The sequence below is a fragment of the Pinus tabuliformis genome, chromosome 7, assembly GCF_031772625.1.
Source record: "Pinus tabuliformis cultivar Carrire ecotype Pingquan chromosome 7, CPIR1, whole genome shotgun sequence".
Classification (NCBI taxonomy): domain Eukaryota; kingdom Viridiplantae; phylum Streptophyta; class Pinopsida; order Pinales; family Pinaceae; genus Pinus; species Pinus tabuliformis.
Genome location: NC_142293.1, coordinates 2,056,191,352 through 2,056,335,530, shown reverse-complemented (window position 1 = coordinate 2,056,335,530; position 144,179 = coordinate 2,056,191,352). Strand labels below are relative to the sequence as shown.

General features: G+C 38.6%; 1 pseudogene; it reads left to right on the top strand.

Moving 5' to 3' along the window:
- Window positions 1-49,210: 49,210 nt before the first annotated feature.
- LOC149256762 (F-box protein At1g67340 pseudogene) lies at window positions 49,211-134,429 on the top strand (annotated as a pseudogene).
- Window positions 134,430-144,179: the final 9,750 nt, after the last annotated feature.

The window sequence follows — 144,179 nt, the reverse complement described above, 5'->3', positions numbered from 1 at the left end:
GATTGAGAAAACAAAGGCTATTAATCTTAAGTTTGTCAAAGGATCTGAAACTCTGGATGAGATCATCAATGTACAACGTTCTCCACTAAACAAGACAGGTCTGGGGTATAATGGAGAAACTTCTCAAACATCCACCTCAAAGAGTTATCTTGATGCAGCAAGAAGGAATGAGCAAAATCACAATGGAGATCACCAGGAAAAGCACGGACGAATTACATCAAGAACAAACAAAGACTATCAGGTAAACTAGGGGCAATCCTTCTTAAGGATGAACAAAAGCTACAACCAGCCACAGGTAAAATCCTCTCAATTTGCTTCAAGAATGGATGACAATAGAAATTACAATCACTTGGCCGGTAGATTTGATAACCGCAGAATTTTCTTCAATGGACAATGCTTCTCTTGCCATAAATTTGGTCGCAAAGCAGCTCAATGTCTTGCATATAAAACAATCATGACTAGAGAAGCTCAAAAACAAAGAAGTATGACTGGGATTACAAAAAGGACCTATAACAACTTTTCGACTCTTGAAAATGAAGTTGAATGTTCTATTTGCAATAACTTTGGTCATGAAGATTCTGAATGCAGGAGCAGGTTTCAGCAGACAAAGGAACAAGCCTCAAGCACCAGAACATGGAGAATAAAGGAACCACAAACAAAAATATGTGGGATAGCCTTTTATGCAAAGGGACAAGAAAATCTATGGTACATCGACCGTGGATGCTCGAAGCATATGACAGGTGATAAAGAAAAACTTGAATCATATTCTGCTTTAGAAAAGGGAAAGAAAGTTTCTTTTGGCAATGATACTCATGCAGCTATAAAAGGAAAAGGCACTGCTCAGTTAAAAGAAAAGGTCAAAGCTAGAAATATTTTGTATGTTGATGGATTGAAGCATAATCTTCTGAGTGTCATCCAGATGTGTGATCAAGGAACCGAGGTAATATTTAGATCAAATGGATGTCGTGTTCGTGATCTTAATACAGGTGAAACAGTGATCAAAGGTAGAAGAACTCCAAATAATCTATACATATTTGAAGAAGGACAACAGCAATGCTATTTGAGCAAGGATGATGAACACTGGTTATGGCACTGGAGGTTGGGGCATCTAAGCTTTTCACAAATAAGGAAATCATGAAAATATCAGACAGTTCGTGGTCTTCCAGATATCAAAATTCCAGACAACACCATATGCAAATCATGTCAGTTTGGAAAGCAAACCAGAACTAACTTCCCAGAGAAGGAAGGATCAGCTAGCATGCCTCTTGAACTAGTCCATACAGATGTATGTGGTCCATTTAGGAAAAGGACACCTCGAGCAGAAGAATACTTGATATTATTCATTGACGATTTCTCTAGGTTTGTTTGGTTAGGACTTATGAAGCACAAAGACGAAGCATTCGAAAAATTAAAATCCTTCAAAGCCTTGGTTGAAAATGAATGAGGTTACAAAATTAAGTGCCTTAGGTCGGACAAAGGTGGGGAGTTTACCTCAAATGAATTTTTCGATTTCTGTGAAGAACATGGGATAAGAAGAGAATTCTCTACAGCTAGAACTCCTCAGCAAAATGGAGTGGTGGAAAGGATGAACAGAACAGTCCAACAAATGGCTCGTGCTATGTTAGATGAGTCTGGAACTCCCGCAACTTTCTGGGGTGAAGCTGCATATGCTGCGGTTGTTATTCTCAAAAAAACAAATGTCCGAGTGAAAAACACTCAAACTCCTCATGAGCACTGGTATGGTGAGACTCCTTCGGTAAAGCACTTCAAAATCTTTGGGAGCAAATGCTATATTAAGAATATTGATGAGCAACTTGGCAAACTTGAACCTAGAGGAGATGAAGGCATTCTTCTTGGTTATTCTCCACACAACAAAGCATATAAGTGCTACAATAAAAGACTTGGAAGAATTTTTGACAACATTGATGTAGTGGTTGATGAAAAGGGATACATTCCTAGGCAAGTAAATCATGAAAATATCAAAGAAGATGAAGACTACCCTCAAAGACAGAATGATGAGGAAGAAGAACCTCAAGAAGCACCAGAAGAACAGATAAGGATAGAAGAGAAGACTCCATCCCGGTACGTTCAGAAGAATCATCCAGAATCTCAGATTTTTGGGCAGAAAGAAGCAGGTGTAAAAACAAGAAGAACAATTGCAGAAGCTTCAAGCTATTTTGCATTACTCTCCTCCACTGGACCACAAAATGTAAAAGAGGCATGCAAAGATGAATGTGGGGTCAAAGCAATGGATGAAGAACTTGAGCAGATCGAAAAGAACAACACTTGGGAGTTGGTTCCTAGGCCAAAGGATAAGAATGTTATAGGGACAAAATGGGTCTTCAAAAATAAGTTGAATGAAAATGGGGAAGTAATTAGAAACAAGGGCAGACTTGTTTGTAAAGGGTATGCGCAGCAAGAAGGAATAGATTTTGAAGAAACTTTTGCTCCTGTTGCAAGACTTGAGGCCATCCGAATGTTCCTTGCTCTCTCAAGCTTTCAAAAGTTCAAAGTATTTCAAATGGACATGAAATCAGCCTTTCTAAATGGAGACTTAGAAGAAGAAGTATATATTGAGCAGCCAGATGGTTTCATTCTTGGAAATGATCCAAATCTTGTATGCAGACTGAAAAAGGCTCTCTATGGTCTTAAACAAGCTCCAACGGCTTGGTACTATCATTTGGAAAAATATCTTCATCAACAAGGTTTTTCAAAAGGGTGAGCAGATAGCAATCTTTATATAAAAAATTGATAATGACAAATTGCTAATACTTTTTGTGTATGTAGATGACATTATCTTAGGCAGCAATGAAGAATCTATGAGTCAAAGCTTTGCTTTGGTGATGCAGAAAGAATTCGAAATGTCTTTGCTTGGAGAACTGACATATTTTCTTGGTTTACAAATCCAACAAAAAGAACGAGGGATCTTCTTGTCTCAAACCAAGTATCTCAAGCAGATTTTGAAGAAATATGGCATGGAAGATGCAAAACCAATATGTACACCCATGGTCACACGATGTAGCCTCAGTGCAAATGATGAATCAGCAGCAGTGCATCAACCAACCTACAGATCTATGATTGGAAGTCTACTTTATTTGACAGGTACCCGACCGGACATCATGCATGCAGTGGGAATAGTTGGAAGATTTCAGCCAAATCCAAACGAGACTCATCTTCAGGCAGTGAAGAGAATTTTCAAATATCTTCAAGGGACTCAAAATTATGGCTTATGGTATCCTAGAGATACAGATATCACACTTCATGCTTATACAGATGCAGATTGGGCCGGAAGCGTGGATGACAGGAAGAGCACAAGTGGTGGTGCGTTCTTTATGGGTTCCAGATTAGTATCTTGGTTCAGCAAGAAACAGAGTTTGATTGCCTTGTATACAGCTGAAGCAGAATATGTTGCTGCTGCATCTTGCTGCACTAAACTCCTTTGGATGATGCAGACCTTGCAGGATTTTCAAATCACTTGTACACCACCTATCTCCATCTTATGTGATAAAACAAGTGTAATCAGCATCTCAAAGAACCCAGTCATGCATTCAAAAACCAAGCACATACCGATCAAGTATCATTTTCTCCGGGAACAAGTGCTTGAACAAAAGGTCAAGTTGGAGTATGTTCCTTCTAAGGAACAAGTTACTGATATACTCACCAAACCATTGCCCAGGGAGACTTTTGAATACCTCAGGCAAAAGCTAGGGGTTGTTGATGCATCATCTTGTTGGTGAATCTCTTCTGATTGATGGTTGTACGCAAGGTTCATCTGGGGTATATGCGTACATTTCTTGGGTTGCGGATTGGTCAAAGATCGAATGGCATAGGTTCAGGGGGAGCATATAATGCATTGTTGGCATTATGGAGGAAGTACAGGAGGAGATCATGGATGTTGGTCTGAATATTGCTGCAATATATCTCTATCTCTTTCATGGTCATTTATGGTGTTTGGTGGATTATGGTTCTTCTTTGCATATCTGGTTTATAGTTAAGGGGAGCATGTTCTTAGGGGGAGCATAACCCTTTGCCCTTGATGTCAAAGGGGGAGAATGACGTTGAGGATCTTGAGGTCGCCATCAAGTCCAAAGGGGGAGATTGTTGGCATTATGATTCTGGTATGGCTCTACGTTACAGGTGTTGTACCTGGTGGCAACTCACACAAGTGGCAATGCTCTGTTGAGGCTCTCAAAATGTTGGAAATTAAGAGGTTCGCAGGTGAATGGTACAAAAGGTGCGGACCCGCAGGCACGCCGTGCAGGAAATGCGGTCATACCCGCAGGTTACCCGTTCAGAAGGTACGGTCCCCCAGTTCACTCACTTCAAGGCAGAGAAGCGCGCTCAAGTGGGGTTTCTTATGTTTGGCCTGTGGTATTTAGCCCGCCGTTCTTGATCCTATGGTTTTGGCACATGGTATAGGATCTAATTTAGCCCTGGTTTGGATCCCTTGTATTGGTTATTGATGGTTTTGTCCCATGGTGTGGATAAGGGCTTGACTATAAATAGGGAAGGAGATCACTTGGCCAAGGTATATTTTGAAAATTGAATATCTTAAGATCTGAAATATTGGGTTATCGGTTTAAAAGCTTGATCTATATAAAAGTGAAGTTGAAAGTGAATCTATTAAGTTGTGATCTCTCGGGCGCATGATCAGATATGTGTATCTGACTGTCAGAGACACTTTTGTGGATCATTTAATTGCGTTCTAATCAGATGTACGTAGACGATTCACTGTGAAAGTGCGGGCGCACGCAGCAGAGCTAAAGTCCCGGTGCAGAGGAACGCAGGTGATACACAGTGAAAGTGCGAGGGTATGCAGCGAAGGCAAAGTCCCAGTGCGGAGGTACGCAGCGTGATAGAGGTTCAGGTGCGGAAGAACAGTAAAGGTACGTGGCATGGCAGAGGTTTAGGTGCAGAGGCACAGTGAAAGTACGCGGTGATACAGAAGCCGCATGTGCGTAGATACGTGGCGCGATAGAAGCCGAGGGTGCGTGGCCACAGTAGTAGTACGCGGTGTGATTGAAGGAACAGTGCGTGGGTACGCGGTGCAGCGGAAGGCTCTTTGCAGGGATACGCAGAGACGCAGAAGGTGAAGTGCGAAGCCAAGCAGCCCAGAGAAAGAAAAATTGTGGATCTGTCTTAAAACATTTGTTGGTCATCTTTTATTTATTGTTGCAGAGTTCTGGGTTTATATTTCTGGTACTATCTTTCTGTTTACAGCATTTTGAGAAGTTGGGTGATTCTTGGTTGATTGTATAAGGAGTTTGGGCAATTTTCATATACTTGATGATTATTTGATATTCTTGGATCCAGTTTGAAAATTTATGAAAAGTGGTCCTTGAAGGAAAAGAAGTAGGGGGTTGTAGCTGCCTTCCAGGAGAGAGTGGAAAGCGAGAGAGAGTTGTAGCTCTCTCTAGTACAAAATCATTGTAAAAGGAGTTTCTAATTGAAAGAAGATAGAGACATATTGCAGCAGGTGGTTTTCACCCACATTGGGTTTCCACCTTATATCTGGTGTTCTTTGGTGTGACTATCTGTTTTTCTTGTTCATGCTCATTATTTTATGATACTGACATACAAGAATAATTCGAAGTATAAATAAGGAAGATTTATTAAAAGAACTTGATAATACTTATTCACCCCCCCTCTCAGTGTTATTTCCAACACTGAGGAAGTTGGTATTTTTGCAGATTCCTGAATTACATTCAATATAGGTGACCTGGGGAAAATCGTCATAACTTGCTCTCTGGGGATTGGATTGAAATTTCGTAAGAAGATATAGAAAGAGGACGGACTGTAGTTTCTTGTATGCATTTTTCATATCCAAAGGTTGAAACAGTGACTTGTGGGATGTCGTACAAGTTCGCTCTACTGAACTAGTCTATAATCAGGTCATCTTGGGCAATCCAATTTGGATCAAACTAGTGGCATTGGAAAGAGGACACAGAGGGCTAATACAGGTCATAATTTTAGGACTTAAAAATCTGAAAGTACAGAGTTACGGTCCTTTCAAGGTCGAGCTCCTAAAATCAAGAAAAAGCAAGATGAGGAAGTTTGATGGCAAGGATCCGGTAAATTGGATACTTCAGATGGAGCAATATTTTGATCTACATGGTGTAAAACTGCTACAAAAGGTATGTATTGCATCTTGGCAAGGATCCGGTAAATTGGATACTTCAGATGGAGCAATATTTTGATCTACATGGTGTAAAACTGCTACAAAAGGTATGTATTGCATCTTCATTTTTAGAACCAGATCAATTTTTATGGTATGAAGGACTTTGTTCTCATAAACAACTTGTTACGTGGTCAATTTTCACGGAGGAAATGATAGCACATTATGAGGATACAAAGAGAAACACTACAACAATTGGAAAGAGTAAAAGGGCTTTGTGACATAGTGGAAAGCAAAATTATGGAAACCAGGAAGCGTACCCCTCATAACTATAAAGATGGAAGTGTTGTTTCTCCTAGCCTTCCACAACCTACAAGGGTTACACCACAACAATTGGAAGAAAAAAGAGAAAAAGGGCTTTGTTACAATTTTGATAGCAAATGCACTAAAGGTCATAAGTGTGCTGAGAAGAAATTATTTTACATATAATATGAATAGGGGGAAGAAAAGGATCAAGAAACATCAAAATAAGAAGATATACGCCACGACCTCACCCCAGAGAAAGAAGAAATGAATCAAACCATGTCTTGTAAATCATTGGCAAGAATTACCACTCCTCAAACTCTCAAGATAGAAGGACATATCAAGAAGAAAAAGGTGCAAGAAGTGAAAGATCACATCGAGAAAGAAGAAATGAATCCAACCATATCTTGTAATTCATTGTTCGAAATTACCACTCCTCAAACTATCAAGATAGAAGGACATATAAAGAAGAAAAATGTTCAAGAAGTGAAAGATCACATCGAGCATCAAAAAATGAATCAGACCATATCTTGTAAAGGATTGGAAGAAATTACCACTCCTCAAACTCTAGAGATAGAAGGACATATCAAGAAGAAAAAGGTTCAAGCAGTGAAATATCACATCGAGCATCAACAACAAGTTCTCCAACTTTTAAAGGATAACCCCACTTCGGTGCAAAATCAAATGAAACAACAGGTAGATCAACATCGTAGTGAAAAAATTTTTGATGTAGGTGATTGGGTATTTTTACTGCTACATCTCAAGCAAGCTATTTATGATAAGGAAATGTTGGCAATACTACATGCACTTAAAAAATGGCGACCTTACAGAATGGGAAGATTCTTCAAGGATGAGGATGTGGAAGCATTGTTTTGTGCTATTTATATTATCCAACCAGATTGGATAAACGAAGCATGGGATGAATGGAAGAAGGACGAAGAAGTATGGCCACTTATTCAAAAGTTGCAAAAGATCCCAATTCAAACAATATTGCCAGAAATTAAAGAGGAAGGAAAAATCATATTGGAACCTAGAGCAGTCACAGAAACAATAACCCGGCAGCTACGAAATCGATCAATTTCAGAGTATCTCATCAAGTGGAAGAACTTACCTGCTGAATATTCTACATGGGAAGACAAGAATTTTATATAGAAGCATCAAGAACTACTCAAGCGTTGAGGACAATGCTTTTTGAAGGAGAGGGGCATGTTAGGCCCCTATACTACTAGTGTAACCCCTTATTTTTATTAGTATAACCCACTTATTATATTGATGTACCCATGTAGTGCCCATATTGTTACTATTGTGCCCCATAGAAGCCCACTATTGTTATTATTGTGCCCTTACATTATTATTGTTATGTCGGCTCTGATTATGTTATGACCCCTTAGACTCCTATATATAGAAAGGAGGTCTTTTCATTTGTATCATCCAAGAATTGTTCATTTATGTAATATAAAGGAGGTTGCCCCCTCGAAGAGGCTGAATTCTAAGGTGTTGATCTATCTTTTCTATCTTTTCTTGAGCTGGTTTCATAACAATCACGATCGTAGAGGTAATTTTATATGTCATGTTGAATAGAGCTATTGGGAGAAAACCTTTTGTATCCTTAGACTAATTTTATTTGGGTATCAAGGAAATAAACATGGCATTCAATCCTCTCCATATTTTCTATGATTGCTTGGAGTCTTCCACAATTTCATATATCTCCTCTCTTAGGAATGACCAAAATGATTGATAAAAGTTAGCCATGAAACCATCAAGTCCAGGTACTTTAGTTTTAGGCATGACCATGACCACCAATTCCACCTCTTGTAACGAAATAAGTCACATTAAATCTATGTTTTCATCCATTGTAATTAGATGAGGAATTCCCTCAAAATGCAATTGATATGATCCCAACGATTATGTTAAAATAGCTAGAACTAACTCCCGCATGGAAATTTATCTAAAATTAGAGAGTCAGTTAACTAAGCATTGAGTCAAGTCAAGTTAAGTCATAGTTGAATTTAGTGTGTGGTTTAATATCAAGTTATTTTAGGTGACTCGCTAGTTCGAAAAGGTTAAATACCCTTCATCGGGTTCATTGTAATCGTCAAGTTTTGTGTGATCAATAGAAGAGCGGAAACTAGTGTGTTATGTGTGTGAAATTTTTGTTTTGGCTCCTTTTTCTTTCCAACAAATCGGTATTAGAGCTGAGGAAGGATCACAATATTTGTGGAGCTCGCAAAGTGAGTCAAGAGGAGAGGAAAGTGAACAATATTTGTGGAGCCCACAAAGCGAGTCAAGAAGAGGGGAAAGTTAAAATGATCGGTGATTTTTTCAGTTTGCAAAATTGTCAAATAATTAGTGTGAAGCAAAATCATGGAATAATTAAAGTATTTTTGGATCAACGCTCCTCCCCTTTTGTCATAACTTGCAGGAAACTTAGTGAGTTGGATTGCCTTGATGATATTATGAAATTGTTCTTGAGTGGAGGAGGTCTAGTCTTGTCTTGCTCATCTTGGAAGGTGTCTTTTTAAGAATATTAGCATAACTTCTTGGACTAGCAACTTCACACTTCTTCTAGTTTTCACTTTGCCTTTTGAGGACAAAGATTCCTCTTTCAAGTTTTTCTTCAAATTTCTCCTTTGTGGACTTGGTGCTTGCATCATTTTTGCATGAAGGTTCACCTAGACTTGATTTGTTGTAGCTCACAATTTTATCTATCTCTTGCAATATTTTTAAATTTTTATTGATCTTGTTGACTTCAACCCTTAATGATACGACTTCTTATTCATTCTTCTCACAGTCTTCTTCCTTCCTTTTTAGCTGGAATTTGGTCACTTCTTCAATTCTTATTTCTTCTTCAAGTTGGGTCTTCAAGGAGATAATTTCTTCTTTAAACCTTTTTTCCTTTTGATGAAATTTAGTTTGGAGCTTGATCAAGTCCTCAAATTTTTATTTAAGATGACTTGTCATTATTTTGTCTCTCATTTTTTCCTCTTTTACCTCAGTCTTTAAGCTAGGATCTTCCTTTTTAGCTTATTTTGAATAAAGATCTTCTATCCCTTCCTACATATATTTAGCGGAGGATCAATGTCCTACCTTCTCTTTTATAGGATATGATAAGCTTCTTAGTATGGTATCCATTGATCTTGTATCATCTTCTTTTGAGTCCTTTGTGGTTTTATCTCCAATAAAAACTACAAACCATATACAATCTAGGGCTTTCAAATAGGTCTTCATAGACATGCTCCATAATTCATAGTCTATTCCATCAAATATGGGAGGTAGTGGAAACATGACAACTAGGTCAACTTGATCTCCATCATAGTCTAATACGCATTGTTTCCAACAACAACTTTAGACTTCAATTAATTACAACATGGAGGTACACATTCAAGTTCTAAAGCACACTGATTTTCTACTATGGGCTTGAACCATCACAATTTTGTGATTATACCATTGTGGCATCAAATCAAAACATAGATTATGAAACAGTCTCAGTCATTGTTGATCGGTCCCAACGCTGCATCTCAATGACACGATGACCCCTATACTAGAACACAAAAATACCTACATATTATTTGCTCAATTAAATTCCATGTGCATGAATATTCAACAAACCAACTTGATACATGCTCATACTATATTTGACCATAAATTCATGATTAATACTTCTTACGAATCAAACCACTTAAATGATTTCCTCCAGCAAAGTTACAATTTATCCATCTTCCCGAGCATTACTTAGGGTGATTAGTGTTGGTCCAAGGTTTTGGATTACACTTTGTTAATGTTGTAAAGACAAGAAAAATAATGCCTTCATTGCATCAAGGCATATCGCCTACTCCCTAATCCATAATCATATCAAATGGAGAGTCAACATAGCCATGCACCATGACATTGTGAATCCAAGTGTGGTTAGACGTAAGAAATTGTATTATTACAACTACGTCCACAAGTTACTCCTATTATCCATCAACATATAGATATTGACATCTATTTTGTGGACCAGAATTTTTTAGGCCGCCCATATATCATTGTTTATGATTTTACACTTCGTGGCTAACATGGATCACAAATATTTAACATTATTTTTATTTAAACAATATAATCATTGAAGATGAGGAATCCTAATTTCAAAACACACCCAAATAACTTAGAACCAAATAGAGAAAATACCTGGGTACCAAACTCCACAAACCAGAACTGGAAAGTTGAATTATATACCCATGGAATCGGTGCCTTGAAGCACTAAAGTAGAGAGTATAACGATGACTTCAAAGACTGGACGAAAAGTCGTATTATGTAGAAATAATATGGAAAGCATTGACCCTCTCTAAATGAGCTGGAAATAGAAGTGTGAGTGACCACAAAGCATAGTCTCTCAAACAAAGGATGGCCTAGAAAGCTTCTTGAGGTCACCACCAGACTACCCCAAACACAAGTGTATAAAATGACAAAGTAGGAGAAAGAGATGACTATAGTTTCCATTGCCCATCACCTTTAGAACCATCATGCTTCGACCATGTAGTTACCCATTTGTGGTATTTATAAACTACGTACTATGATGAATGTGGAAAGAAAGGAAAGTTGTTGCCATACAACTGCAAGCCCGTGGAATGAAAAGTAGTGTGTGTGACACCATTCTTAATGAAAACATTCCTCTCATAATCCCTCTCACCATTAATGCATGTCTCACGAGTTCTACTCCTGTATTCCATAACCTAACCTATGAAAGCTCCCACAAACTTATCCATTGCTACAATAAGGTAGAGTGCACATACAAAATATTGTTTGTGGATACTGAAAACATCAACCTTTCCACATTTAAAATGACAAGACCATAATTGGGTTGTTTGACCCTCATTACTATTTATTATGCCACCTTGCATGAAGAGAGCGATAGTTCGAAAATCTAGCTAATTTTTTCGAACTTTCATGAAACCCATGAGAGGATTAATCCCCCATTGCAACTTAATATACGGACAAAGCAAATCCCAATCATCACATGCCATGCATGTATCTAGGAAGCTCATCATTCTTGTGTCCTATATCCACCATGAATTTGTTAACCTAGAAATATTTGAACCATAAAAAAATTGAAACATATTTGGAGACTTAATAAGCAATTATACACTCTATATTGATGTATCCACATTGCGATGTCCATAATCTTTTGCAAATAATACAATTAATCTTTTTGTAACTTCCATTCTATCCTGTAGAGGCCAAGGTAGATCAATATGAGTCCTTGGACAAGAACGACCCATGTTTTTGGTCCGCAACTCCATTCCCGTCCCATTTAGTATGTAATCATAACCTCTCAAGAGATAAGAAATATTTGATGCGATTCCTTTTGGTCGCCATCTAGCACAACTTTAGAAATTGTATGTCCATTGATAATTATTTGTACACAATTAACCACCATTAAGGAATCTCCTATGATATGTAATAACTTGTATCCTTCTCTGAGAGAAATCTGAAGTTTTGTTTCAAGAGCCATGAACTCAGAATAATTGTTATTGTCGACCCTGCAATACTTAGCATACATTCTCAAGGGATTTAGTTTATCATGCTAGAAAATGCCTCCAAACCCTGCAATACTTGGATTTCCTTTAGAATCCACATCAAAGTTTAATTAAATAAAATGCATAGGAGGAAACATATGACTTGATATATCAACAACTTGTTTATTTAGGATCCTTGTAGGTTTTCTAATTACCATTATTTTATGTAGGCTTAGATTTCGAAGCATAGGAGCCTCCATGACTTCAAACTCCCAATATTTTGATGTCCACGGTATGATCAAGAGGTTTTCTCAAATGTTTGAGAAGATTTGATGCAATATTTATTGGATTTCTCTTCTTATCCCTAATGATTCAATGATTACACTCCTTCCACTCATTCCACAAGATAAATCCCAATGTAAAGTTCTTAGCTCTCTTAATAATTGGATTCTTGAAACGACATATGAACCTTTGAATCATTGTTTCCTCAGTGATCTCAGTAGGTTCCTAGAAGTTGATAAAAATTATAGGAAGGAGTTTCCAGACTTTTATTGCAAAAATGCATGAAATAAATAAATGATTAAATGATTCCTCTTATTTATCACATAGATAACAAATTGAAGGCCCTTCCACGACCTTCTATTGAATCCTTTCCCATGCCAAAAGATGGTTCCATGCAATTAACGATAAGAAGATAGACTTTTTTGCCTAGCCTACATCAATCTATATAGACTTCCACAACGACACCTTGTCCAATTTGTTGCGCACCACAACAATCAAGTAGGCCTCTTTAACTATGAAGGAGCCTATAGAAAGAGTTCCCCATCTCAATATTTTAGAATCATCTTAGGATCTGATCATCCTTTGTGACAAATCCTTATGCAATATTTTCCAAGGGAGATCTTTAGAAATTTGGCCCAAGCTTTCTTTTGTTTCCAAGGTCTCCAAGATTACTATCCCCATCTCCTTGCCAATACTCTATTCCTTTTGTAAAACCCATATGTTTCAAGAGTATTTTCATTTGTCTAAGAGTAAGATCATCCTTCAGCGTTGGCATTTGTTTCCATGCTTCATCCCAAAAATAACCAGCTCTCTTGACTTAATATCCCATAACACATTATTTTGTATCAATATCTCATTGATGTTCGCCCAAACCCATAAGCTGGAACCTGGAATATTTTTTATCATAATGAAGCATATCTTACTATGTATGTAACGTGACATATTTCCTTAACAAAATTTATATCAAAATTTGGTCCTCCTTGCGCCAAAAGTAGTATTCATGATTTGAATTTCAGGATCTTGTAAACTTAGGCCACCTGAATGTTTGGTTAAAATAAGCTTCTCCTAGCGATGTCATGACCATCGTCTAGCCTTTTTGGCTCCTTACCCTAAAGCATCAATCCATAAATATGAGAGTTTAGCTGCAATAGTTTTTGGAAGAGGCATAGCCACAATCTGATATACAGGAATGGCTTGTAAGACTACCGTAATGAGAACTAATATTCCTTCGAAATTAAGGGGTGTAAAGTTCCAATTTTGAATCATGTTTAACAAATTTACGATTAAATATTTCCACTAGGATCTCCTTTTAAGATATAAAACCAATGGGATCCCCATATATTTAACAGTAAATTTATCACGAGAAGGGAAAAAAAATAGTAAGATGAATTTGGAGAGAGTCTTTACAGTTAAAGAAAAATATACACGTCTTCTCCCTATTTATCACAGTCCTTGATAAACACGAGTCAGTTTTTAAACGCTCGAAAAAAGTCACGTGGGTTATCACAACCGGTTAAAACATTAAAGGTTTTGTGTGTCACGTGGGTGGTGACATTAAAAAGTTCAAACTTAAAGGTGTTAATGCATGTCACGTGGGTCGCTCAAGTTTGTAAAAGTGTTTTTTTTTAAGTTTTTTTAATAAAAAACAAATACTCGGGCTTATTAAAAAAGAGTTATAAAGTTGTTTTCTGAAAACTAAAGTATTGGAAAAGATTTTAATATAGTCTTTATTTAAAAGGTTTCTTAAAAAGGTATATTAAAGTTTTTTTTAAAGAGGAATTTATTGAAAAGGGCTTATAAATTTTTCGAGTAGATTTAGAGTTTTATAAGGGAATTTTTTGAAGAAAGATGGTTTTCTCAAATTTCCAGTTCCAGTCTCCACTGTTTACAAGGAAGGATTATGATGTGTGGGTTATTAATATGTTGACCATGTTGCAGGCTCATGATGTTTGGGATTATGTCTAGTTTGGGTTTTCAGAACCTAAAGGTGAAGTAGAAGAACGAGCTCTCAGTAATGCAAAGAGGGAGCTATGGAAGAAAGACAAAATGAAGAATGCACAAGCATTGTAGCTTATCCAACAAGGAGTGAACCGAGAAGTGTTCCATAAAAATTATGATCACGTATTCAACAAAGGAAGCATGGGAAACCTTGGCTACAAGCTATAAGGGTATGACCAAAGTCAATATTGTTAAGTTGCAGAATACTAGGAGAGATTTTGAAAATCCGCAGATGAAGGAGACAGAGGACATTGATTCTTTCATGAATTGAGTCATGACTATCGTAAATCAGTGAAAAATTTATGGCGAGGAAATTAAAGATCAAGCGGTGGTTGAGAAGGTCCTCAGATCTATTGACACCTAATCCTCTGAGATTGGGTGAATTTGGAATGTGAACAGTGATCAGAAGATGAACTGAGCAGTCACATTCTTTGTATATAACAACAGCTACCTAATGAAATAAATCGTATCAGTTTTCTGCCAAACTGGAGTTACTCCTGGCCTGACATGGTATCAGAGCCAGCTCCCTGTTTACCCTTTATGTCTTTGTAACTCCTGATCTTCTCCATCTGCCCTGACATATTCTATTTATGATTTTTTGCGCCCTGTTCATTTGAATGCGCTCAGAATCCAAAACCGTTCCATATTCCTGCGCCACTGGGCTCTGTCCATAATCAATGCATCTGTCATGGCCTGTCTTGTGTATCACTGACCGCTCCTCCTTGATTGCTTGGTTAACGCCTGAATGATATACGTTTTCTGCTATTGTGCATCCGTTTGTAACAGATTTGTTATGTCGTAGAGTCAGCAGGGTCATACCTTGTCCTCACTCAATAGCTGTGATCTCGTCTTACCCTCCATCTGTCTGATCCATGGTCCATGCTCTAATTCCTTTTGCATCAATTTCTAGAGGACTGAGTTATTGCTACTATATCCTCGATTGATGGTTGTTTGAATGAATGATTTAGTTTAGAACATTTCAGTTTCTTGCTGTTCCAATTAGATTCTTTTTCAAGCATTCATTTACTTTTGGGTTTTAAGCACTATACTGCAAAACATTACTCTTAAGTAAATAGCCGCCTCAGACAGAGTACACTCTTGAAATAAAAAGTCGTCCCTGGGTTGATAATTAATGTGAAGGTAATTAGGAGTTCACAAGACACCTTTTTATCGCTCCACACCAGCAAGGTCACTCCATTCATATGTTTTGATGGCAAGCTTGAGGTAAGAAAAGCTACTAACCACTCACTTGTCATGAGGGGAATAGAAGAAGAAAGACTTCTCAAACTGCAAGGAACCTTTGCTCATGCACAACATTTCTCATATATTTCTCATCATGAAGAAGGTACACTTCCATCAAGTTTATTATGGCATGCTAGATTTGGACATTTAAACTATGACAGTCTCCGCTTATTCAAGAAAAATGGTGTTGCTGGTTTGCCTACAGTTCCTAGGAAACATAAGCAATGTGATGCTTGCATTCTAGGAAAGCATAGCAAACAGTCTTTTCATGATTCACATTCAAGAGCACATAGGAAGCTTGAACTCATTCATTCAGATTTATGTGGTCCAATGCATGTTCCTTCTGCAAATGGAAATAAATATATCTGACATTTATTGATGATTACACCAGAATGTGTTGGGTTTATTTATTGAAGAACAAACCTGATGCTTTTCAAACATTCAAGAATTTTCATAAATGGATTGAAAATGATGCACAATCTCATATTGGGTCTATTCGCATTGATAATGGAAAGAATATACATCAAATGAATTTGAAAAATATCTTCGCCAACATGGGATCAAACATCAAACAATTGTGCCTTATAATCCCCGACAGAATGGTGTAGCTGAAAGAATGAATAGAACAATCTTGAATATGGTACGATCCATGCTTTTCTTCAAAAATGTAAAGATAATGTTTTGGGCTGATATGTTCTATGTGTTGCATATATAAAGAATAGATGTCCATCTAATGCTATAAGAAACAAGACTCCTTATGAATTTTGGTATGGACATGTTCCTTCGGTAAAACATCTCAGGATATATGGTTCCACCTATTATGCTTTGATACCAAAGGTACATAGAAACAAACTTGGTGCTAGAAGTTGTAAGTGTATCTTCCTGGGGTATTCAAACACCTCCAAAGCATACCACCTCTATGATGAAGCAAATAAAAAGTTTGTTGTATCTAGAGATGTAATTTTTCTTGAATCATCCAAATCTAACAATGTTGTTGAGCAGCAACTTGATCGCTTGAATAGATTCGCAAAAATGAAATCATTTCAAGAATTTGATAATCAGATTCCACATCTTGAAGGGGGGATTCCTATACTAGATCAACATGTGGAATCTTCTTCTGAAGAACACTCTCCCCCGAATGAAACTCCAACAACGGATGATGCTTTAAGTGATGCAATTGATAGAATTGGGAGACTCAATATTGATTCAGTCCCAACTCAATCAATAGAGCAGCCTGAACCATCTCAGAAAGGTCCCCCAAAGTGGCTGACAAAGACACTTGAAAGTGTTCATCCTAATGAAATTGGAAAAACAGGAACCAGAAATTCAAACCGACAAAATGGAGGTGATCTAGATGACTCTAATTCACTTGTTGATATGGATGTTACTTATGATTGTGAATTGAACTTGCCTACAGATTTTGAACCAACTTCCTTTAAAGAAGTTGCTTCTCATGATGAATGGAAAGAGGCGACGCAAAATGAGTATGATGCCCTCATAAAGAATGGCACTTGGAAGCTGGTTGATCCTCCATTTGGAACCAAACCAATTGGCTACAAGTGGGTCTACAAGAACAAGTACAAAGCTGATGGCTCACTTGACAAGCACAAAGATAGGCTTGTGGCAAAAGGTTTTGCACAGAAGGAAGGGGTCGATTATGAGGAAACTTTTTCCCCCACAGAAAAATGGGCCACCATCCGGACACTCTTTGCACTAGCAGCTCAGAACAGTTGGAAAGTCCATCAAATGGATGTAAAAACTGCCTTCTTGAATGGAGATCTAAAAGAAAATGTTTTTATGTCCCAGCCTGAAGGATTTGCTGTGAAAGGACATGAACAAAAAGTATGCAAACTTGTGAAGTCCTTGTATGGCCTCAAACAAGCACCGTGAGCCTGGTATGAAAAACTAACTGAGCATCTTCTGAAACTCAACTTCAATCATTTTGATCTTGATGATGCAACTTTATTTGTCAAGAAAGTTGGCAAAACAGTTGTATATCTTGTGGTATATGTAGATGATGTTTTAATGACAAGGAACAATGAAAGCTACATTGCATCCATAAAGAAGGAATTGGGGAAAAGTTTTGAAATGACTGATTTGGGCTATGTTCATTACTATCTTGGCATTGAAGTAACCCAACATCCAAAATCCATATTTCTTTCTCAAAAGAAATACATTGGAGATTTGTTAAACAGATTTGGCATGACAGAGTGCAATCCTCTATCTACTCCAATGGAACAAAACTTAAAGCTCACATCTATTGAAGGAAAGGAATTTGAGGATGCAACAAAGTATAGACAGCTTTAGGAAGTCTCATCTACCTCACTACTACCGGACCAGACATTTCATTTGTTGTTGGAATCCTCTCCAGGTTTATGCAAAAGCCTTGTGAAGGACATTGGTCTGCTTCAAAAAGCGTTCTAAGGTACTTGAAGGGAACTCAAGACCTTGGAATCATGTATACACAGGTGGACGACTTCAGCTTGATTGGATACTCTGATTCAGACTTCGATGGAGACAAAGAAACTGGGGTATCTACTTCAGGATATGCTATGAGTCTTCGAATCAGGAGCTGTCTCTTGGGGATCACGCAAACAATCAGTTCCAGAAGATTCCACAACAGAAGCAGAATGTGTGGCAGCAGCTGAAGCAACGAAAGAAATTGTGTGGCTCAGAAAAATTCTTGAAGATTTGCAGGTAAAACAAGTACAATCAACTCCAGTCATGATTGAAAACACCTCTGCAATAAAGTTGGCCAAGAACCCAAAGTTCCATGATCGTACAAATCACATCAATACTAAATATCATCTGATCCAACATCATGTTGAGGCCAAAACAATCCATCTCCGTCATTGTTCCACAAATGAGCAAATTGCAGACATCTTCACCAAAGCGCTTGGAAGAGAAAAGCTTGAAAGATTCAGAAAGATGCTTGGACTCACCAACATCCCTTCAGATTAAGGGGGGGGGGGGATGTTGACACCTAATCCTCTGAGATTGGGTGAATTGGGAATGTGAACAGTCATCAGAAGATGAACTGAGCAGTCACATTCTTTGTATATAACAATAGCTACCTAATGAAATAACTCGTATCAGTTTTCTGCCAAACTGGAGTTACTCCTGGCCTGACAAGATCTTTGTCTACCAAATTTAATGTTGTGGTAGAAACCATAGAAGAAGCTAAGGGTTTGAAATCATTGACATTTGATGAGATGATGGGATCACTTCTATCACATGAGGCAATGATAGATAGAAATCAGGATTCCACTTTAGAAGCCACTTTCATAAGTTAGGTTTCTATTTCAAGAGACAAAGGTCGAGGTAGAAGTAGACTGAGAGGCAGAGGACATCGCGGGAGCCATGGTGGTTAGAAAGATGGCCGAGAAGAGCATGAACGTGGACCCCCGTTGGGGTTTGAAACGTCGACAGACTGAACTGGAAACTGTGGATAATCCGGAACATGAATCTACAAAAAACTTCCACAGAGGCTTGAAAACCAAAATAACAAAATCTTCAACAATAATCAAAGAGTTAACAAATCAAAGTTGAGATGTTATTACTGTAATAAATTTGGTCACTATGCCAATGATTGTAGGAAGAGGATTGATCCAGGTGGATGTTGTTGGCCACCTGCCTATTCCACTGAGACCCCACCACTGTCTCTTTCAATTTTTTCTTTCCTTAATTGGAGCACAATCTACTATTTTTGGCAGTTTTTTCGGGTCATGATCTTCCAAAGGCATTTTGAGGCCCTAAACGATGTTTTTATGGAAAATGAGGGCCAACAAGTATATTAGACAAGTGTTGGCCTATTGGAAGTTGTATTCCTCGAATAGATATTTCTAACGAGGTATTGTGCAAATCAAACGGAGATCGTATGCCAAAGTTACGACCTGTGAAGTTGATGTACCAATTTACCTAAATAGGGCCTATATTTTTGGCACTTTATCTCCTAGGGTTAGGTTTTTCGATTTTTAGGGTTTTCCATTGTTTCTCAATAATAAATAGGCCTTCAAGCTTCATTGTAACACAGTTCAAAGGCATGTAACCACCACATCTCTTCTCAGAGATAAGCTACAATCATCCGAGGTAGTCTTATTTCCATTCTATTTGTAAGCATATTTCAATATTTGATATTAATGAAATGAAGTGTTATTTCTGCTGCATCTTTGTATTTATGGTTATATCATTAATATTTTGCATTCGTGTTTAAATTCGGATCAAGGATAGTTGATCAAGGAAACCATAGAACTAATGTCACTACAAAGAGTACTAAATCGATGTTCCTAGCTTTCCATATCATGCATGAACCTTCTAATAATGTGTGGCTATTAGATAGTGTTTGCAGTAATGTTTTGGAGAATTTAGTATCTACAGATAAATACTAATTCCCTAGATAAGTAGTTGTATCTAGAACAACAGTTTAAATTTTTTATACTTTTCCTATAAGCAATAGATAAGATGGGAAGATAGAAGGCTTACCTATAGTTCCACTTTCCTCTCGTCTCCCTTGTATCGATTCCGTCGCTCCTTCCCATACTTAATCGGCTTGAGAAGTACCTTGTAAACACAACAAAAGACAAAAACTGATCAAAGCATATGATCTATTGAATATAAGTGAAAGGAATCAGATACAATTCACACAAATAAGAATTATAAAACAATACAAACATATGGGAAAAAGGTTCAAACACTTTATTAGATAGAAGAAGGAATTACAACCATTGGTGTATGATTCAAAGCCATTCCTCCAACTTGGATCCCATCCACATCACATCAAAAGCATGACAAACTTGTAGCATCACAATACTTGCTTCAAAGCCAAATCTCATAGGAGCATTATCTCCTTACAATTCAACATAGTCCAGCCCCTGATCACTTAGATGAGTGGTCAATTTATAGGAAGATGAAGGAGGTTGTCATAAATGGTGGCATTGAATGGCCTTCCATACTTAGAATTAGTTCCATGGAGGAAGGGATGAGAGGATAGGATGCATCTTAACTCATTCCTCATCCATTTTCAAGCTCATAGGAGTTGATAAGTGAGGGAAACTTCTAGATGACTCCAAAAGATGAGAATATTCCCAAAACCCTATGTGAATTTCATTCATTCTCGCCTAGCGCAGGTGAAAGGAAGCCTAAGTGCTCTGCAGAGCACCCTGGCAGTGGACTTAACTTCTCTGCAGCTCACCTTCATAAGGGTTTACCTGTGATGGTCCCTTTAGAGGCTATTTTTGGATGTCTTCAAGTCATGAAACTGTCTGGGAAGGAGGCATTCACAGGGGTGACTTGTTTAGGGCATGAAGCAACTGAAATTAGGGTTTGATGAGCCCTAAAACATTGGTCTCAATGTTGGGATTTGATGTGCCCAAATGGATCTGTAACAGCTGCCCCCTAAAGAATGAAGTCGGAAAAATGCCAATGTCGAATGAAATGATTTACGATGTGATGAGGAGGTATAAAAGTGGAAGGTGACCTACATCAATTAGAATACATATATCATGATATTTGATTTTACATGAATTGCTGAGGGGAGGCACACCCATGCTCAGCTTATAAACTTTCATTACATGTACATAAACAATCGTCTAAGATATAGACCCATGATCGGAATGACCAATGACCATCAATGTAAATCCATTGTACATATGATTTAGTAATCCAGAAATCGCAGCTCGGATGGATGAAACTAGATATAGGGTCTTCAATCTAGTTCAACCGTTCGCTCAAGTACAAGTCTAACCATGTGAATATGTGATCTGAAGCGAACATGGGAAGACACCATCTGATTACTAGCCAATGATGTAAGATGTTAACAGATGCGAGAGAAATCAACAATAATGATAACGATCATCAAGGTACTATAGTACATTCTGCATGGTGTGAATAGATGATTTGATGTTGAACACCATACAAAGTCTTTTGGTCGATGGCCATTGATGTATGCCTATCGCCGAAAGCGAGAAACCTGTCGTTGATGCATGCAAGCTTCAAGGTACTGAATGGGTGTTTCTAAGTCAATGACACGAAACGAGTGTAGTGATTTTAGATATGGAATTTAACTGACAACACAAGGTTTAGGAATGGCAGTCATGAAATTGAAGGTTTATGGTATTGTAAAGGATGACTTCTCTTGAACATATCAACAAAACTGAATGAATTGGTAGCATTGACCCAAAACCAAAGTAATGGATGGTGTGATAGACCATAAGTATGATAACCATCAAGCAAATAACACAACCCACATAGTCTCAATGAATTGGCAGCATTGACCCAAAACCAAAAGTGATGGATCGTGTGATAGACCATAGGTATGATAACCATCAAGCAAATAACCCAACCCAAATAGTCACGGAGATGACGTGAAAGTGTCATGTTCAAGAGTGACTTGCTACCATAAAGTGGTTTTCCCCTTTTTCCCATTTTCCCTAGTCATTGTTGACCAATATCTCTTTATTTTTATCAATCTTGAGGAGGAGAAAATATGCTTGTTGTATAATTTCACCCTTCGAGCGAATCCATCACTATTTGATGTTTTAACGAGTCTAGTGAAGGTGAAACTCGGTCTTGTCTAGATGGACAAGTTTGTTGCTATTTTATGTTTTAACGAGTTTGAACCATCTGCCATTACAATAAGGATCTCGACTTATATATACACCTTACACACAGATTCCTAAACAAACATCTCAACATTGATTCCGCAAAAGAAACTTAAGAAGGTTTCACCAATGTCGCTCAACACAAAAAATCATATTATTTCTGCTGACTATGATTGACTCGGAAACAAATTGTGCACATAATCTATTCACCCTCAAGCACATTGTGTTTTTGTATTTTCATTAATATAACGGAATATAATTACATAGGCCAATGGCCATACTGGTAAGGTCCAATTTACAGCCTCGATCCAATCTCTCAAATGCTTCAAATGTTTAGAATATATACAAAGAGAAATCTGAACTAATTTCAATTTAGAGAAATGTGAACTAATTTTAGTTTAGAGAAATCTGAAGTGATTTCAATTTAGATCCAACAATCTCTCAATCTCTCCTAAAGCTTCTCCTAGTTCCATTCTTTACTCAACCAAAATCCTATATTAGACCTCTAGATCCCTAAAATTCTTATGTGTTCTAAATGTACAAAATTTGGAACCATGATTCTCCTGCATCATATATAATACCTATGATATTGGTATGTGAAGAATCTCTTTTATTTAATGTAAAATTTGTTAGTTTAAGCTTACTTAGGTTGGTATATGATACATATGATGTGACATTTTTTAATATATAAACAATCTCTCATATTTAATATTAAATTTGTTGGTTTCAGTTTACTTATATTGTTATGTGATATTTAATATTAAATTTGTTTGTTTGAGCTTATTTATGTTGTTATGTAATATATGTGATGTGAGATTTTGAATATGTAAACAATCTCTTATATTTAATATAGCCTTTATTGGTTTCAACTTACTTATTCAAGAGAGAGTGTAAATTTATGAGCGAGTTAAAATCTAAAAAAATATTAGCATAAATACTTTCATTAGTACAAAAATGAGATAAATATACAAATTAATATATATACATTTTTTTAAATAAATAAAAATATATATATAATTTAATTTTTTATTTATAAATAATTTTTTTTAATTAATATTAAATAATTATATATATAAATTTGTATTTACAAATAGCCTGGTTTTTTATGCATTGGATAGTTAAATTTGAGTAAATCTCATAAACAGAGTTAAATCTTTATAAATTAATAAATATAAATTAGTTTATTAATTTGTGTAACATTTGGTTCATCAAATTAACAAGTTATTACTTTAAGTTTTTAAAAACCTTGTGAAAAATTGAAAGTGGAGTTATGTTTAAATAAAAACAGTTTTGCACAACGTTATGAATATACAAATTTGTTATGAATATACAAATTAAAATATACAATTTAATTTTGTAAAACATTCAAGCCCCACACACAATTTGTTTGCAGTTTCGCTTTGAAGCAAATCTGCAAAAACGTTAATCTCTCTTTGTTTCAGTTTCCTACGACCGCTTTTCAGAAGTTCCGCTGTGATAATTAAACCAATCGAAGGTAAGATGTTTCGAATCTGACCCCTACCATAACAAGTTCCACCATTCCAACAATATCTTTGACTATGTTCAATTCTTCAAGCCTTTTCTTGTGGTTCACATATTTATAAACTTCAGAATCTTCAGCCTTAACTAATGCTTCAATTAATTCCAACGCTCGCTTAAGTGCTTTACGAATACATGAATGTGCCCCTCCCTGTGGGGAGGAAACTATATGTTGTTGATCATAACGGTAAATGCAGAGTATTACAAGTTTCACAAGAACGTCCACGTAATTGTCAAAAAGGAGCAAAGTGAACCTCCTCCACATCCACGCCGCTTTGAGGATCCCCTTCCCATTGTGGAGATCTTCATTTATGATTTTATCCCTCGAATTGTGGCGCCCTAACAATTTGAGAGTAATTTCGATGACACAACGAACTATGGTTGTTCGCTTGTTTAGAAGAGGATAATTGTTATTGTGATAAAACATCTGATAGTAAATTTTTAGGACTATGCTCTGGATTTTCAAATACCTGGATTTTCCAAGATGAGACATAATATGTACGAACGCCAATATTGATTTTTCAGGTATCGTCAGCAAATCCACGAGTCTGTGTTGGTGTACATGCACTTAGACTAGCTGTGTTGGTGTACATGCACCTAGATTAGCTCCAGTTGGTGTACATGCACTTAGACTAGCTGTGTTGGTGTACATGCACCTAGATTAGCTCCAATTAACTTATTGCTTGCACGTGGCACATGTACACATTAACATAAGATAAAGCACACTTAGCTTTAGTTAGCTTTAGTTATTGCATGTACAACTAAGCTTAACTTAGTTGTTTTTGTGTATTTATTTGATTTTGTGTATTTATTCTAAAACTAATATTGTAGAATCACTTTCATTCTTTTCTCAATTCTTGCTTGCTTCCTTCCTTCTCTTTCAAGCTTGTTATTGTTTTGCAGATCTAGATCTATCTGTGTATCTCAAAAATCTTACATGGTATCAAAGCCCAGGGATTTGTAATCAGTGCACAAGCAATTTTATTTGCAGGTTCAGAAGATTGAAGCAACAACAAAGAATGGAGTCTAAATTGGAGTTTCCACAATCGGCAATTCTCACTCCATATAATTATTTCGAATGGAAGCCAAAGATTCAACTTCATCTCAGAAGTAGAGGCTTATTTCGAATAACCATGGAAACAGAAGTTGAACCAACATCGACAATGGAGAAAACAAGATATTTCAATCGCATGGATGAGGCCTTCGGCATCCTATGTTTATCCATTTCTTCGGAACTGCTATTTCATGTTGAATCATGTTCAACTCCAAATGAAGTATGGAAAATTTTGGAAGAATTGTTTGGAAAACAGGATGAAATGCTTAGAATGATAGACGATTCGATCGCAACCTATAGAAATTGTCGTGAAAGCTTTAGCTTAGAACCGACCGTGTATGACGATGACGAACCTCTGGATTCGATTTCGAACTTGCGAGAGATTGAAAGGCAAACAAGCTTACAACCCGATGATGACCAAGAGTTCGAATTCAAGGGTTTCGTCGTCGATCCTGAAAGAACAAGCGATCGAGCTGCCGCAAATGTACGGAAATTGAGAATAGCATTGCATCCCGAGGTCGAAGCCGTTGCGGCCACTGAAGCTTCAGAGAATTTTACAGTGCTGGTGCATGTTAAGGCTCCACCGGCCAGCGAAGCTTCCAAGAAACAGAATTACGAAAACTGCGAGAGAAATACGGTTATAGATCCAGGTTGCCGTGCGCCGATAGATCTTGTTACGGTGCTCGATGTTAGCGGAAGCATGACGGGAATGAAGCTGTCGCTCTTGAAACGGGCCATGGCTTTTGTGATATCAAATCTCAGCCCAGCGGATCGGTTATCCATCGTCGTATTCTCTACGACGGCCAAGCGAGTTTTTCCCTTGAAGAGCATGGCTCTAGATGGCCAGCACGAAGCGAGACTCGTCGTCGATCAACTGGTCTGCGCGGGAAGCACGAATATCGCCGAGGGTTTGAGAATAGGCATGAAGGTGCTCGAAGATCGTCGCCAACGGAACCCCGTGGCGAGCATCATGCTGCTCTCGGATGGCCACGACACCTACAGCGTCAGTTCTCGCGGTTCGGTTTTGTTTCCCATCCATGAACAGAGGCAGAGCGCCAACGTTCAAGTCCCCGTCCATGCCTTTGGCTTCGGAGTTGAGCACGATGCAGCCACGATGCACAGTATTTCTGAAGAGACAGGGGGCACGTTTTCGTTCATTCAGACCGTAGGCCTTGTTCAAGACGCCTTCGCTCAGTGCATCGGCGGCCTGCTGAGTGTCGTTGTAAAGAACATGAAAGTTATAAGTGCTGGATCTCATTCCCTCAATCGCTTCGCCTGCCCCCGAGGAGATGGAGGGGTTGTTATCAGTACTCGAGATTACAATTCTCATATCATGGTGGACGAGAAATCTCTGACTATTACCGTTGATGCTGGGGTAGAGGTGAGGAAATTTCTTGATACGCTTGCGTCAAAGGGTCTTGTGTTGCCTCAAACAACCGACTGGGATTTTATTTCCATGGCCGACATCATCAGCACGGCAGCCCACGAGAGTGGACTGCGCGGTAAGGGCGGTGGAGTCCACCAGATTGCTGACATCTTCACCAAGACTTTCACTGAGCAGAAGTTTCGATTCCTGCAAGATCATCTCGGGGTGAAGGACACGGCTGCCTAGCAGTTGTCTTTTTTTTACTTTTGCATTATATTTTGAGGGGGGGTTTTCTTCCCACTGGGTTTTCCCTCTTTCCTCCTTTTTTATGCATTGTATATGGGTACCTAAAATGGCCGTGTTGCCGGGACTCATTCATTTTGCATTACACTCACCTAAGTTATGCTTAAGGGGGGGTTTTGGTGTACATGCACTTAGACTAGCTGTGTTGGTGTACATGCACCTAGCTTAGCTCTAGTTGGTGTACATGCACTTAGACTAGCTGTGTTGGTGTACATGCACCTAGATTAGCTCCAGTTAACTTATTGCTTGCATGTGGCACATGTACACATTAACATAAGATAAAGCACACTTAGCTTTAGTTAGCTTTAGTTATTGCATGTACAACTAAGCTTAACTTAGTTTCTTTTGTGTATTTATTCTAAAACTAATATTGTAGAATCACTTTCATTCTTTTCTCAATTTTTGCTCGCTTCCTTCCTTCTCTTGCAAGCTTGTTATTGTTTTGTAGATCTAGATCTATCTGTGTATCTCAAAAATCTTACAGTCTGAAGCCGACGATATCGACTATCCTGCCCACTTCTCTGCAAACTTCCTTTGTTTCTTCACTTAAAGAGTATGAACACTGTAGCTGTGTATCGACCACCATGAACAAGTAATGGTATCCCTGGATTAACGAAAACAGCTCCCTGTTCCATTCCCCGTACTCGCAATATAGACAGATCAGGTTGAGCTTCTGCCACACTGGATTCCAATCCGCTTCTTTCTTGTGTTCCTTCTTCTGAGAAATATAACAACAACGGTACACCAAATCGTTCAGCAGACTTGTCATTTCAGTGTGGTTTAAGAGCTTAGTATAATCCGGAATTACCTGAAGCTCTGGGATTCTGTTTCTGGTGATGTATCGTTTCATCTCTTGTCTCAGCTCAATCTTGGGGATGACATTGTTATTGTGGAAGGGGTGGCGGGTATATGGGTTGATGGCATCGTGTTTGGTCACCCAAATTGTCTCGAGTGTCCTGCGGTTGTATAGCAGCTGGGCAGGGTCTTCTGCAAGCGGGAGTCGAATGGGATCGTAGGCAAATTCTTGGAACACCACATCCAAATATTGTTCCGGAACACCGTCTGGAGCCATTTTGCAGTCGATTGGTGGATATGAAAATGATTGGAGGAGATGTAAATGATATGCAAATGATTAGATGATCATTGGTGGTTGGTCGTTTTGATCGACGGGTTCCTTAAATAAGCATATAGAGTATTAGCAGCATGTAAGTTCCACATAAATTAATTTTGTCGGCTTCATGTGTGATTTGCGTTAAACGCCTATGTGTGATTTGTGTTAAATGTTTTTACATGCGGGAGGGTATCGTTTTTTAACTGGTTGATATCTTCCCTAAGGATGAGATTTCATCCATGAAAATTATATGTGAGATTTTAATTTTGATATGACTGTATTTATTAAGGCAGAAGTGTTTCTACGAAAAATTTACATAATTTAGTTAATGAGAGAGTCTTATATTTGCATAATTTAGTTAGTTAGAGAGTGTTATATTTCATATTGAATGAGGTTTGAGATTTGTTTTTGGTATCTAAAAATATTGGAGGATTTTTTGGGATATATCTTCATGATCTTTTCCTTGATGGCATTGGATTGTTTGATGGAGGGTTTTGGTTGGGTGAACTTGGCTTTTCTTTGGATGGTTGTGCTTGCTGATTTAGTGTTCTTTTCAAATATGCTTGCCTAATTGATCATCCCTTGGTTGTATTTAGTTGGTTGGTAGGTGACGTGACTTAGTATTCTAATATTCATTGGCCATATCACCTTGGTGGAAATTTGTTTGATAATGTTAGGTTCAATGTGTATGCACTTTCTTCCAATATGAAGTTAGAGTGGAAGGATACTACAGACATATTTAGTGGAGAAATCCCCTCCTATGATTTGGTCAGTTTTACCATGTTATAGTTAGTTCTTGGTTTGTTGTAATTTTAAACCTAGGTGGAGCTTCTATCTTTTCATTATGTTCTTATCTTGATGGGTTTTGATAGGATATCTAGCTTATTTCCATTGTCCAACACTTAAGGAAGAGACCACCCACCTCCTTGTGCAACTCATTAGCACATGTGTTCATGTTGATTTAATTAGTTGGTGATAATTGGGAGGTTTGGTTATGGTTTTGCTGAGCATTAAACTTTGTGCTCACATGTTGAGGTTTATTTAACCATTCAATGGTTAAATTAATTCACTTTATTGCCTTGGAGGTTAATAGCTTGAACATCCTACCTCACTTGGCAGTTGTTCACACTTGAAGGGGTTATTTAGAGGTTATTTGAGTTTTTATTTGGAGTAATCCTCTCTTGGGAATAGTCTCCATGGATTACATGATTTTTTATTGTTGGAGAGGTTGGAAGAGGTTGTATCCCCAACACTTAACTCCCACTAGTTTTATAATTGCAATTAATTATATTATTGATCCTCCTAAGGGTGTGTAAATGTAAATGGGAAAAATACTTTCAATTATAATTATAATTGCAATCAATTATATTATTGATCCTCCTATGGGTGTGTAAATGTAAATGGGAAAAATAATTTCAATTATAATTATAATCTAATTATGGTTGGTGAAGAGGTGAAACCTTGATATGAACCATGAAAAGGCATGACGAGGAAGGGAAGCCGGAATGGGGGTATACTAAAATAATGAGAAATCAGGAAGGAACATTTAGACATCTATGACTCCCCTTTCATCATTGATGTTGACACCTATGACCCCCCTTTCATCATGCTTCATATTCTATCCTCTCTCTCCCCCACGAACATCAATGGAAATGGGTGTCTTTCTTTTGTGGGGATGCTCTCGTGATGATATTTTTTTCCTTCTCAACATGTTTTCTTCTCCAAACCCTAGTGGGTTTGATTTCTTGCCTAATCTACTTAGGATTCTACTTCATATCACAGTTACAATAACGTATAATATCTTCAAAGTTATGTTATTTAAAGCATCATTTGTTGTACTTGAATGCTGGAGGAAATTTCGTGTATGTTTTATTAGAGAATCCATTAGGGTTTCTGACTTGTCTGCATCTAAAAATGCTTCATGGATTTTGATGATATTTGTTGTAGTTAACCCTACTATAAGCTTTGCAATCTATAGCCTTATGCCCAAAATTTGAACCTGAATAACAATAACCAAGAATTATACTTGGGAACCTTAGTGAGTTGGATTGCCTTGATGATATTATGAAATTGTTCATACTTGGAGGAGGTCTAGTCTTCTCTTGCTCACCTTGGAAGGTATCTTTTTGAGAATATTAGCATAACTTATTGGACTAGCAACTTCACACTTCTTCTAGTTTTCACTTTGTCTTTTGAGGACAAATATTCCTCTTTCAATTTTTTCTTCAAAATTCTCCTTTGTGGACTTGGTGCTTGCATATTTTTTGCATGAAGGTACTTGATTTGCTGACAATGTTATCTATCTCTTGCAAGCTTTTTAACTTTTTATTGAGCTTGTTAACTTCAATCCTTAATGATACAACTTATTCTTCATGCTTATCACAATCTTCTTCCTTCCTTTTTAGTTGGTGTGGTCACTTCTTCAATTCTTCTTTCTTCTTCAAGTTGGGTCTTCAAGGAGATAATTTCTTCTTTAAGCCTTTTCTCTTTTTGATAAAATTTAGTTTCTAGCTTGATCAAGTCCTCAAATTTTTATTTAAGATGACTTTTTAGTATTTATTCTCTCATTGTTTCCTCTTTTACCTCAGTCGTTAAGCTAGAAGCTTCCTTTTTAGCTTATTTTGAATAAAGATCTTCTATCCCTTCCTACATATCTATAGTGAAGGAGCAATGCACTACCTTTTGTTTTATAGGATATGATAAGCTTCTTAGTATAATATCCATTGATCTTGTATGGTCTTCTTTTGAATCCTTTGTGGTTTTATCTCTAGTAACAATACCAACCATATACAATCTAGAAATCGGTCTCCATAAGCATCCTCCATAATTCATAGTCTATTACATCAAATACCAGAGGTAGTGGAAACATGACAACTAGGTCAACTTGATCTTCATTAATGACTTTAGTATGTTTTGGCATTATTGAAATAGATGAGACTTTATTTTCATTTTCCCTAGAGAATTTGGAGGCTAGCATTTCTTACTTTCCCATATTTGTTCCTAAGATCTACCTTCCATTTGTTGGACTATAATGAAACAACTTACTATGATAGCAGTAGTTGGAAATACTAGGGGGGGGGTTGTGGGGGGCATGAATCATTTTTTCACTTTTCTTACAATTTAGTGTCATTGAGCATTAACTAACCATATGACATCAAAGGAATACAATATTTATATTAACAATTTTATTTTTTTCTAAAGGAAGCTACAACTTCCTTGCCTAGCACCACCCTTCCACCCTTACAGTTTGAAGATAAGGATAAGAATTTTTGGGCTCCCATACCAGGGCTCCTCTTACTAAACCATTGCTTCCCATCAACTACTGTCTCACTGCATAATCATCAAACTTAGTCTAGAACTACCCAAAATCTTGCACATAACCTAGGTTGTCATTCACATTACTCTACACTTGCACACCAACTAGGTGACGACAACAATTGATTGATGCATCTCACTCAAACTTCAAAATATATAAATATATTTAGCGTGGACCCAAAACACACTATTACTAAAATTTAGAACAATCCCACCATTACCTTATAGCTTAGATCTCAACACACAACATAGTCACCATGCTGCACTCAAATCACACTCAAATAGTTTCATAATGCATTACATAGGAGGATTTTACACATAGGTGTATTCTCTACTTCTAATACACATTTTGTTCAATAAAAACTCAATCTTAGACTTCAATTAGCTCCAACATGGAGGTACACATTCAAGTTCTAAAGCACACTGTCTTTCTACTATGAGCTTGAACCATCACAATTTTGTGATTATACCATTGTGGCATCAAATCAAAACATAGATATAGACAAAATAAAATTTATAAAATTTGATTATGCAATTTTCTCAGTCATTGTTGATTGATCCCAATGCCACATCTCAATGAAATGATGACCCCTATACTAGAACAAAAAAATACATACATATTATTTTCTCAATTGGATTCCATGTTCATGAATATTCAACAAAACAACTTGATACATGATCACACTCTATTGACCATAAATTAATGATTAATACTTCTTACAAATCAAACCACTTGAATGATTTCCTTAGGAAAAGGTATAATTTAGCCATCTTCATGAGAATTACTTAGGGTGATCTGTGTTGGTCCAGGGTTTTGAATTACTCTTTGCTAATTTTCCCAAGACAAGAAAAAGAATTCCTTCATTGCATTAGCGCATATCACCTATGTCCTAATCCATAATCATATCAAATGGAGAGTCAACATAGCCATGAACTAGAACAATGTGAATCAAGGTGTGGATAGATATAAGAACTTGTATTATTACAACTTCTTCCGCAAGTTACTCCTATTATCCATCAAAGTATAAATATTAATATCTAAAGTATAAATATTAATATCTATATTGTGTACCAGAATTTTTGAGACCGACCATATATCATTGTTTATGATTTTATACCTCGTGGCTAACATGAATCACAAATATTTAACATTATTTTTATTTAAGCAATATAGCCATTTTAGATGAGGAACCCTAATTTCCAAACACACCCAAATAACTTAAAATGAGATAGAGAAACTACCTGGGTACAAAACTCCACATAGAAGAACTAGAAAGTTGAATGAGATACCTATGGAATTGGTCCCTTGAAGCTCTAAATTAAGGAGTACAACGACGAATTCAAAGACTGGACCAAAAGCAATATTATGTAGAAATAATATGAAAAACATTGACCCTCTCCAAATGAGTTGGAAATAGAAGTGTGGGTGACCACAAAGCATAGTTTCTCATCCAAAGGATACCCTAGAAATCTTCTTGAGGTCACCATGAGAATACCCCAAACACAAGTTTATAAAATGATAGAGTGGGAGTAAAAGGCGACCATATTTTCCATTGCCCCATCACCTTCAAAACCATCATACTTCGACCATGTCTTTAACCATCTGTGGTATTTATAAATGATGTACTGTGATGAATGAGGAAAGAAAGGAAAGTTGTTACCATACCATTGCAAGACCATGGAATGACAAGTAGTGTGTCTAACACACTTCTTAATGAAAACATTCATCTTGTAATCCCTCCCACCGTTAATGTGTGTCTCACCTAGTATATTCTTGTACTTCATAACCTAACCTCTCCAAGCTCCCACAATCTTTTCCATTGCTACAATAAGGTAAAGTGCATATACGAAATATTGTTTGTGGATACTGAAAACATCAACCTTCCCACATTTAAAATGACAAGACCATAATTGTGTTGTTCGGCCCTCATTACTATTTAACCTTGCATGAAGAGAGGGATAGTTAGAAAATCTGGCATGTTCTTCAAACCTATCTTATTTAATTTCATGTATTTACCCCCATAGGGGATCCAAAAATATTTTTTTGCATCTAATTTTTTCAAACTTGCATGAAACCCATGAGAGTATTAAGCCCCCATTGAAACACAATATAAGGACAAAGCACATCCCAATCATCACATACCATATGTGTATCTAGGAGGTTCGTTATTCATGTGACCTATATCCACCATGAATTTGTTAACCTAGAAATGCTTGAACCATAACAAAATTGAAACATATTGGGAGACTTAATAAAGAATTGTACACTCTATATCGATGTATCCACATTGTGATTTCCATAATATTTTGCAAGTAATACATCTAATCTTTGGGTAACTTCCATTCTATTCTGTAGAGGCCAATACAGATCAATATGAATATTTGGAGAAGAACAACCTATGCTTTCCAGATAGTCTGCAACTCCATTCTCATCCCATTTAGTATGTAATACTATAATGTAATCATAACCTCTCGAAAGATAGAAAATATTTGACACTAGTCCTTTTAGTCGCCATCTAGCACAACTTTAGAAATTGTATGTCTATTGATAATTCTTTGTAAACAATTAACCACCATTAAGGAAACCCTTACCATCTATAATAACTTTTATCCTTATTTGAGAGAAATCTGAAATCATGTTTCAAGGGCCATGAACTCCACATAATTTTTACCTTCTACCCCACAACAATTATCATATATTCTCAAGGGATTTAGTTTATCATCCTAGAAAATACCTCCAAACCCTGCAATACCTGGACTTCCTTTAGAATCCACATCACAGTTTAATTAAATAAAATGCATAGGAGGGGACCTAAGAATTGATGTATCAACAACTTGTTTAGTTAGGATCCCTGTGGGTTTTCTATTTACCATTATTTTATGTAGTCTTATAATTAGAAGCATATGAGCCTCCATGACTTCAAATTCCCGATGTTGTGATGTCCAAGGTATGATAAAGACGGTTTCTCAAATGTTTGACAAGATTTGATTGACCATTATTGGATTTCTCTTCTTATCCCTGAAGATTCAGTAGTTACACTCCTTCCATAGATTCCACAAGATAAATCTCAATTTAAATTTCCAAGCTCTCTTAATAATTGGATTCTTGAAATGAATTATGAACCATTGAATCATTGTTATCCAAGTGATCTCATCAGGTTCCTAGAAGTTGATAAAAATTATAGGAAGGAGTTTCTAGACTTTTATTGCATAAATGCATGAAATAAATAAATGATTCAATTATTCCTCTTCTTTAACAAAGAGATAAAAAATTGAAGGCCCTTCCACACCCTTCTTATGAATCCTTACCCATGCAATTAACCATAAGAAGATATAATTTTTTGGCCAGCCTACATCAATATTTATATACCTCCACAACCAAGCCTTCTCCAATCTATTATGCACCACAACAATTGAGTAGGCCTCTTTAAATGTGAAGGAGCTTGTAGAAAGAGTTCCCCATCTCAATATTTTAGAATCATATTAGGATCTGATCATCCTTTGTGACAACTCCTTATGCAATATTTCTCAAGGGAGACTCTGTAGAAATTTGGCCCAAACTTGATTTTATTTCCAAGATCTCCAAAGATTACTATCCCCATCTCCTTGCCAATAATTTGTTACTTTTGTAAAACCCATATGTTTCAAGAGTAGTTTCATTTGTCTAAGAGTAATATCTTCCTTCAACCTTGGCATCAGTTGCCATGATTCATCCCAAAAATATGCCTTCTCTCCTTACTTAATATTCCAGAACACATTCTTTTGTATCAATATCCCACTCATGTTCACCCAAACCCATAAGCTGGAACCTCGAATATTTTTATCATAACTAATCTTGTCTTACTATGTATGTAACATGACATATTTCCTTAATCAAATTTATATCAAAATTCGATCCCCTCCTTTTATCCATTGCCACCAAAACTTAGTGCCAAAAGTAGTACTATTTATTTCAGGATCTCGTAAGCCTAGGCCACTTGAATGTTTCATTAAACTAAGCTTCTCCCAGCCAAATAACGACCATTGCTTAGCCTTTTTGGCTCCTTACCACAAAACATAAGTCCATTAAGGTCAGAATTTAGTTGCAACAATTTTTGGAAGAGGCTTAGCCACAATCTCATATACAAGAATGGCTTGTAAGACCGCCTTAGTGAGAACTAATCTTCCTGCAAAATTAAGGTCTCTAAAGGTCCAATTTTGAATCTTGTTTGACAACTTTACGATTAAATCTTTCCACCACCATGTCCCTTTAGGATATAAAACCAATGTGATCCCCAAATATTTAACAAGAAATTTATCACAATGGAACGCAAAAAAAAATGTAATATGAATTTGGACAGAGTCTTTACAGTTAAACAAAAATATACGGGTCTTCTCCCTATTTATCACAGTGCCTGAAGCTTCAGGAAATGTCTTAAAAATATTTTGAATTACTTTAGCTTCGTGAAGAGTAGGTAGACAAAACCAACAAATATCATCTACAACCTATTGGTAAATGAGTTGGAGATCCTTACCAAACAATGAGAGACCTCTTAGCTAATCTTGTGAGTGGGATTTATTTAACATTATTCCAAATCCTTCCATCACTAATAGAAGGAGAAAAGGAGATAAAGGGTATCCCTATCTCAAATGTCGAGAGGAGTGAAAGGCCAATGATGGCAACTCATTAATTAAAATTGAAAGGAAAGGGGGGAGATTAGTGAATAAACCCATGTAATCCATTGGGAAGAGAACCCTGAAGCTTGTAACACCTGGATCTAACATAAACAATCATATTCTCTAGATAGAAACAATTTAACTAACATACCTTGATTTATTGTAGTATTGAGAGAATGAATAATCTCATGAGTTGTATAAATTCCATCCATAATTTTCCTTCCTTCTATAAAACCTATTTGTTCAGGCGCAATAAGCTAGGAGAGTAATGGCTTCAAATGTTTCATCACGATCGTAGAGGTAATTTTATATGTCATGTTGAATAGATCTATTGGGATAAAACCTTTTGTATCCTTAGAGAAATCTTATTTGGGTATCAGGGAAATAAACATGGCATTCAATCCTCTCCATATTGTCTATGATTGCTTGGAGTCTTCCACAATTTCATATATCTCCTCTCTTAGGAACAACCAAAATGATTGATAAAAGTTAGCCATGAAACCATCAAGTCCAGGTGCTTTAGTTTTAGGCATGCCCATGACCACCAATTCCACCTCTTGTAACGAAATAAGTCACATTAAATCTATGTTTTCATCCATTGTAATTAGATGAGGGATTCCCTCAAAATCCAATTGATATGATCCCAAAGATTATGTTAAAATAGCTAATTAACTCCTGCATGGAGATTTATCTAAAATTAGAGAGTCAATTAACTAAGCATTGAGTCAAGTCAAGTTAAGTCATAGTTGAATTTAGTGTGTGGTTGAATATCAAGTTATTTTAGGTGAGTCGCTAGTTCGAAAAGGTTAAATACCCTTCACCGGGTTCATTGTAATCATCAAGTTTTGTGTGATCAATAGAAGAGCCGCAACTAGTGTGTTTTGTGTGTGAAATTTTTGTTTTGGCTCCTTTGCCTTTCCAACAAATCGGTATTAGAGCTAAGGAAGGCACAATATTTGTGGAGCCCACAAAGCAAGTCAAGAAGAGGGGAAAGTGAAAATGATCGGTGATTTTTTCAGTTTGCAAAATTGTCGAATAATTAGTGTGAAGCAAAATCATGGAATAATTAAAGTAGTTTTCGATCAACGCTCCTCCCCTTTTGTCATAACTTGCAAGAAACTTAGTGGGTTGGATTGCCTTGATGATATTATGAAATTGTTCTTGAGTGGAGGAGGTCTAGTCTTCTCTTGCTCATCTTGGAAGGTGTCTTTTTAAGAATATTAGCATAACTTCTTGGACTAGCAACTTCACACTTCTTCTAGTTTTCACTTTGCCTTTTGAGGACAAAGATTCCTCTTTCAATTTTTTCTTCAAATTTCTCCTTTGTGGACTTGGTGCTTGCATCATTTTTGCATGAAGGTTCACGTGGACTTGATTTATTGTAGCTCACAATGTTATCTATCTCTTGCAAGATTTTTAACTTTTTATTGAGCTTGTTGACTTCAACCCTTAATGATACGACTTCTTCTTCATGCTTCTCACAATCTTCTTCCTTCCTTTTTAGCTGGAATTTGGTCACTTCTTCAATTCTTCTTTCTTCTTCAAGTTGGGTCTTCAAGGAGATAATTTCTTCTTTAAACCTTTTCTCCTTTTGATGAAATTTAGTTTGGAGCTTGATCAAGTCCTCAAATTTTTAGTTAAGATGACTTGTCATTATTTTGTCTCTCATTTTTTCCTCTTTTACCTCAGTCTTTAAGCTAGGATCTTCCTTTTTAGCCTATTTTGAATAAATATCTTCTATCCCTTACTACATATATTTAGCGGAGTATCAATGTCCTACCTTCTCTTTTATAGGATATGATAAGCTTCTTAGTATGGTATCCATTGATCTTGTATCTTCTTCTTTTGAATCCTTTGTGGTTTTATCTTCAGTAAAAACTACAAACCATATACAATCTAGGGCTTTCAAATAGGTCTTCGTAGACATGCTCCATAATTCATAGTCTATTCCATCAAATATGGGAGGTAGTGGAAACATGATAGCTAGGTCAAATTGATCTCCATCATAGTCTAATATGCATTGTTTCCAACAACAACTCATTCTTAGACTTCAATTAATTACAACATGGAGGTACACATTCAAGTTCTAAAGCACACTGATTTTCTACTATGGGCTTGAACCATCACAATTTTGTGATTATACCATTGTGGCATCAAATCAAAACATAGATTATGCAACTGTCTCAGTCATTGTTGATCGATCCCAACACTGCATCTTAATGACACGATGACCCCTATACTGGAACATAAAAATACCTACATATTATTTGCTGAATTAAATGCCATGTGCATGAATATTCAACAAACCAACTTGATACATGCTCATATTATATTTGACCATAAATTCATGATTAATACTTCTTACGAATCAAACCACTTGAATGATTTCCTCCAGTAAAGATACAATTTATCCATCTTCCTGAGCATTACTTAGGGTGATTAGCGTTGGTCTAGGGTTTTGGATTACACTTTGCTAATGTTGTAAAGACAAGAAAAATAATGCCTTCATTGCATCAGGGCATATCACCTGCTCCCTAATCCATATTCATATCAAATGGAGAGTCAACATGGCCATGCACCATAACAATGTGAATCCAAGTGTGGTTAGATGTAAGAACTTGTATTATTACAACTATGTCCACAAGTTACTCCTATTATCCATCAACATATAGATATTGATATCTATTTTGTGGACCAGAATTTTTTAGGCCGCCCATATATCATTGTTTATGATTTTACACCTCGTGGCTAACATGGATCACAAATATTTAACATTATTTTTATTTAAACAATATAATCATTGAAGATGAGGAATCCTAATTTCAAAACACACCCAAATAACTTAGAACCAAATAGAGAAAATACCTGGGTACTGTTAGAGTTAACACAACAGAAATTTAAAACAAATAAGACACACATCATTCAACCATAAAAAAAACACAGAGATTTTAACATGGTTCACCCAACCAATCTCGGCTACATCCACCAAATAAAGGCATCGACAATCTTATTACTCAACAGGAGATTACAACAACAGAATTCCTCACACCTTCTCATCACACATATCCTCTACAGGCTTACATTTTTATAGCTAGGAGTAGAAAACTGAATCATAAATTCTCTCACAACAAATATAGGATGCAATAACTCCTCCTCAGGAATAAATGGAGTTAATTTAGCAACAAATCCTATTGTTGTCACATTCATGAGATTTTTTCCAAATTTAATTAACAGAAAATCTCAACAATCTCCACCTTGACAACAATGAGCTTGATACCCTGTTCTATTATTATTATATCTTTTTTGCAAGCCAAGAGAAGCCAGACACCATCGTAGCTTCTCTAACAAAACTGGTTTCATGAACATGTCTGCACAATTTTTCTTTGTATGCACTTTTTCAAGAGAGACTCCCCTTTTAATGATAACCTGTCTTACAAAATGGTACTTGATAGGTATATGCTTTGATTTACTATGATAAGACAGATTCTTAGCCAAATGAATTGCACTTTGACTATCACAAAATAGCTTGATGTTGTCCTGTAACCTACCAAACTCACCAAACAAACCTTTCAACCAAATCGCTTCTTTGCAAGCATGTGAAGCAGCTATGTATTCTGCTTCAGTAGTGGATAAAGCAACAATGTTCTGTAGCTTTGACATCCAGCTAATAGCTCCACCTGCAAGAGTAAAGACATACCCTGATGTTGACCTTCTCTTATCCAAATCACCTGCAAAATCGGAATCAACATATCCGCAAACAAATTCACTACTCCTATTATAAGTGATACAGTAATCACTTGTGCCTCTCAGATACCGAAACACCCATTTCACTGCTGACCAGTGTTCTTTTCCTAGATTTTCCATATACCTGCTAACAACCCCAACTGCATGTGAAATATCTGGTCGAGTGCAAACCATCGCATACATCAAACAACCTACTACATTGGCATATGGAATTCGAGACATATATTCTTTTTCGTCATTTGTATTAGGACATAAACTTGAAGAAAGCTTAAAGTGGGAAGCTAAAGGGACTGAAACAGGCTTCACATTGTTCATACCAAACCTCAAGAGTATTTTCTCAATATACTTTTTTTGTGATAGCCACAGCTTACCATTGCTCCTGTCTCTGAAAATCTCCATGCCCAAAATTTGTCTTGCTGCTCCTAGATCTTTCATATGAAATGTCCTAGCCATCTGAGCCTTTAACCTATTGATCTCTGTTATGCTTTTGTTTGCTAAAAGCATATCGTCAACATACAACACTAAGATAACGAACATGCCATTACTTAATTTCTTAAAGTAAACACAATGATCATATTCACTTCTTATATAGTTTTGACTCATCATGAAAGAATCAAATTTCTTGTACCATTGTCGAGGCGACTGCTTCAGACCATACAATGATTTCTTGAGTTTGCAGACAAATTTCTTGTTGCGGTTTTGAACAAACCCTTCCGGTTGTTCCATGTAAATCTCCTCATCTAAATCTCCATGTAAAAATGTAGTTTTAACATCTAGTTGTTGTAATTCTAAATCAAGTAAAGCAACTAATGCTAATACAATTCGAATTGAAACAATTTTTACCACTGGTGAAAATATCTCATGAAAATCAATGCCTTCTTTCTGAGAAAAACCTTTTGCGACCAACCTTGCTTTGTACCTATCCTCTGTATCATCAACACCCTTTTTCAATATGTAAACCCATTTACATCCCACAGTTTTTCTGTCTTTAGGAAGTTCTACCAAATCCCATGTGGCATTCTTGACTAATGCCATCATCTCGTCCTTCATAGCTTCTTTCCACTTTTAGAACCTTCTAAAGCTTCCTGATAGCATAAAGGTTCATCATCATTAGCGGTTAAAGAAATTGAAGTAACATAATCATCATACCTTTTAGGAGGACGTTTGATTCTTGTGGACCTCCTTAAAGATGTTTCTGGTACTTCCACAATTTGCTGATTATTATCTGTAGGAACTTCTTCATGATCTGCATTTGAAACATGTTCATGATCTGCATCTGAAACTTGTTCATGATCTGCATCTGAAACTTGTTCATCTTGACTATCATCAGTATTTGAACTGGTTTCAAACTGAATGTGTTGAAGCTTAGATACATTATCCTGTTTCAATTTATCATCAACATCTGGATTTTCAAGTGAAGATTCATTAAATTTAACATCTCTGTTAATGATGATCTTGTGAGTAGTAGGATCCCACAATCTGTATCCCTTAGACCCATCACCATATCCAACAAAGATATATCTTTTTTATTTAGGATCTAATTTAGAACGCTGATGTTTCGGAACTAGAGCATATGCATCACAACCAAAAACTTTCAGTTTAGAATAATCACAAGGATGACCTTTCCATACCTCTTGAGGAATTTTGCATCCTATTGCAGTTGATGGTGATCGATTTATCAAATAACAAGCTGTAGAAACCGCTTTTGTCCACAATTCCTTTTGCAAATTGGCGTTACTAAGCATACTTCTTGCTCTCTCTAAAAGAGTCTTGTTCATGCGTTCAACAACTCCATTTTGCTGAGGAGTATATACAGTGGTTTTATGTCTTTCGATCCCAGCATCCTTGCAATAATTATCAAATTCCTTTGAAGTAAACTCACCACCATTGTCAGTTCTTAAACATTTAGTGGTTCTTCCAGTGATGTTTTCAACTAATGCTCTAAACTGTTTGAAAACTGTGAATACATCAGACTTATTCTTTAACATGTAGACCCACACTTTTCTAGAGAAATCATCAATAAAAGATACAAAATATGACGATCCTCCATATGAGGTTTTAGGAGATGGACCCCAAACATCAGAATGGATATAATCAAGGATTCCCTTACTAGTATGTTTTCCAGCTTTAAACTTATGCTTGCTTTGTTTCCCATATATACAATGTTTGCAGAAATCTAACTTAACAGACTTTAAACTAGGAAGTAACTTACGATCAGATAAAATCTTTAAACCTCTTTCGCTCATATGGCCCAACCTTTGATGCCATAAATGAATAGAATTACTGTTGTTTTCAGATACTGTAGAAGCATGATCTGACTCTGTTCTTCCTTCTAACTGAAAAAGATTTCCAACCTTCTTTTCTTTCATTACTAGTAAAATTCCTTTATAAACTTTCATTACTCCACCTTGAATAAAGGTTTTATATCCAATAGTGTCTAGTACTCCTAGTGAAATGAGGTTTTTTCTTAGTTCAGGTACATGTCTTACATCAGTTAGAATTTTATTTGTCCCATCAAACATTTTAATCTGGATACTACTAATTCCCACAATGTTACATGTGACATCATTTCCCATGTAAACTACTCCATCATTGATTGATTTATAAGTTTTAAACCATTCTCTATGAATGCACATGTGATTTGATGCACCAGAATCTAATAGCCAATGTTGATCATGATTAGACAAACTAACTGATAACACTTTATCACTCATACCTGAAATGGATGCCGAACCTGTATCTGTTGTGTTTGCTTCTTTATTCTCTGTCGAAGAGTCTTCTTTGGATGTTTGCTGTCTCTTCCAATAGTCCTTCTTCAAATGTCCCGATTTGCCACAAAAGCAGTACTTTACCTTACTCTTCTTCCCTTTCAATTTTGAACGCGAGTTTTTGTGCTTACTGAAGCGTCTTTCTTTAGAACGACCTCTGACCATCATTGCTTCTGATGTAGAGGTTTCTGAATTTGACCTCTTCCTTGTTTCTTCGAACAACAGAGCTCCAACAACATCATCAAATTCAAGGGTTTCTGATGAACTAAGACTTATAGAAGTAACAAAATGATCCCATGACTCGGGCAACGAGCATAATAAAGTTACAGCCTTATCTTCTGATTCAAATTTTACTTCTATACTTTCTAACTGCACCAGGAGAGTATTAAAGGTATTTAGATGATCAGTTATCGTCGTACCTTCCTTCATGCGCAAGCTATATAACTGTCGCTTCAAAAGAATCCTATTGGTTAAGGATTTTGTCATATACAGCTTTTCAAGCTTTGTCCACAAACCAGCAGCAGTTTTTTCTGACACGATGTTAAACAAAATATCATCCACCAAACACAGTCGAATGCCGCTCAGTGCTCTTTCATCCAAGTCACTCCATTCATCATCTGTCATGGTGTAAGGTTGTTTAGCCTTTCCCAACAGTGCCTTCGCCACGCCTTGTTGCACAAGTAGATCATACATCTTTACTTTCCAGATCTCGAAGTTGTTTTTTCCATTGAACTTCTCGATCTCAAATCGAGCACTTTGAGTTTTTGCCATGTTGTGTCACACAAAATCTCCAATTGCAACTTTTAATAAATGAAGTTTTTATTTAAAAAAAAAAAACCCTTCACCAATAAAATGCCTTTGCCTTATAATATCATGGCATATTACCATTTAAAAAATGAAATATGATATAAATATAATATCATATATAATACAAATCATACAAATCGTTTCTTTTGATTTGTAAAAAAGGAATTTCATAATAACTTTATAAAAACTTCAAATCGACCTTTTGATTTAATGTACAAAGGCGACCCATTTGAAATCGTTTTTGTTTTTTTTTAAAGACCAATTTCAAAAAAACGTTCCAAATCATTTCAACAGTTCAACGACAGTTTAATAAGCGATGTCAACAGTTCATGATTCAGTTCAACGACATTTCAACAGTTCAACAACATTTCAATAAGCGATGTCAACAGTTCATGATTTAGTTCAACGGCATTTCAACAGTTCAACGACATTTCAATAATTGATGTCAAAGGAAACAAAAAACTTGAAGACACCATGCCGGTACCTTTCACCGCTCCAAATTCACTGGTTAACAGCGCTTTGCATAGCTCTGGTCTTTGCAGAGATCTGCGTGGACAATCAACAACCACAGCCATGCAATTCCAACCTCCAGTAGTTGACGTGCTCTGCAAGTTAACCTGGCCATGCAGTTCAATTTCTAGCTCACATGTTATGCAGTTGGTACTTGCAGTGAATTATGCCCAGCAGATCACCACGATTTTCATAAGCCACCGAGCTGAGCCGACCGCTTTAGTTGAGCTGAGCGGAGTCCATTTTTCTCAACACAGTCGCAGGTCTAGCGATCTCAGTTCACAGTGCTCCTCTCCACACAACATATACTCAGCAAGCAAGCAGCGTACACAATGCTCTAATACCAAGTGTTAGGGTTAACACAACAGAAATTTAAAACAAATAAGACACACAACATTCAACCATAAAAAAAAACACAAATATTTTAACGTGGTTCACCCAACCAATCTGGGCTACATCCACCAAACAGAGGCATCGACAATCTTATTACTCAACAGGAGATTACAACAACAGAATTCCTCACACCTTCTCATCACAAATATCCTCTATGGGCTTACATTTTTATAGCTGGGAGTAGAAAACTGAATCATAAATTCTCTCACAACAAATATAGGATGCAATAACTCCTCCTCAGGAATAAATGGAATTAATTTAGCAACAAATCCTATTGTTGTCACATTCATGAAATTTTTTCCAAATTTAATTAACAGAAAATCTCAACAGGTACCAAACTCCACAAACTAGAACTAGAAAGTTGAATTATATACCTATGGAATCGATGCCTTGAAGCACCAAAGTAGAGAGTATAACGACGACTTCAAAGACTGGACCAAAAGTCGTATTATGTAGAAATAATATGGAAATCATTGACCCTCTCCAAATGAGCTGGAAATAGAAGTGTGAGTGACCACAAAGCATAGTCTCTCAAACAAAGGATGGCCTAGAAAGCTTCTCGAGGTCACCACCAGACTACCCCAAACACAAGTGTATAAAATGACAAAGTAGGAGAAAGAGATGACTATAGTTTCCATTGCGCCATCACCTTTAGAACCATCATGCTTCGACCATGCATTTACCCATTTGTGGTATTTATAAACGATGTACTATGATGAATGTGGAAAGAAAGGAAAGTTTTTACCATACAACTGCAAACCCATGGAATGAAAAGTAGTGTGTGTGACACCATTCTTAATGAAAACATTCCTCTCATAATCCCTCTCACCGTTAATGCATGTCTCACGAGGTCTACTCCTGTACTCCATAACCTAACCTCTGAAAGCTCCCACAAACTTATCCATTGCTACAATAAGGTAGAGTGCACATACAAAATATTGTTTGTGGATACTGGAAACATCAAACTTCCCACATTTAAAATGACAAGACCATAATTGGGTTGTTTGACCCTCATTACTATTCATTATGCCACCTTGCACGAAGAGAGGGATAGTTGGAAAATCTAGCTAATTTTTTCGAACTTTCATGAAACCCATGAGAGTATTAATCCCCCATTGCAATGTAATATACGGACAAAGCAAATCCCAATCATCACATGCCATGCATGTATCTAGGAAGCTCGTCATTCCTGTGTCCTATATCCACCATGAATTTGTTAACCTAGAAATACTTGAACCATAAAAAAATTGAAACATATTGGGAGACTTAATAAGAAATTATACACTCTATATAGATGTATCCACATTGCGATGTCCATAATCTTTTGCAAATAATACATTTAATCTTTTTGTAACTTCCATTCTATCCTGTAGAGGCCAAGGTAGATCAATATGAGTATTTGGAGAAGAATGACCCATGTTTTTGGTCCGCAACTCCATTCCCGTCCCATTTAGTATGTAATCATAACCTCTCAAGAGATAGGAAATATTTGATGCGATTCCTTTTGGTCGCCATCTAGCACAACTTTAGAAATTGTATGTCCATTGATAATTATTTCTACACAATTAACCACCATTAAGGAATCTCCTATGATCTATAATAACTTGTATCCTTCTCTGAGAGAAATCTGAAGTTTTTTTTCAAGATCCATGAACTCAGAATAATTGTTATTGTCCACCCTGCAATACTTAGCATAGATTCTCAAGGGATTTAGTTTATCATGCTAGAAAATGCCTCCAAACCCTGCAATACTTGGATTTCCTTTAGAATCCACATCAAAGTTTAATTAAGTAAAATGCATGGGAGGAAACCTATGACTTGATGTATCAACAACTTGTTTAGTCAGGATCCTTGTAGGTTTTCTGATTACCATTATTTTATGTGGGCTTAGATTTTGAAGCATAGAAGCCTCCATGACTTCAAACTCCCGATCTTTTGATGTCCAGGGTATGATCAAGAGGGTTTCTCAAATGTTTGAGAAGATTTGCTCCAATCTTTATTGGATTTCTCTTCTTATCCTTGATGATTCAGTGATTACACTCCTTCCACGGATTCCACAAGATTAATCCCAATGTAAAGTTCCTAGCTCTCTTAATAATTGGATTCTTGAAATGACTATGAACCTTTGAATCATTTTTTCCTGACTGATCTCAGTAGGTTCCTAGAAGTTGATAAAAATTATAGGAAGGAGTGTTCAGACTTTTATTGAATAAATGCATGAAATAAATAAATGATTAAATGATTCCTCTTATTTACCACATAGATAACAAATTGAAGGCCCTTCCATGACCTTCTTATGAATCCTTTCCCATGCCAAAAGATGGTTCCATGCAATTAACCATAAGAAGATAGATTTTTTTGGCCAACCTACATCAATCTATATAGACTTCCACAACGACGCCTTGTCCAATTTGTTATGCACCATAATAATCGAGTAACTGTGAAGGAGCCTATAGAAAGAGTTCCCCATCTCAATATTTTAGAATCATCTTAGGATCTGATCATCCTTTGTGACAAATCCTTATGCAATATTTCCCAAGGGAGACTCTTTAGAAATTTGGCCCAAGCTTTCTTTTGTTTCCAAGATCTCCAAGATTACTATCCCCATCTCCTTGCCAATACTCTATTCCTTTTGTAAAACCCATATGTTTCAAGAGTATTTTCATTTGTCTAAGAGTAGGATCATCCTTCAACCTTGGCATTTGTTTCCATGCTTCATCCCAAAAACATGCCAGCTCTCTTGACTTAATATCCCATAACACATTATTTTGTATCAATATCCCATTGATGTTCGCCCAAACCCATAAGCTGGAACCTGGAATATTTTTTATCCTAATGAAGCATATCTTACTATGTATGTAAAGTGACATATTTCCTTAACAAAATTTATATCAAAATTTGGTCCCCTCCTTTTATCCATTACCACCAAACCTTAGCACCAAAAGTAGTATTCATGATTTCAAGATCTTGTAAACTTAGGCCACCTGAATGTTGGGTTAAAATAAGCTTCTCCCAGCGATGTCATGACCATCCTAGCCTTTTTGGCTCCTTACCATAAAGCATCAGTCCATAAATATCAGAGTTTAGCTGCAACAGTTTTTGGAAAAGGCATAGCCACAATCTGATATACAAGAATGGCTTGTAAAACTGCCTTAATGAGAACTAATATTCCTTCGAAATTAAGGGTTGTAAAGGTCCAATTTTGAATCTTGTTTAACAAATTTACGATTAAATATTTCCACTAGGATCTCCTTTTAAGATATAAAACCAATGGGATCCCCAAATATTTAACAGGAAATTTATCACGATGGAACGGAAAAAAAATTGTAAGATGAATTTGGACAGAGTCTTTACAGTTAAAGAAAAATATACACGTCTTCTCCCTATTTATCACAGACACGAGTCAGTTTTTAAACGCTCGAAAAAAGTCATGTGGGTTATCACAACCGGTTAAAACATTAAAGGTTTTGTATGTCACGTGGGTGGTGACATTAAAAAGTTCAAACATTAAAGGTGTTAATGCATGTCACGTGGGTCGCTCAAGTTTGTAAAAGTGTTTTTTCTTTTAAGTTTTTTTTATAAAAAACAAATACTCGGGCTTATTAAAAAAGAGTTATAAAGTTGTTTTTTGAAAACTAAAGTATGGGAAAAGATTTTAATATAGTTTTTATTTAAAAGGTTTTTTAAAAAGGTATATTAAAGTTTTTTTAAGAGGAATTTATTGAAAAGGGCTTATAAATTTCTCTAGTAAATTTAGAGTTTTATAAGGGAATTTTTTGAAGAAAGATAGTTTTCTCAAATTTCAGTTTTCACCTTTTACAAGGAAGGATTATGATGTGTGGGTCATTAATATGGTGACCATGTTGCAGGCTCATGATGTTTGGGATTATGTCTAGTTTAGGTTTTCAGAACCTAAAGATGAAGTAGAAGAACAAGCTCTCACTAATGCAAAGAGGGAGCTATGGAAGAAATACAAAAAGAAGAATGCACAAGCATTGTAGCTTATCCAACAAGGAGTGAACCGAGAAGTGTTCCATAAAATTATGATCACGTATTCAACAAAGGAAGCATGGGAGACCTTGGCGACAAGCTATAAAGGTATGACCAAAGTCAATATTGTTAAGTTGCAGAATACTAGGAGAGATTTTGAAAATCCGCAGATGAAGGAGACAGAGAACATCGATTCTTTCATGAATTGAGTCATGACTATCGTAAATCAGTTAAAAATTTATGGCGAGGAAATTAAGGATCAAGCGGTGGTTGAGAAGGTCCTCAGATCTTTGTCTACCAAATTTGATGTTGTGGTAGAAACCATAGAAGAAGCTAAGGGTTTGAAATCATTGACAGTTGATGAGATGATGGGATCACTTCTATCACATGAGGCAAGGATAGATAGACATAAGGATTCCACTTTAGAAACCACTTTCATATGTAAGGTTTCTATTTCAAGAGACAAAGGTCGAGGGAGAAGTAGACCGAGAGGCATAGGACATGGCTGGAGACATGGTGGTTAGAGAGATGGCTGAGAAGAGCATGAACGTGAATGTGGAAGCAACAACAAAAGCTTCAACAATAATCAAAGAGTTGACAAATAAAAGGTGAGATGTTATTACTATAATAAATTTGGTCATCATTCCCGGATGCGGGTGGTTTTAATGCATAACAGGTCAGGGGCTCGTCATGAGGGCATGTGTCCGCCCGGACGAGCCACGTATACCAGGACGATTCACATATGGTCTAGCTGCATGATGAATTTAAGAACAGAGGCGATGTTTTATTGCAGCTGAGTCCTTTTGTCATTTACTGCCCTTCTTGGTAACTGGAAAATAGCGTTACAAAGCCATGGCATCTCTATCATTCTCCCACAGTTTGTGTTGGCTCACGCTCTGGTTCTGAGGGAGGTTGTGGTGGCTCACTCTCTGGTTCTGAGGGAGATTGCGAGGGGGTATTCCTACTATCTGAACAATTCAGGGATGTATGGCATCTCTGTCATTTTCCCGTAGTCTGGCATAAGGTTTGGGTGCTCGGAGGCTGTATTGGCTCATTCTCTGGTTCTGAGGGAGGTTGCGAGGGGGTATACCTGCTATTTGAACAATTCAGGGATGCAGCGTGAGCGCCAAAGGATGATAAGTAGGCGCGGGAGTTCCAGAGGTCGGGCTTCGTCTCAGAGGCAAGCCCCCTCCCCCTCCTCCTCAATCGAGGTTTCTTCTGACCGCAGACGCTCCAGGGGACGGGCAGTTGGCCGAGGTAGAGCAGCTGAACACCGAGAAATTATGGACTATGGGCACTCTGCGCATCCCATGGTGAGATATCGTATTCCATGTACTCTGTCAAATTCTACTTTCTTTGTTACGGTTTCGGTGGAGCATTGTAGAAGTCCTGGAGGTCAAGACGATGCTCTTCATGCTAGCCCTCCGTGGATTCCTGAGTCGGCTCCCACAATAGATATGCAAGTTCCCGCCATTGATATGCCGCGCCCAGTTTAAGACAGCTTCTCCCCAGATCCTGGGGCAGGCCCAAGTGAACCTGCGCAGCGAAACACTCTCACTGAACCGGACATCCACAAGCTTCCCAGATGCAAAATGGAGGAAGACCCGCACACCACTGATGATGACTAGTTCGCTCTGCAGTTCGCCTCAGGTCTCTGAGAAAGGAATTTTTTCACTGTCTGCTCTCACCGCTATCTTATATGTGTCAGGTCTTTGTCCTTATGTAATTCTGTCCTTATCTGTTACAGTGACGGATATCCATAGTTGTTCCAGTCTTTATGTGTTTCAGTTTCGGCTAATCATGTATGTTCAGTGTCGGTCTCATGACTGTCATTTTGGTTCAGTGTCGGTCCTATGTAATTTTGGAGATGATTATTCCTGAGCTTACTGTCAGTCCTTTGACAGGAATCACAGGGCTACGACTCTGTTGTAACATTGATGATGTAATTTTTTCCTTTTTTGTAATATAATAGCATAGTCTGATTCAGAAAAAAAATAAAATAAAATAAAAATAAATAAATAAATAAATAAAATAAAATAAAAATAAAAATAAAAATTGGTCATCATGCCAATGATTGTAGGAAGAGGATTGATCCAGGTGGATGTTGTTGGCCACCCACCTATTACACTGGTACCCCACCACTGTCTCTTTCAATTTTTCAGTTTCCTTAATTGTAGCACAATCTACTATTTTTGGCAGTTTTTCGGGTCATGAATTTCCAGAGGCATTTTGAGGCCCTAAACGATGTTTTTAGGGAAAATCAGGGCCAACAAGTACAATTGACAAGTGTTGGCCGATTGGAAGTTGTATTCCTCGGATAGATATTTCTAACGAGGTATTGTGCACATCAAACGGAGATTGTATGCCAAAGTTACGACCCCGTGAAGTTGATGTACCAATTTACCTAAACGGGGCCTATAATTTTGGTGCTTTATCTCCTAGGGTTAGGTTTTTGGATGTTTAGGGCTTTCCATTGTTTCTCAATAATAAATAGGCCTCCAAGCCTCATTGTCACATAGTTCAGAGGCATGTAATTGCCACATCGCTTCTTAGAGATAAGCTACAATCGTCCGAGGTAGTCTTATTTCCATTCTATTTGTAAGCATATTTCAATATTTGATATTAATTAAATGAAGTGTTATTTCTACTGCATCTTTGTATTTATGGTTATATCTTTAATTTTTTGCATTCCTGTTTAAATTCGGATCTAGGACAGCTGATCAAGGAAACTAGAGAACTAATGTCACTAGAAAGAGTACTAAATCGATGTTCCTAGCTTGCCATATCATGCATGAACTTTCTAATAATGTGCGGCTATTAGATAGCGGTTGCAATAATGTTTTGGAGAATTTAGTATCTACGAATAAATACTAATTCCCTAGATAAGTAGTTGTATCTAGAACAACCATTTAAAGTGTTTTAGACTTTTCCTATAAGCAATAGATAAGATGAGAAGATAGAAGGCCTACCTATAGTTCTGCTTTCCTCTCGTCTCCCTTATATCAATTTCGTCGTTGCTTCCCATACTTAATCCACTTGAGAGGTACCCTGTAAACACAATAGAAGACAAAAACCGATCAAAGAATACGATCTATTGAATATAAGTGAAAGGAATCAGATACAATTCACACACATAAGCATTATAAAACAATACAAACATATGGGAAAAAGGTTCAAACACTTTATTAGATAGAAGAAGGAATTACAACCATTGGTGTTTGATTCAAATCCATTCCTCCAGCTTGGATCCCATCCACATCACATCAAAATCATGACAAACTTGTAGCATCACAATGCTTCAAAGCCAAATCTCATAGGAGCATTATCTCCTTACAATTCAACATAGTCCAACCCCTGATCACTTAGATGAGTGGTCAATTTATAGGAATATGAAAGAGCTTGTCATAAATGGTGGCATTGAATGGCCTTCCGTACTTAGAATTAGTTCCATGGACAAATTTGACACAAGAAATAACCTCAGAAACGTTTTCTAGAGAAAACTGTTAGAAATATTGAGATGGGGGTGAAACAATTTTTCATTTTTTCTTACAATTTAGTATCATATATCATTATCCATTCATATCACATGAAAGGAATACAAAATTTATATTAAAATTTTGATTTTTATCTTGAAGGAAGCTACAACTTCTGGTTTTAATAGTCAATAATAAAAGGATCTACAACCCCTAGTGATGTACTAACTACTAGTGGAAGGAGGTGAAACCTCCTGAAGGAAGTTACAACTTCCTTGCCTATAAACCTTTACTACCCTTGAAATTTTAAGATAACGATAAGAATTTTTAGGCTCCCATACCAAGGATAATGACCCGACTACAACAACACTCAACATTCTCAACAATCATGCAATCTTCTAACCGCCCTCTTACATAACCACTGCTAATCATCAACTACTATCTCATTGCATCATCATCATCACTTAAATTTCACTCATGCAAATTCACGTCCTCAATTTCCTTTCTCAAACACAATTCAATGTGCCTTTGGTCTACCTTATGAACAACTTCTAATTTCATTAAGCTCAATCTAGAACTACACAAGATCTTGCAAATAACATAGGACGTCACTCGCACTCCACTACACTTATGCACCAACCATGTAAAACAAGCACTAATTGATGCATCTCACTCAAACTGCCAAATGCATAAATGTATTTAGTGTGAACCCAAAACACACAATGACTAAAATTTAGATCAATCTCACAATTACCTTATAGCTCAGATCTCAATACACAAGATAATCACCATACCACAATTAGATCACACACAAATATTTTCATAAAGAATTACAGAGGAGATTTTTATGTACAGGTGTATGCTCAACTTCTAATATGCACTTTTTTCCAACAACAAATTGATATTAGACTTCAATCAATTCCATCTTCAAGGTACACACTCAAGTTATAATGTGCATTATCATTCTACTATGCACTTGAACCATCATAATTTTTTTTACTATACTATTGTGGCATCAAATCAGAAAAAAGATCAAGATAAAGTAAAAGTTATAAAAATTGATTAGGAAATTTTCTCAATCACTATTGATCGATCCAAACGCTCCATCTAAATGTTGGGTCCCTATAATACTAGTGATTCCCCCATTACTATTGTAGTTGTATCCCTTATTAATATTGTTGTGCCCCTATTATCCCCATATTGTTGTTACTGTGCCCCATAAAATCCCTCTATTGTTATTTTTGTGCCTTTATATTATTATTGTTAGGTCGGCTTGGTTACATTGTGACCCCTTAGACTCCTATATATAGAAAGGAGGTTTTTTCATTTGAATCATCCAAGAATTGTTCATTTGTGTAATGTAAAGGGAGTTGCCCCCTAGAAGAGGCTGAATTCTAAGGCATTGATCTATCTTTTCTATCTTTTTGTGAGCTGGTTTCATAACATTTGGTATCAGAGCTTTGGATTCTAGGGTTTTTCTACTCCAAATAGGTCATCGTGGCATTTTCTCTATAACTTTTTTTCTGCAAAGTTTCAGAAGCAAAAAAAAAACCCATTTGAGACGAAATCATGCTGAACCTCGAGTCCGAATTTCAGAGCTTGTCACACAATATTTGTGGAGATATGATCCGAGGAAGTTGGTATTTTTGCTCCTGAATTACATTCCAAACAGGCAACCTTGGGAAAATTGTCATAACTTTGTTTTGAGCATCAGATTGCAATTTCGTAAGAAGTTACAGAAAGAGGACGAAATGTAGTTTCTTGTGTATATTTTTTAGACCCAAAGGTCAAAACAGTGACACATGGTACTTCATACAAGTTCGCTCTTCTGAAAAGGTATATAATCAGGTCATCTTGGAAGATTGTGCATAAATATTTCTTGGAGAATCTAAATTCGATCAGACTGGTGGCATTGGAAAGAGGACGCAGATGGTTACTGCAAGTCACAATTTTAGAACTGGATGATTCGAAATTACAAAGATACATGAGATTCAATATCTAGCTCCTATAAAGTAAAAAAAAAAAGTGGGTAATTTTTTTTAATTTTGCATAAGATTGGTTTGAAAAATTAGTTTGAAGGAATTCAAAGGGAATAGTGAAGAATTATTAGCATTAATTAATGCCCTAAAGAAAGAAAATGGAAACACCTAGTAAGCAACCTAAAAGCTCTAGCATGATTCGTGAAGAAGACGAAGAAATGCAACATGATATATCAAAATTACAAGACCAAGTACAAAAAATTTCACTCTCACTAAAGGTAAATGAAGCCAAGATGAATGATGTGGAAGCTAAGATGAATGGCATGGAAGCTAAGATGAATGGCATGGACGCTAAGATGGAAGCTAATATGAATGGCATGGACACTAAGATGGAAGCTAAGATGAATGGCATGGACGATAAGATGGAAGAATTGAAGATAAATTTGAATAAGTTGCTACAAGAAATGATCACTAATGATGAAAAGGTAGTAAAGGAAACTCATGATGAGAACAAAGGAAATGTTAATCATGATTTCATAGACTCTAATGTTGGATTGAAGAACCACCATATTCCAAAAATCGATATGAGGAAGTTTGATGGCAAGGATCCCACAACATGGATATTACAGATGGAGCAATTTTTCGATCTCAATAATGTGCAAAACACACAAAAGGCACATATTGAAACTTTATATTTGGAACCAAATCAGTTTGTATGGTATCGATGGCTTTGCTCTCGTAAACAAATTGTCACTTGGGAAATTTTTACAGAAGAATTGACAACACATTATGAGGATACAAAAAGCAACACCTTTTTTAGCCAATTGATAAGTCTCAAACAAAAAGGTTCAATGATGGAGCACATTGAGGACTTCCAAAAATTGAACATAAAGGTAAAAGATATTCCAGAGGAGCATAGGGTTGATATGTTCATAGGGACTTTAAAGGATAATATCCAACATGACGTTCACCTTTGGGAACCTGATTCATTGGAGAAGGCATTCAGGATAGCAAGAAAAATGGAAAGCAAAATTATGGCAACCAGGAAGCCTACCACTCAAAACTATAAAGATGGAAGTGTTGTTGCCCCTAGCCTTCCACAACCTATAAGATTGACACCACAAAAATTGGAAGAAAAAAGAGAAAAGGGGCTTTGTTACAGTTGTGATAGCAAATACATTAAAGGTCATAAGTGTTCCAAGAAGAAATTATTCTACATAGATTGTGAAGAGGAGGAAGAAAAGGAACAAGAAATGTCAAAAGAAGAGGATATACTCCAGAAACAAACCCTAGATAAAGAAGAAATGAATTCGACCATATCGTGTAATGCATTGGCTGGAATTACCACTCCTCAAACTATCAAGATAGAAGGACATATCAAGAAGAAAAAGGTAATAGTGTTGATTGATTCAGGAAGTACCCACAATTTTATTCATTGTAAGATAGCAAAAGAATTGAATTGCTTCCTATATCCAACAACAGAGTGTCAAGTAATGGTTGCAAGTGAAGGAACCATAAATTGCTCTGGAAAGTGCCATAATATCAAGCTATCGATGGGAGAATATGTATTGAATAGCCCAATGCTTTCCATTCCAATGGGAGGTGCTGATGCTGTACTAGGATTCCAATGGCTACAATCCTTGGGTACAATAGCTTTTAATTTTCAAGAACTTTTCATGAAATTTTCTGCGGATGGAAAGGAAGTTGAATTAAGGGGTATTGTAGCGAAACAGAGAAATATAATCAGCTCTAACAGTATGACAAAGCTTCTAAAAAAGGAACAACGAGGTGTAATTGCACAATTATGTTCACTAGATGTTTCCACATCGAAATCACCTAGTTCTCCAGATCTCCAAAAAGTCTTGGACAATCATTCCAAGGTATTTGAGACTTCCAAATGCTTCCCACCTATTCATGATCAAGATCATGCTATTCATTTGATTCCAGGAAGTGTTCTTCCAAACATCAAGCCATATAGATATCCTTATGCCCTAAAGAGTGAAATTGAACATATGGTTCCAGAAATGCTAGAGGCTGGTATAATTCAACCAAGTCAAAGTTCTTTCTCTGCTCCAGTAGTATTGGTGCATAAGAAGGATGGATCATGGTGGATGTGTCTGGATTATAGGGAGTTGAACAAGCTCACTATTAAAGATAAATTTCACATTCCTGTCATTGATGAATTATTGGATGAATTGCATGGATCAATTTACTTCACCAAGTTGGATCTTCGTTCAAGATATCATCAAATCAAAATGAAGATTGAAGACATTCCAAAAATGACATTTATAACTCACGAGGGTCATTATGAATTTTTGGTCATGCCTTTTGGCCTTACCAATGCACCTTCTACATTTCAAGGTTTGATGAATTCCATTTTCAAACCCTTCCTTAGAAAATTTGTGTTAGTATTTTTTGATGATATACTAATCTACAACAAGTCTTGGAAGCATCATGTTGAACATGTTGACAGGGTGCTACAACTATTGGAGGACAAACAATTATATGCAAAAAGCTCCAAATTTTTCTTTGGAGTACAAGAGGTGGAATATTTGGGTCATATTGTATCTCATGAAGGTGTTAAGGTAGACCCTAACAAAATTAAAGCCATTAAGGGATGGAAAATCCTCACATCCATAAAACATCTGCGAGGATTTCTTGGGTTGACAGGGAATTATCACAAGTTTGTTAATAATTATGGGAGAATAGCGGCACCTCTAACAACATTATTGAAGAAATATGCATTTTGATGGACTCCAGAAGCAACAAAGGCCTTCGAACATCTTAAAGAGGCAATGTGCCAAGCACCGGTCTTAGCTACACCAGACATCACAAAAACCTTTATTATGGAATGTGATGCTTCAAGAAATGGAATAGGTGTTGTTTTAATGCAAGATGAAAGGCCCATTGCTTTCGAAAGTTGTCCAATCAAGGGAAAGTATTTACACAAAGCTATCTATGAGAAGGAAATGTTGGAAATACTACATGCACTTAAGAAATGGCGACCCTACCTAATGGGAAGACACTTCAAGGTAAAAACGGATCATGATAGCCTTAAATATTTTTTAGAACAAAAATTATCCTCTTAAGAGCAACAAAAATGGGTCACAAAGATGTTGGGTTACGAATTTTAAATCATCTACAAAAAAGGGAAGCAAAATGTTGTCGCAAATGCACTCTCAAGAAAGGATGAGGATGCGGAAGCATTGTTGTGCGCCATTTCTATTATCCAACCAAATTGGATAAATGAAGCAAGGGAGGAATGGAAGAATGACGAAGAAGTGGGGGCACTTATTCGAAAGTTACAACAAGATTCCAGTACATCTGATACATTTAGCTGGAAAAATGATTTGTTATGGTAGAAAGATCGCATATATCTCTCTAAGAATTCCCAAATCAAACAAAAGATTCTTATGGAATTGCTCACTTCTCCCTTAGGAGGGCACTGAGGATTTCGAAAAACATACCACAGGGTTAAGAACGAGCTTTTTCAGTTGGCCTTAAATCGGATTTTCAAATGTTTTTTGTGGAATGTTTGGTTTCCCAACAAAATAAAGTTGAAACAATTAAGATCCCAGGTCTATTACAACCTTTATCCATTCCAAACCAACGTTGGGAGGAGGTTTCAATGGATTTTATCACAAGTTTACCCAATTCTGAAGGAAAGAGTGTCATCATGGTGGTAGTTGACAGACTTACCAAGTATGCACACTTTTGTGCATTATCACATCCATTTAAAGCCAGTACAGTTGCTACTGCATTTATGGAAACAATTCAAAAGCTACATGGAAACCCAAAGATTATTGTAAGTGACAGAGATCCCATTTTCACTGGAAAATTTTGGGCAAAATTATTTTCTTGCCTTAGTACTCAGTTAACTCATAACTCATCTTATCATCCTCAATCTGATGCAAAAACTGAGATAGTAAACAAATGTTTGGAAGGATATCTTCATTGCTTTGTATCTGATAAATAGACACAATGGGTCAAATGGTTGCCTCTGGCTGAATGGTGGTATAACACTTCCTTCCATACTGCAGCAAAAATGACCCCATTTATGGCACTTTATGGATATTAGCCACCATCCATCACATCATATTTAAGAGAAAATTATAAGGTTCAAGTAGTGGAACATCACATCGAGCATCAACATCAAGTTCTCCAACTCTTAAAGGATAACCTCGTGTTGGTGCAAAATAGAATGAAACAACAGGCAGATCAACATCGCAGCGAAAGAAGTTTTGATGTAGGTGACTGGGTATTCTTACGGCTACAACCATATAAACAAATGTCCCTCAAGCAAGCTAGGAAGGGTAATAAATTATCATCAAAGTATTATGGTTTGTACAAGGTGTTTCAAAATATTGGTACTATGGCATACAAATTGGATCTTCCTGGAGCTTCTTGAGTACACCCAGTTTTCCATGTTTCATGTTTAAAGAAGGTTATAGGTAACAATCTCCCAGTTCAAACAATATTACTAGAACTTGATGAGGAAGGAAAAATTATATTGGAACCAGAAGTAGTTATAGAAACAAGAACTCGACAGCTATGAAATTGATCAATTTTGGAGTATCTAATCAAGTGGAAGAACTTATCCATTGAAGATTCCACATGGGAGGATGAGAATTTTATACAGAAGCATTCAGAACTACTCAAGTGTTGAGGACAACACTTTTTTGAAGGAGAGGGGCATGTTGGGTCCCTATAATACTAGTGATTCCCCCATTACTATTGTAGTTGTATCCCTTATTAATATTTTTGTGCCCCTATTATCCCCATGTTGTTATTATTGTGACCTATAAAATCCCTCTATTGTTATTTTTGTGCCTTTATATTATTATTGTTAGGTCGGCTTGGTTATATTGTGACCCCTTAGACTCCTATATATAGAAATGAGTTTTTTTAATTTGAATCATCCAAGAATTGTTCATTTGTGTAATGTAAAGGAGGTTGCCCCCAAGAAGATGCTGAATTCTAAGGCGTTGATCTATCTTTTCTATCTTTTTGTGAGCTAGTTTCATAACACTAAACAACACAATGACCTTTCTACTTGAACAAAAAAAGACATATATCTTGTTTACTCAACTAGATTCCCTATGCACAAATACTTAATAGAACGACTTGATCCATGCTTGCACTATATTTGACCATATATTCATGATTAATACTTCTTATGAATCTTATTACTTGAATGATTTCCTCGAGAGAAGTTACAATTTATCCATTGTCGCAAGCATTACTCAAGGTGATTTGTATTGGTACAAGGTTGTGGATGACACTTTGTTAAAATTGCCAAGACAAGAAAAATAATGCCTTCACCGCATCAAGGAATATCACCTTCTCCCTAATCTATAAACATATGAAAGGGAGAGTCAACGTAACCATGCACTAGAAAAACACAAATCAAAATGTTGACAAATTTCAAAACTTGTATTATTGCAATTTCTTCCACAACTTCATCCTATTATCCATTAGGGTGTATAGATTTATATGTATTTTGTGGACCAATTTTTTTGAGGGTGACATAGATCCTTGATTTATGATTGCACACCTCATGGATAAGATGAATCACAAATATTTAATTGTTGGATAAGCAAGCACTGTACATTGCATCGGGTATAGTAGGGGGTTTGTAGGGGGAGATACCCCCCCTGTATGGGGTCCCGAGTAGTGCCCCGAGAATTTTTTTTATGCGGACCTAAGGATGGAGGGCAAACCAAAAGATGTTGGGTAGACCTACCCATGGTTCTGTGCATGGGTTTTGCACATGGTTTTAGGCATGATGGTTTTCTTCCCATGGTATTTTATAGATCTGGTCAAGGGAAAAATGGTTATGTTCTAATCGAGGGTTATGGATTGGGGTTTATGAATGCTTCAACATGTATATATATGTATTATAACATTGAAAGGATATAATGAAAAATCAATCTGGTAGTCCTGGTTTTGTGATCCAGGGGAAAATCTTTGTGTATATTTGTTTCTGTTCTCGCCATTGTTTATTTTTTTTGTTTGAAGAATTCATTTGCAGGTAATCTATGTACAAGGTTAAAAACTAAATTAACATTATTTTTATTTACACCACACAACCGCTCTATGTAATTAAAAATGCTTTAGTTGAAAGGGAGGGCTTCTTTGCAACAACCAGAACCCTTACAATATGTGATTACAATTTATGCCACATTTTGGAACCAACGTAGTGCTTCCTCTATGATTCACATGGAATGCCACCAACCGTTAGAATTAGCATGACGAAGTTATCCATCTAAACATGTATTTCCTTCAAAATATCAATTATTTGTGCCAATATCATCAATCTAGTGCTGGGGTGACTTAGGGTTTATTTTATTCACCCTTTGATGTCGTTGACAACCTCATTCAATAATATCCCACTTTTTCATTGATGTTGACACCTATGACCCCTCTTTCATCATGCTTCCTATTCCGTCCTCTCTCGCCCCCACCGAAATCAATGGAAATGGGTGTCTTTCTTTTGTGGGGATGCTCCACCTGATGATATTTTTATTCCTCCTCAACATGTTTTCTCCTCTAAACCCTAGTGGGTTTGATTTATTTCCTAATCTGCTTAGGATTATACTTCATATCATAGTTACAATCACATATAATATGTTCAAATTTATGTTATTTAAAGCATTATTTGTTGTACTTGAATGCTGGAGGAAATTTAGTGTATGTTTTGTTGGAGAATCCATTAGGGTTTTTGACTTGTCTCCATGGAAAAATGCTTCAGGTGTTTTGATGATATTTTTTGTAGTTAACCCTACTATAAGTTTTGCAATCTGTAGCCTTATGACCAACATTTGTACATTAATAAGAATAACCAAGAAATATACTTGGGAACCTTAGTGAGTTGGATTGCCTTGATGATATTATGAAATTGTTCATACTTGGAGGAGGTCTTTTCTTCTCTTGCTCATATTGGAAGGTGTCTTTTTGAGAATATTAGCATAACTTCTTGGACTAGAAAATTCACAATTCTTCTAGTTTTCACTTTGTCTTTTGAGAGCAAATATTCCTCTTTCAATTTTTTCTTCAAAATTCTCCTTTGTGGACTTGGTGCTTGCATAATTTTTGCATGAAGGTTCACGTGGACTTGATTTGTTGTAGCGTACAATGTTATCTATCTCTTGCAAGATTTTTAACTTTTTATTGAGCTTGTTAACTTCAACCCTTAATGATACAACTTATTCTTCATGCTTCTCACAATCTTCTTCCTTCCTTTTTAGCTGGTGTGGGCACTTCTTCAATTCTTCTTTAAGTTGGGTCTTCAAGGAGATAATTTATTCTTTAAACCTTTTCTCCTTTTGATAAAATTTAGTTTGTAGCTTGATCAAGTCCTCAAATTTTTATTTAAGAAGAGTTTTCAGTATTTATTCTCTCATTTTTTCCTCTTTTACCTTAGTCTTTAAGCTAGGATCTTCCTTTTTAGCTTATTTTGAATAAAGATCTTCTATCCCTTCCTACATATCTTTAGCCAAGGAGAAATGTCCTACCTTATTTTTTATAGGATATGATAAGCTTCTTAGTATGGTATCCATTGATATTGTATCGTATTCTTTTGAATCCTTTGTGGTTTCATGTCTAGTAAAAAATACCAACAATATATAATCTAGAAATCAATCTCCATAAACATGCTCCATAATTCATAGTCTATTACATCAAATATGAGAGGTATTGGAAACATGACAACTAGGTCAACTTGATCTTCATTAATGACTTTAGTATGTTTTGGCATCATTGAAATGGATGAGACTTTATTTTTGTTTTCCTTAGAGAATTTGGAGGCTAGCATTTCTGCCTTTCCCATCTTTGTTCCTAAGATCTACCTTCCAGTTGTTGGACTATAATGAAGGAACTTTCTATGATAGTAGTCGTTGGAAATACTCGGGGGTGGGGTGGGGTGTTGGGGGGTGAATAATTTTGTCACTTTTTCTTACAGTTTAATGTCACTGAGCATTAACTAACCATATGACATCAAAGGAATACAATATTTATATTAACAATTTTTTTTTTTTAAGGAAGCTACAACTTCCTTACCTAGCACCACCCTCCCACCCTTATAGTTTGAAGATAAGAATTAGAGTTTTTTGGCTCCCATACCATGGCTCCTCTTATTAAACCATTGCTTCCCATCAACTACTATCTCACTGCATCATCATTAGACATAGGCTAGAACTACGCAAGATATTTCACATAACCTAGGTTTTCGTTCACACTACTCTACACTTGCACACCAACCATGTGATGAAAAGCATTGATTGATGCATCTCACTCAAACTTAAAAATAAATAAATATATTTAGCATGGACCCAAAACATGCTACGACTAAAATTTAGATCAATCCGACCATTACCTTATAGCTTAGATCTCAATACACAACATACTCACCATACTGCACTCAAATCACACTCAAATAGTTTCATAAAGCATTACATAGGAGCATTTTACACATAGGTGTATGCTCTACTTATAATACGCATTGTTTTCAACAACACATCAATCTTAGACTTCAATTAACTCCAACATGGAGGTATACATTCAAGTTTTAAAGCACACTATATTTCTACTATGCACTTGAACCATCACAATTTTTTTATTATACCATTGTGGCATCAAATCAAAACATAGATATATACAAAATAAAATTTATAAAATTTGATTATGAAATTGTCTCAGTCATTGTTGATTGACCCCAACATCACATCTCAATTACACGATGACCCATATAATATAACAAAAAAATACATACATATTATTTGCTCAATTGGATGCCATGCTCATGAATATTCAACAAAACAACTTGATACATGATCAAATTCTATTTGACCATAAATTCATGATTAATACTTCTTACAAATCAAACCACTTGAATGATTTCCTTTAGAAAAGGTACAATTTCATCGTCTTCCTGAGCATTAATTAGGGTGATTTGTGTTGGTCCAGGGTTTTGGATTACACTTTGTTAATGTTGCCAAGACAAGAAAAAGAATGCCTTCATTGCATCAATGCATATCACCTCCTCCCTAATCCATAATCATATCAAATGGAGAGTCAACATAACCATGCACCAGAACAATGTGAATCAAAGTGTGGATAGATATAATAACTTGTATTATTACAACTTCTTCTACAAGCTACTCCTATTATCCATCAACATATAGATATTAATATCTATATTGTGTACCAGAATTTTTGAGACCGACCATATATCATTGTCTATGATTTTACACCTCGTGGCTAATACGAATCACAAATATTTAACATTATTTTTATTTAAACAATATAACCATTGAAGATGAGGAACCCTATTTTCCAAACACACCCAAATAACTTAGAACCAGATAGAGAAATTATCAAGGTACAAAACTCAACATAGAAGAACTACAAAGTTGAATGATATACCTATGGAATTGGTCCCTTGAAGCTCCAAAGTAGGGAATACAATGACGAGTTGAAAGACTAGACCAAAAGTAGTATTATGTAGAAATAATATGAAAAGCATTGACCCTCTCCAAATGAGCTGGAAATAGAAGTGTGGGTGACCACAAAGAATAGTTTCTCATCCAAAGGACGGCCTAGAAATATTCTCAAGGTCACCACGAGAATACACCAAATGCAAGTTTATAAAATGATAGAGTGGGAGCAAAAGACGACTATATTTTCCATTGCCCCATCACCTTCAGAACCATCATACTTCGACCATGTATTTACCCATCTATGGTATTTATAAATGACGTATTGTGATGAATGAGGAAAGAAAGGAAAGTTGTTACCATACCATTGCAATACCATGGAATGACAAGTAGTGTGTCTGACACACTTCTTAATGAAAACATTCATCTCATAATCCCACCCACCGTTAATGCATGTCTCACCTAGTATACTCTTGTACTCAATAACCTAACCTCTCAGAGCTCCCACAAACATTTCCATTGCTACAATAAGGTAGAGTGCACATACAAAATATTTTTTTCTGGATACTGAAAACATCAACCTTCCCACATTTAAAATGACAAGACCATAATTGTGTTGTTCGACCCTCATCACTATTTAACCATGCATGAAGAGAGGGATAGTTAGAAAATCCGGCATGCTCTTCAAACCTATCTTATTTAGTTTCATGTATTCACCCCCATCGGGGATCCAAAAATATTTGTTTTGCATCTAATTTTTTCGAACTTGCATGAAACCCATTAGAGTATTAAGTCCCGATTGAAACATAATATAAGGACAAAGCACATCCCAATCATCACATACCATATGTGTATCTAGGAAGTTCATTATTCCTGTGACCTATATCCACCATGAATTTGTTAACCTAGAAATGCTTGAAACATAACAAACTTGAAACATATTGGGAGACATAATAAAGAATTATACACTCTATATTGATGTATCCACATTATGATGTCCATAATATTTTTCAAGCAATACATCTAATCTTTGGGTAACTTCCATTCTATCCTATAGAGGCCAATGTAGATCAATATGAATATTTGGAGAAGAATAACCCATGTTTTCCAGATACTCGGTAACTCCATTCGTATCCCATTTAGTATGTAATACTATAATGTAATCATAACCTCTCAAAAGATAGGCAATATTTGACGTAAGTCCTTTTGGTCACAATCTAGCACAACTTTAGAAACCGTATGTCCATTGATAATTATTTGTACACAATTAACCACCATTAAGGAATCCCCTGCAATCTATAATAACTTGTATATTTCTCCAAGAGTAATCTGAAATATTTTCTCAAGGGCCATGAGCTCTGCATATTTTTTACCATCTACCCCACAACACTTAGCATATTTTCTCAATGGATTTAGTTTATCATCCTAGAAAATCCCTCCAAACCATGCAATACCTAGATTTCCTTTAGAATCCACATCAAAGTTTTATTAAATAAAATGAATAGGAGGAGGCCTATGACTTGATGTATCAACAACTTCTTTAGTCAGGATCCCTGTGGGTTTTATGATTACCATTATTTTAGGTAGCCTTATATTTCGAAGGATAGGAGCCTCCATGACTTCAAACTCCTGTTATTGTGATGTCCAAGGTATGGTCAAGAGGGTTTCCCAAATGTTTGACAAGATTTGATCTTGAACCATTATTGGATTTCTCTTCTTATCACGGATGATTCAGTAATTACACTCCTTACACAGATTCCACAAGATAAATCCCAATTTAAATTTCCAAGCTCTCTTAATAATTGGATTCTTGAAATGAATTATGAACCATTTAATCATTGTTATCGAAGTGATCTCAGCAGGTTTCCAGAAGTTGATAAAAATTATAGGAAGGAGTTTCCATACTTGTATTGCATAAATGCATGAAATAAATAAATGATTCAATTATTCCTCTTATTTAACAAATAGATAAAAAATTGAAGGCCCTTCCATGCCCTTCTTATGAATCCTTTCCTGTGCAATTAACCATAAGAAGATATAATTTTTTGGCCAACCCACATCAATATATATACCTCCACAACGACGCCTTCTCCACTTTGTTATTTACCACAACAATGGAGTAGGCCTCTTTAAATGTGAAGGATCTTGTAGAAAGAGTTCCCCATCTCAATATTTTAGAATCATATTATGATCTAATCATCCTTTGTGACAACTCCTTATGCAATATTTCCCAAGGGAGACTCTGTAGAAATTTGGCCCAAACTTGCTTTTATTTCCAAGATCTCCAAAGATTACTATCCCCATCTCCTTGCCAATAATCTGTTACTTTTGTAAAACACATATGTTTCAAGAGTAGTTTCATTTGTCTAAGAGTAGGATCTTCCTTCAACCTTGGCATTAGTTGCCATGATTCATCCCAAAAATATTCCTTCTCCCCTAACTTAATATCCCAAAACCCATTATTTTGTATCAATATCCCACTGACGTTCACCCAAACCCATAAGTTGGAACCTGGAATATTTTTATCATAACGAATCCTGTCTTGCTATGTATGTAACGTGACCTATTTCCTTAACCAAATTTATATCAAAATTCGGTCCCCTCCTTTTATCCATTTCCACCAAAACATAGTGCCAAAAGTGGTATTTATGATTTCAGGATCTCGTAAACCTAGGCCTCTTGAATGTTTTGTTAAACTAAGCTTCTCCTAGTCAAGTAATGACCACCGCCTAGAGTTTTTGGATCCTTACAACAAAACATCAGTGCATCGACACCAGAATTTAGTTGCAACAATTTTTGGAAGAGGCATAGCCAAAATATGATATACAAGAATGGCTTGTAAGACTGCCTTAGTGAGAACTAATGTTCCAACAAAATTAAGGGCTCTAAAGGTCCAATTTTGAATCTTGTTTGATAACTTTACGATTAAATCTTTCCACCATGATGTCCCTTTAGGATATAAAACCAATGTGATCCCCAAATATTTAACAAGAACTTTATCACGATGGACCGCAAAAAAAATTGTAATATGAATTTGGACAGAGTCTTTATAGTTAATGAAAAATATACTGGTATTCTCCCTATCTATCACAGTCCCTAAATCTTTAGGAAATGTCTTCAAAATATTCTGAATTACTTTAGTTTCGTGTAGAGTAGGCAAACAAAACCAACAAATATCATCTACAAACGGTTGGTAAATGAGTTGGAGGTCCTTACCAAACAATGAGAGACCTCTAAGTTGACCTTGTGAGTGGGATTTATTTAACATTATTCCAAATCCTTCCATCGAAGGAGAAAAGGAGATAAAGGGTATCCCTATCTCAAACCTTGAGAGGAGTGAAAGGCTGACGATCGCTACTCATTAATTAAAATTGAAAGGAAAGGGGGGAGATTAGTGAATAAACCCATGTAATCCATTGGGACGAGAACCATGAAGCTTGTAACACCTATATCAAATAGATCTAACATAAACGATCATATTCTCTAGATAGATACAATTTAATTAACATACCTTGCTTTTTTATAGTCTTGAGAGAATGAATAATCTCATGAGTTGTATAAATTCCATCCATGATTTTCCTTCCTTCTATAAAACCTATTTGTTCAAGTGCAATAAGTGAGGAGAGTAATGGCTTCAAATGTTTCATCATGATCATAGAGGTAATTTTATATGTCATGTTGAATAGAGCTATTGGGAGAAAACCTTTTGGGTCCAATCCTATTTGGGTATGAGGGAAATAAACATGGCATTCAATCCTCTCCATATTGTCTATGATTGCTTGGATTCTCCCATAATTTCACATATCTCCTGTCTTAGGAAAAAATAAAATGATTGATAAAAGTTAGCCATGAAACCATCAAGTCCAGGTGCTTTAGTTTTAGGCATGCCCATCACCACCAATTCCACCTCTTGTAATGAAATAAGTCACAATAAATCTATGATTTGATCCATTGTAATTAGATGAGGGATTCCCTGGAAAATCCGATTGATATGATCCCAATGATTATGTTAAAATAGCTAATTAAATCCCACATGAAGAAATATCTAAAATTAGAGAGTTAGTTAACTAGGAATTGAGTCAAGTCGAGTTAAGTCATATTCGAATTTAGTGTGTGGTTGAATTTGAAGTTATTTTAGGTGAGTCGCTAGTTTGAAAAGGTTAAATACCCTTCACAAATTGGTATTAGAGCTGGGGAAGGATCACAATATCTGTGGAGCCTATAGAGCCAGTCAAGAAGAGGGGAAAGTGAAAAATATCGATGATTTTTTCAGTTTGCAAAATTGTCGAATAATTAGTGTGAAGAAAAATCATGGAATAATTAAAGTATTTTTGGATCAATGCTCCTCCCCTTTTGTCATAACTTGCAAAAACCTTAGTGAGTTGGATTGCCTTGATGATATTATGAAATTGTTCTTACGTGCAGGAGCTCTAGTCTTCTCTTTCTCATCTTGGAAGGTGTCCTTTTAATAATATTAACATAAATTCTTGGACTAGCAACTTCACCCTTCTCCTAGTTTTCACTTTGCCTTTTGAGGACAAGGATTCCTCTTTCAATTTTTTCTTCAAATTTCTCTTTTGTGGACTTCGTTTTTGCATCATTTTTGCATGAAGGTTCATGTGGACTTGATTTGTTATAGCTCACAATGTTATGTTTTTGACTTCAACCCGTAATGATACAACTTCTTCTTCATGCTTCTCACAATCTTCTTCCTTCTTTTTAGTTGGAATTTGGTCAATTCTTCAATTCTTCTTATTCTTCAACTTGGGTCTTCAAGGATATAATTTCTTCTTTAAACCTTTTCTCTTTTTGATTAAATTTAGTTTGCAGCTTGATCAAGTCCTCAAATTTTTATTTAAGATGACTTGTCAATATTTTGTCTCTCATTTTCTTCTCTTTTACCTCAGTCTTTAAGCTAGGATGTTCCTTTTTAGCTTATTTTGAATAGATATCTTCTATCCCTTCCTACATGTATTTATCCGAGGATCAATGTCCTACCTTCTCTTTTATACGATATGATAAGCTTCTTAGTATGGTATCCATTTATCTTGTATTGTCTTCTTTTGAATCCTTTGTGGTTTTATCTCCTGTAAAAACTACAAACCATATACAATCTAGGGATTTCAAATAGGTCTCCATAGACATGATCCATAATTCATAGTCTATTCCATCAAATATGGGAGGTAGTGGAAACATGACAACTAGGTCAACTTGATCTCCATCAATGACTTTAGTATGTTTTGGCATCATTGAAATGGACAAGACTGTCTTTTCATTTTCCTTGGAGAATTTGGAGGCTAGAATCTATGCCTTTCCCATATTTGTTCCTAACATCTACCTTCCAATTGTTGGACTATAATGAAGGAAGAGGGGGTGGAATCAATATTTCAATTTTTCTTAAAATTTAGTGTCACCAAGCATTAACTAACTATATCACATCAAAGGAATACCATATTTATATTAACAATTTTATTTTATTTTTTGAAGGAAGCTACAACTTCCTTGCCTAGCACCACCCTTCCACCCTTCCACCCTTACAATTTAAAGATACAAATAATAATTTTTGGGCTCCTATTACTGAACCATTACTTCTCATCAACTACTATCCCACTACATCATCATCAAACTTAGTCTAGAACTACACAAGATCTTGCACATAACCTAGGCTGTCATTCACACTACACTACACTTGCACACCAACCATGTGACGACAAGCATTGATTGATGCATCTCACTCAAACTTCTAAATACACAAATATATTCAATGTGGACCCAAAACACACTACGACTAAAATTTAGATCAATCCCACCATTACCTTATAGCTTAGATCTCAATACACAACATACTCACCATACTACACTCAAATCACACACAAATAGTTTCATAAAGCATTGCATATGAGGATTGTATGCATAGTTTATGCTCTACTTGTTACACTAAAAAATGTCACCATGGCTATTTACAGTTGGTATGGCTCTATCAACAGTCATACTACCCTCTTAAGCAAGTCTTATGCCTCTACTATCCATGTCAAACTCCAAGAAAGAGAGAAAGTCTTTATAAATATGTTTATCTCTCGGTACGCAGGTTCTCTCAAACCTTGCCTGCGGGTACGCACCTAATGTTCACAAAAGATGCGTCCTTGGACGCTCTGTATGTAAAGGGGCAGGTGAGTCCCTCTGAAAACGTTAAAATGCGCAAGTTTTATCTTCAAAAACTTACTTGTGGTCATTTCTAGAGCATTCTAGAAGGTTGTTTGACGTGTATGAAGCGCCTCCAGATGGTTCATGCACCCCTAGCAAAGAGGAACTTATCCCATCAATAAGGGAGCTATCCCACCCAAAGAGGGGATTATCCCATTGATGTTGGACCTGAATAACTTCCTTTTGAGCACTATAAATACAGGCATTGGGACAGAAGGGAGGGAGGTTGAAAGCTATACATTTCTAAGGGTAAATGCTGCAGGAATTAGGTCTCCCATTTAGAAGCTTGTGAGGAGAGATTGTCATCTTTGCTTGTTCTATTGGGAGTGGGTGAGCTTTGTCAAAGTAGAGGAAGACTCTTGTGGACCCTGGAAGGAGCTTGCACAACACCAAGGCTCAGGTTGTAACAGTTCCTTTTGATTACCTTTAATGCAAATTAGTCCATTCTTCTCAATAACTTGTTGTTTATGAGTTATTTCATGTACTCCTTGGTCTAAATGTTGAATATGCTTTGTTTTATGATATAATCAGGTGCTATTTAATAGTTTGACTGTTGGTGATTGCAGGTTTTGGAGAAAAGGAGGAGCTCATCCAGATCAACAAAGCTTGGACTTCTACAACAACGTTTGGACAAAGGTAAGAACGAAACACTTGATTTCTCATATTATAATGCATGTTTAGTGAAGGATAGCTCTAGTTTGTTTTGTTTGTCATTAGAATGTCTTAGACTTCTAGGGAGGTCGGTTGTGTCCGCAATATTGACCGATTCCGTGTGACAAATTGGCGACTCCACTGGGATCCATTGTTGAGAAAAGCTTTTTCCTTTGTATGAACTTTGCTTTGAGAAAATTGATTTATTTTTCTGGTTTTGGCTCTGTGACTTTGTCTGTGGGTGGGTTAGCTTAGGATTAGATTCATTTTAGTTTTTCTTAAGTTTTTCCAAAGGACGCACCCTCTGAGTGCTGCACAGTGCGTCCCTGGATGCACTTTTGCTGTGTGCACAGAGCGGGCCCGCACCTGTGCTAACGGGTTGCCTGTGTCCCCTGCTAAAATTTGAGAAAATTCCATTTTTTGCATTTTTTGCTCTTAGATTTTGTTTTTTCTTAGTTTTTACTGCCCAGATTCATTAGTCCCTTGTCAAAAATCTTCACCTGAACTTGTTTCGATAGCATTGAGTGTTTTAGTGGATTTCATCGAAGTATAAGCCCTAGGGTTTGATTTTGAGTAGGTCTTGTAGTGACTTTGGCGGTAGAAGTTGTCAAGCCTTAGATATCTCTGGTTTTGTCGGCATTCTAAGAAGTCATACCTGTCATAAAGTCTACCTGTGAGAGCAACTTACCATTGAGTTGTCTTTTGGGCCAATTTCGAAGTGCTTGTTGATTAAGTCTTGAATTCCATTTTACAAAAGAACAAAAAGATTTGAGTTTTGTTTTGACTAGTCTTTTGATTCTGCATTGGCTGGTCCTTGATTTGATTTTGATCAAGTAAAACAACCTAGAATCATCTTTGTGAGCTTTTGCCTTGTTAGGTTTGCTTAGAGTAATTTCTCTTTGATTTGCTTATGAGTCAAGTTTTTATAGTTTTTGTAGCTTTTGAAATTGTTTTTTGTTAAGATAGGTTTATTTGCTTTATTAAAAAAGAAAATACAAAAACATCTCCTTTGAAGAGTTTTGTTTCAAGTAGCTTTGAAAAGTTTTGAAAGAAAAAGAGTTTTTTCGTGCACGTAAAGAGTGGTCATGTTTGTATGCTTGAAAAGAAAAGAGAATTGTTTCTTTGATTGTCTTTTCTAAGGAAGTTGTTTTCTCTAAAAGTTGCATTCTCTCAACTCTCTTAGTTAAGAATTTCATTGAAAAAGGAAAATAGCGTAAATCATCTTAGGTGCATCTTTGTAGTGGTTTGAAGTCGAGTCTACACACCATTGGTTTCACTTCCATTACCTTTTGTCTTTAAAGAAAAACCATAAAATTAACGCTTAAAGTAAAATCGACATAGTAACTTTTCTTTACTAGGGCTCTGAAACACCAATTTAGATCAGGCTAGTGTCTTGGAATAGGTGAGTAATTAACTCTCCAAGACAACAAAACCAAACAGGTAGCTTATCTTGTGATAGAATAAATCCAATTGTCTCACTTGTACTCTGGGAAAGCTCCTCTTAAAGGAGAAGCACGAGCTCGTGTCCGAACCAGTGAGGGGATCAATCCTCCCTCTTTGGGAATGACGCCAGACACGCACGTATTACAAACGGTAAACCTCGGATTAACCATTGTCAAGGAGCCAGGGGTCACTTGTCGGTAAACCTTGGATTGTTTCAAGGAACAGGCAAGGGGATTGAGCTTGATACTCTGCCCTTGCGTGCTGTCGGAGTTTAGACTGTTCCCCCAGGTGCATTTGTTACGGTTGGTAACCTTAGTGACCATTATCTTTAGGATTCTACCGAGGTGACGGTGGAGGGAAGATCCCACTGTACCTGGAGCAGACGTCGGCTAGACTCACTTGGATTTTCTGGGGGGTCCACTTCACTCGAGATGGTTAAAGTGGAGGAACTTGGTCCAGTCTATTCATTAAGCAGGTTGCCGGGGTAACTGTTCCACCCGCCACTTCTGTACTGAATCCGACGATGTTGGGTTTCATCACCAACTAGCGCTTTCGGTCTGGAAGGCTACTGTTTGTGCTTGGTTTGACACCCTAGATTCTTTGGGCTAGTGCTTCAAATTTGTTTGGTTCTTTAGAGACTTTAGGTGGTTTGATTTGAAATTTTATTTTGTTTTCGTGTGTAGTAGTTAAAAGTTTTAGCTGTGGCGGAATTACCGAGACAGTCCCATAGACAACGGGGCCAGTCTCCTGAAGTTGTTTCTGTGGCCGAATTGTTGAGAAGATCTCGTAGACTTAGGGGTGAACCTCCTCGAGACGAGTCCAGTCATCTAGAAGGTTTAAAGGTCCTTGTAACTCCTCCTAGTGGCAGTAGAGTAGGCTCACTTGAAGAAGGAGAATCTTCCTTGGTAGTCCATTCAGATTACCAAGGCTTAGAGACAGGTTATAATCCCGAAGCTGTTACAGTTTCTGAGCTTGAAGGTAGTTTTTCTTCTGTTAGTGATACAGGCGAAGAACCAGAAATATCTGAACCTGTTACTCCGACTTCTAGTGTTCCAGATTCACCGAGAATAGAAAGAATTATCACTGAAAATCTTCCTACTGGTTTGATTGCTATCGAAGAACTTGCTCCAGAGGAAGAAATAGGTGTCTTTAATCCTGAAGATCAAATTACCCTTGATCTAAGGGAGCGTGAATCTATCTTTTACAGCCCTCCTAGAAGTACTACTTGGTACCTTGCGCTAACGAACCATTTAGACAACTTTGGGCTAGGTTTTTCTACACCTCGTGCTCCTTTTCCACCCGGAGGTATTCACACTCCTGTAAATATGGCTGGTCCGTCGTCCGTGTTTTCTCAAAGTCCTGAATCTTTTATTCATGGCGGTCCTTCTGTTCCCCCTGGGTATCAATCACTTTCTGGTACCTTTGCGGGGGCATCTCCTCAACCTATTGATCATGGGTTATTAACTGGAAACAGTGGTAATGTACCATTGGGTGTAGGAGACATTTACATGATGTCAGGTTCAGTTCCCGCTTCCCAACCTCAAGGTGGTCAATTTCCGCCTGGGGGGCAGCCTCAATTAACACCTGGGGGGCAACCTCAAGGTACACAAACTGGGTCTGGGGGGCAACCTCAAGGTCAGTATACACCTATGGTGCAATACATGCCTCAAGGTCAACCCCAGCCTCAATATGTACCCCAAGGTCCACCTCAGTATCAATATCAACCTCAAGGATGGCAACCTCAAGGATGGAAACCCCAAGGGTATCAACCCCAAGGGTAACAATCTCAAGGGTACCAACCTCAAGGTCAAGGTCAACCCCAGTACCCGTATTTACCTCAAGGTTATCAACCTCAAGGTCAATACTCAGGTCAAGGTTATCAACCACCTCAAGGTCCATCATATGGTCAAGGTATGGGAACTGCACCTTACAGTTATCAATCCTATCCTCAATCTGGTTATGGGTCTCAGTATCCTCAACCTGTTACGGGTCAATACCTTGGAATGTTAGTGTGGGATCCATCACAGGGTCAACAGATGGTGCAGCCAAGTATACAGTTGGTACCTCAAGCCGGACAACCCGTAGTTTCTGGTCCACTCCAGCAACCGCAGCCTGTCCAGTCAAGTGTTCAAACTCCTGTAACTTCGGTAGTTACTCAGCTGCCAATTGCACCTAGTACTCCATCTCAAACGGCTGCTGCAACTTCCGCCCCATCTGTCCAGTCCACCGCACTTACTTCTGGAGTATCGACAGCTCCGGTTTCTACTGTCTCTGCAACCACCCCTCAGACATCTGTACCGTTGTCTGGATCCAAGGTTCAAACCACGGTCTAGATGCCTGTAGGGCAGCCTGGTTTAAGTACTGTTGTAACAGCTCAACCACAGTATACGTATCAAAAGAACCAGGGACAGTACCAATACGGGCTTGTTGTCCAACAACCAGTTTACCAGTATCAACCGTATCCTGGGTATACTTATCAACAACCTCAACAACCCCAGTACGGTCCGGTTAATCTTGGTTTTCCAGGAGGATATAATATCCCAAATGCGACTCCTGTTCCTAGTTATCCTGGATATCCTCCTCCTGGGGCCGGTATTGTGACCCAGAGTTTTAGAGATCCTAACCGGTAGTTACCGTTTATAGCAACTTTGGATTTACCAGACTTGACGCGCCTAACGAATGATCCAATTCAATATCTTCAGTTCTGGCCGCCAATGCCAAATAAGTTGCCCAGTGATATACCCAAGTTCGAAGGTAAGTCTGGAGAGGATCCGTCCAATCACATGATGACTTACCACCTCTGGTGTGCTTCAAATTCTATCGCAGATGATTCGATCCGTTTACGTCTTTTCCAGCGTACAATCATTGGTCTCGCGGCCAAGTGGTACATTGAGTTACCACGGGCCTCTTTTTACAATTTTAGCCAGTTAGCTACCTCGTTCCTAACTCACTTTTAGTTTCCGGTCAGATACAATAACGGCACGGAATTATTAACTTCACTAAAACAATCGACGTCCACGTATATTTCTGATCACATTCATGAGTGGAGACGTCGAAGAAGGTTGGTGAAAGTTTTTATCCCGGACCAAATCTTAGCTGAATGGTTTGTTAAATCATTATTACCGAAGATTACTGAAGATGTAGCTAAGGCCGGCGTAGTTACTGAGGAGCAAGTCATTGCTCAGGCGCAATACCTTGACTTGGTTTATACTCAGTCGGGTACGTTACACGAGAAGATCCCAGATCTTCCAAAATCGAATCAAATCGCTGCTGCTCCTTCGGGATCTCATGCTGCTGATGGTATGATTGGTACCGTGAATACAAAGAGTAAGAAGAAGTCTTCCAAGGTTTCAACTACTCCTATTATCACTTTGCCAGATTCCCCGACAGGAGAGTCTTCTCCTGAACTTACCGCCGATATTCACGCTGTAGAATCATCTACGGCCAAATCAAAGAACGGTGGAAAGAAGAAAGGTAAGAAGAAAGAGAAAGCAGATAAGGCTCCAAAGGAGAAAAAAGAGAAGTCGGAACCTAATGACGAGAAGCGCAAACCTAAATATCCTTGTTTAATTTGTGAAGAAGATCATTTCACAAGGGATTGCCCTCATCGGGCAGAGGTTGTGAAAATCGTTAAGGGTTCCCCAACTCCTGCTGTTTTGAAAGATCCATTTCCAAAGCAGGAGACTAAGATGATAGGCTCTTCCTCGGGTGCTAGTGAAGAACCCATATTAATGATGTCTCACGTACGGATTGCGACTCGGTCGCAAGATTATGGTAGTAAGAGTCCTGTTGATGGTAAAGAAGCAGAATCTTCCCATTCTAATCCATCAACCTCAGCTCCTGGTTCCGATCCACTACAGATCGAGAAACCTAACCCAGACTTGGTAATCAAACCGCCCGCCAAGGGTATACTTCGAAAATCTGCTTTCAATCCACATGCGAGAGCAGCTCAGAATTATAACATTGTTGAGGACTTAGCTGTTTCACCATCAGCAATGTCGGCCTTGGAAGTGCTGCAATCATGTCCAGCACAGCGCAAATTACTATTGTCGGCTATAGGAGCTGTTGATATTCAGGATCCGAACCTGATGATCTTCGATCTAGAAAATAGTACACCACGTCTTCCTCATCAAATGGCTTTCCAGATCCCAGTGATAGTAAAAAACAGACCCGTTCATAGGACTGTAATTGATGAAGGAGCTTCCACGTGTATTATGTCGATTCAATGTTGGAGATCGCTTGGTTCTCCTACGTTGAACCAGTCCCCGACCATTCTTAAGGCCTTCGATGGCCGTGGGTTCCATCCGTTTGGCATTCTTCAGGATTTGCCTATAGGGGTTGAAGGAAAAACTGTTAGTCTGGATGTGGAAGTGGTTGATGCCCCTCTAGACTACAACCTTCTTTTGGGTCGAAGTTGGTCTTACGCTATGACAGCGGTCGTGTCATCGGTCTTCAGAGTTATAAAATTTCCATACAATGGTAAGATCGTGACCATAGATCAGCTGGCTTATTTTTCATCTGACCCAGCCTCTTCTGAGAGTATTCAGCATGTTGGAAAAACGACAATCCCTTATAGAGACGTTGGCGTAGGTTTAGTTAAAGATTCCGGTTTACTGGGAACTTTTCCTTTCCCTCCAGTCAACGCAGATCCTTCATTTGCAACAATTCATATGATTACATCAGACAATATTATCTACGATGATCCTTCGATTGTCCCATCAGAATCTGAGATAGACTCATTCGGTCATGTTATGCCTTTGAGTCCATATGAAATTGCTTATGAAGCAGTTATGTCTTTTTCCGACACGATTTCAACCCAAATTGACCAAATGAATGTGGTCGGTGAAGAATCACTTTTTACATTAACCTCAGAACGGATAACGTTTCTTGAAGTTGTGTCATCTGACGAACAACTTCACGAAATCCTAAGTGTAGACGATCTACCATGGGAAGATCTCCATCATAGATCTTCGTTTTTACCTGAAGATGATGTTTTTGAAAAAGATTTTTCATCTATTTTTACCACTGAATATGTCAAGGACGCTCAGAATCCAATGAAACATCCTGATTCCGAGTTGAATTTAGCAAATATTTCTCATACTATTTCCATTGACATTTCAGTAAAAGCTGGAACTATTGAGAACATTCATATAGGTGCCTCATGTACAGATGATGAAATTCAAAATTACAAGGCCCTATTCCAAGAGTTCCGCGACGTGTTTGCCTGGTCTTACGAGGAGATGCCAGGAATTGATTCCTCCATTGTTGTTCATGAGATTAAGACTTACCCGGACGCTAAACCCGTTCGGCAACGTCTGCGTCAGATACACCCTAGGAAAGCGGCTGCAATAAAAGCAGAAGTTGAGAAGCTGTTGAAAGCAGGTTTCATTTATCCAATTCCGCTAACGGATTGGGTTTCGAATATTGTTCCGGTCAATAAGAAACAAGGGACAATAAGAATCTGTATCGATTATAGGGATATAAATCGTGCTTGTCCAAAAGACAACTATCCCACGCCCTATATCGATCAAATCATTGATGATTGTGCCGGCAGTGAAATATTTTCCTTTATGGACGGTTTTTCCGGATACAATCAAATCAATATTCTGCCTGCCGATCAACCAAAAACGGCTTTCATTTGCCCTTGGGGGACGTTTGCTTATTGCAAACTACCTTTTGGACTTAAGAATGTCGGCGCCACTTTCCAACGGGAAATGTCTTACGCGTTTCACGACATCAAACACATTGTGCAACCGTATCTCGATGATTTGCCTGCTCACTCATTACGTCAAGCTGATCACCCTGTTCACTTACGAGCTATTTTCATGAGGTGTCGGCATTATCGAATTTGTTTGAATCCACACAAATGTGTCTTCTGCATAGAAGTGGGACGATTGCTAGGTTTCATTGTTTCAAAAGCCGGTATTCGCGTCGATCCCTCGAAGGTAGAAGCTATTGTTAAATTGCCTCCTCCCTCGAGTTTACGCCAACTCCAAAGTTTGCAAGGGAAAGCAAACTTTTTACGTCGATTCATTCCTAACTACGCCGAGATTACAAAGGGTTTCACCCGGTTGTTGAAACAAAATGTTCAATTCTTTTGGGATGAGATAGCTCAGAAATCTTTTGATGCGCTCAAGCACGCATTGACCCATGCACCGTTGCTGCATCCTCCCAACTACAACCAGGATTACCTCTTGTATCTCGCCGCCTCCCACTCCACCATCGGAATGGTTTTAGTTCAGGAAGATGAACTCGGAACGGAACATGTGATATATTATCTTAGTCGGACCTTAAATCCCACCGAGTTAAAATACTCACATGTGGAAAAGTTGGCTCTGGCAGCCGTTCAAGCTGTTCAGCGTTTTCGTCATTACATTCTTCTCCGCAAAACTATTGTGATTTCGGATTGCAACCCTATGACCTATATTTTGACAAAACAATTGCTAGGGGGCAAGTACTCCAAATGGATCGTTATCCTGCAGGAGTTCGATTTGGAGTTCGAGAAGTCCAAGTCTAAGAAATCCTTGGTTTTCGCTGAGTTGATGTGTGATTTCCCGTATACTGATACAGAGACTGTGGCAGAGGAGCCCATTGCGGACGAATCTTTGTTTCTTATCAGTACTTTAGATCCGTGGTACGGGGATATAATCATCTATCTCCAGACCCAAACCTTTCAGCCTGAAGCTTCGAAGTCGGAACGTAGAAAAATTCGGTTTCAATCCCAGCAATAAAAGATTAATGGAGATACACTTTATCGCAAGGGGGCAGAATTGGTTTTTCGACGTTGTTTAACTCACGAAGAGGCTGAGAGGGCTTTGAATGACTATCACTCTGGAGCATGTGGTGGTCATATGTCTGGGTATGCCACAGCTCAGAAGGTGTTGCGCGCTGGCTATTTTTGGCCGTCTATGTTTAAAGATTGTACCATTGCAGTACGGAAATGCCACAACTGTTAAGTGTTTGATCACAAGATGCGCGCTCCACCTGCTCCTCTCCACCCTATAATTGCCATTGGTCCATTCGCCAAATGGGGTATCGATTTTATTACTTGTAACCCTCACTTGGCTGGGGGGCATGCGTATATCATCCTCGCGGTTGATTATTTTACTAAATGGGCCGAGGCGATGCCTACATTCGACGCAAGCGGCAAAACAGCTGCAGTTTTCGTATTCAATCATATTATAACTAGGTTTGGTGTCCCACAAGCAATCATTACTGACCATGGGAGTCATTTTCGAAACATTATGATGACTGAGCTTACAAGCCAGCTTGGTTTGCGCCACGACAGTTCTACTCCTTATTATCCGCAAGCCAACGGCTTGGTTGAGTCTATCAACAAGGTTCTAGTCATCATGATTCGACGGATCATTGGTATCCATCGATCGAACTGGCACAACATGTTGTTTTCAGCGCTATGGGCATACCGAACCTCAGTGAAAACTTCAACAGGGTTCACTCCTTTCCAGCTAGTTTATGGCTTGGAAGCTGTGTTACCCATTGAATGCGAAATCCCATCACTTCAAATGGCTGTCGAATTACTCCCAGCTACTTCTGAAGAGGAGAAACGTCTATTATACTTAGCTAAATTAGATGAGACTCGACGTGAAGCTACTTTAGCAATCGAGACTCATGCGAAACGAATGAAAGCCCAGTATGATAAGAATGTGACCCCTCGCAGTTTTTCGGAAGGAGACCTAGTGCTATTATATGATCAAGCTAACGATAAGCTAGGTGCTGGAAAATTCGTTCCTATGTGGCATGGGCCCTACATTGTAAAGCGAAAGCTAGCAAAAGGGGCCTATGAGTTGGTAGATTTTGATGGGGACTCTTTGGGCAAACCCAGAAATGGGCTATACCTGAAGAGGTATTATGCTTAAATGATGGGTGTGGAGAATTTTTTAGTTAGGTTAGATTTACTTTTCTAGCTAGTATGTTTGTTAGTTTAGTCAGTGTGCTTAGTTTAGAAGAGTGTGTTTTCGTCATTATTCTGGCTTATCTTGGTTTTGCTCTTGATATTGCAGATGTCGACGCCTCTCCAAACGTATATAGGATTTGCTGATGGTGCTTGTCGTAGTACACGGAATATCTCTTCCGCAGCTTGGGTTATCTATTCGCCCTCTGACGAGTTAGTTTCTCTGCATGGGGTAAGCCTCGGTCAAACAACAAACAACATTGCGGAATACAGTGCAGTGATTGAATTATTATCTGAGTCTATTTCATTTAGGATTCGGAGTTTGATAGTGAGGTTGGATTCTGAACTCGTTGTATTACAGCTTAATAGATTTTATGCCATTAGAAATCCTGTGTTGTTAAGATTATTTTTGAGGGTGCGTCTCTTGGACCGTGAATTTGATTACATTGAATATCAACATATTCCAAGGTATTTAAATACATTAGCAGACGCATTGGCGTCTCGAATGTTAAATAGACATCTGTAAACAATCAGAAATGCAAATTTATAAACATTTCATCATACATGTTAAACAAAGTAAGCCGGTAATAATGATATATATATAGATAGAAGTGTGTCAAAAATATACATCGTCTTCGATCATAGGTTGAAAAACACCTTATGATCGGCAAAATGATAAGTACAAAAAGTCAAAAATGTCACATGTGTCTACAAGTGACTAGCCAATCACTAGTGGTGCTCCCTATACGACACCACTGCACGGGCTACCTTGCGCAAAAATCTCCTGAATGGTCCAGGGACCGCGACTACATAGCGCTGAAGTCTGATAGGAATATCATCCATAGTAGTCTGAGGTAAATCCGCCGTGAGACGTTGTAGATCATGCTCCAACTCAGTCAGTACCTCTGCAGCCGCCGCGTCCTGTGGGGCCGGTACCGGTGCAACTGGATGTCTCCTCTCAAAAGGCCGGAGGTTGGCTGGACGCTGTGGACCAACATCTCCATTTTGAAAAGTTTACTGTCAGTTTTGGGACGATATATATAAAAAAACAAAAAATACATAATGAGAAAACTCGTGAAAAATAAAGTACCTCTGTCGTCCCATTGTTCTCCCTGTGGAAGAACCATGTCCGGATCACCTCGAAAATCTATTCCGGCATACGAAAAGTCCTGAATAGCAAACACCTGGTCCTCTAACCAGTGAAAATAACTGTCAGTGAATCGAACAACTGCCGCACCCTCGTCTGGATGTCGGGCCATCACCATGACCCATCGTATCAGCTTTGGCTCCTGAGGACCCAAAATATCAACAGTGAGATGCTGAGGGATCAGCATCGGGACTCTCTCCAAGGCAAAGCTCACGACTATAGGCCCATATCCAAAGGTCTTTAGTCTCCCGGTCTTTGCCTTGGTCAGTTGAGCTTTCAAGTTAGCCAACATCGCATCACACCAGTTGAAGATGGTGCCTTGGAGACAGTCAATTGCCATCCGCATTTGGGACCCAGTGGCAATATGTAAAGTGGCTGAGCCACAAATCCTGGTCACAGTGAAAGCTAAGACCATGAGTTCACGCCGAGAGATGTATTTGATCTCTATGCCTTTCGCATGGTGTCGATCAGGTAGGCACCAATCTGCTCGGAGACTATCAAGGGATTGGCCACCCGGCCTAGTCCCGGCTAGATTGAGTTGCTCGCCTCTGTTCGGCAAGCCAGTGAGAAAGTAGATGTCGGAGGGCTCTATCTCGAGCTGTTGCCCCCCGATATAAAAGCATTGGTCAACAACGTTCCATCTCTCGACCAGCCACTCCAAGAATCTTACCTGAGCCCTCATGCCAGGTATGGCCCAGTATTTGTATAACCCACATCCTCTTAGGGCATCGAGGGAAGGTTGATGATTGATTGTAGCTTCATCAACCTCCTCATGCTCTCTTTCTCTCCAATCCAACATGATAAGTGCCCTACACATGAATAAACAGGCATTAGAATAAATTTTGGGCAATTTAAATGGTTGATTTGGGAGCTTGGGGTTTCAAAATCCGCGTTCTGCGGAGGACGCACCCCATGTTTGGCACACAGTGCACCGGGACGCAGGTGGCCTGAAGGTAGCTTGCGTCCCCCAACCTTTTCCCTGTGTAGGAAAAAGTCGAGGGATGCAGGCCAGCCTTTAGGGAACCTGCGTCCCCCGCGGAGCGGTTTTCAAAACCCAAAACCCCCCAAAAATAAAAAATAAAACCTAAAATAAATTTCTAAATGGATGAAACTGACAAGGAGGATGTTGTGAAATACCTGGAGGAGACGGCGTTCGATTCTGACAGTCGGATTTTCCGTAGCGACCACGGGAAGTTTTTTGCCAAAAGCCCTTTTTTCAACCTCAACAGTAAAATGGTAAAAATGATATTGTAAAAAGTCTTTTTATAGGTTTTTTGGATGAATTTCTTCATTTTTCACCATGAAAGGATGTTTTTCAATGAAATTTTGCCTATCTTAAACAGGTATGAGTAATGTGTCGTTTTTGTGCAGGACAAAGGGATTTAGAGGGGAAATTGTCATTTTTTCACGAACAAAAATATCAGAGTCATCTTTTAAGCCCTTTTCTGACTCCAAAAAAATGAAAAGATTGCCGAGCGTTTCTTTTACACTCGTTAAAACGGAATTAAAAGACTGTCCCCTTATAGCTCTTTTCTGACCATAAAATCAGGAAAAGATTGCCGAGTTTTTGTCGTTTCAAACTCGATATGGAAATAAAACGACGTGTCCTTGATCGCTTTTTACTTTTCAGGTCAGTGGCACTAATCATAAAAGTACTCCTTGGTCGCAAGATCAAGCGGTTCCCCCAGGTATTATTTTATACTTTTTCGGGCTTGAGGGACACAAATCTACGAAAAAGTTCAACTTGGAGTCTTCTTAAGTTTTTCAGACTCTCTAAAATTGAAAAACACCGAGTTATTCCTATACTGGACTCATTAAAATTTCACAGTAAAGGACTTGTTCAATTACAAACAGGAACGAACCACTCCTTCCTAGGGTTCGAATCAAAACTGGGTTGGACTCGTCCGAAGGATGAGCTTATAACCAAGCATATGTTATCCTCCTCAAGCTTGTTAAAAATAAAGAGGTACTTGCCAGAAATGGTGGGGGAAAAGAGAGAAGAATGAACTTATTTGTTATCCTTTACTACAAAAAGAACCTTACCACCACTCTTGGACACGACACTTTTGATTCACCTGGGTTGGGAAATCTTTTACCTCACAGTTGACCAAACCACCTTGCAAGTTTTCGAACTGGGTTCCGGGAATTGACTTTGAGTTATCACCAAGCCATCTGTCGTGTCGTTATGTGTTCAAGAGGTCTGCAAACAAAACTTTCATCTGCAAAATACTTATCGTCTGTTTGACCATCCCTGAGTCAGTCCTTACAGCAACCAAGCCTGCAACGAGTCGCTTTCTATCGACATCAACACATTAACTAGAGAAATGACTTAGAAATCGTCAGTACCTTGAAGTCTGCATGCATTAATGGCAGGTTTCTCACCTTTGACGTCAGTTTACATCATTGACTTTCGATTGAAGGGTTCCGTGAAATGTTCGATGTCAACTCATTCATTCACATCTCATGGATTTTACTGGGTACTTTGAGAACCATTGACATTACTGGTGGTCTCTCTCAGGCTTGTTAACAGTTTACATCATTGACTGGTAATCAAGTGGTTTCTACCATGTTCGACAACAACTCATTTATTCACATGGTTAGGATCGTACCAATTCGAGAAGTAGAAATGAAGACCCTGGATCTAGTTTCCACCATCCAGGCTGCGAGGAGTTTTGTATTCATTATCTAAGTAGATTAATCATAAACAGATGGTTGCGCCCATACTGTGTCTACAAAAGTCTATGATTATGATGTACTACAAGATCATTCCTGTATCAGAGTAGTTAGTCTGTTAGTTAAAGTTTTGATCTGAGTATGGGAATGCCTACCTCAGTGATGATATAATCTTATACATGTATTTTGTGTTGAAAATTGCAGGTTCCAACCAGGTTCTCCACGAGATAATCCTTGAAATGATAAAGCGCTTCACCCTTCCTAGATTTACAAAACCCTAATCTATTCCAGGCTTCGCACTTTAGGGGGCAATCTGTTACACTAAAAAATGTCACCATGGCTATTTACAGTTGGTATGGCTCTATCAACAGTCATACTACCCTCTTAAGCAAGTCTTATGCCTCTGCTATCCATGTCAAACTCCAAGAAAGAGAGAAAGTCTTTATAAATATGTTTATCTCTGGGTACGCAGGTTCTCTCAAGCCTTGCCTGCGGGTACGCACCTAATGTTCACAAAAGCTGCGTCCTTGGACGCTCTGTATGTAAAGGGGCAGGTGCGTCCCTCTGAAAAGGTTAAAATGCGCAAGTTTTATCTTCAAAAACTTACTTGTGGTCATTTCTAGAGCATTCTAGAAGGTTGTTTGACGTGTATGAAGCGCCTCCAGATGGTTCATGCACCCCTAGCAAAGAGGAACTTATCCCATCAATAAGGGAGCTATCCCACCCAAAGAGGGGATTATCCCATTGATGTTGGACCTGAATAACTTCCTTTTGAGCACTATAAATACAGGCATTGGGCCAGAAGGGAGGGAGGTTGAAAGCTATACATTTCTAAGGGTAAATGCTGCAGGAATTAGGTCTCCCATTTAGAAGCTTGTGAGGAGAGATTGTCATCTTTGCTTGTTCTATTGGGAGTGGGTGAGCTTTGTCAAAGTAGAGGAAGACTCTTGTGGACCCTGGAAGGAGCTTGCACAACACCAAGGCTCAGGTTGTAACAGTTCCTTTTGATTACCTTTAATGCAAATTAGTCCATTCTTCTCAATAACTTGTTGTTTATGAGTTATTTCATGTACTCCTTGGTCTACATGTTGAATATGCTTTGTTTTATGTTATAATCAGGTGCTATTTAATGGTTTGACTGTTGGTGATTGTAGGTTTTGGAGAAAAGGAGGAGCTCATCCAGATCAACAAAGCTTGGACTTCTACAACAGCGTTTGGACAAAGGTAAGAACGAAACACTTGATTTCTCATATTATAATGCATGTTTAGTGAAGGATAGCTCTAGTTTGTTTTGTTTGTCATTAGAATGTCTTAGACTTCTAGGAAGGTCAGTTGTGTCCGCACTATTGACCGATTTCGTGTGACACTACTTATAATACACATTCTTTCCAACAACAACTCAATATATTCCAGTTCTAAAGTGCATTGTCTTTCTACTATGCGCTTGAACCATCACAATTTTGTGATTATACCATTGTGGCATCAAATCAAAACATAGATATAGACAATGTAAAATTTATCAAAGTTGATTATGAAATTGTCTCAGTCATTGTTGATCGATCCCAACACTAAATCTCAATGACACGATGGCCCCTATATTAGAACAAAAAATGACATACATATTATTTGTTTAATTGGATACCAAGTGCATGAATATTAAATAAAACAACTTGATACATGCTCACACTATCTTTGACCATAAATTAATGATTAATAATTCTTATGAATCAAACCAATTGAATGATTTTCTCCAGCAAAGTTACAATTTAGCGATATTCCCGAGCATTACTTAGGGTGATTTTTGTTGGTTGAAGGTCTTGGATTACACTTTGTTAATGTTGACAAGACAAGAAAAAGGATGCCTTCATTACATCAGGGCATATCACCCACTCCCTAATCCATAATCATATAAAATGGAGAGTCAACATAGCCATGTGTTATAGATATTTTTGTGCCTTGCATCACTGAGCATGAAATTTCAATAATTAAGGGATCCAAAGTCCCTAAACATGTTGTTCCTACCCCTAGAGGAACAAGGCCAGCAAACCACAACAGTTTACAAAAGTTCTCCACCTGAAAACACTCAAAAACAAGGCAATTCTGGATCATGTCAACTACTCCACTGAGCATCTGCGCTGAATGTCAACTGCTCCACTGTCTACCTGCGCTGAATGTCAACTGCAAAGAAGGCTACCTGTGCTAAGCATAACTGGGCAAGCGGCAGACTCATTTCTCAAGGTGTCAATGCCCAAGAAGCTTCCAAAATGACACTTGGATCAGGGAATTCGACTGGTGATGAGTAAGAGGTTCCAAATCTCCAAGTGGAAGCAAGAACCTCCAAGTGGACTCAAGAACTGAAGTGGGAGAGGACACTAGTCAGCTCCATGCAAGCCTCAAGCTGACTCATCCTTTCTCCAAAACTCCTATATATAGATCTCTCTCGTGAGGTCTAAGGAGGCTGGATTGTAATTGCAAAGAATTGTTGTTGGTTTGTGGTTGGATCATTGGGTGCTTATGCTTTGAAAGGGGCTGAAGAAGGAATTCCATTCTGCTGGGAAGGAGATGCTGGGTTGGAACCCTATGGGTTGTATCTCTTCCTGAACCTTGTTTATCAATCAATAAAGCTTCTTCGTTCTTTCCTATATGCTGGTGTTTATTGTATGATTTGCATTAGTGTATTTGATTTACTTCTAATCCTGTATCATTTATGAATATGTATATTTGCCTTTGTATTGTGTCCTTCTCTTGTTGCATGTAGCAGTTCTCTTGTCACAGGTAGCTGTTCTCTTGTGATCTCGTGGGAGCAAAAGCAAGGAGGCAAGTAGCTGTGGACACAAAGAGGAGAGGATTTAGATCGAGGGACAGCCAGAAGATAACGGTAAGTCTACCAATCTCCTCTCTTTCATATTTCATAAAGGAAGAAACCGAAGTAGCTGCATTCGTTTGTTGCTAAGGCACTATCACGCCTTAGGTGGATAGGATCGTCCTGCATAGGCATTTTTCCCCACAACAAATTGGCGACTCCGCTGGGGAAGAACTTTGTTTAAGTCATTTTGTTTGAGTTTTCTTCATTGTTTACTTCATAGACTCAACGACAACAATCGAACTGCTTTGCAAAGTAGAATGTTGCTGCTTTGATCCTTCACTGGGTTTTTGTCTATGATCTCAACAATGGACTCACAAATGACTTGATGATCCTTTGTGATAGTCTTTAGTACCCTTTCAAAGCATCCCTCTGTTTATACCTTGCTTGTGTTTCTGATTTGGCCTGAAACAGTTGATTTTTGAGCATTTTATGACCCGGAAACCAAGAGAAACGAGAGTTTCTCCTTTCAGCGCAGACACTGTGAAGGCAGTCTGCATTTCAACGCAGGTCCCGTGAAGGCTACCTACGCTGAATGTCAAACTGACAGTGTTGTACCTGCGCTGAACCAGTGTGGCCTTGTGCAGCTGGAGTTCTTTGCTGTCTTTTTCCCTGTTTTGATCTTTGTTTTTGCTGCCTTTAACCAGCATAGGTACCACATCTGAAACCCCTTTTCTTTGCTTATATTCCGCCTCATTTTTGTACAAAAAGGTTGTAAGTGCTTTTATGTGTTTGTGGCATCATTTACAGTTTTCCTTTGCATGAGCGAAATAGTCATCCTGTAGCCCTTGATTCAGATCTGATTGAGTGATTGATTGTGATCTTAGGAGAGAGTTCATTGGCTGTTTGCAGTTTGATTATCATTTGCTTTTGCTTATTGGTTTGAATTTGTCGCTTTTAAGTGTCGAAACAAGTATTTCTTACGAAAAATGGCAAAGTGATTGTAATCTCTTCTACCCTTGCTGATTTGGGAAAAAGTAAACTTGTTTATTTTCAGTCATTTAAAAGCAAATTCGAAGTTGTACAAAAAGCTTTCTTTGTAGGCATTTATACTAAGAAAGTGAAAACAAACACCTGCATTGTGCATTTGCATTTTGATAAGTTTGCATGTTGGATTTAGGAAGAGTGCATTAGAGTGTGCTGATTTCTCTTTGAGAAAAGATAGTCGCTCTCTTTTCCCTTAGTAGCTAGGATTTTCAAAGTTGAAAGATTATAAAGCTTGCTTATCATCTTAGACTGCATTTAGGAATTTGTACCAATACATCTCGTGGTGATCCTGAAAGACAAACTTTAAAAAAGATCAACTTAAAATATATTGAATGAACCTAACAACGCTTTGCAACATAACGCTCATCGTAGAGGTCTAGGTAGAGACGTGTTCCAGCGTCGTTAAACCTAGTGACTGTCGATCTCTAAGAAGGTGGGTGATTCCTCCTGAGGGACGATAGCACTAATATGGACTTGTGCTCCCACATACCGTCATGTATATATTGGGAGACCCCTATAGGCATATATCCTTTATCTTTAGGAAGCCGTGTCGGCCGCCCTACTGATCGCAATGCAGTGAACACAGCATTCACGAAGATCGACCACTCGTACCATAAAACATATTCTGTGGTTTTGCGAAAAGTTTGGCACACCCTCTGCCTAGATCTCCAGAGCAGTTTCTTTTGGCCTTTTTCAGACTCTATAACAGAAAAAGTCCAACCGAGCATTTGTCACTTCGGGCTCGTTAAAACATCGAAGGAGACTAGATTCGTCTTTAGCTTTTTCTCGACTCTTTAAAACTAAAAAAGCAAGTTGTGTCTAAAAGCGTCTAATAAAATTCATTCAAATCGGAAACATAATTTCCCCTTTTGTATTTTAGTTGATCGAGTAATCCGCAACCGTGGAAGAAAGTCAATTGAAACCTCGTCGTTCGTGGAGGCTTGTGAGTCAACCGTCTTTGTCTCTTGAATCGAAAACAGTAAGGACAAAGCGAACTCGCTTAACCGGTTCAAAATATCCCATTAAAGTTAGAACAAATGTTCCAACAACATCTGAGATTCCGGTTACTCCAATCATTTCTCGAAACCCTGCCTCTATTGAAGAAGTTTAACAACCACAGAGGGACAGTAGCACTGATCCTGGTCTGAGAACAAGTACTTGCGTTACTGAACCAGTTCCATCTGTAACCGGTCCAGAGAGTCTTGTTGCCCAAACAACTGTTGCTGTCGAAACAACCCCTTCTTCGGCACCATAAATATTTTACGGACCTGACGGTCTTCCTCTTCCACCTAGTTTGATTGCGATAGATGAAATTGTAGAGGACCCGCAAGCAAGTACTCCAACTCATTTTGGAGTAGGGGTCACTCTTTTCCCTGCAACATCAGAAGTTTGTCCATCACTAGTGGAAGTCCCTGTAGAATCGCTAGGCAATTTATTGGATAGACTTAAAATGTCTGAGCAACCGTCGACATCTAGGACTGTGTCGAACGACACAGCGATGGCAGAACTTCCTGCCGCCATTCCGACGATGTTTGCTGGTGTACCATCTGTCCCAACTAGCTCTCAACAGCTGGAAGGAGTCCACCCAGGGACTATTTTGACAGTGTGGTCTGTTCCAGTTTGTTCTTCCGGAATGATATCCGGTAATTCTTATGTTGAAACTAGACAAACTGATCCCTATGGAGGTCAATTTGGGCCATCCAGTACCCAAGGGCCAACCATACCCTTGAGTTACGGGTTGCTACCGTATGGGGGGCAATATGCCCTGTCATTACCCCCTCTGGGAGGATACCCATACGACAGTTCTCAACAGTATTCAGGTTTTACTGGAGTTACGACAAGTGGTTGGGTACCTATGTTAACCCAATAGCCAAGATGTGTGTATTCCATGCAACAATGTGTACCTATGTCCAACATCCCGACGACGCCAGCTATTGTAACAGTGTCGCAAGTTCAAATGATGCCTGTTGTGTGTCAACCTCAGGTTGTAATGCAGCAGCCCCTTGACCCTGTGACACAACCACAATCGCCAACTGACGGGACGACATAGGTCCAAACGGGTACAATTACCCCACATCTTGGTCCGTCGGTTAGTATAGCACAGCAGAACATGGCTTCACAGCCGTGGATGGTGCAATACCAACAAGCACAATTCCAGCAGGTGTACCAAGGATTTGAACAACAGATCTTTGCGAATAGTGGACAACCGTGTATTCAAAACGGTTTAAATCAACCACTTTACAGTGGCCAAGTCCACCAGCCGTATCAGTCATACCAACATCAATTGCATTATGCTGGTATGCAAAGGCATACTGCTCAGGCGATTCCATCGTATCCTGGGTATGCCTCGCCAAACCTGAATCAACAGTTACCATTCGTGGCAACTTTAGAATTACCAGATTTACACCGATTGACGAACGATCCAATTGCTTATGCCCATTGGTGGCCAGTGATTCCTCACAAGCTTCCATCGGACATTCCTAAATTCAATGGAAATCCTGGCGAAGACCCGTCGAATCATGTGATGACTTTTCATCTGTGGTGTTCGTCGAACACCTTGAACGATGATTCGATAAGGCTTCGCCTTTTTCAGAGGACATTGACAGGTCCAGCGGCTAAATGGTATATTGAATTACCTAGAGCCTCTTTCGACAATTTCAGTTCCCTAGCCACGAATTTCTTAACCCATTTTCAGTTACCGATAAGGTATGAAACTGGAACAGAAATCTAAACCAATTTCAAGCAGACAACAGCCACACATATATCCGATCATATACATGGGTGGCGTCGTCGTCGCAGAATGGTAAAGACTTATGTTCCAGATCAGCTATTAGCTGAGTGGTTTATAAAGTCGCCTCTTCCTGCTATAACAGAAGATGTGGCCAAGGGAGGGGTCGTAACAGAGGAGCAGGTTATTGCTCGTGCCCAGTATTTAGACTTAGTATATACTCAGTCTAACATGCTCTATGACAAGATACCTGACGCCCCTAGACCGGAATTTTCAATTCCTCCTCCTCCTGGATCAAATAGTGACTCTCATGCTGGCGACGGTGTGATTGGCACTGCAAACGCAAAGTCGACAAGGGATTCGAATAAGAAAGCCCGTAAGACTTCGAATCAAAATGCAAATCAAGAAATTCTTGCTTCGGAAATAAATGCCATATCAGCAGATAAAGGCAAAAATTCCAATCAACCAGGAAGCAAGAAGAAGCAAAACAAAGGGAAGAAGAAGAAACAGGGTGAGTCATCCCCTCAAAAAACTTCTTCAAACCCTCCTGCAAATAGGAAATTTCCTTGTCAAATATGCGATGAGGATGATCATTGGAGAAAGGATTGTCCATATAAAGATGAACTCAAAAAGTTCTTCAAAAGTTCACACACCTCAGCTGTGTTGACTGATCCATTTCCTAATCCAGGTCAAAATATGGTTGATAGTGGAAATGCTTCCCCGTCGCAAGTGCTAATGTTATCAATCTCTAAGCAACAAAATGATGCTTTGATTTCGACAAGGAGTAAAGATTACGGGAATCCGCAGGTGTCGAACGACAAAGGTAAAGATCAACCTAGTGGTTCGACAACAACTTCGGTAGAAGTTGTACCCCCCATCGCGCATGAGTTAACAATAAAATCGCCCAAGGGAGTAGTACACAAGTCGACATTTAATCCTCGCACTAGGGCGTGTTACACTAAAAAATGTCACCATGACTACTTACAGTTAGTATGGCTCAAATCAACAGTCATGCTACCCTCTTAGGCAAGTCTTATGCCTCTGCTATCCATCTCAAACTCAAAGAAGAGAGAAAGTCTTGTAAAAAATGTGTTTATCTCTGGGGACGCAGGTTCTCTCTAGCCGTACCTGCGGGGACGCTTACCATGTTCACAAAAGTTGCGTCCATGGACGCTCTGTATGTTAAGGGACAGGTGCGTCCTTCTGTAAAAGGCAAAATGCGCGAGTTTCATCTTAAAAAAGTTACTTGTGGTTACTTCTAGAACCTTCTAGAGGTCGGTTTGATGAAATGGATGCGCCTCCAGTTGGTTCATGTATCTCTATTAAGGGGGAACTTATCCCATCAATAAGGGAGCTATCCCACCCAAAGAGGGAGATTATCCCATTGATGGTGGACCTGAATAACCTCTTTACAGCACTATAAATAAAGACATTGAGCCAGAGGGAGGAGAGGTTGGAGCTATACATTTTCTTTGGGTAAATGCTGCAGGATTTAGGACTCCCATTTAGAACCTTGTGAGGAGAGATTGTCTTTGCTTGATTCTACTTGGAAGTGGGTGAGCTTTGTCAAAGTAGAGGAAAACCCTTGATGGACCCTGGGAGGAACTTGCACAACACCAAGGCCAGGTTGTAAGAGTTTCTTTGTTTCGTTATTAATACAAACTGGTTTATTTTTCTCAATAGCTTGTGTTAATGAGTTATTTCATGTGTTCCTTGGTCTGCATGTTGAATATATGTTTTATTATATGAAATGCAAGTGCTTGGTAATTGTTTGATTGTTTGTGGTTGCAGGAATTGATGTGAAGGAGGAGCTCATCCGGATCGGAAAGAACGGACTACAACAACAGCGTTTTGGAATAAGGTAAGCCTAAACACTTGTAGTTTTCATGTTGTAAAAGGTATATTTAGAGAAAGATCACTCCATTTTGTCTTGTTTGTCGCTAGAGAGTTTAGACTCCTAGGGAGGTCTGTTGTGTCCGCACAAACGACTTTTTCCGCCACGAAAATTGGCGACTCCACTGGGGAATCCATTAATGAAAGAGTCTTTTCCTTTGTGTGAACTTTGCTCTGAGAAAATCATTTTTATTTTCTGGTTTTTGACTGTGAGAATTAGTATTTGGGTGGCTTAGCTTTAGATTTAGTTAGATTTGGTTTTTCTTAACTTTTCCAGAAGGACGCACCCTCTGAGTACTGCACAGTGCGTCTTTGGACGCGCTGTTGCCGTTTGCACAGAGCGGGCCCGCACCTGTTATAACAGGTTGCCTGCGTCTTCCTGTAAAATTTAGGAAAATTCCATTTTTTGCTTTAATTGCTTTTAGATTTTGATTTTTCTTAGTGTTTTCTGCCCAGATCCTTTAGTACCCTGTCAAAAATTTTCACCTGAACTTGTTTTGTGAGCTTTGAGTGTTTTAGTGGATTTCAACGAAGTTTAGACCTAGGGTTTGATTTTTGGATAGGTCCTGTAGTGACTTTGACGGTAGAAAGTTGTCCAGCCTTAGATCTCTCTGGTTAGTCAGCCTTCTTAGAAGTCGGGCCTGTCGTAAAGTCTCCTTGTGTGAGCAGCTTGCCATTTAAGTTGTTTTGGGTCAAATTTCGAATTACTTGTTTATAAAGTGTTGATTTCCATTTTACAAAAGAACAAAAAGATTAGAGTTTTGTTTTGGCTAGTTTTTGGTTCTGCAATAAGCTAGTCCTTGATTTGATTGTGATCAAGTAAAACACCTTAGAATAATCATTGTTAGTTTTGGCCTCGTTAAGATTGCTTAGAGTAAATTTACCTTTTAGTTTGCTTATGAGTGAATTTTCGTAGATTTTAATAGTTGTTAAGATTGATTTTTGGTTATATTAGATTTATTTGCTTTATTAAAAGAAAAATACAAAAAACATCTTCTTTAAAAGTCTTGTTTCAAGTAGCTTTTTGTTTTTGAAAGAGGAAAAGAGTTTTTTTCGTGCATGTAAAGAGCGGTCATGTTTTTATGCTTGGAAAAGACAAACGAATTGTTTCTTTGATTGTCTTCAATTAAGAAGTTGCTTTTATAAAGATTGCATTCTCTCAACTTTTTAGTTAAGCAATTCATCGAAAAAGTAAAGTAGTGGGTAAATCATCCTAGGTGCATTTTGTAGTGGTTTCGAGTCGAGTCAACACACCACTGGTTTCACTTCCATCACCTTTTGACTTAAGAAACAACCTTAAAAGTAACGCTTAAATTAAAATCAATCTAGTAATTTTTATTTTTCTAGGGCTCTGAAACACCAACATAGCTTAGGCTAGGGTCTTGGAGTAGGTGAGTACTTAACTCTCCAAGACTACAAAACCAAACAGATAGTTTATCTTGAGTAGATTAAATCCAATTGTTTCAGTTACATTCTGGGAAAGCTCCTCTTAAAGGAGAAGCACGAGCTCGTGTCCGAACCAGTGAGGGGATCATTCCTCCCTCGTTGGGAACGACGCCAGACAGTACGTATTACAAACGGTAAACCTCGGATTAACCATTGTCGAGGAGCCAGGGGTCACTTATCGGTAAACCTTGGATTACTGTCAAGGAGCCGGTAAGGGGATTGAGCTTGTTACTCTGCCCTTGCGTGCTGTCGGAGTTTAGACTGTTCCCCCAGGTGTAATTGTTGTGATTGGTAACCTTAGTGACCATAATCTCTAGGATTCTACCCAAGGTGACGGTGGAGGGAAGGTCCCACTGTACCTGGAGCAGACGTCGGCTATACTCACTTGGATTTTCTGGGGGGTTCACTTCACTTCGAGACGGTTAAAGTGGAGGAACTTGGTCCAGTCTATTCATTAAGCAGGTTGTCGGCGTAACTGTTCCACCCGCCATTTCTGTACTGAATCCTGCGAGGTTGGGCCTAATCACCAACTAGCGCTTTTGGTCCGGAAGATACTGTTTGTGTTTGGTTTGACGCTCTAGATTCTTTAGGCGTGTGCTTCAAATTTGTTTGCTTCTTTAGAAGACTTTAGGTGGTTTGATTTGAAATTTTTACTTTGTTTTCGTGTGTTGTAGTTAAAAATCTTTAATTGTGGCGGAATTACCGAGACAGTCCCGTAGAATTCGGGGCCAGTCTCCTGAAGTTGTTTCTGTGGCCAAATTGTTGAGAAGATCCCGTAGACTCAGGGGTGAACCTCCTCGAGACGACCCCAGTAATTTAGAAGGTTTAAAGGTCCTTGTAACTCCTCCTAGTGGCAGTAGAGTAGGTTCACCTGAAGAAGGAGAATCTTCCTTGGTAGTCCATCCAGATTACCAAAGTTTAGAAACAGGTTACAATCCCGAAGCTGTTACAGTTTCCGAGCTTGCTGGTAGTTTTTCATCTGCCAGTGAAACAGGCGAAGAACCTGAAATTTCCGAACCTGTTACTCCAACTCCTAGTGTTCCTGATTCACCAAGAATAGAAAGAATTATCACCGAAAATCTTCCTGTTGGATTAATTGCTATAGAAGAACTTGTTCCAGAGGAAGAAATAGGCGTCTCTGATTCTGAAGATCAAATTACCCTTGATCTAAGGGAGCGTGAATCCATCTTTTACAGTCCTCCTAGAAGTACTTCTTGGTACCTTGCGTTAACCAATTTTTTAGACAACTCAGTAGGTTTTTCTACACCTCGTACTCCCTTTCCACCTAGAGGAATTCATACTCCTGTAAATATGTCTGGTCAGTCATCTGTGTTTACGCAAAGTCCTGAATCATTTTTACATGGCGGTCCTTCTGTTCCTACTGGGTATCAATCACTTTCTGGTACCTTTGCGGGAGCATCTCCTCAACCCATTGATCATGGGTTATTAGTTGGAAACAGTGGTAATGTACCATTGAGTATAGGTGACATTTACATGATGTCAGGTTCAGTTCCCGTTACCCAACCTCAAGGTGGCCAATTACCGCCTGGGGGGCAACCTTCGTTAATGCCTGGGGGGCAACCTCAAGGTACTTCATTCGTGTCTGGGGGGCAACCTCAAGGTCAATACGCTCCTATGGGGCAATACATACCTCAAGGTCAACCCCAGCCTCAATATGTACCCCAAAGTCAACCTCAGTATCAATATCAACCTCAAGGATGGCAACCTCAAGGATGGCAACCCCAAGGGTATCAACCCCAAGGGTATCAACCTCAAGGTCAAGGTCAACCCCAGTACCCGTATTTACCTCAAGGTTATCAACCTACGGGTCAATACTCTGGTCAAAGTTATCAACCACCTCAAGGGCAATCATATGGGACTGCACCTTACAATTATCAACCCTATCCTCAATCCGGCTATGGATCTCAGTATCCTCAACCTGTTACGGGTCAATACCCTGGAATGTTAGTGTGGGATCCGTCACAGGGTCAACAGATGTCGCAACCAAGTATACAGTCGGTACCTCAAGCAGGACAACCTGTAGTTCCTGGTCCACCCCAGCAACCGCAACCTGTCCAGTCAAGTGTTCAGACCCCTGTAACTTCGGTAGTTACTCAGCCGCCAGTTGCACCTGGTACTCCATCTCGAACGGCTGTAGCAACTACCGCCACATCTACCATACTTACTTCTGGAGTATCGGCAGCTCCAGTTTCTACTGTCCCTGTAACCACTCCTCAGACATCTGTACCGTTGTCTGGATCTACGATTCAAACCACAGTCCAGATGCCTGTAGGCCAACCTGGTACAAGTACGGTTGTTACTACTCAACCTCAATTTGTTCAACCTCCGTACCAGGGACAGTATCAACCTGGGCAAGCTGCCCAACAACCGGTTTACCAGTATCAACCGTATCCTGGGTACACTTATCAACAACCTCAGCAACCCCAGTACGGTCCGGTTAATCCTGGTTTTCCAGGAGGATATAATATCCCAAATGCGACTCCTGTTCCTAGTTATCCTGGATATCCTCCTCCTGGGGCTGGTATTGTGACCCAGAGTTTTAGAGATCCTAACCGGCAGTTACCGTTTATTGCAACTTTGGATTTACCCGACTTGACGCGCCTAACGAACGATCCAATTCAATATCTTCAGTTCTGGCCGCCAATGCCAAATAAGTTGCCCAGCGATATACCCAAGTTCGAAGGTAAGTCTGGAGAGGATCCGTCCAATCACGTGATGACTTACCACCTCTGGTGTGCTTCAAATTCTATCTCAGATGATTCCATCCGCTTACGTCTTTTCCAGCGTACACTCATTGGTCTCGCGGCCAAGTGGTACATTGAGTTACCACGGGCCTCTTTTTACAACTTTAGCCAGTTAGCTACCTCGTTCTTAACTCATTTTCAGTTACCAGTCAGATACGATAACGGTACAAAGTTATTAACTTCACTAAAACAATCGACATCCACGTATATTTCTGATCACATTCATGAGTGGAGACGTCGAAGGAGATTAGTGAAAGTTTTTATCCCGGACCAAATCTTAGCTGAATGGTTTGTTAAATCATTATTACCAAGAATTACTGAAGATGTAGCTAAGGCCGGAGTAGTTACTGAGGAGCAAGTCATTGCTCAGGCACAATACCTTGACTTAGTTTACACTCAGTCGGGTACGTTACACGAGAAGATTCCGGATCTTCCAAAGTCGAACCAAATCGCTGCTGCTCCTTCGGGATCTCATGCCGCTGATGGTATGATTGGTATCGTGACTACGAAGAGCAAGAAGAAGTCTTCCAAGGCTTCAACTACTCCAATTATCACTTTGCCTGATTCTCCGACAGGAGAGTCTTCTCCTGAACTCACCGCCGACATTCACGCTGTAGAGTCATCTACGGCCAAACCAAAAAACGGTGGAAAGAAGAAAGGAAAGAAGAAGGCTAAAGCAGACAAGGCTCCAAAGGAGAAAACTGAAAAGTCGGAAACCAATGACGAAAAGCGCAAACCTCGATATCCTTGTCTCATTTGTGAAGAGGATCATTTTACGAGAGATTGCCCTCATCGGGCCGAGGTTGTAAAAATAGTCAAAGGTTCTCCCACTCCTGCTGTGTTAAAAAATCCATTTCCAGAGCAGGAGAATAAGATGATAGGTTCTTCTTCGAATGCCAGTGAAGAACCCATTTTGATGATGTCTCATGTGAGGATTGCGACTCGATCGCAAGATTATGGTAGTAAGGCTCCTGTTGATGGCAAGGAAGCAGAATCTTCTCACTCTAACCCATCAACCTCAGCTCCTGGTTCCGATCCACTACAGATCGAAAAACCTAACCCAGACTTAGTGATTAAGCCGCCCGCCAAGGGTGTACTTCGAAGGTCTGCTTTCAATCCACATGCGAGAGCAGCCCAGAATTACAACATTGTTGAGGACTTAGCTGTTTCACCTTCAGCAATGTCGGCACTCGAAGTGCTGCAATCATGTCCAGCACAACGAAAATTGCTTTTGTCGGCTATCGGAGCTGTCGATGTTCAGGACCCGAACCTAATGATCTTTGATCTAGAAAATAGTACACCACGTCTCCCCCATCAAATGGCTTTCCAAATTCCAGTGATAGTCAAAAACAGGCCTATTCATCGGACTGTGATTGATGAGGGAGCTTCTACGTGTATTATGTCGATTCAATGTTGGAGATCGCTTGGTTCTCCTTCGTTGAACCAATCCCCCACCATCCTTAAGGCCTTTGATGGCCGTGGGTTCCGTCCGTTTGGTATTCTACAAGAATTGCCTATAGGGGTCGAAGGTAAAACCGTTAGTCTGGATGTGGAAGTGGTTGATGCCCCTCTAGACTACAACCTTCTTTTGGGTCGAAGTTGGTCATATGCTATGACAGCGGTCGTTTCATCGGTCTTCAGAGTAATTAAGTTTCCACATAACGGTAAGATCGTGACTATTGATCAGCTGACATACTTTTCATCCGACCCAGCCTCTTCAGAGAGTATCCAGCATGTTGGTAAGACGACAATCCCTTATAGGGACATTGGTGTAGGTTTAGTTAAGGATTCCGGTTTACTGGGAACTTTTCCTCTCCCTCCACTCAGCGTAGACCCTTCGTTTGCAACAATTCATATGATCACGTCAGAAAACATTATTTATGATGATCCTTGGTATGTTCCATCTGACTCTGAGATAGACTCATTCGGTGATGTTATGCCGTTGAGTCCGTATGAAATTGCTTATGAAGCTCTTATGTCTTTTACCGACTTTCATTCAACCGAAGCCGACCAAATGAATGTGGTCAGTGAAGAGTCACTTTTCACCTCACCCTTAGAACGGATAACGTTTCCCGAAGACGTGTCATCTGACGAACAACTTCGCGAAATCCTAAGTGTAGATGATCTACCATGGGAAGATCTCCATCACAGATCTTCGTTTTTACCTAAGGATGATGCATTTGAAAATGATTTTTCATCTATCTTTACCGCTGAATATGTCAAAGACGCTCAGGATCCAACGAAACATTCTGATTCAGAGTTGAATTTAGGGAATATTTCTCGTACTATTCCCATTGATATTTCAGTGAAGCCCGGAATCGAGGAAAACATTCATATAGGTGCCGCATGTACTGAAGAAGAAATCCAAACTTACAAGGCCCTATTCCAAGAATTCCGCGACGTGTTTGCCTGGTCTTACGAGGAAATGCCGGGAATCGATCCTGCCATTGTTGTTCATGAAATCAAAACCTACCCGGATGCTAAACCCATTCGGCAACGGTTGCGTCAGATTCACCCTCGAAAAGCGGCTGCGATTAAAGCAGAAGTCGAAAAGCTGTTGAAAGCAGGTTTCATTTATCCGATCCCGTTAACGGATTGGGTATCGAATATTGTTCCCGTCAATAAAAAACAAGGAACAATAAGAATCTGTATCGACTATAGGGATATCAATCGAGCTTGTCCAAAAGACAACTATCCTACGCCTTATATCGATCAAATTATTGATGATTGTGCCGGAAGTGAAATGTTTTCCTTCATGGATGGTTTCTCGGGCTATAATCAAATCAATATTCTACCTGCCGACCAACCAAAAACGGCATTCATTTGTCCATGGGGGACATTTGCTTATTGCAAATTACCTTTTGGGCTTAAGAATGCCGGCGCTACTTTTCAACGGGCGATGTCTTATGCATTTCATGACATCAAGCACATTGTGCAACCCTATCTCGATGATTTGCCTGCTCATTCTTTACATCGAGCTGATCACCTTGTCCACTTACGAGCAATCTTTATGAGGTGTAGGCATTATCGAATTCGGTTGAATCCCCACAAGTGTGTTTTCTGTATAGAAACAGGTCGATTGCTGGGATTTGTTGTTTCAAAAGCCGGCATTCGCGTCGATCCCTCGAAAGTCGAGGCTATCATCAAATTGCCTCCTCCTTCGAGTTTGCGCCAACTCCAAAGTTTGCAAGGGAAAGCGAACTTTTTACGCCGATTCATCCCAAACTACGCCGAGGTCACTAAAGGTTTTACACGGTTGTTGAAACAGAACGCACAATTCTTTTGGGACGAGATTGCCCAACAATCTTTTGATGCACTTAAACACGCGTTGACCCATGCACCGTTATTGCATCCTCCCAACTACAACCAGGACTACTTCTTATACCTCGCAGCTTCGCATTCCACCATTGGAATGGTGTTAGTTCAAGAAGATGAATTCGGAGCGGAGCATGTGATATATTATCTTAGTAGAACCTTAAATCCCACTGAGTTAAAATATTCGCATGTGGAGAAATTGGCCCTGGCAGCCGTTCAAGCTGTCCAGCGTTTCCGTCACTACATTCTTCTCCGCAAAACTACAGTTATTTCGGATTGCAACCCTATGATTTATATTTTGACAAAACAACTGCTAGGGGGCAAGTACTCTAAATGGATTGTCATCCTGCAAGAGTTCGACTTGGAGTTCGAGAAGTCCAAGTCTAAGAAATCCTTAGTTTTTGCGGAATTGATGTGTGATTTCCCGAGTGCTGACACAGAGACTGTGGCAGAGGAGTCTATTGCAGACGAATCTTTGTTTCTTATTAGCACTTTAGATCCGTGGTATGGGGATATAATCATCTATCTCCAAACCCAAACCTTTCGGCCTGAAGCTTCCAAGGAAGACCGTCGAAAAATTCGGTTTCGATCCCAGCAATACAAAATTATTGGAGATACACTTTATCGCCGGGGGGCAGACTTAGTTTTTCGACGTTGTTTAACTCACGAAGAGGCTGAGAGAGTTTTGAATGATTGTCACTCTGGAGCATGTGGCGGTCATATGTCTGGGTATGCCACAGCTCAGAAGGTGTTGCGCGCTGGCTATTTCTGGCCGTCTATGTTTAAAGATTGTATCATTGCCGTCAGGAAATGCCACAACTGTCAAGTGTTTGATCGCAAGATGCGCGCTCCACCTGCTCCTCTCCACCCTATAATTGCCGCTGGTCCATTCGCCAAATGGGGTATTGACTTTATTACTTGTAACCCTCACTCGGCCGGGGGGCATGCGTATATCATCCTCGCGGTTGATTATTTTACTAAATGGGCCGAGGCGATGCCTACATTCGACGCAAGCGGCAAGACAGCTGCAGTTTTCGTATTCAATCATATCATAACTAGGTTTGGTGTCCCACAAGCAATCATTACTGACCATGGGAGCCATTTTCGAAACGTCATGATGACTGAGCTTACAAGCCAGCTTGGTTTGCGCCACGATAGCTCTACTCCTTATTATCCGCAAGCCAACGGTTTGGTTGAGTCAATCAACAAAGTTCTAGTCATCATGATTCGACGGATCATTGGTATCCATCGAACGAATTGGCACAACATGTTATTTTCGGCGCTATGGGCATATCGAACTTCAGTGAAAAATTCAACAGGTTTCACCCCTTTCCAGCTAGTTTATGGCTTAGAAGCTGTGTTACCTATTGAATGCGAAATCCCATCACTTCAAATGGCTGTCGAATTACTTCCAGCTACTTCCGAAGAGGAGAAACGGTTATTATACTTGGCTAAATTAGATGAGACTCGACGTGACGCTACTTTAGCTATCGAGACTCACGCGAAACGAATGAAAGCTCAGTATGATAAAAATGTAACCCCTCGAAGTTTTTCGGAAGGAGACCTAGTACTATTATATGATCAAGCTAACGATAAGCTAGGTGCCGGAAAATTCGTTCCCATGTGGCATGGGCCCTACATTGTAAAGCGAAAGCTAGCAAAAGGGGCTTATGAGCTAGTTGATTTTGATGGGGACTCTTTGGGTAAACCCAGAAATGGACTTTACCTAAAGAGGTATTATGCTTAAATGATGGGTATGGAGAAATTTTTAGATAGGTTAGATTTTCTTTCTAGCTAGCAAGTGTGTTAGTTTAGTCAGTGTGCTTAGCTTAGAGAGTGTGGTTTTTCGTCGTTATTCTGGCTTATCTTGGTTTTACTCTTGATATTGTAGATGTCGACGCCTCTCCAAACATACATTGGATTTGCTGATGGTGCTTGTCGTAGTACACGGAATATCTCTTCCGCAGCTTGGGTTATCTATTCGCCCTCTGACGAGTTAGTTTCTATGCATGGGGTAAGCCTCGGTCAAACAACGAACAACATTGCAGAATACAGTGCAGTGATTGAATTATTATCCGAATCTATTTCATTTGGAATTCGACGTTTGATAGTGAGGTTAGATTCTGAACTTGTTGTATTACAGCTTAATAGAGTTTATGCCATTAGAAATCCTGTGTTATTAAGGTTGTTTTTGAGAGTGCGTCTCTTGGAACGTGAATTTGATTACATTGAATATCAACATATTCCAAGGTCTTTAAATACATTAGCAGATGCAATTGCTTCTCGAGTGTTGGACAGACATTTACAATAATCATGCAAGTAAATTTAAAAACATTTCATCATACATGTTAAACAAGATAAGCCGGTAATAGTGATATATATAGATAGAAGTGTGTCAAAAATATATACATCGTCTTCGATCATAGGTTTAAAACACCTTATGATCGGCAAAATGATAGTACAAAAAGTCAAAATGTCACATGTGACTACAAAAGTGACTAGTCAATCACTGGTGGTGCTCTCTGTATGACACCACTGCGCGGGCTACCTTACGCAAAAATCTCCTAAACGGTCCAGGGACCGCGACTACGAAACGCTGAAGCCTGATAGGAATGTCATCCATAGTAGTCTCAGGTATATCTGCCGTGAGACGCTCTAGATCATGCTCCAACTCAGCTAGTACTTCTGCAGTCGCATCCTGTGGGACCGGTACCGGTGCAGCTGGATGTAGTCTATCAAAAGGCCGGAGGTTGGCTGGACGCTGTGGACCAACATCTGCATTTTGAAAGTTTTACTGTTAGTTTTGAGACGATATATATGAAAAATAAAAAATACATAATTAGAAAACTTGTGAAAATAAAAGTACCTCTGTCGTCCCATTGTTCTCCCTGTGGAAGAACCATGTCCGGATCACCTCTAAAATCCACTCCGGCATACGGAAAGTCCTGTATCGAAAAAACCTGGTCCTCTAACCAGTGAAAGTAACTATCTGAGAATCGAACCACTGTCGCACCCTCGTCAGGATGCCGGGCCATCACCGCAACCCATCGTATCAGCTTTGGCTCCCGAGGACCCAAGATATCAACAGTGAGTTGCTGAGGGATCAGCATTGGAACTCTCTCCAAGGCAAAGCTCACGACTATAGGCCCATATCCAAAAGTCTTTAGTCGTCCGTTCTTTGCCTTGGTCAGTTGGCTCTTCATATGAGCCGACACAGCTTCACACCAGTTGAAAATGGTGCCTTGGTAACAGTCAATTGCCATCCGCATTTGGGATCCGGAAGCAATGTGTAAAGCGGCCGCGCCGCAAATTCTGGTAACCGTGAACGCTATGACTTTGAGTTCAGGCAGAGTGATGTGTTTTATCTCTATGCCTTTCGAATGGTGAGCCCCACGCCGGCACCACTCGTCGCGGAGACTATCCAGGGATTGGCCACCCGGCCTAGTCCCCGCAAGACTGAGTTGCTCGCCTCTGTTTGGCAAGCCAGTGAGAAAGTATATATCCGAGGGCTCTATCTCGAGCTGATGCCCTCCTATGTAAAAGCATTGTTCTTGAACGTTCCATCGCTCAACCAGCCATTCCAAGAATCTTACCTGGCCCCTCATGCCCGGTATGGTCCAATATTTGTATAATCCACATGCTCTTAGGGCATCCAGGGAAGGTTGATGATTTATTGCAGCTTCATCTTCCTCTACATGCTCTCTTTCTCTCCAATCTAACATGATTAATGCCCTGCATATCAGAAATAGCAATTAGAAATTGATTTGAGGATTTTTGGTAGTTTTTTGAGGGAGTTGGGGTTTTGAAATGCGCACTTCTCGGAAGACGCACCCCGGCTTTGTAGCACAGGGCGCCCGGACGCGGCTGGCCTGAAGGCGGCCCGCGTCTTCCGACCTTTTTCCCGTATGAGAAAAAGTCGGGGGACGCAGGTCACCCGAAGGGCACCTGCGTCCGCCGAGAGGCGCATTCCAAAACCAAAACCCCCCCAAAAAATGAAACTAAGACCTAAAAATTGATTCTAAACGGATAGAAATGCAGAGTAGGATGTGTAAAATACCTGGATAAGACGGCGTTCGATTCCGACGGTCAGATTTTCCGCAGCGACCACGGGAAGTTTCTTGTCAAAAGCTCCTTTTTCAACCTCAAAAGTCAAACGGTAAAAATGACATGGTAAAAGGTCTTTTTATAGGTTTTTTGGATGAATTAGTTCATTTTTTACCATGAAAAGATGTTTTTCGATGTATTTTTTCCTATTTTAAACAGGTATGAGTAATGTGTTGCTTTTGTGCAGGACAAAGGGATTTCGAGGGAAATTGTAATTTTTCACAAACAAAAATATCAGAGTCATCTTTTAAGCCCTTTTCTGACTCCTAAAACATGAAAAGATCGCCGAGCGTTTCTTTTACACTCGTTAAAACGGAATTAAAAGACGGTCCCCTTTTAGCTCTTTTCTGACCGTAAAATCAGGAAAAGATTGCCGGGTTTTTGTCGTTTCAAACTCGATAAGGAAATAAAACGACGTGTCCTTGATCGCTTTTTACTTTTCAGGTCAACGACACTATTATGAAAGTACTCCTTGGTCGCAAGATCAAGCGGTTCCCCCAGGTATTATTTTATACTTTTTCGGGCTTGAGGGACACAAATTTACGAAAAAGTTCAACTTGGAGTTTCCTTAAGTTTTTCAGACTCTCTAAAATTGAAAAACGCCGAGTTTCTCCTATACTGGGCTCGTTAAACTTTTACAGTAAAGGACCTGTTCAATTACAAACAGGAACGAACCACTCCTTCCTAGGGTTCGAATTTAAACTAGGTTGGACTCATCCGAAGGATGAGCTTATAATCAAGCATATGTTATCCTCCTCAAGCTTGTTAAAAATAAAGAGGTACTTGCCAGAAATGGTGGGGGAAAAGAGAGAAGAATGAGCCTATTTGTTACCTTTTGTCTCAAAAGAAACTTTATTACCACTCTTGAACACGACACTTTTCATTCACCTGGGTTGGGAAATCTTTTACCTCACAGTTGACCAAACCACTTTGAAAGTCTTTAACCGGGTTCCGGGGATTAACTTTGAGTTATTCATCACCAAGCCATCTGTCGTGTCGTTATGTGTTCAAGAGGTCTGCAAGCAAAACTTTCATCTGCAAAATACTTGTCATCCATTTGACCATCCCTGAGTCAGTCCTTACAGCAACATTTCTTCAACTTGAACAATGATTTCGTGTTGCAGGCTTGCCTGCAACGGGTCGCTTTCTATCGACATCGACACATTATCTAGAAAGATGACTTAGGAATCGACAGTACCTTGAAGTCTGCATGCATCAATGGCAGGTTTCTCGCCTTTGACGTCAGTTTACATCATTGACTTTCGATCAAAGGATTCCGTGAAGTGTTCGACATCAAAACATCTATTCACATTTCACGGGTTGTGCTTGGTACTTTGAGAACCATTGACATTACTGGTGGTCTCTCTCACGCTTGTTAACAGTTTACATCATCGACTGGTAATCAAGTGGTTTCTAACATGTTCGACATCAAATCATTTAATCACATGGTTAGAATCGTACCAATTCGGGAAGTAGAAGTGAAGACCCTGGATCTAGTTTCTACCATCCAGGCTGCGAGGAGTTTTGTATTCATTATCTATGTAGACTAATCATAAACAGATGGCTGCGTCCATACTGTGTCTACAAAAGTCTATAAAAAATGATGTACTGCAAGATCATTCCTGTATCAGAATAGTTAGTCCATTAGTTAAAGTTTTGAATCTGAGTATGGGAATGCCTACCTCAGTGATGATATAATCTTATACATGTATTTTGTGTTGAAAATTGCAGGTTCCAACCAGGTCATCCACAAGACAATCCTTGAAATGATAAAGCGCTTCACCCTTCCTAGAATTACAAAACCCTAATCTATTCCAGGCTTCGCACTTTAGGGGGCAATCTGTTACACTAAAAAATGTCACCATGACTACTTACAGTTAGTATGGCTCAAATCAACAGTCATGCTACCCTCTTAGGCAAGTCTTATGCCTCTGCTATCCATCTCAAACTCAAAGAAGAGAGAAAGTCTTGTAAAAAATGTGTTTATCTCTGGGGACGCAGGTTCTCTCTAGCCTTACCTGCGGGGACGCTTACCATGTTCACAAAAGTTGCGTCCATGGATGCTCTGTATGTTAAGGGACAGGTGCGTCCTTCTGTAAAAGGCAAAATGCGCGAGTTTCATCTTAAAAAAGTTACTTGTGGTTACTTCTAGAACCTTCTAGAGGTCGGTTTGATGAAATGGATGCGCCTCCAGTTGGTTCATGTATCTCTATTAAGGGGGAACTTATCCCATCAATAAGGGAGCTATCCCACCCAAAGAGGGGGATTATCCCATTGATGGTGGACCTGAATAACCTCTTTACAGCACTATAAATAAAGACATTGAGCCAGAGGGAGGAGAGGTTGGAGCTATACATTTTCTTTGGGTAAATGCTGCAGGATTTAGGACTCCCATTTAGAACCTTGTGAGGAGAGATTGTCTTTGCTTGATTCTACTTGGAAGTGGGTGAGCTTTGTCAAAGTAGAGGAAAACCCTTGATGGACCCTGGGAGGAACTTGCACAACACCAAGGCCAGGTTGTAAGAGTTTCTTTGTTTCGTTATTAATACAAACTGGTTTATTTTTCTCAATAACTTGTGTTAATGAGTTATTTCATGTGTTCCTTGGTCTGCATGTTGAATATATGTTTTATTATATGAAATGCAAGTGCTTGGTAATTGTTTGATTGTTTGTGGTTGCAGGAATTGATGTGAAGGAGGAGCTCATCCGGATCGGCAAGAACGGACTACAACAACAGCGTTTTGGAATAAGGTAAGCCTAAACACTTGTAGTTTTCATGTTGTAAAAGGTATATTTAGAGAAATATCACTCCATTTTGTCTTGTTTGTCGCTAGAGAGTTTAGACTCCTAGGGAGGTCCGTTGTGTCCGCACAAACGACTTTTTCCGCCACGACAGGGCGGCGCAGAATTATAACATAGTGGAAGATTTGGCCCAATCGCCATCCGCTATGTCGAATCTTGAGGTACTACGAAATTGCCCATCCCAAAGGCAGGCGTTGTTATCAGCTATTGGTGGAGTGGATCCTAAAGATTCCAATCTTGTATCCTTTGATCACAAAGGATATGATCCTCAGTTACCAGCTCAACTGGCTTTCCTTATTCAAGTGAAATCCCTCAACAAAATTGTTCACTGCACAATTATTGATGAGGGGGCATCTACATGTATCATGTCGATGAGTTGTTGGAAAACTCTCGGATCTCCAACCTTGTAGCGATCTTCGACGACACTAAAAGCATTCGACGGAAGGACGTACACCCCGTACGGCATCCTAAATAACTTGAAGGTTGAACTAGGAGGAAAAACAGTGGAAATTGATGTTGAAATCATCGATGGCAATCTTGACTATAACATCCTCCTGGGAAGACCATGGATATATGCCATGGCAGCTGTAGTGTCGACTTATTTTAGGAAGATCACATTCCCGTTTGAAGGAGGGATTACGGTCGTCGACCAACAGAACTTCCTCCCTAATGGTTCACAAGTTACAGGAAGCATTCCCATGATCCACGGGAGCGACCATTCAATTCAAGATATCAGAGTAGGCCTATTGAAAGACCCCACAATGATGGGAACTTTCGCGCTACCACCTCCTATCTACATAGGAAATATACCGTTTGTAGCAACCTGCAACATGATATCTTCCTTGAAGGTCGCAGAAGACAAAGTCGTCATGGATCATGCAATGGTTTTGCCCCCAAGCCCCATAGAAATATTGTAGCAATCAATGTTTCGGGCATGGGAGGTGAACCCAAATCAACGCTCGTCAAGCGTTTGGGTAGATAGGTCTGGAGAATATGGGACCCCATTAGATCCTTGGTCGAAAGTGCATGGGACTGACGAAGGAATCTTACAATCAATGTTGATTGAGGGGGCACCATGGAATGATCACCACCATCGTTCCCTTCTTCCAAAGTGTGAAGAAGATACTCAACACGACCTTTACCACCCTTTAGTTTTTGAATTCCTAACAAATACTATAAATACGGTGGATTCAGAGTGAAACTTATCCAATATTGAAGAAACTATAGCCATAAATATCTCGACTAAACCTAATATTGTAGAGAATATTTATGTCGGCAAAATTTGTTCTCCTTCAGAACTGGAAATATATAACGCTCTTTTTCGCGAGTTCAGAGATGTCTTTGCTTGGTCATATGATGAAATGCCAGGCATTGACTCGAGTATTGTTGAACATGAAATTAAAATGTATCCTGATGTCAAACCAGTAAGACAACGGCTTTGACAGGTGCACCCTAAGAAAGCCGCTGCCATCAAGGCAGAAGTTGAGAAACTTCTCCATGCTGGTTTCATCTACCCGGTTCCTCTAACCGATTGGGTATCGAATATTGTCCCTGTTATGAAGAAACAAGGGACGATTAGAGTGTGTGTCGACTATAGGGATGTAAACCAAGCTTGTCCAAAGGAAAACTACCCTACAACCTTCATCGACCAGATAATTGATGAATGCGCCGGATGTGAAATCTTTTCATTTATGGATGGATTTTCCGGGTATAATCAAATAAATATCCGCCCACAGGACCAGTCAAAGACTGCATTTATTTGTCCGTGGTGCACATTCGCTTATCGAAAATTACCCTTTCGTTTAAAGAACTCAGGGGCGACGTTTCAGAGGGCAATAAATTATGCCCTCCTTGACATCAAGAACATAGTCCAACCATATCTCGACGAGCTTCCGGCTCATTCGCAAAAGTGGACTGATCATCCGCAGCATTTAAGAGCGATATTTCTACGTTGCCGACACTACAAGATAAGACTCAATCTGCATAAATGCGTGTTTTGCGTCGGTTCTGGTCGTTTACTTGGCTTTGTAGTCTCTAAGGATGGGATTCGTCTCGACCCTTGCAAGGTTCATGCAATCATTAATGTGCCTCCACCTTCAAATGTGCTTCAGATTCAGAAACTCCAAGGGAAAGCAAACTTTCTAAGGAGGTTCATTCCAAATTACGGAGAACTTGCTAAAGGTTACACTCATCTTTTGAAAAAAGGATGTACCTTTTGTCTGGGATTAGGTGGCGCAAGCTTCCTTTGATGCTCTGAAAGATTCTCTAGTAAGAGCATCATTAATGTATGCCCCAGACTATCAAAGAGATTTTAACCTGTATCTGGCTGCAGCGGATACGACCATTGCGATGGTTTTAGTACAAGAAGTCGATGGAATTCAACATCCCATATATTATTTAAGTAAGAACTTAAATGATACAGAAAGTAAACATTCTTATGTTGAAAAACTAGCGCTTGCAGCTGTTCAAGCGATTCAAAGGTTTCGACATTATGTCCTCTTTCGGAAAACTACCATTTTATCAGATTGCAACCCCATGACTTATATACTGTCGCGACAGTTGCTGGGGGGCAAATATTCAAAATGGATAGCGATCCTTCAAGAGTTTGATCTGGAATTTGTAAAATCCAAATCAAAGAAAGCTCTAGCTTTCGCGGAATTATTGTGCGATCTCCCATCGTCGTCCAACGATGAAACATCGGAAGAGTCAATCGTGGATGAAAATTTGTTTCTGATATCTACAAGTGATGAGTGGTATGGAGATATCATAGTTTATCTCCAAACCCAAAAGTTCAGGCCTAACACCTCTCACTCTGAACAGAAACATATACGATACCAAGCTAAAGACTACATGATCGTCGGTGATACGCTTTACCGTCGCGGTATCGATACAGTTCTGAGGAGGTGCCTTACACATGAGGAGGCCGAGAAAGCCCTGAATGAGTGTCATTCAGGCGCGTGTGGGGGGCATCAATCTGGATATGCAACAACACAAAAAATATTACGAGCAGGATACTTCTGGCCAACCATGTTCAAAGATTGCATAATCGCAGTCAGAAGTTGCCATGCATGTAAGATTTTTGATAGCAAAACCAGAAGACCACCCGCACCTTTAAAGCCAATAGTTGTTGTTGGGCCTTTCGCCAAATGGGGCATCGATTTCATGCAATGTAACCCCACCTCGACCGGGGGGCATGGGTATATTATAGTCGCCGTAGACTATTTTACCAAATGGGCCGAGGCGATGCCTACATTGGATAACACTGGTTAAACAGCTGCCCTTTTCTTTTTCAATCATGTAGTCGCCAGGTTCGGCGAACCGCAGGCTATAGTTACAGATCATGGATCGCATTTTCATAATCACATGATGGTTGAATTAGCTGCCAAGCTAGGGCTATCTCACGACAGCTCTACCCCGTATTATCCACAAGCCAACGGACAAGTTGAAGCAATCAACAAGGTCCTAAAGCGCATGTTTCAAAGGATGATCGGGTTTCACAAAAGAAGGTGGCACCTAATCCGGTACTCAGCCTTGTGGGCGTACCGAACATCGGTAAAAAATGCCACTGGGTTCACACCGTTCCAATTGGTGTATGGCCTGGAGGCAGTATTACCAATCCAGTGTGAAATTTCGTCTCTTAAACTCGCAATTGACCTCCTCCCCGGAACTTCGGAAGAACAGGCCCGTTTCTTGGAATTGATCCAATTGGATGAAACCCGTCGTGACGCCACTTTGGCTAACGAAGCCCATAAGAAACGAGTCAAGGCGCAGTTCGACAAAAATGTCAAACCCCGTGTCTTCTCTGAAGGTGACTTGGTCTTGCTTTACGACCAAGAATCCGACAAATTGGGAGCAGGAAAATTTAATTCCTTATGGATGGGTACCTATATTGTTAAACGAGTGTTAGCAAAAGGAGCCTACGAGTTAATGGATTATGACGGAATCCCACTGGCGCAACCCCGCAACGGGTTGTACCTCAAGCATTACTATGCCTAAGTAGTAACCTGAGTGCTTTTGTTGTATTTTGTTTTTGCTAAAGTGTTTGTTTCGGTTGAGTAATCCGCCTTTTTCATTTGTTGTAGATGTCGAACTTTTCTGAGACATGTGTGGGATATGCTGACGGAGCGAGTCGTAGTTCGAGGGATCTATCCTCCGTAGCCTGGGCCATTTTTGATCCAAGCGGCGAGTTAGTGAGTTTCAGAGGTGTGTGTATTGGGAAATCAACGAATAACATCGCTGAGTATAGCGCGTTGATAGAACTCCTCTCTGATGCCATCGACCATGGTATACGCCGACTAATCGTCAGGCTAGACTCACAACTTGTGATATTACAACTCAATGGTATATATTCGGTCTGCAATCCAGTTATTTATCGAATGTTTCTAAGGGTTAATATTTTGGAAAGACAGTTTGATTCAATTCAATACCACCATATTTCCAGAAACTTGAACACATTAACCGATTCATTAGAAAACGATGTATTAGATAGACATTTGTTACATTTATAAAAAGAAATGCATCAATGTTATGCAAGTGGATCACGTAAATCAACCAGAATAAACCTCGAAAATAAAAATATATAAAAGTTGTTTAGCGCTTATACATAATGTTCTGTAACCAAGACAAAATTGGTCGCATGACCCAAAAACTCAAAAGTGCTAGGGGGCACCCTAGCCTAGTGGTGCTCATGATAGCACGTCACGGCCTGTGCAATCATGCGCAAGAGACGAGTCCATCGTCTAGGCACCCCAGTAGTATGCCGCTGCAACCGTAAGGGTAACTCATCGATCCGTACATCCAGAATACCGAGAGTAAGGCTCTCCACCTGCTCCTGCATAGCTGTAAGGGTCTCAGTGTCGTCAAGGTTGCGAAGGATAACTCTCCTAGTAGGCTCCACTGTCGGGGCAGCAACTGGCGGTCTCGGACGAACTACTGGACAAACAGGACCAACATCTGCATGCACCCAAGAGTATGATTAAAAGTCTTGACAGAATAAAGCACAACAACATTATGAATAAAAACAGTAAACAATGATATGGTCAAAGAGTTTACCAATAGCGCCCCACTGTTCGCCGTCCGGTAGCACCAAATCCAGATCACCTCGTATATTCATACCCACATATGGATACTCGGAGAAGACCATCTCCTGGCGCTCGAACCACCTGAAGAAGGCATCAGTGAAAGTAATCTGAGGTTGACCAACATGCCTAGACATGTGATCGACCCACCTCTGCATGCGTGGCTCGGTCGGAGAAGGCAAGTCGAGTACAATATACTGAGGCTGCATCAGTGGGATTTTCTCCAAGGCGAAGGCAGTCACAATAGAACCAAATCCAAAGTTCTTCAGCTTCCCATCCTTTACCTTGGTCAATTTACTTTTCATCTGAACAAGTACTGCATCACACCAGTTGAATGCTTTCGGTTGGAGACACTCTAAGGCGTGCTGCACATAAGACCTGTTGGCAACATGTAAGGATGCACTACCGGCCATCCTACCAATAGTATACAGTATGGACTTGAGAGACCTATCAGTAATCTCACGGATAACAACTTTGCCATCTCTGCTCGGCTGGGAACCTTCCCTGCAGTACTGGCGAACATAGTCTCTCACGGAGTCATTCCCCCAGGCCGAACTTGACAAAGAAATGGGGGCACCCCGCCTTGACAACCCAGTCAAGAAGTAAATGTCTACTATGGTCAAGGGGATGGTTTTTCCCCTAATCTGGAATACTTGGTTGATGGGATCCCAAGCATCAAGCATATACTGCAGCAAAGTAATCTGTGCTCTCATGCTAGAGATACGGAAGAACTTCAGCAGGCCACAGTTCCGCAGTGCGTTTACCGTGACAGGGTCATGGAGAGCAATCATATCTTCTTCTTCATGTTCTCGTTCTCGCCATGTAAGGGACATTTTGCTCAAAGGTTCCTGCAAAACAAACAAGAGAATGAGTAAGATCCTGAATTTGATGAGAAACTGGCGAAATTTCATCAAAAAATGTGCTGAAAACTCAGTTTTTTGAGCCCAACGCAGGCAGGCAGTGTCCTACCTGCGTTGAAGGTCAGGCTGCCTTAAGGCAGCTTGACATTCAATGCAGGTTTCGAATGGGCAACCTGCGCTGAAGTTAGGGCGCCCTGGGAAAACCCCTTAGGCTCAGAAAAGCTGGAAAACAGGCACAAAATAGGAAAAGGAAACCATGAAAAGAAAGAGCTAGGGTTTAGCTCCTACCTGGTCCAGACGGCGCCGAGCATTGTCCACAGAATCTCCCGAAATAAGCTGGTGAAAATCAAGGGGGAAGAGGCACCTCCAAAGCTCCAACAAACCAAGTGCAAATGAAATGATAAAATGAGAGGTAAAAACAATTTTTAATGGCTTTTTACGTAGTTCAAAGCAAAATATTAGGGTTTTCATCTCATGATTATGTATTTCTAACTAAGTTTGATGCAGCAATTGAAAATGCAGTACTATCCTTGAAAAGAGAAAAGCTAGTAATGGTAAAAAGTCAAAATTTGACCATATAAACGAGCAGTTTTAGCATAAAGTTCATGCTCGTTAAAAAATAAACGCAAGATCCGAGCAGTTTTAGCACATAGTTCATGCTCATTAAAAAATAAACATAAGATTGAGCAGTGTTTTGGCGCATTCAAGCTCGTTAAAAAATGAACCCATCCCGATAAATAACCATTAAGTATGTAACCTGATTAACCATGAAAGCCTTGGTCGTGTTTGTGCACCTTCACCTCCACCGTTCATTTGGTCGATCGTTTACCTCCATTTGATTGTTTACCCATTTTGAGGAACAGCTGCGAAGAGTGATTTCACCTAGCCATCCTTGTGACACTGCCGTGATTGGAAAACTCCAACCTGTACCTGGAATCAGCTGCTAACCCTGTTCATCACTCGTTCCTCAGAAGACGAGTCTTCTTTAAGCTCTTTTCAACTGACTCGTAAAATATGAAAATATTGCCGAGTTTTGGCCTTCCAGCTCGTTAAACGACCGGAAGAGCTATGCCTCCTCTAGATTTTAATCCTTTTGGACCCGAGGGATTATTGCACAAAAAGATCGAGCACTTGTTTTGTTTGGCTTGTTAAAACTATCGAAAACTCATCCCTTCTGTATTGTTTTATACTTTTTCGGACTTAAGGGATTAGATGACGAAAAAGGAATTGTGGAGTTAACTTTATGTACCTTTTCAGACTCTCTAAAAATGAAAAGGGCCGAGTTTTCCTTGTCGTTAGACTCGTTAAAATCACTAAATAGCGACAAACTTGTCTTTAGGCGAGAACGAGTTTCACTATCACTAGGCTCGTTAAAACATAGCGATGGGCTTGCCCGAAGGGCAGGTTATAGAACAAGCATATGTTATCCTCGTCAAGCTTGACAAAAATAAAGAGGTACTGGTCAGCAATGACTGGGGAAAAATTTGGAAAAATCAGGAAGTCTTTTGATGGTAGCAAGTCGCTCTTGAACATGACACTTTTCCTCCGTACCACATCGGGTTGGGTTGTTTCATTCACCGGTCACATCACCATGGTCTTTGCCACACCATCCATACTTGGGGTAATGCTACCAATCCATCACATTAGTGTCGCCATATGTTCAAGAGAAGTCGTTCAGAAAGAGTCAACCAGGTCCCATCCACTGCCATACATTATCCTTCATCCATTCATGACCGCCACCCTGAATCATATGTCACATATTGTTTTCACCTCCACTAAAATCATTGGCTCCGTTCCATGTCACTGATGTGGGATTCATTAAGGCCCTCCTTTGACGGATCGCTTCTTGTCGACATCAGCTCATTATCCAAGAAGTTGATCTAGGAACAACCCCCTCAGTACTTTCAAGCTTGCATGCCTCAATGGCAAGTTTCTCACTTCCGGCGATAGGTATACATCAATGACCTTCGACCAGAAGATTTTTCGTGGTGTTCGACGCCAAGTCCTTTATTCACACCATGTGAATTGTACTGCAGTACCTTGAGGGTCATTATCATTATCGGTGATTCCTCTCGCGCTTGTTAATGGTTTACATCATTGGCCGGTAATCAAGCGATGTCTTTCCATGTTCGACTTCAGCGCAATTCTCACATGGATTGACTTGTACTTAGCGTGAAGATCGAACGAGTTTGAAGACCTCGGATCTAGTTTCATCCATCCGGGCTGCGATAATATATTCAGGAAAATAAAGACATTTGACATGTACATCATTGCAGCAGATGATCATCCTTCTCAAAGGATGATAGTTTCGCCAGAACTATCAGTCTACCATCAGACAATCGTCTGTTTTATGTACCAAAATGTATTTATAAAGTTGAGCATGGGAATGCCCACCTCAGCTAGATCATGAAAGCAGTATGAATCATAATGTATTGTATTGTATCTTATTACAGGTCTCCTCCCAACAAATGGATGAACTTCGGACTCCCCTGGATAAAGCATTTCACCCGATAAACGGCCTCATACTTTAGGGGGCAACTGTTATAGACATTTTTGTGCCTTGCATCACTGAGCATGAAATGTCAATAATTAAGGGATCCAAAGTCGCTAAACATGTTGTTCCTACCCCTAGAGGAACAAGGCCAGCAAACCACAGGAGTTTACAAAAGTTCTCCACCTGAAAACACTCAAAAACAAGGCAATTCTGGATCATGTCAACTGCTCCACTGAGCATATGCGCTGAATGTCAACTGCTCCACTGTCTACCTGCGCTGAATGTCAACTGCAAAGAAGGCTACCTGCGCTGAGCGTAACTGGACAAGTGGCAGACTCATTTCTCAAGGTGTCAATGCCCAGGAAGCTTCCAAAATGACACTTGGATCAGGGAATTCGACTGGTGATGAGTAAAAGGTTCCAAATCTCCAAGTGGAAGCAGGAACCTCCAAGTGGACTCAAGAACTGAAGTGGGAGAGGACACTAGTCAGCTCCATGCAAGCCTCAAGCTGACTCATCCTTTCTCCAAAACTCCTATATATAGATCTCTCGCGTGAGGTCTAAGGAGGCTGGATTGTAATTGCAAAGAATTGTTGTTGGTTTGTGGTTGGATCATTGGGTGCTTATGCTTTGAAAGGGGCTGAAGAAGGAATTCCATTCTACTGGGAAGAAGATGCTGGGTTGGAACCCTATGGGTTGTATCTCTTCCTGAACCTTGTTTATCAATCAATAAAGCTTCTTGGTTCTTTCCTATATGCTGGTGTTTATTGTATGATTTGCATTAGTGTATTTGATTTACTTCTAATCCTGAATCATTTATGAATATGTATATTTGCCTTTGTATTGTGTCCTTCTCTTGTTGCATGTAGCTGTTCTCTTGTCACAGGTAGCTGTTCTCTTGTGATCTCGTGGGAGCAAAAGCAAGGAGGCAAGTAGTTGTGGACACACAAAGAGGAGAGGATTTAGATCGAGGGACAACCGGAAGATAACGGTAAGTCTACCAATCTCCTCTCTTTCATATTTCATAAAGGAAGAAACCGAAGTAGCTGCATTTGTTTGTTGCTAAGGCACTATCACGCCTTAGGTGGATAGGATCGTCCTGCATAGGCATTTTTCCCCACAACACCATGCACCAGAAAAATGTGAATCAAAGTTTAGATAGATTTAATAACTTGCATTATTATAACTACTTCCACAAGTTACTCCTATTATCCATGAGCATATAGATATTAATATCTATTTTGTGGACCATAATGTTTTAGGCTGACCATATAGCATATAGCATTGTTTATGATTTACACCTCGTGGCTAACATGAATCACAAATATTTAAAAATATTTTTTTTAAACAATATAACCATTGAAGATGAGGAACCCCAATTTCCAAACACACCCAAATAGCTTAGAACCAAATATAGAAACTACATGGGTACCAAAATCCACATACCAGAACTAGGAAGTTGAATGATATACCTATGGAATCAATTCCTTGAAGCACAGAAGTAGGGCGTACAATGACGAGTTCAAAGACTGGACCAAAATTCGTATTATGTAGAAATAATATGAAAATCATTGACACTCTCCAAATGAGCTCGAAATAGAAGTGTGGGTTACCACAAAGCATAGTCTCTTAACCAAAGGATGGCCTAGAAAGCTTCTTGAGGTCAGCACCAGACTACCCCAAATGCAAGTGCATAAAATGATAGAGTGGGAGAAAGAGATGACTATAGTTTACATTTCCCTATCACCTTCAGAACCATCATACTTCAACCATGCATTTAGCCATTTGTGGTATTAATAAATGACGTGTTGTGATGAATCAGGAAAGAAAGGAAAGTTGTTACAATACCATTAGAAGCCTATGGAATGACAATTAGTATGTCTGATACCATTCTTAATGAAAATGCTCCTCTCGTAATCCCTCCCACCATTAATGCTTGTATCACTAGATATACTCTTGTACTCCATAACCGAACCTCTGCAAGCTCTCACAAACGTATCCATTGCTACAATAAGGTAGAGTGAACATACGAAATATTGTTTGTGGATACTGAAAACATCAACCTTCCCACATTGAAAATGACAAGAGCATAATTGGTTTGTGTGACCCTCATTACTATTTATTATGCCACCTTGCATGAAGAGAGGGATAGTTGGAAAATCCGGCATGCGCTTCAAACCTATCTTATTTAATTTCACGTATTCACACTGTCGAGGATCCAAAAATATTTGTTTTGCGTCAAATTTTTTCAAATTTGCATGAAACCCCTGAGAGTGTTAAGCCCCCTTTGCAACATAATATAAGGACAAAGCACATTCCATATGTGTATCTAGGAAGCCCATCATTCCTATGACCTATATCCACCATGAATTTGTTAACCTAGTAATTTTTGAACCATAACAAACTTGAAACATATTGGGAAACTTAATAAAAAATTATACACTCTATATTGATGTATCCACATTGCAATGTCCATAATCTTTTGCAAGTAATACATTTAATCTTTGTCTAACCTCCATTTTGTCCTGTAGAGGCTAAGGTAGATCAATATGAATATTTGGAGAAGAAAAACCCATGTCTTCCAGATAGTCCACAACTCCATTCATGTATCATTTAGTATGTAATACTATAATGTAATCATAACCTCTCAAAAGATAGGAAATATTTGACGGGAGTCCTTTTGGTTGCAATCTAGCACAACTTTAGAAACCGTATGTCCATTGATAATTATTTGTACACAATTAACCACCATTAAGGAATCCCCTACAATCTATAATAACTTGTATCCTTCTCCAAGAGTAATTTGAAGTCTTGTTTCAAGGGACATGAACTTCACATATTTTTTACCATCTACCCCACAACACTTAGCATAGATTCTCAATGGATTTGGTTTATCATCCTAGAAAATCCCTCCAAACCTTGCAATACCTAGATTTCCTTTAGAATCCACATCAAAGTTTAATTAAATAAAATGAATAGGATGAGGCCTATGACTTGATGTATCAACAACTTCTTTAGTCAGGATCCCTGTGGATTTTATGATTACCATTATTTTAGGTAGCCTTATATTTCGAAGCATAGGAGCCTCCATGACTTCAAGCTCGTGATCTTGTGATGTCCAGGGTATGATCAAGAGGGTTTCTCAAATGTTTGAGAAGATTTGATCCTGAGCCGTTATTGGATTTGTCTTCTTATCCCTGAAGATTCAGTGATTACACTCCTTCCACACATTCCACAAGATAAATCCCAATGTAAAGTTCCTAGCTCTCTTAATAATTGGATTCTTGAAACGGCTTATGAACCTTTGAACCATTGTTGCCTGAGTGATCTCAATAGGTCCCCAGAAGTTGATAAAAATTATAGGAAGGAGTTTCTAGACTTTTATTGCATAAATGCATGAAATAAATAAATGATATAATGATTCCTCTTATTTACCACATAGATAGAAAAATGAAGGCCATCTCACATGTGAAAATATGGTTCCATGCAATTAACCATAAGAAGATAGATTTTTTGGCCATTTGACATCAATATATATATTACTTCCACAATGATGCCTTCTCCAATCTGTTATGTACCACAACAATTGAATATTCCTCTTTAACGGTGAAGGAGCCTGTAGAAAGAGTTCCCCATCTCAATATTTTAGAATCATATTAGGATCTGATAATCCTTTGTGACAACTCCTTATGCAATATTTCCCAATGAAGACTCTATATAAATTTGACCCAAACTTTCTTTTGTTTCCAAGATCTCCAAATATTATTATCCCTATCTCCTTGCCAATAATTTGCTACTTTTGTAAAACCCATATGTTTCAAGAGTATTTTCACTTGACTAACAATAGGATTGTCCTTCAACCTTGACATCTGTTTCCATGCTTCATCCCAGAAATATGCCTTCTCTCCTGACCTAATATCCGAGAACACATTATTTTGTATAAATATCCAACTGATATTCACCCAAACCCATAAGCTGGAACCTATAATATTTTTATCATAATGAATCTTGTCTTACTATGTATGTAACATGAGATATTTCCTTAACCAAATTTATATCAAAAGTTGCTCCCCTCCTTTTATCCGTCGCCACCAAACCTTAGTGCAAAAAGTAGTATTCATGATTTCAGGATCTCGTAAACCTAGGCCACTTGAATGTTTGGTTAAAATAAGCTTCTCCCCGCCAAGTAATGACCATCACCTAGCCTTTTTGGCTCCTTTCCACAAAAGATAAGTCCATGAAGATCAGAATTTAGCTGCAACAATTTTTGGAAGAGGCATAGCCACAATTTGATATACAAGAATGGCTTGTAAGACTGCCTTAGTGAGAACTAATCTTCCTGCTAAATTAAGGGCTCTAAAGGTCCAAGTTTGAATCTTTTTTGACAACTTTATGACTAAATCTTTCCACCATGGTGTCGCTTTAGGATATAAAACCAATGGTATCCCCAAATATTTAACACGAATTGATCACGATGGAATGCAAAAAAGTTTGTAATATGAATTTGGATAGAGTCTTTACAGTTAAAGAAAAATATATGGGCCTTCTCCCTATTTATGACAGTCCGTGAAGCTTCAAAAAATGTCTTCAAAATATTTTAAATTCCATAAGTTTCGTGAAGAGTGGGTAGAAAAAAGAAACAAATATCATCTACAAATTGTTGGTAAATGAGTGGGATATCCTTACCAAACAAGGAGAGACCTCTGAGCTGACCTTGTGAGTGGGGTTTCTTTAACATTATGCCCAATCCTTCCATCACTAATATAAAGAGAAAAGAAGATAAAGGGTCTCTGTATCTCAAACCTTGAGAGGAGTGAAAGGTTAACGATGACGACCCATTAATTAAAATTGACAGGAAAGGGGAGGAGATTAGTGAATTAACCAATGTAATCCATTGGGACGAGAACTAGGAAGCTTGTAACACCTATATCAAATAGGTGTAACATAAATGATCATATGGTCTAGATAGATACAATTTAATTAACATACCTCGCTTTTTTGTAGTCTTGAGAGAATGAATAATCTCCAAAGATGTATAAATTCCATCCATGATTTTCCTGCTTTCTATAAAACCTATTTGTTCAGGTGAAATAAGTAAGGAGAGTAACGACTTCAAATGTTTCATCATGATCATAGAGATAATTTTATATGTCACATTGCATAGAGATATTGGGAGAAAACCTTTTGCATCCTTTGAGCAATCTTATTTGGGTATCAGGGAAATAAATAAGGTGTTCAATCCTCTCCATATTGACTATGATTGCTTGGATTCCTCCACAATTTCATATATCTCATGTCTTAAGAATGACCAAAATGCTTGATAAAAGTTATCCATGAAACTATCAAGTGTAAGTCTTTGGTTTTAGGCATGCCCGTCACCACCAATTCCACCTCTTCTAATGAAATAAGTCACATTAAAGCTATGTTTTGATCCACTATAATTAGATGAGGGACGGCTTGTAAAATCCGATTGAGGTGATCCCAATGATTATTGTAAAATAGCTAATTAACTCCCGAATGGAGAGTTATCTAAAATTAGAGAGTGATTTAACTAAGCGTTGAGTAAAGTCATGTTAAGTCATAGTTGAATTTAGTGTGTGATTTCATTTCAAGTTATTTTAGGCGAGTCCTTAGTTGGAAAAGGTTAAATACCATTCACCGGGTTCATTGCAATCATCAAGTTTTGTGTAATCAATAGAAGAGATGCAACTCATTTTTTTGTGTGTGAAATTTGTGTTTTGGATCCTATGGATTTCCAAAAAATTGATATCAGACCCCAGGAAGCATCACAAGATTCGTGGAGCTAATAGAGCCAGTCAAGAAGAGGGGTAAGTGAAAAATAGGGGTGATTTTTTTCAGTTTGCAAAATTGTCGAATAATTAGTGTGCAACAAAATTGTGGAATAATTAAAATATTTTTAGATCAACGCTCCTCCCCTTCTTTCATAAACCGCCATAACCTTAGTGAGTTGGATTGCCTTGATGATATTATGAAATTGTTATTACTTGGAGGAGGTCTAGTCTTCTCTTACTAATCTATGAAGGTGTCTTCTTGAGAATATTAGCATAACTTCTTGGACTAAAAAATTCACACTTCTTCTAGTTTTCACTTTGACTTTTGAGGACAAATATTCCCCTTTCAATTTTTTCTTCAAATTTCTCCTTTGTGGACTTGGTCCTTGCATCATTTTTGCATGAAGGTTCACCTAGACTTGATATTTTGTAGATGACAATGTTATCTATCTCTTGCAAGCTTTTTAACCTTTTATTGAGCATGTTGACTTCAACCCTTAATGATACAACTTCCTCGTCATGCTTCTTACAATCATATTTCTTCATTTTTAGTTGGAATTTGGTCACTTCCTCAATTCTTCTTTCTTGTTCAGGTTGGGTCTTCAAGGAGATAATTTCTTCTTTAAGCCTTTTCTCTTTTTGATAAATTTTAGTTTGTAGCTTGATCAATTCCTCAAATTTTAATTTAAGATGACTTGTGAGTAATCTCTTCTCTCACTTTTCCTCTTTTACCTCAGTCTTTAAGCTAGGAGCTTCCTTTTCAACTTATTTTGAATAAATATCTTCTATCCCTTCCTACATATATTTAGCTGAGGAGAAATGTCCTACCTTCTCTTTTATAGGATCTAATAATCTTATTAGTATGGTATCCATTGATTTTGTTTTGTATTATTTTGAATCCATTTTGGTTTTATCTCGAGTAAAAACTACAAACCATATACAATATAGGGCTTTCAAATAGGTCTCCATAGACATGCTCCATTATTCATAGTCTATTCCATCAAATATGGGAGTTAGTGGAAGCATGAAAACTAGGTCAGCTTGATCTTCATTAATGACTTTAGTATGTTTTGGCATCTTTGAAATGGATGAGACATTATTTTCCTTTTCCTTGGAGCATTTGGAGACTAGAATATATGCCTTTCCCATATTTGTTCCTAAGATCTACCTTCCAGTTGTTAGACTATAATGAAGGAACTTGCTATGATACCAGTTGTTGGACTATAATGAAGGAACTTGATATGATACTAGTTGTTGGAAATACTGGGGGGGGGGGGGGGTGAATCAATATTTCAATTTTCATTACAATTTAGTGTCATGGATCATTAAATAACCATATCACATCAAAGGAATACAATATTTATATTAGAAAAAAAATTTCTTGAAGAAAGATACAACTTTTTTGCTTAGCGCCACCATTCCAACCTTCTACCCTTACAATTTGAAGATAAGATTAGGAATTTTTCAGCTCCTATTTTAGGTCTCCTATTTTAGGTCACTTGAAGCTAACAAATTCTATCGTACCAAGGTGTCTTGGGAGTAAACTCCGGTCTCATTCCAAAGCTCATGAGACTTAGTTCGAATACTAGAAATTTTCATTTTCTTCTTGGTGCTAGTCAACATAGAGAGATAATTCTGGTTATCGAGGGTGGGATTGATCACCTACTTATAGTAACTTAGCTTCCTTTTACACTCTTGCTTCTTAGCATCCCACATCTTGCCCTTAAAAATGGAGGTAATAATATCTTTGACACTATCCTTGCTTCCCACGATGATCTCCTCCTTAATCCCCCAAAGGTTGAGCCAAGATTGAGCATCATGATGTCACTCACACTTGAGCTGCATGTGTGGGTTTTGACTAAAGTTAGAAGCAATTTTTGGGAGCCTCTTGGATTCTGTTAGCATTTCATAATTTCAAGATTGAAGAAAAAACCATGGAAAAACTGCACAAGAAATAGGAGGCTTGGAGGGTAGAGGAGAAGGTTGTGAGAGCCTTTGACTGTCTATGAGCAGCATTGTTTGATTGCAGAGAGAGCAGAATAGCTTGTGAGATATAACTTGAACAAGATTTCCACTTGTGTGATAATATAGAGATTGGGGTTTTAGGCTGAGGCTTTCCCTGGGTTATTTCTTCTTGTTATGTGTGATTGATTTCTCATTCTCAATTATATGTGTTCTCTTGATCTTGCTTAATTTGATTAAGCTTCCGCAAAGTAAGATGTAAATCTATCTCTCATTCTGTAATAGTTGTGTAAAATATGAAGTAGGTTATTGCACGTTGGCATATTAGGAACACAAACCTCCTCCGTTTTCTCATGATTCATCTCTTATTGGCCACAATATGTTATGCAAAAGTATGACTAAACAGGAAAATTTGGGAAAATATGTCTACAAAGCTTCATCTGTATATCCCAAACCATAATGGCTGTTAGAAAACTGAGATTTTTTTGTACATGAGAATGTTGGAAGGAAAAACCTCTTTCAGTTTGTGAAAATTCATCCTCATTGCTTTGAAAACACTGTTTGAAGTCAATGTGGCATATAGGAAAAAGCATATATTCAACTGATCACGAGACAGATGAATGACGTGGATGCAGGAAAGCTGCAACTGTTTAAACCCATGTGACAAAATCCCTTTTTGTCGTTTTCAACCTTATAATAAAATCAAACTATAGTACCAAAGCCTTTATTACGGTTTTATTTAATCACATTTAAATGATGTGATTAGCCTAATCTAAACATACTTAATTATCCTCTAATGTTGCATTTCATCTTGTAATCATAACTTTTTATTTTTCTTAAGGTTTTGACCTTTTCTGGAAATAATTTACGATATGGAATATAATTTACAATATCAAAAATATAATAATCATCATATATAATCAAGCAATCCTATAAAAATTATAGGACCCTAACAGTGGCTCCAGTTAGGGATGGCACTTCCTAGTGAAGTGTCAAGAACATCGTAGGCTAGTAGCTTGATCCATTGGGCTGATCCCAAAATCTGTAACCGGTTTTGCCATAAAATCTCTGCTATTGAAAACTATCAAACTAAAATCAAAACCGCTCTTCACACCGAAATCTGAAATATACAATGAACTGAAAGTCATACTACAATATGAAACTGAAACTGGAAAGAATGCTTTGAAAAACACAAATGGTCAAGGTACTAAGCTTATTTGCACTCTGATGCCTACTTTAATCTGATAAAATCATTGCCATATCAAGTGATAACAAACATCGAGTGCAACCATTCAAGAAAATGGATACTTAACTCAAGCTTCATTCTACTTCTTTAGGTGGAAAAATAAATTCAGAAAATGACAACTCAACTTTTCCACTAGATCCAATTTCTGCATTGATGAATCTCAAAAATTCTCCCTTAAGTAATGAATGCAATAAACTGACCAAAGGATCATGGAAAGCATGCAACATAATATCTTCATCATGTAAATCTTATTGGTCTTTAATCACCGAAGAAAACACTACATATTGAAATGTTCTTGTGGATCAAGAGGATTAAGCTCTATTGGTTCTTCTTTCGGATCACAAGACTGTTGTAAATCAACAAATGAATGTTCAACAATATGCTCAATTACCTTTACTTGCTGATTAGTACAAGGAATTTGTTCTTTAATTTGATCTTCTGCACTTGAGACAACCACAATGTTAATGTGTTCATCCATGGTATCTGAAATATCTTGTTGATTTTCATTGTTGTCCTCTTCTTGATGAGGTTCAGGCTGTTGAATTTCTTCCTTTACCTCTCGCTGACCAATTTGTCATGGTGCTACAAGAATTATTTCTCGTGGGGAATCTTCATGAACATATATACAACATACATCCTCAGTTTCTTCCTAAGGGGAAGAAAATTCAAGAAAGACTTCTACTTTTTGTTCATAATGTTGAAAATGATTGCCATTTAAAGCCCCTAGCATTTCATTGTTTGTGGATTGATCATCATCATAGTAATCTTCTAGATATTGAATAAAACTTTCAAAATGATCACAATAGTTTTGAATCAACAACAAATATGGATAATCCGCTGTGTATTTCTTACAAAAAATAGTATGAAAATGCTTTAACGAACATATACTAGCAACAGGAAGATTTTCGTACCAAGATCTAGCCTTTTTCTCCAAAGTTTCCATAAAAAATTTCATAAGGCAATCTTCATGAAATTATATTTTAAGCTTACAGATGTCAATATGAAACCTCAATAAATGTACAATATCATCATCTCCTTTTTTATCTTTAAACAATGGAAGATACGTTAATCAATCACTATTGGGCATGGGATTTGGAAAACCTAGAATTCTTGATCTGTCAATAGGAGCATACATGCATTGTGTTCTTGAACTCATTTTTAAAACAATCAACAATGGAATGGGGTCACGATAAGTGCTTTACAACTCTATATTCTTTTATAAGGGAGTCTCCATGCAAAATTTGAGCTCCAGATTCTTGAAACATGGAGTCGCCAGGTGAATAATTCAGCCTTCTTATGCCTAAACACTCTCCACCATCATCAATCAGATCTAGAACTTGATACACTTTTCTGAGGAAGATAAAATTTCCTCCCCAGTATGGTTTCCACTATGTTAGCCTTCTGTAATTTCAAGGCTGAAGAAAAAACCATGGAGGCAACATCAAAACCACTTTCGAGTTTAGGATCTAGCCCTCCTAAACTCAGAGAGGGATCTCTCTGTGAGATTTAGCTTTGTTTACTTGGAATTTCAGCCTAGTTATTGGGCTTAGAGTTTGGTTTTTGAATTAGTTTTGTTGGAACAACAAGGGAAGGCCATTGGGAAATGGAGTGAGAAGAGCTTAACATGATCAATTTGCAGAAGTATCAAGTTTGAGTGAAACAAGGAAATCTAGGCATACTATTGGATCTTTTAGATTTAAATGAAATTAAGTAGAAGAAGGGAAATGGATTCAATTGAAGCTAAAGAGAAATTAACAATTCTTTAACTTGATATGAGAGGAAAACATGTAGAATTAACAATAGCCAAAATAGGGCACTATAGGTAACGAATCCTATTTATCATGGCTTTTGTTGATTGATTCAAAATAGAGAATACATCAGCATGATAGACAGAGAAAATAAACAAAGAACAATAGATTCACTTCACCAATAGTTATGACACATGAATCCTGAAACAACTTGTCTTGTATTACTGCAAAAGGTCACTTGAACTCAGTTAACAATTTCACAATGAATGGTAGTCTTTCTCATTACAAATCCCAACAACTATTACTTCGAATTATGAAATATTTATACAGATTCTAAACTAAAATACCTTGATAAAAATCTCAAGATATTTTTACAAATATCCCAAATTGTTTTATACAAATAGAAATGAAATGTAGGAAATTCAAAACTAAGGTATCTACTTGGCACTATCATTATGGATTTCTGCTGACCAAGAAGAGAAATTCGAATTTGATTGCAACTCTTATTTGATGAGGTGGCTAATTGTCTTTGAACATTTTCTTCCTGAAATCCTGCAAAATAGGGTCCGGTCATCCCTTTGTACATCTCAATTTGAGATAGAAATATACAAAGTGAGAGAGGTTATTGTAGATAAATATGTTCTTGAGATAAAACTATCTCAGTTTCCCAAAATTCAGCTCTAGCGGTTCCCGATATTCTCTGCAAAAAGGTGTCTCAAACAAGACTTTGTAGAGTCTGAAAAATACGCTGTAAAGATGTAAATGTATCTCTCATTTTGTAATAGCTGTGTAAACTATGAAGTAGGTTATGAACACAAATGTCCTCCATTTTCTCAAGAGTCATCTCTGGTTGGCCACAATATGTTTAGCAAACTTATGACTAAACAAGAAATTTCGGGAAACTATGTGTGTCAAGCTTCATGTGTACATCCAAAACCATAATAGTTGTTAGAAAAATGAGAGAGGTTTTTGTACACAAGGATGTTGGCAGAAAAAACCTCTTTCAGTTTCCGAAAATTCGTTGTCATTGGTTTGGAAACAATGTTTGAAGTCAATGTGGTGTATAGGAAAAATCATATATTCAAATCATGAGATAGATGAACGATGTGGATGCGAGAAAGTTGCAACTGTTTAACCCCATGTGACAAAATCCCTTTTTGTGGTTTTCAGCCTTATAATAAAATGAAACTATAGTACCAATGCCTTTATTACAATTTTATTTCATCACATTTAAATGAAGTGATTAATTTAATCTAAACATACTTAATTATCCTCTAATGCTTTTGTCAAGCATATTTTTTTATTTTTCTTAAGGTTTTGATGTTTTTTTGAAATAATTTACAATATCCAAAATATAATAATCATGAGCTATAATTAAACAATCCTATAAAATTGTAGTACCCTAACATATTCCATATTATGAAGATTCTTCTTTTACATTAGATATCTAAACATAGCCACACTTTCAATGGGGGACATGCCATCTTCTATCAAGAGGATAGGATAAACAATATTTTCCTTGATCTTGAGGTTATAGATTATGAATTGTGGATTTAAGACATCTGTGGTTTATATCTTTTGACTCAATTACCGGAGAATCCACAGTACGAACCATTTTCTGTCAACGTTTCAAATCCCAAGTTGGATCCATCATCAGGACTTTATGAATAATGATTATTCATAAAGTTCTAATGATGGATCCATATTGGGATTTGAAACGTTGACAGAAAATGGTTCGTACTGTAGATTCTCCGGTAACTGAGTCAAAAGGTTATGAATTGCTTTTGTATCATCTCAATATATCTCCAAGACTCCTTAGTATATTGCACCCCCAAACTTCACAACCTTATAAGAGAGTGACTAAAGCTTCAAAGAGGAACCTTCTTTTACTCCAAATCTAAATATTGACTCACTTACAATTGTTTTCAAGATCATACTAAGCTTTAGAACCTTCAATAATTATTTTTTTGATGTTATAGTTCGAGTTGAGCTAATGAGGAAAGTCAATAGCCAAACATTTATAGGAAGAAAACTACTCAAGACAATGGTTATCATAGATGAAATTACCATGGGCTATCTTTTTGGATTTAATAATCATGACTTTAGTCTTGTGAGTATTAACTTTCATACCCATGTTGGAGCAATAGACATGAAGAGTCTTAAGTTTCTTATCTAGGTCACCATGGCTCCTTGCAAGAAGAACGATATCATCAGCATAAATGAGAGGAGTAATGAGAATATCACCGAGATCCGTGCCTTTGAAGCCTACAGTTTATTTATATAAATACCCGAAAAGGTGGGGGAAAGGGGACAACCTTTGATTAATCGCTATATTAAAATTAATATCTTTAGAACACCCTTCATAATCCTCAATTTAGGAGAAAATGAAAACTTATTTATAGAGACACTTTAGAAATCTTTTCAAAATTCCACAAAACAACAAAAAAAATCAATTTTGTATTATGACATTCCCCACCGTAATCCCAAAGGTGACAAAGTGATTGATAATAGAGTAATATTAATACAAATATATCCAATCAATAATATGTTATAGTACATCTTTTTATTCACAATTATTATTATAAATTTTATTATATATATATATTACAATACACTTTCATGAAAGCTTAGGCTATGTTATACCTTACTTGAAGTGTTTCCACCCTTCTTAGTGTGCGTGGAAAATTATACGTCCAACCTCCATTCTAGATTTGTGTCTGTAGCTCTATGCGTCGAGTTGCGTACTATGTGGAGCGAGGACAAAAAGAAAAATATTTAGCCCAACGTAACGAGCTACGAGCGTAGATTTTCGGCTGGAAAAGTTTTTCAGCAATAAACAGCGTCCGTCTATGTAAACGGTGACACCAAGCAATCATATCAAAGAGCTAAGAGAATCTGTAATCAAGATTATAAATATTGTAGTTTGGATAACGGAGAGATTTACTTAATGCAAGGATTTACTTGTTTAAATCTAACCATCACATATACATACAAATCTAACCATGAACATAGTCCATATATAATTAGATGTAGATGTAGTTAACAACAAGAAAAAAATAAAATAATTGGACGTATTAATCAATGATTTTGTTGGAATATCGGAACTTGTTAAAAGCTGTTCTGTAATTTTTTTATAATTGAGTTAATTATTTTAAAGAATAAAACAATTATAAAATTTTATAATTAAAAATAAGAAAACTAGTTATGATTTTTTTTTGGAGTATATAAATAGTATGAGTTATGACTCTTATTTTTTTAAATATGGTTTTTTATAATTATTATTTATTAACAACAATTAAAATATTGATTTTTATTTTTAATTTGAATGATTTAGGATATTTATGTGATTATATTTGTTATTACAAAATCAGACTTCTGATAGGCTACTGATCAGGAAGACTTTGAGTAACTATTTCAAACCAACTTTTCGCTGAGGCTTAGCTTTGTCAACCTGAGAGGGCTCTCTCACTAGGTTAAAGATTTTGATAAAGATTAGATCGCTAACTCTATGAAACAAGAGAAAAATATGAATGGTTGAACATGATCAATAAACATCCATTGGGCTTATGGAGTCAAGAAATGCTTCAGTATGACAATAATATTAACTTTACATGGAAGTCAGGGCATCTGGAGTTCAACATATCAGTAACACATCAGAAATATGTAGGAAGTCAAAGTCTACAAATACATGAAGGAAGTTAGAGCATAGCCAATGAGTTCTAAGTAATCATGCTTTCATACTATTGCAAGCAATGAAATGAAGGCAACCATATGGGAAATTTAAACATTGAACTCTTTCTGAATCTTGAGGAGCAAAGCCAAATCATTGTATTACATTAAAACACAGTCTTACACGAAATCACAGTATGAGTGTTCTTTGAAAAATTTCCAACCCTTAGTGCATTACATCTCTTGTCATATATAGAGTTCATTACAAGCTTGGATTCCTTCCTCCATCATGAGGGGAATTCAAATTTCACTTGACCTGACACCTATTGATACTTAAACAAACTATTAATTACAACTAGTTGTTAACTAATAGTTCTAGAGACCTAATACAACTAAGAGTGTAACTCCTTATTATGACTAAACCACCTTAACTAAACATTAAATGTATTTTTTGACAGCTGCAACCTCATGAGGTCGAATTTGATGAAGCCTCCCACGTTGTCACCTTACTACTAATGATAAACCCTAGAAATTAGGGAACATGTTTCCATGTTTTTAGGTTTAGGATCCTTGAAAATTGGCACGTGGGATAGAGCCTTTATCTTCTCATCCATGACATATTTATGAAACTGAAGGAGGTTTTTTTATTCCATACTGTCTAAAAAAAAAACCTCTCTTGGTTTTTTAAAACACTTCTCCATCTGCCCAGAATCTGTCCTTGAAAAACACATGTAAAACAGGAAAAATCGGTTCTCTGAAATTAGGGTTTCAAAGAAAGCTTAGTATCTCCCAACTGAAAATACTTATGAAGAAAGTGAGATAGGTTATTGTAGCTGGAGAGTTTATGAAAAGAAACCTCCTTCAAAATTCCAAAATACCTTTTCCTGTGACTAGAAATTGATCTTGAAAAAGACTGCTAAAACGAGAAGACAAAGCTTGACTTTCAACAGTTTCATAGCGCAAGTGTAACCATAAATTCCTCCCACCTCAGAATGAATTTGAAGAAACTGAAAGTGGTTTTTGTAGTTCCGTATGTTGGAAAAAAAAGCCTCTTTCAATTTTCAAAATTGAGTTCTCAGCTGCCTAGGAACCCTTCTGGAAGTTGACTATTAAAAGCAGAAAACAGAGTCTTTTATGCTGAAATAGGCTTTTTCAAGGGTTTCGTAGCGCGCTACAAAAACTCCTAGTTCGATGAAAATTCTAGGTTTTGCGCTACGAAAACTCCTAGGTAGTTTCATAGTGCATGAAAACGTTGACACAATTTTGACAAATGGAAATTTATGTGTGATGTGGGACGTTGACCTTATTTGACAATACCAACAAGGCTCCCTTCTAGGTCTTAGACTCTAAGTCAAACCATGGAAAGACTAGACCAAGACTAACACCAAACCTTTGGAATCCAACTGATGTTCAAAATTTAGGAATTTTTTTTTGAGTGATAACAGTGGCTCCACTTGGGATAGTGTGCCCTTGTGGTACACTAAGAACTCGTAGGTCCAGTGCTTCATCTTCTTATGATAAACAAAAATTTATTTGACAAACATCCCCTTTAAGCTACTTGGGCCTTCACCTTGGGCTTAAGCTTGATGATCACTGTAGGAGAAAGAAATCTATATCTACTGAAAAATGCTCAGTCAACCTTGAGCTTGTTTTCATTTTCCTACCTACCTAACCTATCAATTGCGAACTTCTTTCAGCTCAATCAATGTGAAATTTCCAATGTAGCCAATCATTTATCTTATTTGATATTTTAGTTTTTTGACTGCATCGGAGTTCAGAGCAACTATGATATTGTGATGACCACTGCCATTGGAAATGCCTGTGATCTTCATAGAAAAACTGAAACACTGGAGAGTAAAAATCTTCCATGTATCTAGCTATAGGATCCCAGAATACATGATTAGCTTGATGATCCTCATAACATCCTGTTACTTCTAACAACTGATCTTTAGTCACACAACATTTATTTGACAAGTTATCCAACTGCTTTTCTAAATGATTCCCACAAACAATGTAATTTTCTTCATTATTGAGATCATTCTTTGATGTAAGCTGCTGCAAGGAATTACAAAAATGAACAACCTTTTCCTTTGCCTAAGGGTTATAAAAATTTCTTCCAGTATTTCTTCTTGGTGTTTGTAATCATTTTCATACTCTTTATGATCAAAAGACTGACAAGTTTGCTGCATCTTCACATTAATCTCAGAGGATGTAACATGGTTTTCATAAGTAAACCCCTACTGATTTTCATGTTGCATTTCATGGGATGTTATCCTTTCTTCTAGTTGTTGAAATGTATTGTTATGAAGAGCCTCTAAAATTTCTTCATCCATAAATTCATCATCATCATAACAATCCTCCAAACACTGAATAAGACTCAAAGAATGTTTACAACAATCTTTGACCAACAATAAGGAAGGATGACATTCTTTATACATCTCATAGAATTCATCATGGAAATTAGCAAGAGAATATAATGAACCATTTTCCAAGCTTTTATACCAAGACCATGCTTTTCCTTCTAATGTGGTCATAAACATCTTCATGAGACAATCTTCAGGGAAATGAACCTTAAGACTGCGTACATGCATATGGAACCTAACCAAATGAAGAGTAGCATTGTCTTTCTTTTCATCTTTGAATATTGGAAGATCCTCTAACCAATCAACCTTTGACATAGGATTTGGAAAACCAGGGATGTGAGACCGATTCATAGGGGCATACCTGGCATTCATTCTTGCAATAGAACTCATCTTGAAACTTCATCAAGCTACTGAAATTCTAGCAATGGAGTCACCTTCCAATTTGTTATTTGATGTGTGGAGTCGCCAAGGTAGTTTGCAACCTTAAAAATTTTCTGAGCTCCTGCTACCTGCAGAAGTTCAACTTCTTGATTTCGGTAATGAATAATCTTCAGACTCCCGGCAGATGCACCAAAATGTTATCACAAAATCAGACCCCTGATAGGCTGCTGATCAGGAAGACTTTGAGTAACTATTTCAAACCAACTTTTGGTTGAGGCTTAGCCTCCTCAACCTGAGAGGGCTCTCTCACTAGGTTAAAGATTTTGATAAAGATTAGATGGCTAACTCTATGAAACAAGAGAAAAATATGAATGGTTGAACATGATCCGTAAACATCCATTGGGCTTATGGAGTCAAGAAATGCTTCAGTATGACAATAATATTAACTTTACATGGAAGTCAGGGCATCTGGAGTTCAACATATCAGTAACACATTAGAAATATGTAGGAAGACACAGTCTACAAATACATGAAGGAAGTTAGAGCATAGCCAATGAGTTCTAAGTAATCATGCATTCATACTACTACAAGCAATGAAATGAAGACAACCATATGGAAAATTTAAACATTGAACTCTTTCTGAATTTTGAGGAGCAAAGCCAAATCACTGTATTACATTAAAACACAGTCTTACACAAAAGCACAATATGAATGTTCTTTGAAAAATTTCCAACCCTTAGTTCATTACATCTCTTGTCATATATAGAGTTCATAACAAGCTTGGATTCCTTCCTCCATCATGAGGGGAATTCAAATTTCACTTGACCTGACACCTATTGATACTTAAACAAACTATTAATTACAACTAGCTGTTAACTAACAGTCCTAAAGACCTAATTCAACTAGGAGTGTAACTCCTTATTATGACTAAACCACCTTAACTAAACATTAAATGTATTCTTTGACAATTGCAGCCTCATGAGGTCGAGTTTGATGAAGCCTCCCATGTTGTCACCTTACTATTGATGACAAACCCTAGAAATTAGGGAACATGTTTCCCTGTTTTTAGGTTTAGGATACTTGAAAATTGGCACGTGGGATAGAGCCTTTATCTTCTCATCCATGAAATATTTTACAAAACTGAAGAATTTTTTTGTATTCCATGCTGTCTAGAACAAAAAACTCTCTTGGTTTTTTAAAACACTTCTCCAGCTATCCAAAATATATCCTTGAAAAAAACATGTAAAACAGGAAAAATCGGTTCTCTAAAATTAGGGTTTCAAAGAAAGCTTGGTAATTCCAAACTGAAAACACTTATGAAGGAAGTGAGATAGGTTATTGTAGCTGGAGATTTTATGAAGAGAAACCTCTTTAAAAATTCCAAAACACCTTTTCCTGTGACTAGAAATTGATCTTGAAAAAGACTGCTAAAACCAGAAGACAAAGCTTGAATTTTAGCAGTTTCGTAGTGCAAGTTTAACCATAAGTTCCTCCCACCTCAGAACGAATTTGAAGAAACTGAAAGAGGTTTTTGTAGTTCAGTATTTTATGAAGAAAATGCTCTTTCAGTTTTCAAATTGAGTTCTCAGCTTCTCAGGAACCCTTCTGGAAGATGACTAGTAAAAGCAGAAAACACAGTGTTTATGCTGAAATAGGCCTTTTCAGGGGTTTCGTAAAGCGCTACGAAAACTCCTAATTCAGTGAAAATTCTAGGTTTTGCGCTACGAAAACTCCTAGGCAGTTTCGTAGTGCATGAAAACGTTGACACAAGTTTGACATATGGAAATTTATGTGTGATGTGGGACCAGTGATAGGCAAAACCAAAGTGTTGACCTTATTTGACAATACCAACAAGGCTCCCTTCTGGGTCTTAGACTCCAAGTTAAACCATGGAAAGACTAGACCAAGACTAACACCAAACCTTTGGAATCCAAATGATGTTCAAAATTTAGGAATTTCTTTTTTTTGAGTGATAAGAATATTAATCATGTGGAATAATTGGGCAATTTATTTAGTTTGGTCTCTTAATTATATTAGTCTAGATTCATCTTAACTTGGGATGTATCAATGGCATCAAATCTCTTTTGGTGTAAATATTTTTTAAGTTCTACATCATATAGTATTATTTATGGTGGGTATATTATTGGAATATTAATTCCTACTTGTCTGAGTTGTGTCTTTCTAACTAGAGGACTCTGTTCCTATCTATGTTCATAGTTTGGTGTGTGGTTGAGATATTCTCTTAACCAACAGATTGTATGTCCAAGATAGTTTTCCTATCTTGAGACAATACTCTCTATATATGTAATTCCATATATTATTAGTAATATATAGATAACTTTGTGAAATTATATCATGGTATCAGAGCCCTGAGGGCTTGGCCTCTCATGGGCTTGGCCTCTCCTTGGCTGAGGGAAATAAGAGAGTATATTTTTTTTAGTTTTAAGTTTGTCCATCGAACAAGGTTCTCAAAGTCGAGGGAGCCTGCTGTGAAATATTTCATGTTGCATGCTCGTGATATGGAGTATTTCACGTTGCTTGAATGAGGTCGCTTGAAGTCTGTCTCAACACTCGAGGGCTCAATTGGATGAGGTGAGCATGGAGAGCCATGGATGTGAGCCTCTAGGAACCTACAGTTCATTGCTAACACTCATATATTTTTTTTGAAACTTTTTGCTGATGCAGGCAATCAAGAAGCCTGTTACATGCTTGGCATGATTTGATTCTATTGCCTGATGAATAGAGGATCGGGCTTAGGTTTAATGGCTAAAGCAACAATTGCATTGCACCCATGCGCCCTGTATTCTTTGGATGTTATGAAATTCAATGGAAGCGGAGGATTCAGAAAGGACAAAGTCCTAAAGGCTAGAGTTGTTATATGTGCCAAGGTTGCCGCCATAGGATATTTAGATGCAATGAGAGAGCTCAGTCATTGTTTGAAGGATGGGTATGGCATTAAAAAGAATGTCGAACATGGGCGAAATTTTCCTCTAGAAGCAAATGCAAGAGAGGCAGCGGCTGCCACAGAAGCATATTGTTGCATGCACGGTTTCGATTATGCTCTTTCAGATGGATGGAATCCATTCAGCAAGAACAGGAGCTCAATGAGCAGCCTCCATGGTTGTTGTCACAAAAATTGGAGAATCACATCACAAAGTGATTTTGGGTGCAACGCATTGCCTGCAAATTTTCATGCAATAAACACATTCCTGGTAGAATGGTTTGCATTGCATCCGCCGACACAGGGGTTAAGACTCTGCTCTCATTCTCAATGCGGGAGGTCAGAGACTAGAAAACATGAATTTAGGAGATGTTCTGCATGTGGGTCTCTACACTATTGCTCCCAGGATTGCTAGGCTTTGGACTGGAAAATGAAGCACAGATATGACTGCAATCATGTGGAAAATTGGGATGAACAACAAGAGTGAAAATCGTTGAAGAAGGATGAACACAATATGACAATTTTTAAATATTTTGTTTTCTCTAGTCTTGGGTAAATTCTGACATGACCCTGTGCACAAAAAGAGAAACATAGGGGTTGGGCATTCCCACTTGGAATACAATAATTAATTGAGTGTTTGAATTATGTTCCAGCTCAACAACACTGTAATCACAGATGGAGTTTTTTTTTATGGTAGTAATGACAAGGATTCCAAGGATGTCAATGTTGGCAAGAAAATGGGTGAACTTCAGCTCCCGGTGGCATTCATTTCTCATCTCTGGTGAACATGATGCAGAAGCTACTGCCACGGAAGAGGTGGCTGCTCCACTTAGATAGGTCATATTAATTGATTGGTCATATTGAAAATCATAGAGCATTTCCAAGAATGTTCAACTACTCTGGTCATCGGACAAATTTTGGGTTTGGATATTGGAAGCATTATGGAGGTCACCAATGATTTCCAATTCCTGAGCAAGGGAGCGTAGAGGACTCTGGTGATTTTTTCAATTTACAAAACTTGAAGATGCTTGAGCTGTACAGAATTAGGCAGTTGGAAATTGTTGGTCAAATCATAAAGGTGACAACAGTCTTTAATCAATTTGAATGTAGGATTTTGGGGCTAATTCTATTAATTTTCATCGTGTCATGGTATTTCTGGTAATTATTGAAGTGACATTGGTGTTACCAACTATTGTCACATTTTTTGAGTGTATGTTGGAACTGGTCATTCCAACAATACACAAATTTGGAGGATATGATGAAGACATGACACTTAAGATGGCATTAGAGGAGCTGCATCAAAGATTAAACGATGATGGACAATTGAGTTTGTGTGTGTGTGGAATAGACTCTTGAGCATGATGTATTAATGTATCACATACATTTTATTAGTAAGCAAGTCTAGGATGTTTTGTAGTGGTATTTGTAACGTATGTACCTGGTAACTCCAAAAGTTGGAGTTATGTTGTAAGCCTTGTAAGGCATGTTGTTATGCTCTTAACCTGCAAAGTAATACCCAAACACAAAATATGCGAAGAAAATATACCCAGAACACAGAATATGCGAAGAAAAGATACCCAGAACACAGAATAGCAATGATTTTATTATTTAGAGAGAAATGTTCACAGGCCTTTTCGAGGGGGCAACCTCCAATAGAGCAGAGCTCGATTACAAAAACAAGACACGATACTCCTCGCAGGGAGTCTCTATCCTTTATATATGACTCATACATGCAATACCACGGGCCAATACCGTGGGTTTTATTAATACCATCTATCTAATACTACCGCCCATTTACCATCTATCTAATACTACCGCCCATTTGCAACTAACTGTGGTCCCGTCATTAATTGCGGGTTAACCACTTACAAATATTAATATGGGCTTTATTGACTCTTGACTATGATGTGATCCCATGACATAAATAAGGGGGTTAGGGTGGGACCCTAACATGCCCTCCCCCTTAAGACTAGCCTTGTCCTCAAGGCTGAAGCTGCGGAAACTGCTGAAGAATAGTGGCTAGTTCCCAAGTTGCATCTTCCGGAGAGGTGTCTTTCCATTTGACGAGGACCTCCTTAATCATGCGGCCGCGCAGGTGCTTGTCTCGTGTTTCTAGAACCTGTTCAGGTTGAAGCCAGATTGACCCTTCTTCGTCCAATTCAGGTAGACTGGTTTGAACTCGGCAATTGTTCCCAATCACTTTCTTGAGGCACGATACATGGAAAACTGGGTGGATTTTTGCTGTAGGTGGCAAAGCCAACTTGTAAGCCACTTCTCCAATGCGCTGAAGTACATGGTATGGTCCGTAGAATTTTGGAGAGAGCTTTTGACAACCCTTGTCTTTGAGTGATGTTTTCTTATATGGTTGCAGCCTCAAAAAGACCTGATCCCCTTTTTGAAATTGGCGCTCTGAGCGATGTTGGTCGGCCTGTTGCTTCATATAGTTCTGAGCTTGATGAAGATTCTCGCGCAGATGGGCGAGCATGGTTGCGCGGTGTTGTAGGAGTTGATCCACGGCTTGTACTTTGGAGCACCCCGTGAGATAAGAAGTAGGGGAAGGCGGAAGTTGACCATAGACTGCTTCATAGGGAGTCATTTTGGTGGTGGCATGATAGTTGGTGTTATACCACCATTCAGCCAGAGGTAACCACTGTACCCAAAGGTGTTTCTTTTCTGAAGTGAAACACCTAAGGTAGGTTTCTAGACATTTGTTGACGGCTTCGGTTTGACCATCTGTTTATGGATGATATGAAGTACTGAGTTTGAGTTGAGTGCCTTGTATTCTGAAGAGTTCCTGCCAAAAATTGCTGGTGAAGATCGGGTCGCGGTCGGACACAATAGAAGTGGGCATGCCATGCAATTTGAAAATCTGATCCATGAAATTTTGAGCAACCAAAGTTGGTGTAAACGGTTGGGGTAGGGCGCAGAAATGAGCATACTTCGACAGTCGGTCCACAACCACCATGATGACTGACTTGTTCCCAGACTTTGGAAGACCTGTAATGAAATCCATGGAGACCTCCGTCCAAATTGACGCCGGAATGGGCAATGGTTGTAATGTGCCTGGTGTGTTGACAGTTTCCCCTTTGTGGCGTTGACAGATGTCACATTCTACTACTAAAGTAAGGATGTCCTATTTCATGCCGGTCCAAAAAAATGATCGTCTGGTGCGAGCATACGTCTTCTGAAAGCCCGAATGTCCTGCAATGGGAGATGAGTGCAATTCTGCCAAAATGCGACTTTTGAGGGTGGATGTTGGTGATATTACGACTCTGTCCTTGTAGCGAAGAATATCATTCTGTCACGAGTAGCCCTTGCTGGAATTAGGATCTAACTACAATTGAGAAATGAGTTGGGAGAGCCCGGGATGTGAAAACCATTCTCTGCGAGCCTCTTCAATCCAGTCTGGAATGGGGAGGGAAATTGCGAGCAGAGTACTTTCCTCCTCAAAATGGCGCGACAATGCATCAGCTACACTGTTGTCTTTCCCTTTCTTGTAAATGATCTCATAATCATATCCCAACATCTTGGCTAACCATTTATTTTGTTGTGGGGAAGATAGGCGTTGCTCCAAAAAATATTTAAGACTGTGATGATCTGTGCGGATTTGGAAACGTCGCCCCAACAAGTAAGGTCGCCAGGTCTCGACTGCATGTAAGATGGCCATCATTTCCTTCTCGTAGGTAGATTGGCCCAGATTCCTCCCACTTAGTTGTTGGCTGGTGAAGGCCAATGGTCGCCCTTCCTGCATTAAGACCACTCCAATACCTGTACCCGAAGCATCACATTCAATGACAAAGGATTTGGTGAAGTCAAGTAGTGCTAAGACGGGAGTGGAACACATGGCAGTTTTGAGAGCGGTAAATGCCTGTTGTGCTTCCTCGTTCCAGAAGAAGGAATTTTTCTTTAGGAGTTGAGTTAGGGGCTTCGCTATGCGGCCATAGTTGCGGACAAATTTACGATAATAGCCTGTGAGACCCAAAAATCCTCTCAAGCTTTTCAAGGTCTTAGGTTGAGGCCATTCTTGCATTGCCTGGATATTTTTGGGGTCCACCTTGACACCTTCACGCCCCACAATGTGGCCCAAATACTCAACTTCTTCCATGCCAAACGAACACTTAGACATCTTGACAAATAATTTATGCGTGCGGAGCAGTTGTAATAGTAGATCTACATGCTGAAGATGTGCCGCCCAAGTGCCACTATATATGAGGATGTCATCGAAGAAGACAAGGACAAATTTTCTGAGATATGGTTTGAGGAGGTGATTCATAAGGCTCTGAAAAGTAGAGGAGGCATTACAGAGACCAAATGGCATGACCAGGAACTCATAATGGCCTTCATGAGTTCTGAAAGCCGTCTTGGGAATGTCGACTTCCTTCATGCGAATTTGGTGGTAGCCTGAGCGAAGATCCAACTTAGTGAAGAATTGAGCCCCATTGAGTTCGTCCAACAAATCGTCAACCACCGGGATGGGAAATTTATCTTTGACTGTCAACTTATTGAGGGCCCTGAAGTCGGGACACATCCGCCACTCCCCATCATTCTTGAGGACCATGACCACTGGGGATGAATAAGGACTAATGCTGGGACGAATGACACCTGCTTCCAACAATTCCTTGATGATTTTTTCTATTTCATTCTTTTGGGTGAACGGATATCTGTATGGCCGCAGATTTGGGGGTTGGGCCCCTGGAACCAATGTGATGCTATGATCATGTTCCCCTCGCAAGGGTGGAAGCTCATGAGGCTTGTCAAAGACCATCCGAAGTTTATTTAAAATCTGTTGCATCTCAGGATGAATTGGCAGAGACATGGTGTCGACTACCTGGATGGCATTAAATTGAGCTACCACTCCATGATGGCCCTTTTTTAACAATTTTTCCATCCTATGCGAGCTGATGATAGAGGGGGCTCCCGCCTGTAGTCCACGGAGGGTATGTGTGGAGTTGTTCTGCTTAAAACTCATATATAACTCCTGGAAATCCATTGTGATTGGCCCAAGAGTGCGGAGCCATTCCGCGCCTAGGACAATGTCGCAACCCCCCATGTGTATTGCAAACATGTGGGTTTTCAATTGATAATCCCCCATTTGAAGTTTGACATTTTCACAGCGACCTTCATATTTCATTGTGCCCCCATCTACAATCTGGACTTGGAAGTTAGAAACTTCCCGGACAAAACAATGTGCTGCTTCAGCGATCTTTTGATGGATGAAATTATGGGTACTACCACTATCAATCAAGACTACTACTGGGCGATGTTTAAGGAAACCCCTGATTTTGAGAGTTTGAGGGGAAGAAATTCCTACCAATGCATTTAGCGAAATAATTGGTTCATCAGATACAATCTCCTTTTGGTTATCTTCTTCGATCGCCTCCGGTTCCTCAAGTGGTGGATCTTCCTCGGTGGAGCTGTAGTCAGTGGCATCTATTTGAAAAAACTTGGGCTCTTTGCATTTATGACCCAGGGAATATTTTTCATCACAGTAGTAACATAGTCCTTGCTTCCTTCTTTCGGCCATTTCCGCAGGTGACACCTTTTGAATCTTAAGTGTCTGAGTCGTGTTGGGAGCCTGTGAGGGACGACCCTTAGCGGGGAAGTTGGGGTGGCTGGATTGGGCTATTAATGCACGTTCCACCTTACAAGCTACCTGGCAAGCCTCTGTCCATGTGGGAGGGTGGTGGAGTAGAACCTGAGCTTTGATGGCTTCTTTAAGACCGCTGATCAAGCATTCCATGTAGAACTCATCTGTGAGACCCTTAGTGTGGAAGGCTAAGGCTTCAAAAGCAGTAATATATTCCTCCACTGTACCCGTCTGTCGGAGCTTAGTGAGACGCCCCAAAAAAGAGTCTTCCTGTTCAAAGCGATTTCGAAGAGCTTTGGCAAATTGGACCCAACTCTGAAAATGTCCATTGCAATGTTGATGCCATTCCTTCGATTGCCATCGTTCATTGTCCAAGTACATGGTGCCCACCATAAGCTTAGCCCCCTCATCTATGATATGATTCAATTGGAAATACTGCTCGATTTGTGCTAGCCATGCGGACGTGTGAGAACCATCAAATTTATGCATATCCAACTTGGGAGGTCGCTGACTGGGTGGTGGGTGGGTGTGCCAGGCGTGGGGAGAGTGGCTAGACTCACCCTCATGGTATTCATGACCATTATTCGCCTTCTCGTGGGCTGGATCCTTGCCCTTCATTACGTTCTGTATCTCGATACTTATTCCTTTAATCTCTTGTTGTATTTCGTTCACCCAAATTGGATGGAGTTCACCTTGTCTTCAATTTTGTCTATCCTTTCATTAGCCTTTGCTTGAGCGCGAGTTTCTACCATACGCCAACCTGATGAAAAATTGGGACCGCCAAAAAATTTTTACTAAGAAATTGAATGGTACCACCTTGCTCAGCTCGTCGTCCTGATTCTGATGGGCTAGGTCACCAAGAAGTGCCCCGGAAGATCTCAGACTTTTTTTTTTTTTTGGAAAACTCCTAACGGAGTTTTACTCCTTCCTGATCAATACTGCAGTCGCCAAATCCTCAAAATGTCAATGCTGCCAAAAGTCCTGCAAAAATTATATCCAGGTACAGGCACCCTTCACAACTACTCCGATCTGGTGGATCTGAGAGATCTGAATGGTGGAACAACTGCTGCTGCTGATCTGATGGAGCTGCGGGACTGATGTCTGCTGCTGCTGCACTTGCTGATCTGGAATAGATGATGTGTGATCCCTCGATAGAAAGGGAACTATGGTCTTGAGGAGTGTCAGGTGCTACAGATCGCAATATACATAAGGGTCTGACAGTAGTACTCGGCCCAATGTTTCAGGGCTCTAACTAAGGAGGATCGACCGTACCCTTAGCCGTACAACCCGACTACCCTATCGTACGGCGAGTAATCTCTCCGAGTGCTGTTCTCGGTGTACTGTAGCCTCAAGACGGCCGAAGGTTTATCTATGGCGAGGTTTCAAGGGAGCTAGGGGGCTTCCTATATACCCAGAGGGTATGTGGAAGACAGTCCGTGCGCGGTTCTGTCTAATGCGCTACTACTCGAAGGGGTACCCACAGGGCTTACAAGGGAGTCCAACAGACGTGACCACCTCTTGTATTTCCTGCGTGCATGCCTCCCCAAATCCGCAGGTTTATGCGCTTAACGACAAATCCCGTGGTTTAAAGACGCCGGAACACGTCTCTAGCCAAAAAAAAATTTGCTAAAATTTGGAGATCCCACCGAGCCCTGGAAAGTGCTCTGATACCACTTGTTATGCTCTTAACCTGCAAAGTAATACCCAAACACATAATATGCGAAGAAAAGATACCCAGAACACAGAATATGCGAAGAAAAGATACCAAGAACATAGAATAGCAATGATTTTATTATTCAGAGAGAAATGTTCACAGGCCTCTTCGAGGGGGCAACCTCCAATAGAGCAGAGCTCGATTACAAAAACAAGACACGATACTCCTCGCAGGGAGTCTCTATCCTTTATATATGACTCATACATGCAATACCACGGGCCAATACCGTGGGTTTTATTAATACCATCTATCTAATACTACCGCCCATTTACCATCTATCTAATACTACCACCCATTTGCAACTAACTGTGGTCCCGTCATTAATTGCGGGTTAACCACTTACAAATATTAATATGGGCTTTATTGACTCTTGACTATGACGTGATCCCATGACATAAATAAGGGGGTTAGGGTGGGACCCTAACACATGTGTACCCCATACAGTTCGTGGTAATCTAAAAACTACTTTATATTTGCAGTGTTGGTTTGTGGTAAGCCAGTAACCATGTGTAAGAGTGAGGTGGGACAAAGATTTATGTTGGCATGTGTTATAGACATTTTTGTGCCTAACAGCATGAATCATGAAATGTCAATAATCTGAGGGATCCAAAGTCCCTAAACATGTTGTTCCTACCCCTAGAGGAACAAGGTCAGCAAACCACAGCACTGAAAATCAGTTCTCCATCTGAAAACACTCAAAAACAAGCTATTTATGGATCATGTCAACTGCTCCACTGAGCATCTGCGCTGAATGTCAACTGCTCCACTCTGTACCTGCGCTGAATGTCAAAAGCAATGAAGGCTACCTGCGCTGGGCGAGATTGGCCAAGTGGCACAGTCATTCTGCAAGGTGTCAACTGCCCAGGAAGCTTCCAAAATGACACTTGGATCAGGGAATTCGCCTTGTGATGAGTAAGAGGATCTAGATCTCCAAGTGGAAGCAAGAAACTCAAAGTGGACTCAAGAACTGAAGTATAACTGAAGTGGGAGAGGACACTAGTCAGCTTCATGCCAAGCTCAAGCTGACTCATCCTTTCTCCAAATCTCCTATATATAGAGCTCTCTCATGAGGTCTAGGGGGGCTGGAATCTTGTGAATGTAAGGAAGTGCTGTTGGTTTGTGCATAGAACTATTGGGTGATTGCTTTGAAGGAGGTGAAGAGGAGATTTCTTTCTGCTAGGAGGTGTTGCTGGATTGGGCCTCTTATGGTTGTAACACTCTCAGAACTTTACTTCTTCCATTAATAAAGTATTTGAGGTTCTTCTATATGCATGTGTCTCTGTGGCGTATTGATACTTGTATATTTGATTTATTCTAATCCTTGAATCAATTATGGATGTATGCTTCTTGTAGTTTCCCTTTCTTGTGCCTTTGCAGGATCTTTGTGTAGCTGGGCCAGTGAAAGAGCAAGGAGCTGGGAGAAAGCAGCAAAGAGGGAAGATTGGATCAACCATTAGCGAAAGATAAGGGTTAGTGGATCCCTTTCTCCTCTCTCTTACATCTCATAAAGAAGTAATCTTGAATAGTTTTGTATTCAGTTGTTGCTGAGGTACTATCACCCATAGAGTGGGATAGGGTCATTCCGTATTGGATACTTTTCCCAACAACAAATTGGCGACTCCGCTGGGGATCGTATCTTGTTGGTTGTTTGTGTTTTTGCTATTCATTTCATAAACAAAGGGAGTACCGAATCAAACTGTGTTTGAATCTTTCAAATACAAAGTAGAGGGCAGCTACTCTAGCTCAGTTTCTAGGCAAGTTTATGATTTGAAGAGCTGATCCACAAGGACTCTAATAAGCTCTTAGTGATAGCTTTTCATCCTCCTTGTCATCCCTTAGTGTGTCCTTGACTGATAGCTTCTGATTTGAGCACAAACTGTGAATTTTTGAGCAATCTGTGACCCGGAAACCAAGAGAAACGAAAGTTTCGTTCTTCAGTGCAGGCTGTACAAAGGCTGTCTGCATTTCAGCGTAGTTCCCGAAGGGGCTACCTGTGCTGGACCAGTCTTGCCTTGTGCTACTGGGGTTTCCTGCTGTTTCTTGCTCTGTTTTCACTCTTGTTTTTGCTGTTTGTTACCAGTCAATGTGCCTATCTGAAACCAACTTTCCTTGTCACTATTCCGCCTCGGTTGTATAAAGAAACTGTGTTTGTTCTTTGTGTATTTCTTATATCATTTATAGTTTCCCATAATGAAAGTGAACTAGTCTTGCTGTGGCCTCTTAGATCTAGACATGTGATAAAGTGTCATATTGATCTTAAGAGTTAGTTTATTTGTTGTTCATAGCTGATTGAGCTTTTTCTTTCGTCATTTGGTTTGAGTTTATATATTTCTAGTGTCGAAACAAGTAAATCTTAAGGTGTCTTTTGATTTTGGACAAGCTTGTTTGCTTTCACTTGAAATTGAATTCAAAATTATACAACAACTTTCTTTTTGTATTGCACCAACATTAAGAAAGAGGAAAGAAATACTTGCATTGTGCATGTGTATTATGACAGTTTGCATGTTGATTTAGGGAAAATGCATTAGTGTGTGCTCTATGATCTGTGTGAAAAGGTGTTATCTTTCTTTTCCCTCAGTAGTTAAGGTTTTCAAAGTTGAAAGATTGAAAAGCTTGCTTATCATCTTAGACTGCATTTAGGAGTGTTACTATACATCTCGTGGTGATCCATAAAGGCAAACTGCTAAACAAGATCAACCTTAAAATAAATTGAATTTACATAACAACGCATTGAAACATAACGCAAACACATAGAGGTCTAAGCTAGAGACGTGTTCCAAGTCGTTAAACATGATATCTTAGCGTTGAGTGGTTGGGTGATTCCTCCACGGTGAAGCGATAAGTATCAATACGGACTTGTGCTCCCACGTACCGTCGCGTATATATTGGGAGACCCCTATAGGATCAAAGACTTTATCATAGGAAACCGTGTCGGC